The 127607-nt window shown below is 36.7% G+C and overlaps 19 protein-coding genes, 1 long non-coding RNA gene and 2 pseudogenes across 38 annotated transcripts in view; 9 read left to right on the top strand and 13 right to left on the bottom strand.

Annotated features, from left to right (window-relative positions):
* The window catches only part of LOC117628010 (F-box protein SKIP8-like), a 2616-nt gene extending 360 nt beyond the window's left edge, over positions 1–2256 (bottom strand). The window contains exons 1-3 of the mRNA XM_034360352.1: positions 1517–2256; positions 496–692; positions 1–99 (exon numbers count right to left, since the gene is read on the bottom strand). The exon at positions 1–99 is cut by the window's left edge and continues 360 nt beyond it. Coding sequence (XP_034216243.1) covers positions 1–99; positions 496–692; positions 1517–1978 — 758 coding nt within the window. The 5' untranslated portion in view covers positions 1979–2256. The remainder of the gene's footprint in view (positions 100–495; positions 693–1516) is intronic.
* A 719-nt stretch (positions 2257–2975) lies between these two features.
* LOC117626885 (SUN domain-containing protein 5) lies at positions 2976–6571 on the bottom strand. The gene is made up of 4 exons (XM_034358674.1): positions 6054–6571; positions 3798–5173; positions 3597–3682; positions 2976–3479 (listed from the first exon to the last, which is right to left on the bottom strand). The coding sequence occupies exons 1-4, from the start codon at positions 6310–6312 to the stop codon at positions 3242–3244; spliced, it is 1959 nt and encodes a 652-aa protein (XP_034214565.1). The 5' UTR covers positions 6313–6571; the 3' UTR covers positions 2976–3241.
* Positions 6572–14886: 8315 nt separating this feature from the next.
* On the bottom strand, positions 14887–20851 carry LOC117628362 (probable inactive ATP-dependent zinc metalloprotease FTSHI 1, chloroplastic). 3 transcript variants are annotated; one of them, XM_034360790.1, is made up of 15 exons: positions 19935–20844; positions 19761–19845; positions 18855–19289; positions 18692–18745; positions 18513–18578; positions 18277–18372; positions 18067–18195; positions 17708–17760; positions 17326–17521; positions 16813–16927; positions 16469–16743; positions 16110–16193; positions 15912–16024; positions 15581–15830; positions 14923–15439 (listed from the first exon to the last, which is right to left on the bottom strand). In XM_034360790.1, the coding sequence occupies exons 1-15, from the start codon at positions 20633–20635 to the stop codon at positions 15245–15247; spliced, it is 2847 nt and encodes a 948-aa protein (XP_034216681.1). In that variant the 5' UTR covers positions 20636–20844; the 3' UTR covers positions 14923–15244. The 3 variants fall into 3 exon arrangements, with proteins under 3 accessions (XP_034216683.1, XP_034216681.1, XP_034216682.1); XM_034360792.1 differs by lacking the exon at positions 18855–19289 and having other exon boundaries at positions 14887–15439; positions 19935–20842; XM_034360791.1 differs by lacking the exon at positions 14923–15439 and having other exon boundaries at positions 15652–15830; positions 15928–16024; positions 19935–20851.
* A 2134-nt stretch (positions 20852–22985) lies between these two features.
* On the top strand, positions 22986–25134 carry LOC117627329 (E3 ubiquitin-protein ligase SINAT3-like). Its single transcript, XM_034359366.1, has 3 exons — positions 22986–23494; positions 23954–24340; positions 24555–25134. Exons 1-3 carry the CDS (start codon positions 23282–23284, stop codon positions 24879–24881), a joined length of 927 nt encoding a protein of 308 aa, XP_034215257.1. The 5' UTR covers positions 22986–23281; the 3' UTR covers positions 24882–25134.
* A 21-nt stretch (positions 25135–25155) lies between these two features.
* LOC117627328 (uncharacterized protein At4g10930) lies at positions 25156–33604 on the bottom strand. Of its 3 annotated transcripts, none has more exons than XM_034359363.1 (16): positions 33520–33604; positions 33249–33355; positions 32853–32938; positions 32366–32456; positions 32060–32106; positions 31734–31803; positions 31505–31614; positions 31313–31378; positions 30284–30852; positions 30096–30167; positions 29916–29990; positions 29763–29841; positions 27702–28995; positions 27529–27603; positions 25769–26881; positions 25156–25610 (listed from the first exon to the last, which is right to left on the bottom strand). In XM_034359363.1, the coding sequence occupies exons 2-16, from the start codon at positions 33336–33338 to the stop codon at positions 25386–25388; spliced, it is 4062 nt and encodes a 1353-aa protein (XP_034215254.1). In that variant the 5' UTR covers positions 33339–33355; positions 33520–33604; the 3' UTR covers positions 25156–25385. The 3 variants fall into 3 exon arrangements, with proteins under 3 accessions (XP_034215254.1, XP_034215255.1, XP_034215256.1); XM_034359364.1 differs by having other exon boundaries at positions 25179–25610; positions 31505–31610; XM_034359365.1 differs by lacking the exon at positions 32366–32456 and having other exon boundaries at positions 25179–25610; positions 31505–31610.
* A 2649-nt stretch (positions 33605–36253) lies between these two features.
* On the top strand, positions 36254–40159 carry LOC117627562 (calcineurin B-like protein 7). Of its 7 annotated transcripts, none has more exons than XM_034359695.1 (10): positions 36254–36407; positions 36709–36749; positions 37210–37339; positions 37944–38029; positions 38190–38249; positions 38549–38657; positions 38773–38825; positions 39201–39281; positions 39366–39478; positions 39786–40159. In XM_034359695.1, exons 3-10 carry the CDS (start codon positions 37240–37242, stop codon positions 39838–39840), a joined length of 657 nt encoding a protein of 218 aa, XP_034215586.1. In that variant the 5' UTR covers positions 36254–36407; positions 36709–36749; positions 37210–37239; the 3' UTR covers positions 39841–40159. The 7 variants fall into 7 exon arrangements, with proteins under 7 accessions (XP_034215586.1, XP_034215588.1, XP_034215592.1 ...); XM_034359697.1 differs by having other exon boundaries at positions 37086–37339; XM_034359702.1 differs by lacking the exon at positions 36254–36407 and adding an exon at positions 36454–36573 and having other exon boundaries at positions 36736–36749.
* Positions 40160–41315: 1156 nt separating this feature from the next.
* Positions 41316–43833, top strand: LOC117627747 (annotated as a pseudogene).
* Positions 43192–45330, bottom strand: LOC117627746 (GDSL esterase/lipase At1g71691). The gene is made up of 5 exons (XM_034359976.1): positions 44958–45330; positions 44424–44551; positions 43943–44182; positions 43563–43818; positions 43192–43471 (listed from the first exon to the last, which is right to left on the bottom strand). Exons 1-5 carry the CDS (start codon positions 45298–45300, stop codon positions 43242–43244), a joined length of 1197 nt encoding a protein of 398 aa, XP_034215867.1. The 5' UTR covers positions 45301–45330; the 3' UTR covers positions 43192–43241.
* Positions 45331–45387: 57 nt separating this feature from the next.
* On the top strand, positions 45388–46050 carry LOC117629044 (phosphatidylinositol 4-kinase gamma 2-like). The gene has a single exon (XM_034361569.1). The coding sequence runs from the start codon at positions 45388–45390 to the stop codon at positions 46048–46050; it is 663 nt and encodes a 220-aa protein (XP_034217460.1).
* An 8168-nt stretch (positions 46051–54218) lies between these two features.
* Positions 54219–57369, top strand: LOC117627832 (phosphatidylinositol 4-kinase gamma 2-like). Its single transcript, XM_034360091.1, has 2 exons — positions 54219–56332; positions 56778–57369. The coding sequence occupies exons 1-2, from the start codon at positions 54959–54961 to the stop codon at positions 57153–57155; spliced, it is 1752 nt and encodes a 583-aa protein (XP_034215982.1). The 5' UTR covers positions 54219–54958; the 3' UTR covers positions 57156–57369.
* A 1987-nt stretch (positions 57370–59356) lies between these two features.
* On the top strand, positions 59357–60353 carry LOC117628073. Its single transcript, XM_034360436.1, has one exon. The coding sequence runs from the start codon at positions 59557–59559 to the stop codon at positions 60181–60183; it is 627 nt and encodes a 208-aa protein (XP_034216327.1). The 5' UTR covers positions 59357–59556; the 3' UTR covers positions 60184–60353.
* Positions 60354–61323: 970 nt separating this feature from the next.
* Positions 61324–64032, bottom strand: LOC117627175 (GDSL esterase/lipase At4g10955). Of its 4 annotated transcripts, XM_034359114.1 has the most exons (4): positions 63773–64032; positions 63191–63561; positions 62994–63107; positions 61324–62544 (listed from the first exon to the last, which is right to left on the bottom strand). In XM_034359114.1, exons 3-4 carry the CDS (start codon positions 63053–63055, stop codon positions 61554–61556), a joined length of 1053 nt encoding a protein of 350 aa, XP_034215005.1. In that variant the 5' UTR covers positions 63056–63107; positions 63191–63561; positions 63773–64032; the 3' UTR covers positions 61324–61553. The 4 variants fall into 4 exon arrangements, with proteins under 4 accessions (XP_034215005.1, XP_034215003.1, XP_034215007.1 ...); XM_034359112.1 differs by lacking the exon at positions 63191–63561; XM_034359116.1 differs by lacking the exon at positions 63191–63561 and having other exon boundaries at positions 62994–63102.
* A 468-nt stretch (positions 64033–64500) lies between these two features.
* On the bottom strand, positions 64501–69239 carry LOC117629043 (annotated as a pseudogene). Its single transcript, XR_004586030.1, has 14 exons — positions 69227–69239; positions 68868–68969; positions 68308–68359; positions 67868–67929; positions 67697–67787; positions 67513–67577; positions 66751–66944; positions 66491–66611; positions 66288–66356; positions 65934–66159; positions 65781–65831; positions 65286–65514; positions 64994–65133; positions 64501–64891 (listed from the first exon to the last, which is right to left on the bottom strand). The product of XR_004586030.1 is annotated as a dynamin-related protein 5A-like (transcript).
* A 5287-nt stretch (positions 69240–74526) lies between these two features.
* On the top strand, positions 74527–77078 carry LOC117628775. Its single transcript, XR_004586015.1, has 3 exons — positions 74527–74733; positions 74866–75347; positions 76967–77078. It is a non-coding gene; the product is annotated as an uncharacterized LOC117628775 (long non-coding RNA).
* Positions 77079–80087: 3009 nt separating this feature from the next.
* Positions 80088–81446, bottom strand: LOC117628433 (GDSL esterase/lipase At4g10955-like). Its single transcript, XM_034360892.1, has 2 exons — positions 81374–81446; positions 80088–81060 (listed from the first exon to the last, which is right to left on the bottom strand). Exons 1-2 carry the CDS (start codon positions 81433–81435, stop codon positions 80088–80090), a joined length of 1035 nt encoding a protein of 344 aa, XP_034216783.1. The 5' UTR covers positions 81436–81446.
* Positions 81447–86634: 5188 nt separating this feature from the next.
* On the bottom strand, positions 86635–92513 carry LOC117627370 (dynamin-related protein 5A-like). The gene is given in 17 exon segments (XM_034359440.1): positions 86635–87017; positions 87120–87259; positions 87412–87640; positions 87906–87956; positions 88059–88116; positions 88118–88284; positions 88413–88481; positions 88616–88735; positions 88875–89069; positions 89638–89702; positions 89820–89910; positions 89990–90051; positions 90407–90457; positions 90963–91064; positions 91324–91431; positions 91614–91677; positions 92032–92513. Coding segments are annotated over 17 exon segments (1830 nt in total). The 5' UTR covers positions 92161–92513; the 3' UTR covers positions 86635–86888.
* Positions 92514–93847: 1334 nt separating this feature from the next.
* On the bottom strand, positions 93848–98075 carry LOC117627652 (UDP-glucose 4-epimerase GEPI48-like). Its single transcript, XM_034359824.1, has 9 exons — positions 97382–98075; positions 96843–96892; positions 96602–96737; positions 96302–96403; positions 95852–96079; positions 95509–95587; positions 95180–95262; positions 94414–94505; positions 93848–94335 (listed from the first exon to the last, which is right to left on the bottom strand). The coding sequence occupies exons 1-9, from the start codon at positions 97562–97564 to the stop codon at positions 94242–94244; spliced, it is 1047 nt and encodes a 348-aa protein (XP_034215715.1). The 5' UTR covers positions 97565–98075; the 3' UTR covers positions 93848–94241.
* Positions 98076–100601: 2526 nt separating this feature from the next.
* On the top strand, positions 100602–103032 carry LOC117628355 (RNA pseudouridine synthase 3, mitochondrial). The gene is made up of 9 exons (XM_034360783.1): positions 100602–100916; positions 101009–101068; positions 101172–101330; positions 101419–101466; positions 101563–101643; positions 101821–101937; positions 102026–102127; positions 102216–102374; positions 102506–103032. The coding sequence occupies exons 1-9, from the start codon at positions 100602–100604 to the stop codon at positions 102878–102880; spliced, it is 1416 nt and encodes a 471-aa protein (XP_034216674.1). The 3' UTR covers positions 102881–103032.
* A 68-nt stretch (positions 103033–103100) lies between these two features.
* LOC117628354 lies at positions 103101–107589 on the bottom strand. 2 transcript variants are annotated; one of them, XM_034360781.1, is made up of 12 exons: positions 107037–107589; positions 106564–106727; positions 106162–106239; positions 105984–106063; positions 105569–105653; positions 105039–105458; positions 104590–104697; positions 104255–104322; positions 104000–104087; positions 103843–103914; positions 103711–103764; positions 103101–103586 (listed from the first exon to the last, which is right to left on the bottom strand). In XM_034360781.1, exons 1-12 carry the CDS (start codon positions 107452–107454, stop codon positions 103506–103508), a joined length of 1716 nt encoding a protein of 571 aa, XP_034216672.1. In that variant the 5' UTR covers positions 107455–107589; the 3' UTR covers positions 103101–103505. The 2 variants fall into 2 exon arrangements, with proteins under 2 accessions (XP_034216672.1, XP_034216673.1); XM_034360782.1 differs by having other exon boundaries at positions 105336–105458.
* Positions 107590–108229: 640 nt separating this feature from the next.
* LOC117628506 (cytochrome b561 and DOMON domain-containing protein At3g61750-like) lies at positions 108230–110449 on the top strand. Its single transcript, XM_034360981.1, has 4 exons — positions 108230–108679; positions 108784–109189; positions 109599–109885; positions 110104–110449. Exons 1-4 carry the CDS (start codon positions 108440–108442, stop codon positions 110395–110397), a joined length of 1227 nt encoding a protein of 408 aa, XP_034216872.1. The 5' UTR covers positions 108230–108439; the 3' UTR covers positions 110398–110449.
* A 1007-nt stretch (positions 110450–111456) lies between these two features.
* On the bottom strand, positions 111457–115930 carry LOC117627475. The gene is made up of 7 exons (XM_034359592.1): positions 115684–115930; positions 115184–115250; positions 115024–115085; positions 114823–114912; positions 114587–114723; positions 112441–112495; positions 111457–111992 (listed from the first exon to the last, which is right to left on the bottom strand). Exons 2-7 carry the CDS (start codon positions 115248–115250, stop codon positions 111783–111785), a joined length of 621 nt encoding a protein of 206 aa, XP_034215483.1. The 5' UTR covers positions 115684–115930; the 3' UTR covers positions 111457–111782.
* Positions 115931–116967: 1037 nt separating this feature from the next.
* LOC117627330 lies at positions 116968–125928 on the bottom strand. Of its 4 annotated transcripts, XM_034359371.1 has the most exons (15): positions 125859–125910; positions 124470–124632; positions 124242–124359; positions 124074–124156; positions 123690–123753; positions 123487–123604; positions 122743–122897; positions 122538–122591; positions 119717–119789; positions 118855–118992; positions 118113–118150; positions 117973–118023; positions 117706–117873; positions 117517–117629; positions 116968–117388 (listed from the first exon to the last, which is right to left on the bottom strand). In XM_034359371.1, exons 2-15 carry the CDS (start codon positions 124595–124597, stop codon positions 117265–117267), a joined length of 1425 nt encoding a protein of 474 aa, XP_034215262.1. In that variant the 5' UTR covers positions 124598–124632; positions 125859–125910; the 3' UTR covers positions 116968–117264. The 4 variants fall into 4 exon arrangements, with proteins under 4 accessions (XP_034215262.1, XP_034215260.1, XP_034215258.1 ...); XM_034359369.1 differs by lacking the exons at positions 116968–117388; positions 117517–117629; positions 117706–117873; ... (2 more) ...; positions 118855–118992; positions 119717–119789 and having other exon boundaries at positions 122318–122591; positions 124470–124648; positions 125859–125928; XM_034359367.1 differs by lacking the exons at positions 116968–117388; positions 117517–117629; positions 117706–117873; ... (3 more) ...; positions 119717–119789; positions 125859–125910 and adding an exon at positions 125706–125833 and having other exon boundaries at positions 122318–122591.
* Positions 125929–127607: the final 1679 nt, after the last annotated feature.

The following is a 127607-nucleotide window of genomic DNA, read 5'->3' as shown; positions in this document are numbered from 1 at the left end:
ATGTCTGTCAGAACCCGAGCACGCACATCCCGAATCTGAAAGTTGACCCCTTGCTCCCAATCAAACGCAAGTCGCCAACTCTGCATTACTGCATTATACCTGACGAGGAAGCAAAAATGACTTAGAACAATACGCACAGAACAACTGCCAATGCTTTTTAGAACAACATGCACAGCCTCATTCTTTCAATTCCCTCCAAATCCCAACTGAAAGGCATCGCATGAGCAGCGAGTGGCCATTTCATTGACCTTTTTCTCCAAGTCTGAGTTTGAAAAACAGAAATTCACTCCCATTGAAAAAAGAAAAAAAACATAAAGTCATGCATAGCTTCACTTTTCACAGTGGATACAAAAAGCATAATCAAAGGACTAGCAGTGATTTAAAGAAAAAACAAAAAACAACATTTTCACATCACATGGATGAGGTTAACAGAAGAAAGCACTCGTGACAGAGGTGCAGTTACCATACAGTGTACACAAATAAGAGGCATCTTACCCTGAAAAGAGTTCTCCTGAGGCATGAACACACTTCACATAGTCTGCATTCAGCCATAAACGACTCATTTCTGCAAGTGACCTTTCTCTGATGAAGTTAAAGAATTCAGTATTGACATTCACAATCGCTCTTGTAGCAGCATAGTAAGCCTTCCACCCATTAACTGGTGTTATACCATCCTGTTCCAATGTGAAGTCCTAGAAGAGAATTTGAAAAACCCAAAACAAAATATTCTTAGGACCCATTTGATGGATGAAACTAAAGAACTGACATGCATTGGGACTTCAAAGATGGATAAATTTATGTTTTCAAAATTAAATTAAACATACATCGCAACAAGAAATCTCTCAATAACTTTCAAATAATTAAATCTTGCTTATGGTTTCAGGCGGCAAAATACAGACACATTCAGTTGAGTACTTCTCTAATTCAAGAGACATAAAAAAAGTAATATTTGTAACAATATTGCAACTCAGATCATACAGAATTTTTTGGTTCTAAGATCAGATACAAATTGGCTGCACATTAAACCAAGATAAAAGAAACAAAGATTAAATTTTTTGATATATATTTCATCATTTAATTGAAGGAAAACTTCATGCAGCTAAAATTTGACAATAAATCCAATGCAGTTAAAACAAGGTTCTTCTTTTTCATCTCTCAGGCACCCAAAATGTGCCATAAGTAAACACACAATAGCGTAATCTCATCCCACATGTTTCACATCACAACTTACAAATGTAGCAAAGCAATATCCTAATCTCGCCACACACGTCAAGCCACACCCAAAGTTCCAATACTATAAACAACAACAACAACAACAACAACAAAGCACACAATCCCAACCAATTTCCGATTAACTTACATGCACAAAGGGTCCAAATTTTCCCACATTTTCTCTACAACCAAACACACCATTCCTTCAATTGGAAACCACCTCGCCTTCAAATCAAAATTCAACAAAGACCAACATACAAATACTTCAAATACAAGAAGTTCGATAAATTCACCAATAACATACCTTATGATAAAGCGCTTTCCACGCATTATCATCATTCGCGGCCTTTCGCATGAGCGAATTAGTCATCGAAAGCCTACAGAGGCTCGGATAGTCCAAGTAGCTAAGCGCGTGCGTCGTAATCTCCGGAACAAGCTGCTCCATCATCGACGCGCCCGTCTGCCGCTCCGTAATCGCCGTCGCCGTCTTTTCCGTCACGTCTGGACCGGTCCCGCCGTTCAAGTGTGGCGCCCTCAGCGGCTCCAAATCGGAGCCGGAGACGACGTCGTTACAGTTGCAAGCACAGCAAGCTCGCAGCTTTTCGTTTTTATTCGACGTCGACAGGTCGGTAGCCGAGCCGCCTGATTTGGGTTTGAAAGTGAGTGATCGAACGGCGAGGAGAGCGAGGAAGAAGGAGAGAAAAGTGAATATGAGGGCTACGAAGAAGGTTTGGGGAGATGAGAGACTGAAGGCAATGCTCTCCATTCATAAGACATGAAAGCTTTGCAGAACATGAAAACCCTAAATATCTGGTGCGGCAGAGTCCATGATAAGGGTGTATTGTGTGTGTGGCGGAGAGCGAAATTGCGCCGTTTCGTCTCGGCGTGGTTCGCTGTGGTGGGGTTGTTTGGAAAACCCTAATGCGGAGATTGAATTTTACAGAAGTTTCAGGCTTTCTCAGGAGATAAGTGGAGAGAGAGAGAGAGAGGGTGGTTGTGAGCTGTGACTCGTGAGTCGTAACGGACTGAGGTCCGAGAACAACTCGAACCGTGTGTGCCGGGTCAATATTACATAATAATATTTATTAATTAATGCGCGATTATTCTTTACATAAATTTCTTGGGGGATGTTTTCGTAATTTCAACTTCCTTATTTTTACTATTAATTCAATTTTTGTCATTCAAATTTTAATTAATGTATTTTTAAAAAAAATTATCATTCGTTTCCATATAAAATGTCTCAACTTTGCCAAGTCAATGGAGTGAATTGGAGGGTGCTTTGCCTTCATAGAGTATGGTTTAATAAATGGTTAATTATTTACAAATTAAATGGATTCTTATATATATATAAACGTTACTCTAATTTACTTTTTGTCAAAGTTAGAAAAGGGGAATGAGATTTTCTCACTCGGAGTGCTATATCAGTACTTAAGACCACTGATCTATAAGTCAATGCTCTTTTTGCAATAAACTAGGTCCAATTACTCTAACTTCCGATGAGGAGGATCGACTCGAGTGTAAGAAGAATTACACACTGCCCTAACTCCCATTTGCCAAATAAAACGGAGTTAAGTGAAGGAAATAGCTCATTATACAAGTTTAACATCATTTCAATTTTCAGAGCAGACTGTGCAGTGCATTTTAGACTTTTCGTCATTTTGGTTGAGTTAAGAAGTTTCATCGTACAGAACAGAATAAAAGAACAATAGAAAAAGATTCGATTTCAACGAACCAGATCATGGGTTCGACGAATGGGACCTTATTTAGACTGCTAGCCTAGAAAGTCAGCGAAGACAAGTTGGGCCTTGAGGCATCAAATTTTGCAAATTTAGCTGCAAAGAGCCCAAGATTGCTGATTATTTTCTTATTGTTTTGTAATGATGTAGCTCAGAAAAAAAGAAAATGGAAATAAAAAGACAACCAACCTTTTTTTTTTTCTTTTCTACAACACCATTCTCTTCTTTTTATACGGAAGATCTAATGACTAAGGAGCCAAAAACCTATGGCACTACAAGAAAGAGGAGAAAGACTAACTACAGATCAAAGTAATGAATATTGTCATACTGCTGCTAACAATCATCAAAACCCAACCTCTACTTTTCCTGCACGCATTCTCAGGCTGAGAGGAGGCTCTGAAAAATGTCAAAACTTGCAATGAAACTAGTTTGAGAATGGCAAAGCACAAAAAGAAAAGACTAACGGCTAGAACAGCAAGCTCTTTACTTTCCAGGCTCGCTTGATCTTTCCTAACGTTTTCAAAATCCAGTCTGCAGTAACAAAGATTCATGTCATGTCAGTGAGTCAAAGAGACTGATATGAAGCAAAATTTAGTGCATAAAAAAATTGTGCAGAACTGTAGTAATATGTTGAGACATATTTCTAACCTTAACATGTTGTTTTCCCTGGCCAATGCATTCACTTGAGATGAGACAACAGCTTTCCATGATTCGAGGTCAGTAAATTCTTTTTCCTGGAGAATCGAAGGATGCCAAACGATTAGGCGGATAAAGCTTCCTTTCCCAAAAACTATATGCGTATACATTACAAATTGAAAAGACGTTCAAGAAGAAAAAACCATGCAGTACCAAATTTTCCTTCCATTGCATGAGATCTTTAATCTCCGTTTTGGTTTTGTCCAAAAGCAATGATAATCTTAATAGCTCTTTACCAACCTCCGGCAAGATATCCCCTTGTCTTCGATTTAATTCTTTGATATATTCCTCCAGCACAGATAAGTTCAGCTCAAGTGACCTCACCTTTTGCATCAAAATCTTCAGAACAGAATCACCAGGAATTCTTCCATTTGGCTGCTGTCTTACCTTCATAACAGGTTCTGGAATTTTGTTCGTTGTCGCTGGAATCTTGTTCGTAGTTACTGGATTTTTGGTAACGTCTAAATTGACTTTTTGTGTATCTTCAATGTTTTCGATCCCTACACCAGCCGTTCGTACCCCATTTTGACCTTCACCACTTGTCCTCCGGTCAGTTGAACCAACCTCTTCTTTTGGAGAAGATATTACAGTTGCATTAGGCTCTGCCAATTTATTGGCCACAGATTCTGCAGACGCCACAATCAGATCTTCAAGCATTCGCTCAATTGCATTAATACCATACACCTCTAGAACACTCAGTGTGCAGTAAAACTCTGATCCATAGTGACTTAGCAAATCCAACTTCAAGTATCTTACCCATTTGGGTTCTGTCAGCTTAAAGGTTTGAGCATGCTTGACATTAGCAGCAACAAAGTTTCCCAATGGGGACCATGCGTCTGCTGGATAGCTTAAACTACCTGACAATTCAAATTCCTTGAAATTAGAAGAGTAATGCTCAAAGTTTGCAATTTTGACAGCATCTACCAGAGTCTCTTCTGCAAGTTCAACGATAACAAACTTCCCCCCTACGGAACAAGGGTTTCTCAGGTACTTATCGTGATCCTTGCCCAATATGTTGCTTGCTCCTTTTGCTTCCTTATTGTGAGCCACCACTTTTGCACCCTTGGATGCAGAGGCATAGTTGTACTCCGTTCCATCAGGTTCAAGTCCATGGGTAATGTTAACGAGCTGACTAGGCACATCCTGACCTTTTTCTTGCTTTGTTATGTTTCGAAATTCATCAAAATTGAGATAGGTGGAATGAGAAGTTCTTCCATTCAGATATTGCCCCGAATGATTTGTGTTCTGCTCTTCTTGTGCTTGATGTACTTCACAAACCAAATCACCATAACCTAAAACACTCCAAACTAATTTTTCTAACCTATTTGTCTCTGGAAGTGAGTACTTGGAAATTGCATAGTTGTGAGATACATCAGAATCATTACGGCTTTTAGACGAACCAAAATCTAATAGCATTCCATTAGTCTGCCTCCCGTTTCCGTTTTCTACAAATGAGCATGCATGATCACCGTGCTCACCATTGTGAACACTAGGACAATGTGTAGTTCTGTTATCAGGAGCTGAATTCCCTGAAGATGATATAGGCTCAAGTTAAACAAATTATGCATCAAATTTATAGACAAGGATAAAAGTTAAAATGCCACCTAAATAGCTTATCCTAAAATCATGAATCTGGAAATAGTAGAATGGTGATTCCATAAGAATGCTCTCTAAATTCCAGCTAGAAAATAAGATTTGGTAAATCAGACACATTTTCATTCATCACCAAGAATGTAAGGGGACCAGTAGAAGAGATTTTCCCAACAGTACATATCAACTAAGGACAAACCATGGCAGAGATGCCGCATAAGAAAAAAATCAATATATCTAAAAGAAAAAGCCAGAAAACCCTACTTGGGAATTACAGTCTAGTTTCTAAAGATTTTAAAAATTTTAAGAAAAAACCAAAACCACTAAAAAAATGAAATAGTGAATAAGAAACGAAGGCCTCTTCATGCTACAGAAAATTGTTGAAACAAAAAAGAAATTAGAATCTTCTAACACTATCATACCCAAAGAGAAAACTCACCTCTTCAATTCATTCACATGTAACTTGACTATGCTATGATAGAAAAGTCTACAACTAATTGGATAGTTATTCTCTAACAAACTTATTAGGGGAACATTAAACGCTTCAGCTTTCTTTCTACGCTTCAACTTATTAGTGAAATATTGATACAAAATGCAGATTGAGGAAATGGGTTTGCTAGAAATACAAAAATGAAAACTGGGTGTTAAGGAATTAGATGAAAGTGGGAGAAAGTAGAGCTAAAACCACAAAAACAAGACACAAAATTTACTAAGAATCCAAATCCAAAAACCAAAAAAAAAAAAAAATCAGAATAAGAAATAGAGAAAAGCCAAAGCATAGAAAAATGGAACATAAATCATAAATGGAAAAGATGATACCTCCATTCCCATGGCCAAGACCAAGTTTAGAGTAGAACAGGAAGACAAGGCACCAAAGTGAGAAGATCAAAGACACAGATAATTCATAGAAGCTCTTGCTCTTATTGGTGCTGTAGTTGTTCTTCTTGTTTTTGTTCTTGCAGCTGTCATTGTTTTTCTGAAAATTGCAGCTTTCATTGTGTTTCTGAAAATTGAAGGTCTCATTGGTGTCTTTGCTTTGGCTTTTGATATATAAGGAGCCATTCCGAGGCTTCTTCATCTCTCATCTGTGCAGGAAGGGCCGTTGAGTTGAAGGGTTTTGCAGGGTCTTTCTGTTGCATCAAAAAGCATAGCGACAGAGGGAAGAGGGGGAGAGAAAATGTGGTCTTTCCTCACAAGTTTTTTTTGGGCAAAGAGATCTTCCAACTTCTGAGAAAATGTGGTCTTTCCTCAGAAATTGGAATCACGAAAAGTCCTTGTCTGCTTTTTGTGGCTAAATTATTCCCATTCGTGCGGGAACTGCTCTTCGCCGTTGAATTGAATGGCGCATAAGTCGGTTTTAGAGCAAGTTTAAGTTGAACTTCAAGTTTAACCCATATCTTACGAACGGCTTAATTTGGTGTCTCAAGTTTCAACGGCCACTAAGAGCTATTCCAACGGGCGGGCCGAGCCCGAGGCGAGGGAGAAAAAAAAAAAAAAAAAAAAATCGCTTCACCACTTAGCCCAAGCCCGGGGGGCTTGTGGGACCCACCAATTAGAGCCAGCCCGAAGGCGAGACGAGTCCGAGCTTTAGCCCGCGGGCACTGACGTCAGTGCTGGCGTCGCACTGACGTCAGTGCTGGCGTCGCACTGACGTCAGCGGGCGCGTTCAAATTTTTTTTACCGTTGGCTCGTGCAATGCACGCACCAACGGTAAAAAAAATTTGAACCAGCACGCGCTGACGTCAGTGCGACGCCAGCTCCAACGGAAAGTTGCCACGTGTCGCGCCCCCAGCCCTCCGATCAGCATATCTGAATCCAATCCTACAGCTGAGGCTTTTTTGGGCAAAAAAAATCGGAAATTTTTTTTAAAAATTCTAAAAATTTCAGATTTTTTTTATATTTATAAATACCTATCAATACCCTTCACTTTGAACACCAATCCTCATACATTTCATTATATTTCTACTATTATTCACTCTTTACTCAACATTTTCCTCTTTTTCATCTTGTATTTTGATTTCATATTTTTATGGCTTCTTCTATCGAAACCGGAGGGGCTTGCAGCACCATGGAAGATGTTTCCTTGTGTGAGGCTTGGCCCCAAATATGTCATTGCCCGTGTCGGGCAATGAGATGAAATTTTTTCATATGTGGAAAAAAATTCATGCCGAAGTTTGTGAAAAAATTCCGGGGTCTACTCGTACGGAGATGACATTATCCAGTAGGTGAAAAATTCTCAATAAAGAGTTGGGAAAATGGAGAGCTGCCCTAGCAAAAGCGATGGACAACTATAGAAGCGGGAAAAATCGTACTAACGAGGTAAGTATTTTATAATTTTTGTTTTATTAAGTTTAATCTCCTAATATATATATTTTGTTAATATTGCTTGCATTTTCAATATTTTGTTAATATTTCTTGCATTTTAAATATTTTGTTCATATTTCTTGCAATATCAATATGTTGTTAATATTTCTTGCATTTTAAATATTTTGTTCATATTTCTTGCATTATCAATATTTTGTTAATATTTCTTCCATTTTAAATATTTTGTTCATATTTCTTGCATTTTAAATATTTTGTTCATATTTCTTGCATTTCCATTTTTTTGTTAAATAGATGATTCAAGCACAAATGTGGTTCGGTGCAACAGGGGGTGGCAAAAAAAGTTTCAACCATCATGAATGTTGGGAGGTGGTGAAATATTGCAAACGCTTCATAATTATTCCGACGGGTCCCGCCGGTGTGTTAAACGAGATGCCACTCCGTGATTCAATGACATTGGATTCACCTCTCGATTCTCCTATGAGTGAAGACTCACCCATTGAAAAGGAGCCGAGGCCCATTGGTCGAAAGGCGCGAAGGCAAAGAAAGCGGGTAATTCAAGCAATAATAATTCAAAATTTTTGGAGGAAATTGCAAGGCAAAACAGCATAAGAATAGAAATGGAGCAAAATGCCAAGATAACGAGTTGGCCCTTCAAGCTGAGTATGCACGAGAAAGGGAGTATTTGCGCAAAAAAGATATGGACAAGACGGATCGGGAAACCATGACGATGGATACAAGTCATATGTCCCCTAAAACAAAACAATTTTGGAAGCTAGAACGAAGGGATGTTATGAGAAGAAGACTTTTCCGGGATGATGGGCCTAGCAACACGGATTGGTTAAATGATGGAAACCATTAAATTAGTTAGCATACCTTTTATGTATTTGTATTTTTTATGTTTTCTATTAAAGTTGTTGTAATTCATGTATTTTATTTTAGTAGTAGTAATTCGTAATGACTTGTATTACATTTCGTTATTTAATAAACAAAGCATTCAATAAATTACCTTTTTATTCAACATATTCCATACTTCAAACAAAACATAATAAAAATAAAAAAAAGTACAAACAAGGCACAATAATAATAACCAACCACAACCAAACCATAATAAATAAAAATACAACACAACCTAACCATAACTAAATAAAACATAACCAAAGTATCTATGCTCCATCATTCATCTTCATTGCCTTTCACCGCCCATAGATGCTCCATCAAGTGAACTTGACGCATTTCATGAATATACGAAGATTGCATCTCTGTATATCGATCTATCATTCGGGTCATCAAATGACCATCCATCACCAACGGTTCCTGCTCAAACGGTTCTCCACTTGGCCCCATGGGCCTTTCATAAATCCGTGTCAAGGCCGTGTTCATTGGATCCGGTTCGTAGACCTCTAAAGCATCATAATCGTACTCATCCTCCACAATCATATTATGGAGGATGATGCAAGTCATCATAATGCTTCTGAGGATCTCCTCATCAAACATACGGGCCGCACCTCAATAATCAACCACCGAGCTTGAAGGATGCCAAAACACCTTTCGACATCTTTCATGTATCCCTCTTGATAGGTAGCAAATAATTTTTGCTTCTGGGATCGGGGATTCGGAATGGATTTGACAAAAGTGGTCCACCTAGGGTAGATGCCGTCAGCTAGATAATACCCCGTCTGGTACACTGTATTGTTGACTCGATAGGTGATATTGGGGCCCTGGCCTCTCAATACATCGTTGAAGACTGGGGATTGACCCAGCACGTTGAGGTCATTTTGAGATCCTGCAATTCCAAAGAAGGCATGCCAAACCCATGTGTCGAAGCCAGCAACGGCTTCAAGGATGATACTTTTTTGGCCTTTTTTCTATTTCCGTAATCACCTTGCCAGGTAGTTGGGCAATTCTTCCATTGCCAGTGCATGCAGTCGATGCTACTAATCATTCCTGGAAATCCTCGAGCTTCGGCTTTTTGTAGAAGCCGTTGGAGGTCCCTAGGAATAGGTCTACGCAGGTAGTCCCTAGTGTACAGAGTTTCAACTGCTTGACAAAATCTTACCAAAGCCTCCAATGTAGTGGACTTCTCCATCCGGGCAATCTCATCTACCTGATCAGCAGATGCTCCATACGCCAACATTCGTATAACAGCTGTAAGCTTTTGCTCCTGAAGAAGCCCCAAAACTCCAGTAGCATCACACTTTTGAACAAAGTATGCATCATAATTGCAAATATCATGCATGACTTTATTGAACAAATGAGGTTGCATTCTAAATCGCCTTCAAAAATCAACATCAGAGTACAAAGAAGTTGGGATAAAATAATCTTCCAAAAGATTCTTACCCCGAGAATGCCTATGTCTTTCCACATTCCGGCGGCGGCCGACTTGTGAACCACGGCGGCGACCTTGGTTCTCTTCATCTTGCAAAGCCACTGCTATGAGAACTTGTTCATCGACTTGTCTCTGCAACTCATTGATTTCATCTGCTCTACGGTTTCTCTCATTTGTTTCTCGCTCTTGCTTCTCCAAGCATCTCCTAAAATCTTCCATTGAGAATGAATGAAGTCTGAATTCTAAACTATGAGAAATGAAAATATAGAAAGATGTGGTGTGAGAGGTATGAGCTGAGCCTCTGGTTTTATAGAAAATTTTGGCAAGATAGACATGCCACGTGGCTTGATATGATTGGATGAAAATCTTATATGAAATTTGAAATTCATCCGAAATTTGAACCCTAATTTGTATGAATTTTGAATTTTGAAATTCATCCGAAATTTGAACCCAAATTTATCTAAATTTTGAATTTTGAAATTCATTCGAAATTTGAAATCAAAAATTTATCAGAAATTTGAATTTTAAAATTCATCCGAAATTTGAATCCAAAAATCTTATCCGGAAATTTTATCCGATTATGAATAGTCTTGACACGTAGGAACCCGAAAATCTTATCTGAAAATATTATCCAAATTAATTATTTTCATTAAAAAATAGGGTTAAAAAACAAAAAAATGAATAGTAATTGCCCTTAGCCATGGCAATGTGTGGAAACACAAAATACTATTTGCAAGGGCAACCACTATTCACGTGAATAGTGGCTGCCCTAACTCCCCCCTGGCCATGGCTAAGGGCAAATGGGTGGAGTTGCTTTAAGGCCACCTCCAGCGGAAGCCCAAACCCGAGTAAATGGCAGCCCCATGCCACAAACTCTCCTTCCAGCGCGCAATGTAATTACCCAAACCCAAAATTCATATTTAATTAGTAATTTATTATGAGGAAAGACAATTTTGCCCTTGGAATAATTTATTAATGAAAAGTTGACTTTTGGACCGGAAAGGAATTTGACAATTCTACAGACACCGTTGCGTAGAGCACGGTGAAATAAGTTCATAGACACGTAGTGTGCCCGAATCGGAATTGTAACGAGAGAGTTATGGTCAAAAGAAACTCAGTGGCACAATTGTAAAATTTTCAAAATGGGATTTTATAAAAATCAGATTTCTCTCTCTCTCTCTCTCTCTCTCTCTGTGTCTCCGCGTTGTCCTTCTTCTTCCCTTCGAAACTCCGGCCACCGGCCATGACTGTGGACGGGGCTGGTACCAAAATGACCGGGATGTCGTCCTCTTCCAGCCCCAGCCAGCTCCCGCCTCCAGCCGCCGCGGTTTCGCCGGAAATTGGAGAAGAAGCGGCCGGTGTCGTCCGATCTTCATAGTCGTCAATCTCCCTCCTTCGGCCACCGTTTCCGTCATGCCAGGTACGGATTTTGAACCTCTCGAGCTGTTTTAGCTGCTTGTTGGGTATGAATTAATCGGTTCTCAGTGTAGCTATTGGATTTTCGAACTTGAAAATTCGGCCGGTTTTCAGCCTCCATGTTCGGCCACTTCTGGTCAGTTTTTGGGGTAGGTCCAAAAACAAAAGTGGTTCCAAATATGGTGTTATACCTAAGGTAGGAGTTTGGAGCTGTGGTTTTGAGATTTTCCAGCGATGCGTAATCACTTTGGACACCCATCACTGCCGGCGCGTGAGGCGGCGCGTGGGCGAAAGTAGTGCAGTGGCACTAAGTCTTGATGCGATCCTTAGGTTGTCACGAGCGCGTAGGAATTCGCGGATCTCAATTTGGATACCGTTTGAGCCTCGAACGGATTTTTCATATTGTGCAATTTCCGGGTTCAATATTGTTGAGCCGTTGGATCGTACTCAAATTCAGATATGTTATTCTAGATAATTTCATAATCGTGTAGGATTCAACGGATTGTGAATCGGAGTCCCGGATACTCCGAAATCGCGAACCCTAGGGCTAGGGTTTAGAAACTATGCGATTACACGATTGTGGTCAATCCGATCGTCCGATTCAGACCAGACTTGCAGGACATGGTTACTTAAATGTGAGGAACTTATAGGAACTCTCGGATTGGTAATTCGAGGTCGTGGACCCCACGAGGTTCCGTATTGACCAATATGGAAGTTTATTACTTAGCGAGTCTCGGGTCTTTTAAGACAGTTCTAACCATCTGAAATGCTTAAGTGGGCATAAGAATGACTTTAAAGTTAGTGCACGCACTTCTAAGAGTCGGGGGTCAGAGTTTTACTTAAATACTTATACCGAGCAGTTTTATTAATTAAATATTCATGGTGGTTTAACCAGGCATCCGAGGCCAGGCAGACCCGCAGGAGGGACCTTCAGGAGGTCTAGCTAGCTCGGACCAGGAGTGAGTGGACTTTTATTTTATAAGTGATTTTATGCAAATAAATTCCATTATTTGATCTTAAATAAGTTTTATTGATTGTGGTTTTCCTAGCAGGTTTTGTTGAAGTTAAATATCTTTATTTATATGTTGCCTAGTTAAAATGCTAAAAGTTATGGAAAGTAGAGTTTGAGATTTATATCAGAAAAAATGGCAGCAGAGTTCTAGATTTAATCAAAAATTCAGTTTTTTCATCAGACCTTTCAGAAATCTTATATTTTCTTAAGCCACCTTGGGTACCCAGTTACAGAAACAGGTTGCCTTCAGTATATGTTGCCTTCGGATATGACGATGTCCACGGACATCCAATTTGCTTTCAGTATTGTCAGTGCACTTGACATTTGCCTCACGAGTTTCGGGGATGCCCGGACCTTGAGAGCCAGGATTGCGGATCAGGCTGACTACGGTCCCCTGAATCCTGCCAGTTTGCTGCTCGGGTTGACTCTGCCGAATTTTTGGTAGGAATCAAGGCTAAATTTAAAATAAGTTGTAATTAGAAGGGCAAATAGGTCAATTGTGCCCGATATTCGCCAAGTGTCGGACACGCACATGGTCCGACTCGAATTCCAAAGTGAAATTTGGATCGGGTCTTGTCATGCACGGTCCAGCCCTGGCAAGGGGTGGGACCCACCAGCCGGGGTAAGTCCGCGGGCAAAAATTGATTGGACTGTTACCTCAATGCTGCTGACGTCAGCGCTGATCCACCAACCCATAAAAATCAACGGCTACAAGCCACGTGGCTTCTCTGGAGCCTCTGATTCAAAAATCTTATCCAATCCAATGGCTATCCAATTTTTTGCTAAAAAAAATCAAAAAATTATATACATTTTTCTATAAATGCCTACCAATATTATTCACTTTCCACACCAAATCTTCATACAAATTCATCACTTTCCAATATTTTTCACTTTCCACACAAAATTTTCTCTACAAAATTCCATTTGTGCAAAAATACAAATGACCTCTTCCATCGAAGCCGAAGGGTTGTGGACAAACGTTCAAAGAGGTCAAAATCTTGGCGACGAGGTAAAAAAAAATAAAAATTGCCGTTTGATTCAATTTAATGTCTTTTTTTATTTATATATTTCTTGCATTTCCAATTTCATTTTTTTTAATAGATTATTCAAGGCAAACAAAAAAGAGGAAAATTATTACACATGGCTCCTCAAGTGAACAATGCCCACAGTTGATTCCAATGGTGCATTCTATGTCGAAAATAATGGCACTATTATGTCATCTGAAGGAAAATACTCCCCCACGTCGTGATCTAGTGGAACCGCCTCCGTTAATGATTAACTCGTCATTGTTCTCTATTGTATCGGACTATAAGGACCAGGAGTATTTCAATTGTATGATGAGTGAGTAAGTATTTCAATTGTATGATGAGTGAGATGTGAATTTTATAATAGATATGGACACGTGGCAACCGAAAATCTTGTTCAAAAATTTAATTTGAAAATTTTACCGAAAATGTTATCTGAATTTTTATGCTAGAATTTTATAATAAATAGTGACACGTGGCAACTGAAAATCTTATCCGAAAAGCTTATCAAAATTAATGGTTTAAGTATAAAAAATAGAAAATAAATTAAAGTGAATAGTATTTGCCCTTACCATTTCCTTTTGGGATGCAACCAAAAAAGGTAAGGCTGCCACTATTCATGTGAATAGTGACAAACCTTGCCTTGCCCTTACCCTTTGGAGTGGAGGTGCTCTAAGGCCACCTCCACCGCAGGCCATTTTGCCAGGGCAAGAGGCCCATTTTCTAGGGTTTGGACCTCCAGCGCACGTTAAGCAGCCCGGGCAAGCCTTGGGTCCCACCAGCCCGGGCAAGCCCAAGGGTAGATCTTGCCTGGGCTTCAGCTCGAAGGCGCTGACGTCAATGAGAAAAAAAAAATCAAAAATATAAAAAAAAAAAATCAATTTTTTTATTCAAAAAAAAAAGCCCCAAAAATTATGGATGTTTTCCCTATAAATACATAATAATTTTATTCATTTTCCACACCAAATCCTCATACAAACTCTTCTCCTTCCAATATTTGTAAATTGTAATAATTTTTTTTTCTTGCATTTGTAAATTGTTTATATTTTCTTCCATATTTATATTTTTCTTGCTTAATCATTTTATTTCTTGTATTTCTAAATTGTTTATATTTTGTTGCGTATTCTTTTTTTTTTTTTTCTTGCCCTTGCCCTAGTCTTTTGGGGTGGAACCAAAAAAGGCAAAGCTGCCACTATTCACGTGAATAGTAGCAGCCCTTGCCTTGCCTTTGCCTTAGCCTTTTGGGGTGGACATGGTCTAAGAGCTTGAAAACTAAAATGTTAAAAGACACCAATGTTGAAAGAGAGCTCAAGTTCGAATCTCCTAGTCTCCGATTGATTAATAAAAAACAGCCAAATTTGTTCTAGTAAATTAAAATTTGAATAAATGAGTCATTGCCAAGTCATAATAAGCAAAAGTTGATAAACAAATTTAGTGAGCATAACAGTACTCCGTATTTTAGACACCGTGCCTAACTTGAATGTAGTTTTGGAAATTTTGTGACACAAGATTTCACTTATAATGTTCATTAGGTTTAAAATTAGATGATTGTTTCCAACTATCGGAGTTCTGATCTCATTGATGTTTAAATGAAAAAGGTGCAGATGAATTTGGAATTCTTAATCCTTTACATTCCTGACTTTTTCTAATAACTACAGCTGAGCTACATCTATCAAACACAAGAATAAAACAAATTAACAAAAATAAAAAGCCCAATAAAAAGGAAAAATGGGCTTGCTTTGAACAGATTACACCTTCTTCTGGGTAGCGCACAACAAAACTACACGATACAATCTCATTCATGCTCTTCACGCTCTTGCTGGCAATGAAGCTTCCAATGCAGTCCTTATGCATGCACGGTACACAAAGAACACGGAGAGCCCCCATGTATGGGATCTTTCATTAATCATAGGGTTTCTCCTTTGGATTGTGTTAGAAGGGCATACTCTAACTCACGTTCCTGTTCCTGTTCCTGTTTGATGAACTTAAGGCTGCCAGGATTTTCTTCCTCAAAAAGAAGCTTTAAGGGTGTCTGTGGAGGGTACTTGTTCAAGATAAAATCGATTTCTTCGCCGCTAATTTCCTTGCGTTCAAGAAGAACCTGAAATTAAAGTCAAAGAAGCCCGCAAGTCATTACACCACTTAAAACCTCATAAGATATTCAAGAAATTCAATCATATGCACTTGAAGGATAAACATCTGTAACACTTCCAAGATGCAAATTTGCATGCAGACCAATTACCTTCACAGTTTTAAGCAAGGCTGCATGGTGCCTTTTAAGCAAAGAAAGTGTTTTGTCATACATATTATGTATCAGCTCTTCAGTCCTTTTCGCAACCTCATCGTCTAAATTGAAGTTCACTGGTGGTTCAATTAGGTCATAGTCGTGGTACAGTGATCCCTCAAAGTCCAGCCGAGGGCCTACAAATTGAACTTTCTTCCTCCAAGGTGGTGGCTCTCCGTGTATGACCATTGGATTCTCCAAATTCCAACTGTAAGGAGTGAACAATCAATTCATTACAACATAACATAAAGCAGGGAGTTAGAAAAACAGTAGTGAATAAGGGCCTAACATGGTTAAAATTTTACGAGCAAGCCAAGATGCATCAGCAAGGTAGTCAACTGAAGCCCTTGATGTGTCCCGTCCATATATGACCTCTTCAGCGGCCCTCCCTCCAAGTAAAACCTGCACGGGGAAAGAGAAAAAAAAAATCCAAATTAATGAATAGGATGCAGTTAAAAGGAAACCATAAACAATAAAAAAAGCTAACCTGAAGGCGATGCAGCAATTGTGGCCGGCGCTCAAACATGTATGATTCATCATCAAGTCGATGAAATACAACTTGCGATAATGTCTGAACAAATCACTCCATAAGTAACAAGTGATAGGAAAGATGACCCCAGAGTCAAATACTATTATTATAGTTATATCAAATTAGTCATTACATGCAAATGAACAGTGAAATTAATTTTAAAAGACAATTTTTAAGTAAAATTAAATTTTCATCTTTTAAGTATGTAATGAACCACACAACTTTTAATCCATCAGAAAGTGTTGAAAACATATAAGAGCAACAACTAACAAATCAGCCTATGGACAAAAAAGAAGATAAAGAAGCAGAAGGGGCACCTGACCACGAGGGATGATTGAGATACGATCACAGCATTCAACTTCTGCATTCTCATATTGCCTAAGCAGATGAGAAGTTATTGCAACTCCAACTTCAGTAGTGGATCGACGACATTGTCCCTGATGACCTAACTCTATTCCAACCCGTTTTGGTCCTACAGTAAGTCTATCAACTGCATCATCCAAGTCTGACTGACGAATTGACTCATGCCCCTTCCTCACCGCTACAAGTGCAGCCTCTTGGACCAGCTGAGCCAACTTTGCTCCCGTCCATCCTAATAATTATCAAATGTTTAGTCATCCAAATACCAAATTATACGGGAACAGCAAAGACGGATGCATACCAGGTAAGTTCTGTGCATAGCTGGACAAATCAACAGACTCTGACATTTTCACTTTGCTTGCGTGGATTTTCAAAATATCCAATCTCCCCTTTGCAGCAGGAGGACGAATTTTTATCTACATGATAAAACCCAAATAACAATAAACCAGTAAATTTCATTGATTCATTCAACAGAGCTAACCTATACAATTTATGGATAAAGCACAAAACAGACATTTGGACCTGCAATTAATTTATATCCACTAGTTCTGAAAAAGTTGCTAAATTATCCAATAGAGAATCATCCAGCAGGACAATTCCAACCAACAATTGGAAAATAGTTTAATGGCTCATTTAGGATCACATAAAGATGTACGATGTCTGATTAAAAAAAAAAAAGGTATGATGTCAGATAAAAAAAAAGGTATGATGTGACTGATGATATGTCAAGCTTAAACCAAAGAGTTAAAGTCCCTGAACTAAAGAGTGGACTAGTTCTAACTTCTAACAGTCTTTTACCCAGAAAGAAACAAACCTTGCGATCAAAACGACCTGGTCGGAGAAGTGCAGGGTCTAACAAATCCCTGCGATTTGTAGCAGCTAAAAATATAACACCTTTACCAGTATCAAACCCATCAAGCTCTATTAAGAGCTGGTTCAGTGTAGTTTCCCTCTCTTGAGTGGCTGCATTATACAGGTGGTCGGAAGATTCCTTAAAAATCCCTTGACGCCTGATCATACGATAACAAACATGTAGTACTAGTATTAGCATCCAATTAAAAATTATGGACTAGACACTTTTCAGCCAGCAGCTTGCACAATGATGATATGTCATGAAGCTATGTTGCTCACAAAATTTTAAAACCACAAACGATAGCACGCAATTCATTAAAATCCACCAAGAGAAATGTGCATACCTCGTAGCCAATGCATCAATTTCATCAATGAAAATAACTGACGGTTTGTTTACCTGCACCGAAAAATAAGATCATAATGTAGAAATCTCAACAGGACTTCAAGAAAGCAAAAATTCCATGCATTAATTGATGAAGAAACTCTACACTAAGAACCACTTATTAAAAGGGAAGTATACTTTATGTAAAATTACTGATAAAGGAGAATGACTTGCTTGTTGTTCCCACTTCTCACTTCTGGGGGACAAAGTGGGATAATATCGGGAGAACCAATGTTGTTAGCCACACAGTTCTATGCATTAAATATGGACGAGTGCAATCACAATTTACAGAATTCAACTACAAATGGGAAGTATAATCACCTTGGCTCTTTTGAATAGATCCCTAATACGAGCAGAACCAACACCAACTAAAACTTCAACAAATTCAGATCCAGCCATTTGGTAAAATGGAACACCAGCCTCACCCGCTATGGCCTTAGCAACCAGGGTCTGGAAACAGGCCAGTAAACTGAAAAATTACTACGGGCTAATTTCATGTGCACATATTGAAGATTAGGACAAATAACAAACCTTGCCGCATCCAGGTGGGCCCTCTAAAAGAACCCCATGCGGAGGCTTTATTCCCATTTTATCAAACAGTTCTGGGTTCTTCAAGTACCTCACCAACTAATCAGCAGAATATCAAAGATATCAATAAGTTATCATTAATTTCAAATTTACAAACAAGAATTATAGTTAAGTTAAGACTGGGGGACAAATTGCAATACACAAGCAATTGATTCTCAACGATTAGTGAAAACGAATACCTCCTGGAGTTCCTCTACTGCTTCATCAATCCCTGCCACGTCACTAAACTTAACTCCAGTTGACCCCTGAACACATACATGTCAATAAAATATTGAATTCTAAGAACCTCATGAAGAACTTCATGAAGAACTTCAGCATGCTAAGAAAGTACACAAATGAATAACTCTTAGAAACTAACATCAACACGAGCTTCTGCTTTAGACCGTGAAAAATCAATCCCTTGCCACAGATCCTGCAAATATTAAGTGCAACTCATGGCGATCAGATCCATGGCATAAATAAGGCAAGGCATTAATACAAGAAGAATAAGGAAAGAAACTGTAGAAATGACTCAGCATTACCCACTTCCTGAAGTTCTTAGGTCTTCTAGAGAGAGTGAAACGGACAAGAAGGACCATGGTCAAAAGGACAATTGTAATTGGTTTTAACATCTCAATGCTGGAAGATACACCACCAAAAGTGTAAAAATCAGAAAATTTAGAGAAAATGCCTCCGTCACTGAAGAAGTCAACAAGATTATCCCATACTCTCTCTAAAATTCCAAAGATGAGACCAAGAAAAAGTCTAATAAATGGTTTGACTATAGGCCATACGACATATACAGTCGACACAAAAATGAAACTGGTAACAGCAAATACTGCAGAAGCCAGGAACCCTCCAACAACAACTGCAGCAGCAGCCATTACAGCTGTTACCATTCCAAGCTCTACCATCATTCTGCTAGATATGGAAGATGCCACTGGATGAGGGTAACGTGGTAATTTTCCAACCAAAGACTGCAACAGAGGAATCAAACAGTAAGGAAAATATCAATTTTCTGTCGGAATAAACGGAAAATCTTGACTCTTTAAACATTTGGTTCCAATTACATGCATCAATACAATACATTGTTTTCTATGATCCAAACCTCATGTCTGGAACATATACAAGAAGAGATAGCTGCAAAAATTTAAGTTTGAGAAAATAGAAGCTAATTCTTGAACCAGAGTATGTCCATACAGCTAAAGGTTTTCTATCATTGCTAATAGAATTTATAAAGGAAGGTCAATACAGCCATGCTCACTTTCTAAGCGCTCAAACCAGAACCTCCAACTGAATGGGAGTACAATAGAAACACTCTAATTTCACACCATGAAAACTAGTGCCACAAGACAATTCACAAAAACTTTTGCCTTTCTTAAAACCAATTTCTATTTGATTCACAAGTTATAATTAACTAAGCTCAAAAGAGTTCAAAGATTGATCACCGTAGCATGCCCCTCTATTACATATCTCGGGCCCGTATACTCCTCCAGAAGAGCCTGAGCTTCACCCTCATCCAGCCTCACTGCCCTAAAAAATTGCAAACAATATCACTGAACTGCCAAAACATCCACAAAAGCAGAACTCTTTAAGTAATTAAATGTTTTTTTCATTTTTACCATTTGGTTCTATGCAAGCTCTTCTGGCCTGGGATCTCCTTCAAATCGACAATGAAATCAGTGAACCCATAAGAAGTCCCTGTCACTTCCTTAAAAGTCAACAACTTAACCTTATCACTCTTCAAAGCTTTCTGAAAATCCTCAAAGCTCATTGTGGGCAATTCCTCCAAACTCCTCTCAAATTCCTCTTCCTCCGGCAACTCAGTCCCAAAAATCTGCTCTGGCACATAGAGCTTTCCTTTATACTCCCTCAAAATGTCCTTCAAATAAACAGATTCATCCCTCACTTCACTATCATTTTGACCCTCAGTCCTCTCTTTCTTCGGTTCTGCCTTCGAAAATTTCAATCTCTTTGCCCAGAGTTCAATAAAACCCACATTGGAATTATTGCCCAAACTCTCTTTTTCTTTCGAAGTGTAAAACTTGTCACCAACTAAGTACCTGGGTTCAATCTGGCTTGGGTTCTCCTTCAAGACCCTGGTCACAAAATCGTCTTGGGGGGCTTTGCTAGTGTCACCCGACCGTGACGAGGGCCCCGAATACGACTGGCAAAGGAAGGTGAGCGTCCGGTGAGGGAAAGGTGGCTGTGGTTGAATTTTTCGAATCAAATTGAAGCGCTTTGAGTGATTTGGGGATTTGAAGTGGGTGTGGGGTTTGGGAATGTAAAGCCTGGGTGAATTGAGAATGTCCATTGAAGTCATTGTTGGGACGATAAAGAAGGTTGAACAAATGGTGGGATTAGAAAGGAATGTGGATATTTGTGCTCATTTCTGGGGGGTTTATCTCTTTTAGGGTTTATGATTTTTCATTTTGCCTCTGCAATCGTATTGCATGAATTTGAGTTGGAAGTTTGAAACTTTGAGTTCTGGTATTATCCGAGACCCAGGTTTTTTTTTTTTTTTTTTTTTGGGTCTAACTGATCTGAGACCCAGGTTTCTTCATGCGGGTTCGGTTTATCGGGGTCCGAATTCGACTACCCTTGGGACTTGGTTTGTTTCTTTGCTATTTTCTTACTGTGGGTTTGGATGAGTAAATGTATAAGTATTAATAAATTCATAAATGATGAAATTTAAAATGTCGAAAATTAATGTTTTAAAATTTGTAAAGTTTCTTGTTCGACTAATGAATTTAAACACAGAATTTAACGTGTAATTTTGAAATTTTAGAAATGACGATTATTCAGATAGAATTTAAAGTTGTTCTTTATGACCTCCAAATTCTATGTTTTTTCACACATGGAATTTCTAGATTTTTTTGTTTTGTTATCCAAACACGGGAATTGGTTCATGTCAATTTAGAAATTATGACTTTTGTCAAAATTCCAAGTTGATTTCCCTCATCCAAATACATACAATTATTTTACAGTCGACTCGATATGTATGAAATGAATTTGAAACGTTTTTATTGCTATGAAGCTTACTTTAAAAAAATATATATTGGGGAAGGTAAAATTAGGATCTCGAGACTCAAGTGTAAGGATATATACTCTTAGCTACTTAAGCTACAAGCTCCTTACTTTTACCTCGGAGTTAGGAACAGACGCACCAAGGAACAAGAGGCCCTTGGGATGCCGGCATTTGGTTGTGGAGGTCTTGGGCGAGCAGTTACAGACCCCTTGACCAGCAACTTGTTGACCCATTGGGTTTGCTCGACGAAAGAACCCAAAGAGAGAGAGAGAGAGAGAGAGAGAGAGAGAGAGAGAGAGAGAGAGAGAGGTATTAGTAGTTAGAGAGAAAAGGAGAGGAGGAGAGAGGATTGGAGTGGATGTTGTAGAGAGTGAAACTGTGAAAGAGAAGATGGGGAGGTATTGTTTTTTGTTTTTGTTTTTGTTTTTGTTTTTCTAAGTGGGAGGTGTGAGTTGGGGTTGTTTCATTTTAATTTTTTTTTTTTTTAAAAAGATAATTCTAGTCTCTATACATTATAAGTTTATTCCTTATTAAGAAAAAAAAATGATATTTTTTTGAGTTTTTTTGTTTACCCTAATATTTAAATTATTAAGCTCTTAAGTTTTTTTTTGCGAAGATAGTGGGATTTTTCTTAGAAAGTGTGAAAATTTGAATTGAAGTTGAGGTGAACTTAGAATATGGAGTGAGCAAAGAGGAATGCGGGGTTTAAATACACAAGTGCCTAAATTATTGAAAAATAACCAAAATTATATTCTAAAAAAAAAAGTTATATTCTTTTTTAGATGAGACATTAGCAAAAATTATATTACATTGAGTTTCTATTTTGATTAAATCATGTGTAGAATTATGGAACAATTTTTTAAATTTATTTTGATTAAATTATGTGTAGAATTATGGAACAATTTTTTAAATTTATTTTGTTTATGAAGCTATAATGCAATGTTTTGAAAGGAAAACTTGTCATGCACAAGTGAAGCTTAGATGGAAGTACTATTTTTCTATTTTTTACTGTTACTTTTTTCTTAAAAAAATTTGAAAGCTTTACTGTGACCGTTTGGCCTGAAAATCCTAATTCCGCCACTACTCAAAGTCACTCCAATATAAGAATTTATTTGTTTTTTGTGGAAATTTATATAAGAATTTCAAAATGCAAAATTCTTCACATATGGGGGGATGAATAAAAAATAGAGATATTTAGTCATATACCCATTCTTAGCACTAATAATATAGATACACTCTACACAATTTAAAATCTATAAACGAACCTAAAAAAAATCCAAAAAATGACAGCTGACCCTATTAAAATTAAAAACAAAATCAGATGATAGGTCCTACTTTTATGGAACATAACTACTTTGTTATCTTGTCTTAATTCTAAAAATAAAATAAAAAATAAAAAAGGAAACCAATTGGCACATGCGTCAAGAGGCTAGTTTAAAAGAAATTAAAAGCCTTTATGTTGTAAATGGGCTTTGAGTGTGTTTCTAAAATCCATTTCATATAAGTTTTTTATATTTATAATTTAAACTCCTATATTGAGTATAATAGTGAATCTCCCTAAAAAATAATTAAACTTCCACGTTAGATTTTGAAAATACAAGGATCACACTGAAATTACCCAGTTGGGAAGCAATTTTTAAGTAGGTGCAGTTGGTCCTCTGTTTTCAGCATTAACTGCCTTTGGCATTATATTTTTGGAAGGACCGATGGAGACTTGTCTGTTTCCTTCAACAAATGCTCCCAAGACAGCCAACTTCTTTGAAGCCTTGGTTGCCCATCTGTCTCTCCTCTCTCTCTGCCCCTTTACTTCGTTCTAGATGCTATCAATTCAAGCATTGCCACTGCCAGAGCACATACACAAAGGAACAAAATAAAAATTCAGTGCTTGTTTCTGTTTTTTTATTTTATGGTTTCTTCAAACCTGCATGAACAGCTATTACAATGGAGGATGTTGGTGTTGTTGAATGTTTGACAACATGTGATGGGATCTACGAGGGAGACTCTAACCACAGCCGCCGTCGCCATCACCATCACCACCATCTTGTCGTGGCCTCAGCCATGTCTCACAACAAAGCTCTGTCTCCGGCCACAAGTGTCCATGAACTTCTCCAATGCCCCGTCTGCACAAACTTTATGTTCCCACCAATCCACCAGGTGTGTGTTAGTTGTCACATTTAATCAGAATGGGGTCACATTAAGTTTTGTTTTTGGTAAGATTATGATTGTTTTTGGGTGACTTTGATATATTGAGCTTATTTTAATTTGGTGTTGAAATTCAGATGATGAGTTTTGGTTGGCTGGGAAATGTAATTCTAGGATGTGGGTATTTCCTTGATGCAGGGTCTGATTCTGTTTGGGGCATAAAGGCTTAGAATGTAGCCTGAATTCGTAATTATCTCATTCTTCATAAAGAAGCAGTCTTTATGGCATGATTTTTTATTTGGAGTTGGTTTAAAATGATGTTTTGAGTTGTGGGTTTGCTTTGAGTTTCATGATGTTTTGATTTCCTAGATGTTAAGCCTGCAACTAGAGTTTTCAGTCTGATTCACTGCTTAAATTGGTTGGAACTTAGAAGTTTGGAACTAGTTGATTTCAAAGTTTCTGTTTCTGCAGTGCCTAAATGGGCACACTCTGTGCTCCATCTGCAAATTGAGGGTGAACAACCGGTGCCCGACTTGTAGAGAAGAACTTGGAGACATCAGATGTCTGGCATTGGAGAAGGTAGCAGAGTCACTAGAACTTCCTTGTAAGTATTGTTCTTTGGGCTGCATGGAGATCTTCCCTTACGACAACAAACTTAAACATGAAGCTCAGTGTAACTTTAGACCATACAATTGCCCATATCCTGGATCTGAGTGCTCAGTAGTTGGGGATATTCCATTTTTGGTTGGCCATCTACGAGAAGATCACAAGGTTGACATGCACATTGGATCAACCTTCAATCATCTCTATGTTAAGTCGAATCCCCGTGAGGTAGACAATGCAGCAAGGATGCTTATGGTAAGTGGAGTTTGGATTTGGAGGCGTTGATTGTTTATGCTCTAAGTTATATTTTGAATTTGAATTTTTTTTTTTGGAATGTGACATTGAGAATGATGCCTATTTACCAAATGTGTTGGCTCTAATTTGTGGCATCTATGGTGATTGGTAACTGATGCAATGTGTGTGTGTGTTTTTTTTAGATGCTCACCTTCATGTTCTTTATGTTTGTTAGGTTTTTAACTGTTACAGCCAGTACTTCTGCCTGCACTTTGAAGCCTTCCTACTTGGCATGGCTCCGGTTTACATTGCATTCCTTCGTTTCATGGGTGATGCCGTTGAGGCACGAAAATTTGGTTACAGACTGGAGGTGGGCGCAAATGGCAGGAAACTAATATGGGAAGGAACCCCTCGGAGCATACGTGATAGCGATCAGAAGGTTAGGGATAGCCATGATGGTCTCATAATCCAGCGTAACATGGCACTTTTTTTCTCTGGTGGAGACAGGAAGCAGCTCAAGCTCCGGGTTGCCGGACGGATTTGGAAAGAAAACAGCACCTAGATGAGGGCTGCAACTGGTGGCGTCTGGAGCCCTTTTGCTCCAAGGTCTGTTTGTATCAAATTTTGGTGGTGTTTCTTTTGCTTACATAAAAATTTTCAACTTAGGATCTCCACTTGAGCTCTCATTGGCAATTTTGGTGGTGTAATGTATTCACAGAACCTGATTTCTCTTCATCTATTAAGCATTCCACATAAGATTGCATCGTTTTTAATCAAGCAAAAGAACCTCAACATTTGTGAGGTGATGGATTCTGCTTTGGAATGAGTAGCATATGTATCAAGTTTGGTCCAAATGCCATGCACAATAAATTGTGATATACTTGTATACGCTTTTTGCTCAGGCATATGCAAATTCACCAGGATACACATGCCAACACGAGTTTCTTCATCAACTTATACAATGCATGGGGTTGGGGATGTTTTTATACAATGTCTCCTATCTACAAATTACACCAATTAGAAGAGTGGAAATTCTGAATAATCTTATAGCCGAAAATAACTGTCGTTATAGAGGATCGGTTTTTTCCTTCTGTCGGACTGTCTCAACGTACTGCTCTGCGAGCTTCTTCACCTTCTCGCCTTCCTTAATTAGGAAGTTTGCGTTCTTGGCTTTAGAATGATATTTCATAACTTTGTCAGTTGTTTTGGCTGCAGCCCACTTATATTGTTCAGTTGTAATCACGCCACTCTTGCATAGCGGTCTGATGTGCTCTTTAATGTAGGCTTCAACCTGTAAAGCATTGGAACAATGGGTTAGCTTAAATAACACACTGGGGAAGAAACCCTCTTTCTCCCAGGTCAATTACATTAAGATCACGCATAATAAAATCCTTTTAAGATCAACGTAAAGGGAAGATAAGTTTTCAGGGTAAGTGGCTTGGGGAAAACCTTCTTAGATACAGAACTGCTGCTGTTAGACTGATTGTTAGCGACCATACTGGTCTTCTTCTCCTTACTTTCAACATTTCCACCTGGTTGGGTATGGTACGTTGAATCTTCACCACCAGAGGAGTTGCAACCAGCACTGGCAACCATCATATTTTGTGCATTGTTCTCATTACCAATTCCAGATGTTTTTATTGATTTGTTTGGCTTTGGCTCATTATTTTCATTCTCTTTAGGATCTTTGTCTTTAACCAGAGCTTCATTAAGTAATCCCGATTGCTTTTCTGATGCTCCTGGAAATTGCTTTATCAGTGGTTCTGTATCAGGTCCATATAATTCTTCACACTCTGCAACAGAAAGCTCTTCACCTTCTTTACCGAATAAGGATTCCAAAGGAGCACATGACTCGTCAGTCCCCCCGTCTGTGGTTGAATGTTCCAAACCTGAATAAGTAGGATTCTCAAGCATGCTGGAAAAATCTTTTTGTACTTCAGTCTTCTCAGTCTTTTCAAGGTCTAGAGTATGAATAGATCTTTCAGACTGAAGTGTAGAGAAAACCAGTTTCAATTTTGGTGCCCCTTCTTCTGGTTGTGCATTAGAGACTTTTGTAGCAGCAGCACCAATGTAGTCTTCATCTTCCAAATTATACTCAAAATCCCCATATATGTCCAGGTCTGGATGAAAATCCATCTCAAATACATTATCAGGCCCTTCCTCTCTGATATCTAATGAGGGACCATCTTCTTCAACTGGAACTTCCATATTGGGATGTGGACTATTTGGAGGAGAATCAGACAGAAGACCGGCATTTCTCAGTGCTGCTTCAATTACAGGATCAGTTGAAAGTTCATTCGCAGCTTGTTCTGATCTTTCAGCAAGGACTGAAGTTGGGGCTAAACTAAGTACTGGGGCTCCACTAGACTTCCTATTTTCTGAACGATGCAATATCTCCTGGGAACATAGATTCAGATACACTAGCTTGCTATTTGACCTATCAGCAACCTCCTTTTCTATATTAATTGAATCTGCAACAGCTAACTCCGTATCTGCAGTTCTACGGATCACAGGAAGATTTGCTTTCCTCAAGAAGTGCTCAGTCAGACGGTAAAGCTGTGTCTGCACAGCAGATGTTTATAACAAAGTCCAAACAACCAATTAGCCTCCAGTTTCATGAAAATTAAACAAGTAAATGGTTTGAAAAAGCAAACTTTATAAATTGTACTAACATATCCTTTGTTTGAATGGATCTATTCTCTACATTATAATACATGATAGATAAACCAAGAAAATAGTTGACTATAATCGTGGCCTTTGGGTTCCAGCTCTAAAGATCTATCCATGCAAGAATGCAGCCTAAACTGAATTGAGATTTTATTTTAGAATTTTCATATATGGATGAATTTGTTAGTTTTCAGCAGACAAACACTGTCACTAAAATAGGTAATTGAGGTAGTCATGCTGGTGTTCGCATTGGTGTGGTCGTAGTACCAGTAGCACTTAAAATGATGGTAATGAATTCATTGTGGTTTGATTGAGATGGTGGTGAACGCAGTTGTGTCATGAATCATTCCCCATGCAAGATTACAACAAAAATGCGGAAAGGTTGCTTTCTACCATTTCTTCATAAGAAAATTTAAAACAACTTCTGCCTTTCTATTTTGCAAAGACCAACAGAAGGCAACACACTCCTTGCATATTAAAAATAACTCAAAGAGTAACCTAAGGAGAGATGTAATAGAAGCACACACACACACACCTCATACCTGCCTCACCGATAAGGGGATTTTATTATGACGACTGGGTGCCAAATTTGGTCTCATGTCTATTGGTAATTGAGCCTGCTCAAAGCAACCACAAAACATAATTTAATATGATATATCACCTGCATAACCAAACAGAAAAGATGAAAGGTTTTAAATGAAAATCTATTACGTACTAGCAAAGGGTAATTTCCTTTGAGCACAGTGTTGCCTTCCTGTTTTTCATTTGCTGCTTTCCCGCCTGCACCACTTGTTTTCCTGGCAAGAACCTCTAAAGCCCATTTTCTTTTGTCACTTTTTATATCTTCAGGTTTTTCAACCACTTCCCTCTTGGCTATAGATTTGGAACCACCAGCTGAAGAAACCAAAGACCCTTCCGCGTGTCTGTCTTGATGTACTTTGCTAGAAGAAACACCATTCCCTGAGCTTGGAACATTATTTTTACTCCCATATTTCTCTAGTGAAGGAATCCCACCTTTTGATATAACCTTACCTGTTTCTGTGGAATTTGAAGTACAATCATTAAGAGACGACTTTGAACACTTTTCAATCAAGGTTGGTTGTTTATCATTCTGCTCTGAATTACCAGCAGTTTTAAGAGCTAAGAGAGGCTTAATATCATCTTTTCTTGGAAGTAGAGATGAATCTGCTAAATACAACCTGGAAAGAATTGGATTTGTGGACTGCCTATCAGACTCCCGCTCTGTGTGTGCACCCTCTGATCTTCCTTTCAGAAGGTCAAGAACTGACTTCAAAGTTTCAATTTTTTCAGGCTCAGTAGTTCCTATGCAGCGATGCTTCCAAAATTCAATTTCACGATCACGGTCCCATGCACGTTTTCTTCTTCCATTGGATGTCCCATAAATTTTCTTTGTTAGATTCTCACGTACTTTCCCCTTCTGCAACATTGCCTTCCTTGTCTTCACTGCCAAATGTGATAACTTCTTAACAGGCTCCGTTTTAGGTCCTGCTACGGCAGCCCGAAAGGCATCAAGAAGCTTTGGATTGAAAAGGTTTGCGCCAAAATCTTTTGAAGAGTTGTTACTGACAGCTTCTCTTATTTCTTTTCTCAGTGTCTGAACTACCATGGATGAGTCCTTGTCCTCAGCAGCTCTCCTCATGATCTTTTTAACTCTCAAACCAGCCATAGTTTCTTGCTCTTGTGATGAATTATCAGCAGGATTAGGGCGTGCAAGCCCCTTGGAAGATTTACGGTTTGTAGTTCGAACAATGCTCAATATATCGGAAGTGATGTTCTCCTCAACAGGATGAAAAGTTAACGTGCTATCTTTAGGAACTACTGTCAGGATAGAGCAGTTTTTAGAGTCATCTGGTATAGATGCTTTGGCTTGGTCATTGGAAGCAATTGGTTGAGTCTTCTCCTCATGTCTGATTTTCTTAACAGACTCTTTGGTCTCAATCTTAGGGTTAGTATCTCCATCATCAACAACAATGGTATGAACATCATCACTATTATTTCAAAAAGTCAAGGAAAAATAAAGTCAGAAATTTTGTTCTACTTGCTATGAAGAATGTAAAAAACAACAGCAAATTGCCATTTGAACTACAAACACATCTTTCAGGCAAATGACAATAGACAAACGTGGCTAGCATACAAGCATAAAGATAGTTAACTCACTTTAAATTAGCATGCATTTTTTGTTCAACCAGTTGAATTTACTTATGCTGACATTTCCTTGATGTTTTTAGACAAGTATTGTTGATATTTTACTGATGATGTTTAGCACGAAAGGGCAACTAAAAATGGGCTTTTGAGGAAATTAAAAATTTGTGTTGCATGCATGCATGTTTAATGTGGATAATCCAATAATTTGGAACCCCTATATCCTGGTTCAGTTTTATCTAGAAACTACCATATCATGCAGTGGTTATTAGCAAGATAGTAACCATCTTGATGGAATCGTTAAGATAAGAAGAGATGTTCCCTATGATCCCAATATCTACTACAGGATCAACAAGCCAGCTGAATGAACCAAGGACTTTTATGGAGACCAGAAACACAATACATCCAACATAAATCACGAAAACTTCAGTGAATAGAATTGATGGTGGTAGAAAAACACAATGCATCCTACTTGAATTAGGAAAACTACAGTGTAGTGGTGGCAGATTATGATATGAGGATAGCAGTAACAAAACCTGAGGCAACATAGTTATGAGCACTAATTGCTGAAAACCGTATAAGAATCAACGGATATAGTTGGATGACATGTGACCTGCAATCAGTATGCTTTCTCTTTCCACCAACAGCAATTCCAGGAGCATCCGAATTAGCATCTGGTAGAATCTCATCGGCTGTAAACATTTCAGCAATTAAGCAATGTGCAGGAGTGAATGTTGAATAAACAATTTAATGCTGCTTCACATACCTATCGGCGAATATTCTTCTGAAGGATTGTGAATCTTCAAATCTTCAGTCTCTTGATTTGATACAAGAATGGCAGCTGGAAACATTTCAACAACGAACATGAATGACTGTTGTGTAAATAGTGCTAGAGAGAGAGAGAGAGAGAGAGAGAGGACAACTAATGACTAAAACAGCTTAATACCTTTTGACAAATATTCTTCTTTAGGATTGTGATGCTTCACATCTTCAGTTCCATTATTATTCAGCTCAACAGCTAGATGCACATTATTAAAAATAAGATAAACTTGAACATGTAAAGCATACCCTTCAGTTCTATGCTATCCTAATCATGAAATTATCAAGCTTTAAAAAGGAAAAAATGTTAATTACCAGACAGAAACGAGCCCACAGATAACCCAAGTTCAAGACCCATATTGGAATCACTGTAAGTCAGTTTGTTACTAATGTGTGGTTCATCGAAAGACTTTCCGGAAGGATTCCCGATGCAATCAAAACTACTAAGCTCATTGGTTGATCCATCAGTACTCATCCTAAACTGCTGCGCTAAAGAATTTGAAGGTACATTGGAGGTATCGCAGGATAAGGATAGTTCTAGTGCCTGAGCTCCAAGCACTGGCTGGGTAATAGTTCTTTCCCCGGGGGGCCTTGCCAACTTGTGGCTATCCTCAGAAGCCAATACCAATGTTTCAGACTCCAGGTCCTTGCCAACTTCAACGGTTGGCAAAACTCTCTTACTTGGCTCCGCGATGCGTTGATTTTCTCCAACCATTGAGACTACAACAGCCGTCTCACCACTATCAGCCACAGCTACAGATACCTTTCCAGAAATATTGTCCTCATCTAAAGATTCACGATTAGCGTTTTCTGGGCCATACTGGCTGTTAGACCTCTGTACTGAATCTGTATCTGATTTTTTCGGGATTTCATCAACTACACATCTACAGAAAATACACAATTTAGGATTAATTTAAAAAGTATCAGTGTATTAAAGAAATGAAAAGAGGAGACCTAAGATTTTAGGAAAACAGAGCAATTTGTATTCCATTCAAATCTCTATTAATCCTGAGGTGCATAAATAAAGATCAGCAAAGCTGCACTAATCAGTCCAAGCCTAGTAGGATTGTTACTTGGCAGCAATTGTATACATAAAGGGTTCTCTTTGTCCTCAAGTGGTAAATCAGACGGTTTAATTTTATTGGTTGACAAACTCAAGACAAGACAGAGATTTCATAACAAGAACAAAGCTTCCACAGAAAGGACCGACAGCTTATTCATCTCCATTAAACAACTTTGAGCTTAGAGGTAAGGTTCGGAACACGCATAAAAAGTGCTTAGACTCAGCAAAAGAACCAACAATGCAACACCCATGAACAAAACAATGATCCCCATGTAACTTACCTGGGGCATAACCATGTACTCTCAGATGTGCCCTCAGGATCAAATCCCACACAGAAAGCATGGTACCTGTCTCCATTCAAATCAAAAAGCAATTAGAAAATAACAATATGTGATAAAATCATATATCTATCTATACGGACAAAGATTATATATCACATTGACTATTATATATCACATTGACTGATTGTTTACCATAAGTCACATGAATCACAAGCAATTGATGTATCAAGATTGGAATCATCCTCAATAGCCACTAAGCCACTTCGAATTTTGCAACCATCTCCATCCAAGCAGATAACTGCCTACAAAATGATAGAGTAAATAAGAATCTGATATCAGTAATTTTAACAAAAATCTTAGAAAGAAAAGATGAGAATTGCAAGAAGATCTTAAAAAGAAGAAAACATGTAAAGATGATTACATTTTCATCAATATAGTATGATGGAAATGAGAGGGTGTTATTCTTTCCTTCAATACTCCAATCGTCATCTCTGCAGAGATTAATACGGAAAAATTAATCTATGCTGAAACTAAGGCACAATAAAAATAAAAATTAATAAATAATAAATAAATAAGTGGCTTAATTGCAATTTCTTGGACAGAATCTTGAATGTCAATTTCATAAGAAGACTACATAATAGTGTCGGCAGTAAAAACCACAAAATAATGAGTCTAACCCATGTATAAATGTAAACAATGAACCCACACCAATATACTTAAACATCTTATAGTTAATTGCCAAAGTACCTGTAAGGTGAGTCCTCGTCCACTCTGCTCCCAATAGTATCATATACCTTCACATTCAAACCGATCTCATATGCTTTAGGATCACTTTGCAACAGCATCAAATCACAATAGGATAACTTCAAAAATAAAATTTCCATTTGCCAAGAAAAAGAAACCTATTGAAAGCAGCCAGTTGTAGAAATCAAAATAACAATTGTTCTTTGCAACTAGTTGTATATCAATACCATTATATTATCCCATACCTAACAGAACTACTACTATAACCAGGATAAGAAAAACAAAGAATCGTGTATTTGCATCACTCACTGGAACACATGTGATCAATTGAAATTCATTCTGGCAAAGTGGGCAAAGGTTTGTAATGGTAGCCCAATTGTCAATGCATGCAAAACAGAACCTGAAAAATCAATGTTAACCCTTGCCATAATACAAATTTCATCTGTCAAATATATATAACATATGGAAAGCAACCCATTCTCTCATTTTAGCCCCATACTTACACAACAAGGGTGTTAACCAAAGGATAACTTCACCTCACATGAACCTCTAAATATATTGATACACCTTGTAGGTTTCATCATACATGACTACTGGAGAACTTATGAGCACATTTGAACAATTTCCTTCCTCTATTTTTTTTCCCTTTAATTAAGTAATAGAAAGGGAGAGGAAAGAGTTCAAGGTAGCAACAGAATACTTTTATAATAAAAATGAAAACTTGTTAAAATCTCTCTCTATCTATCTCTCTTTCTCACCCACATACACACACAAAGACAGACACTTAAGCGCATACCAGTGCTGGCAGCAATCCAGAACACCCCTATCGATAACAGCATCCATGCATATCCCACATGTTTCGCCCTCGAAATTAGGATTATCCTGCACATTAAATACATACAAAAAATTTGATCCCAAAATGATAGCAAACCAAGCAACCAAACTTAAACTTGCATATCCACAAGTAATACAATAATAAGCAAGTCAAAGTGCACACATTTATTTAGAGCTTCAAATGTCTGACTTATTAGATGAAAATGGTTCAACCATTCACCACACCTCTTCAAAAAGAGAAACGCATTTTCCATATATAATCATTCATTCAACAAATTCAAGCTACATAATAAAAAATAAGCTTCAATGACATAGAAGCTACGTGCTACAGCTCAATGAAAATGATCTTGAAGCATACATTGCTATAAGTATCAGTAACTCCAAAAGCACCTCCCTCTTGTACGCTGCTTGTAACTAAATCCACTTCCATTGCGTCTCCAAAGAACATGCTCCTCAAATTAAAACCTAACAAAACAATAATTATTATGCAAAATAAGAAATTTAATTTAATTATTAAAAAAAAAAAATCTGATCTTGTTGAATTCAACCGTCTGGCGATTTAAATAACTAGAATCGCAAAGGTCAAAACGGGTAACAAGGAAACCAGAACAACGAGGGGAAGAGATTACCTGGAAAAGAGAAAGACCACCATTTCTGCGTATCTCTGGGAGAGAGCGCTGCGAATGATCAACACCAGCGAGTTAACTCGGAAACTTTGGAAGCGCTGTTAGACCCAACGTGCGGAGACGGCCCAAAATAATTGTCGTCTATAAGCCCAGTAGCCTCCTATTATCTTTTTTTCAGGCCCAAGGCCCAAGATAATTCCATATGAATTTTTTATCGAGAGATTCACTATTATACCCAATATAGGAGTCCAAATTATAAAAAAACCCTATATGAAATGGATTTTAGAAACACACCCAAATCTCATTTACCACGTAACAAAAAGCCTTTTAACTTCTTTTAAATTACAAAACTGCCATTCATTTCTTAAAACAAACCCAACCCCAAAACCTCATAAAAAAACTCAAAACACTGAATAAGGTATCAAAGTAATTTAATAATCAAAATTAAATTCAATAGGGTCAGCTGTCATTTTTTGGGTTTGTTTATAGAAATTAAATAATGTAGAGTTTATCTATATTATTAGTGCTAAAAATGGGTATATGGCTAAATATCTATTTTTTTCTTTTACTTCCACGTGATCTATAGGTTATCCTCCTATTACTAAAAATACACATTGTGTGGTTATTTCTCACATCCATCCTATGATGTGACTTACCTTCAGAAGTTGAGGTTTCACTCCAAAATCAATTGGCAATGGGAGAAAGTAGCACAACTCCTTATAAGCTTTTGCTAGGTTTCTCAACTTTCCTCCCCAAAATCAATTGGCAATGAGGGGGAGTAGCCCAACTCCTTATAAGCTCTTGCTAGGTTTCTCAACTTTCCAATGTGAAACTTTTTACCTTCTCATTCTCACACGCCCCTGTACGTGTGACAAATTTTCAAACCTAACACGTGTACAACACATATTGGGTGACGTGGGAGTATGTGTAGTCGTTAGGCCCAACACATGAAGTCTTGTTTTGATACTATAAAGGAAGTTGAGGTCCTACTCCAAAATCAATTGGTAATTGGGGAGAAACTCAACTCCTTATAAACTCTTACTAGGTTTCTTAACTTTCCAATGTGGGATTTTTTACTAAGAGTGGGCGTCGAGACCGGAAAACAGAAACACCGAAAGAAAAAAACTTTAAAAGAAAAGTATGTTGACTAACAAGTCAACAAACTGGCACCGAATTGGACTGGACTGTTCAAATCGGTTTCGGTGTCGATTTCACACCTTACAAAATTAGATCGGACTGGACTAACTGTGTATTTTTTTATTTTTTAAAAATTATTTAAGTCCAATACTAAATTTATAATCTCATAACTAATATTTCCCCAAGTCCAATTTCAAAGCACCTTTATTTTTTAGGCCCAATCATCTCTCTTTGCATGAAATTGAGTAATTTGTGATTTTTTAAGGCCAAATAAAATATTAGTTGTAATTTGGTAATAGAAAAAAAAACATTTGGTCCAAAATTGAAAAAACCAAAAACTGCATCGAAATTGGTTTAAATCGAACCGATCGATTTCTTAAATTTGTTTTACCAAAACCAAACCGAACCACACTAGTTAAATGGTATCAATTATAATTTCGGTGTGAGATGAAAACCGAACCAAACTGGACCGCGCTCACTCATTCACATTCTCACGATACCGTCCTTTTATTACGAGACATACACATTATGTGGATATCTCTCTCATAGGATGCCAATGTGGTCAAAGAAATAAACACAAAGAGTGTGTTATGAAGTTTTAGTCAACAAAAAGAGGTAAGTTTACTCTTGCCTTGAGTCTAAGGATAAATGTTCATTATCCTAGAAAAGGTAGAGGATTTTTTTGTTATCACGAAGGGGTCATCTATATTTCTTCTCTCATTACGTGTTAGCTAGCGTAATGAGAGAGAGACAAATAGGAGGTGTAGGCACTCGTAATACAATATTTAATCTATGTAAAAAAAGCATATATACATATCATCTATATATACCGAAAAATACCATTAATTAATGCAAACATTAAGAATTGAAATTATTAATTAAATGAGGTTAATGTGGTAAATTTACATTTTTTTATATTAAAAAATTAAAAAAACAAAACAAAATCAAATAATAGGTCTTACTTTTATGAAACATAATTACACATCTTTTCTTAATTCTAAAAATAAAAGAAAAAAGAAAACCAATTGGCACATGCGTAGCTAGTGTAATGAGTGAGATAGAAAGCAAGGGATATGATAATTTATTCCCTTGTCTCATGGAAATTTTCGTTTCTTTGTCAATTGTGGAAGTTAAGATGTGGCATTATATGACAAGCTTGAGCAAGATCCATGGGAAGCTCGTCCGTATAGGATTATACTTCTCAATGTTGTGATTAAACAAAACAGTTTCCACGAGGGACGTGGGGAAATGTTCAATATCCAACAGCTCTCTTCTTTGAACTTCTTTTTGGAAAAGCACGTAGATTCAAAGCTCACTGCTGCTGACGAGTCACATATTAATAAAACAAAACCAATAACAATGGTAACCAGAGATTATAGATTTTTTCCCAAGTGATTGTCAACTATGTGCTGTCTGCTGTGCCTGTGTGTGATCTACAACAACCGCCCCTGCGCGTATAGAATGCACGTGGCAAACAAACCATAACAAAAACAAACGAAAGGGAAAGAAATCTAGAAAATAATGGAGGCAAATTCAGAAAATGATGGTAGCAGAAAGCGATTGCTTGAATATTTTAATATCATCTGACACCAAAGTCAGGAGCAGAATATGCCAATAAAAAATGGAAGAAAGATGGACTAGTTCTGTGTCAAAGGAGACTAAAAAGTGGAAGATATAGTTTTGAAGGAAAGTGCATAGCTTTATCATCATCAACTCCTTTTAAAGCTTAAGAGCACCAACACCCACTAACCCAGGTCAGTTTTCTCAAACCCAAACAAAATTACACTTCTTTCTCTGTCATATATCTCTTTTTTCTAGTGTTACTTTCCTTTTTTTCTCTTTTGGGAGTTTTAGTGGGGAGGTGGGGGAAACTGGTTTAATTTGCATGCTGCTCTTGTGTGCTGGCTGAGGTCAACTTAGGTAGATGTTGGGTTTCTTTCATTTTCATTGTTTTTCAGAAAGATGTAATGATATTTTGGAAATAGTTTGTTTTTGCTTGAGTTTGGAGGGTGGAAATCTTGATAAGAAAGCAGACACTGCTGTTTTGCTCTGCAGGTTGACTTTTTCTGAATGTTTTTGCAGCTTGGCTCTGCAAGGTAAAAACTTTGTTTTTATGTTTCATGGATTAATGGAACAGTTCTATTATTAGTGCTTTTTTTCAATTTTTATTGCTGGATAGATCTCATCTAGTAATCCCTGTACAAATGGTTGCAGTATGCCATTGATAATTGATATATTTTATTCCCACCAAAAAGTACTGGTATCCAGATCATGACCATTTGCTATGGACCCTGGCTATGAAACAGTGCTTACTAACTAACTATTGACACCCATTTTGCGCAGATGGGTGTCTAAAATATTGTCTACATTTGCTGGATTTGATCCTAAATTGATTGTTTAAATCATGACCGTAGTTTAATTTTTTATTTCAGCATGGAAAGTTTGTGGCTCAGTCTCCATTTTCTTGGTGGTGTTATCCTTTCTCTGCTGGGATGGGATGAAATTGCTGCTCATAATACCTATTAATTTGATGCATTTTTCGTTGGATTCTGGCAGATCAAACATTTGATAATCTTATATTGGACCATGCGTCGTTTCCTGCACTGCCTTTGCTTGATGGGTTCCAAAGTTGATAGACATAGACTTGGGTATGAGGACCCTACTATTCTTGCTTCAGAAACTGCTTGTAAGTAGTAGACTTGATAGTTGCTCGAATTACTTGGCACAGTTTTTCACTTGTTGTGGAACTTTAACAAATTTATGTTGATTGAGTTGCCTGCATGCTCCAATAATTATTTCTGGCATTGTATATGAAGCCATCGTGTTGATACCGTGCTGTGCATATAGTTTTCTATTACTGATTGTCCTTCCTCTTCTAACCTCTCGCTTTGTGACTTGGGAGGAGGAAGTATATACTATGTCTGCGCCTTTATATTCACATGTTAAAGTTCTTCCAAGGCAGTGCCATGTCATTTCTGGCACCTTGGTCATGCTAGGCAATATTGCAGCTGCCAAAACACAAACTCTGCTACTGCGGTGCTATTGCCTGATGTTTATTACTTTACTATTAATGTTAGTTAGCTTCTTTTTATTGTGTTATCATAGAATTCCTCCCTCTTTCACCTGCTGTGATGGTTGCATAGATGCAAGGTTCACCACATAGTACCGCCATCACTGACTCACCATATGCTTACTGTTTGAAATTTTTTGTGTATTTGCTTTGCTAATTGCTAGTGTTTGTATGGATTAAGCTCAAATTTCTAAATTTTGGTGCTTCAATTATTTAACAGTTACAGTAAATGAAGTGGAGGCCTTGTATGATCTGTTTAAGAAACTAAGCAGTTCCATAATTAAAGATGGTCTTCTTCTACACAAGGTATTTCTAGCTGAGGTTGCATTTTCAATCTTCTGACATATTACTTGAGATGGCTTAGTGTTTGATCTGCAATCTGAAATTTTTGCAGACTCAAAATAGAATCTTAACTGTTTCATTTTCTTAAATGGCTTGCACTAAATCTTTGACATGATATGAACAGGAAGAATTCCAACTTGCACTATTTCAGAGCAGCAGTAAACAGAATCTTTTTGCGGATAGGGTGAGTGCAACCTATATTATTACTTAATTTTCTTCAAGTTTGTGTTTGTGAATTTGTACTTTGGATCAAATGCTGCATGCTACAGTCAAGTGTGTGAGGATTTTATGAACTTTGACCTTTCATACAAAAAGAAAAAGAAAACCAGGCTTTTCGCCAATACAAATAACGCAAACCATGTAGCAGAGATATGTAAAGTAAACAATAAGAAAGTTTCCACTAGAATTATATTCAAAATAACAAACTGAACCCGATTGAGAATTTGTGATGTTTTTCTAACAATGTGCATATTCTCATTGCAGGTATTTGACTTGTTTGACATCAAGCGTAATGGGGTTATTGAATTTGGAGAGTTTGTTCGGTCATTAAGTATTTTTCACCCAAATGCTTCCGAAGCAGAAAAAATATCATGTATGATGTATTTGTCATGACTGAAGATCGTGATTTCCTTCTCTTTGTGCTATTTTCAACTACAAAATCCAGCATATTTATGATTACTAAACTCTTTAAAGTATATTCTTTGCAGTTGCATTCAGATTGTATGATCTACGACAGACCGGCTACATTGAGCGTGATGAGGTGAATCCCCTGCAATTTTCATCTTGGTCACTTTTCCTTATTGTAGTTAATTGAGCACAACTATTGTGCTTGACTGTTCTTACTCTTGCTATTGGTTAATGATTAAGCAATGCATCTTTTTTAGATCAAGTTAAATGGCATTGTCAATGTATGTGAACAAAGTTTTCATGTGTTATTGTGATTCTCCCATGCTCATTATATGTAGGCTATATCAAGATGTCCCATAGTATTTCTTTAGTATCAACTGTAGCTTGTGCAAAATATAATCAGTTTTATATTTCCACATCTTTTATTTATCTATTAAAGAAAGAAACTTCTGCAATTCTGATGCTTTCTACCTCTCTATGCATGTTGTGGGTAATGTTTCCATGGCAGGTGAAGGAGATGGTGTCAGCCCTATTGAGTGAATCAGATCTGGAACTTTCCGATGATGTTATTGACTCAATTGTAGATAAGGTTTTGATTATTCTACACTTTGTTATATATGTTCTGTGTTACTCATTGTTCTATCTAACCATTCCTTGTGTTTCTTCTCTAAAGACAATGGTGGAGGCAGATTTCAAAGGGGATGGGAAAATCGATCAAGAAGAGTGGAAAGAATTTGTAGCAAAACATCCATCTCTAATAAAGAATATGACTCTTCCATATCTAAAGTGAGTCCCAAAAGCCTATTAATCTCACCAGCACTCGTTTCCTGCGTCGATGTTTGCTTAATTTGATTGTGATTGGTTAAATATAGTTAGCAGATGACAATACATTGAAACAAGAAATCTCATTTGCTAAAGAGTTTAACAATGCAGAATCCTAGTTGTCTCATGAAGGCACAACTTATATAACTCTCTGCTCTTTCCAAGGCTTCAAAATGAAAATTGCTTTCTTAATTTCAACTAACTCAATGTGCTAATCCAGAACACATTTCCTCAAAGTTACATGGTTCTAAATTTGGTTTCAATTTTCTAGGGACATAACCATACAATTTCCCAGCTTTGTGCTCAAAACTGAAGTTCGAGATTAGATATAATAGTATTACAAAGATAGACAGTGCCAATGTTTTTCGCCTCAGACGACGGACACATCAAGTAAGCAGCCTGTGTAAAGCATGGCACATAGAAGAGGAAAGGAACCAAACAAAATATTGAGACTGCACCCCTTAGCATAGCCCCAATTGAGATCAAGCATCGCGTGGTATGTTTTCTACAAAGTTTTCGGTAATAAAGGCCTCACTCAGCAAACACTCTAGTGGTTCAATGTATTATGTAATTTAACTGTTTAATTTGTACACAGTGTAAATTTTAGTTTAGAATGTTTATATTCTTTCCCCCTTTTCCCCTTTATTTGGCAGGATCATTGTTTCCAAACTCTCTTTTCGTGAAGAGTAATGCTAATTAGACACACAAAATTGACCACATTAGTTGACCACCTTATGTGTCTAAATAGCATTACTTGTGTGGCAATTGCAACATATTTTCTTTTTCTTTTTGTCGTTGGAGCAAATTTTTTCTGTTCAGGTGGAAAATACCCGAATTTGGTACAACTCTACTTAGCAACATGTTTTTCTATTCTTCCTAAAGTTTTGTAAGAATTCGTTAATTACATGCTCGAAAAAGCTATGATGCAATTTATTGCGAAACTCACATCAATTAATGGTTGATTTGTTGATTTATTGTGAAACTCACATCAATCAATGGTTGATTCACTGCTGCTCTACGTTGACATTTCTTGAGATTGACAAGATTTCTGCCCAATACCTCCAAATTTCTGCCAATATTTAACTTATCATGGTTAAAGGAATGTCTTAAAGAGGAACTTTTAGTCCTTAACTGAATAAGTTTCCATTCCTAGCCGCTTCTACCAGGAAAAATAAGAACCAGATTCCAAATTCATATGGAAGAAACCATGGCCGTGATTATGGAATATATTTTTTTTTACAGTCTAAATCTTCAGTCAAGGCATGTGCACCTGCTTATCACAAGTTCCAAATTCTTCCAAATTGTAGAAGTTAGAACATGAAGACATTAAGTCCATCACGGAAACCAACCGAGGGAACAAACCAATTCTGTAAGCAGATGTTATAGAATTATTCGGTGTGTGTCAAATTAGCATCTACGTACCCGTACACGGAACATCATCATACAATTAACCAGAAATTTATTTCCACATGGACCATACAAAATAGTGAATGAACCTTAGCCTCAGATTTATTTACTTTTTCGTTTGACTAACAACTGTTGTTTATAAGATTTAAATTCGGATTCGAGACGCAGAACTTCCCCCAACAAAATAGACCAAATAGTCATTGGCGATCGCCTGACCTTAGCTTAAGAAGTAAGTTTCAAAGGTAAAACCTTTTTCTAGTTTTTCTAGGGTCTGAGAGAAACAATAGGAAAAAATGTTCTGCTGGAACATGCTTCCTCGTGAAAACAATTGTGACGGTTATGAAGTTATAAAATGTGACCTTAACTTAACCCTCTTTAGAGGCAACTACAAAAACCCAACAGGCTCTCACATTGAAAGTTATATACCTTCTATTGGATAACACTTATGATATGATATATATATATATACACTTACTCTCCTCAAAGAAGACAATTTTTGTTCACATAGACTGATTAGATGGGCTGTGTCTGCATGAAGCAGCGGCGTCAATGTGCCAATGCAGATGTTCTTGCTGCTCAAACATGTTGTAAGCTTCATTTTGTTTTCATTTACTTGTTTTATGGTGCCGTTTTCTGTTTTAGGTTTCGCCTCATGACTCTGATAACTTAGATTTTTGGTATTTGCAGTTAAGATAACTGATATTAAAACTCTGTATGAGTTGTTCAGGAAGCTAAGCAATTCTATAGTTGATGATGGGCTTATAAGCAAAGTAAGTTTACATGTAGCTGAACATCTTGCTGTTCCATTACTGAAAAATCGGTTCTAGTTTCGAATCGATACATGAAGCTTGAACATATTATAAAGCTATTATTTGGTGTTATGTTATCGTTCTACACTTCGTTTGCAGGAAGAGTTTCAGCTAGGTTTATTCAGGAACAGCTAAAAAAAAATCTATTTGCAGATAGGGTGAGCTTCCTGAAGTCGGTTTCGAGTTTTTTGGCACTTGGGAAAGAAAGTAACACTTAAATTGTAACTTGTAGCTTTTCTTAAAATTTGGAATGCTGATCTTTTTTTACTGCCATTCTTACATTCTCTGTGGTTTTTGGGGGACAACTTATCTTGACCTTGCTTATCCTAATAGATCTTCTATATGTTTGACTCGAAACATGACGGGGTAATAGAATTTGAAGAGTTTATTCGATGTCTAAATGTGTTCCACCCAGAAGCACCCCAAGCAGAAAAAGCTGCATGTAAGCAATCCTGTACATTTTTATTTGAACCGGCTTATATGTGTAAAGATTATACTAAAACTTTGACAGAATATGTGGCAGTTGCATTTCAGTTATACGATATATGGCAGACGGGCTTCATCGAACGTGAAGAGGTAAAGGGTCACTTTCAAATCCTAGTTCTTGTCATGTCCTAAACATAGGCAATCATTATTTTTTTAACGCAATGATTAACATAGACACCTTGGGAAGATCCATTAAAGCTTATTTCAAATCCAAGCATTTAATTGAAGTAGTGTTTGAAGGTGAAAGAGATGGTTTTAGCGCTTCTCAAGGAGTCAGACTTGATCCTTTGTGATGACATTGTGGAAGCCATTATTGATAAGGTAAGGCATGCAAGATGGTGCTACATGTAATCCGCCTAGTCATGTGTCAACTGAGTACATCTTTTGCTTTGAAACTCCATAGACATTTGAGGAAGCAGATTTAAATGGAGATGGAAAGATTGATCTGGAAGAGTGGAGGGAACTCGTGGATCGAAATCCGTCCTTATTGAAGAACATGACAGTTCCATACCTGAAGTAATTCCTCTTTTGCTTATAGTCCCAGCCTTCTGTTTTTCATCTGATACTTTTCACATATCAACCAGTGAAAACCTCAAAACGATTTGTACTGAATAAAAAAACTCAAAACAATATCTATTTTTCAATTTCAATTTGGTTGCCATCCTGTAAATTTATGATCAACACAAGCTAAATAGAAGTTGATATTCGTTGCAGGGATATCACAAGTGCTTTTCCTAGTTTTGTGCTGAGACGAGACATTGAAGATGAAACTAGCAACTACCTCTAAATTGGATCTCATTGCATAAACCAGAAAAACACAAAATTACAATGCACTTTTATTTGCCAACAGACATCAGGCAACAATTTGGCAATGTCACCTCTATAGTGAAATGTAACATCAAATTCACAATCTCAGTCATGTTTCCAAGCAGGGGTGACATGCGTGCATGATACGCTTTAGTCTTCTCCGTCGAATCTCTGTTTATATAGCATACAACTATTTCCTCAGATTCTCCATCCAATCTTTAGGAGTCAAACGCTACCATTTCCTCCAAGTTCATGGGATAGCACATTTTTGTGTGCAGGCCATTCCACACATTATCAGCCAGGATGGCATTGACTGCATCAGTTGGATGGAATTGATCCCACCAGATATGGTTAGAAGCATTACTGCAAGCCATTTCTGGTGATAAGCACATGACAAAACCCTTGTACTCCCCCAACCCACAGCAAGCATCAGCTGTGGCATTCAAACCTGAACATGATCATAATTCACACTGCATTAGATGTGGACACCACTAACAGATTTGGTAACAGGGGAAAAAGAAATTTAGAAAACCTCTCACCATGATGTTCAGAGTTTTTTATTATATCCATCGAACCTTCAAACACATCACAGAAGATGATGTTGGAATCAGGAAGCTCTTCGCGTAGCTCCTCAATCATATACCTCATCACAAAGTTGAACTCCATCACCGTGTCGTTTATCTCCTCAACACACTGTCCATCCTTCATTCTGTACTGAGATAAGTAGTGAGGAGCGCAGCCTATAGGTGCCAGCCCTATCACAACCACCTTCATGACATTTATGCTGTACAAGTTCTGCACCATCAAAGTAAACCAAGATCTCTAAGTAATCAGTTAGACTCCGTATTGGGAAGCTATTTTAGAAACCATCATTATATAATGACGAGAATATGTTAAATCAGTAGGGTTAGGAGATCACCTTAATTTCCTGCCTCAATGTAGATGCTAAAAACTGATTGAAACTCCACGGTAGATACAGATTTTGCACGTTAGATACATTACGCAAATAGTAATGTATATAGTCATTGATTCCAATTGAAATGTAAAGCACTGAATTCGAGATAAGATCAATAGCAGCTTGCTCGCCCAAACTTAATATAAACTGCTGGTAGGTATCTGTAAACTGCTGAACTTGCTGGGTGAAGGAAACATGTTGACCCTGTAGAAAACTTTACATCAGTAACGGTTGATAGTTGGAATAGCCCAGCAGAGTCGAAGTCATTCAAAATCAAGAAGCCTTAAATACCCAATCAAACCATATTAAATGAAGAGCTTATATTGCAAAGCTAACAGCAATTGAAAGGCTTAAAAGCCTTCTGGTTCAATATCAAAATTAATACATTTCTGTTACTTTCTGGTGCAATATTATCAATCAACTAAGGGGAAAATTTGAAACATACCAATTCCGAACCACTGGTGAATATGATTCCAGCACCAGCTGATGCATAATTCAATCCCTGAATCATACCTTCCACTCTTCCATTCTGCCCAAGATAACTCGGTACAAAAGGCAGCCCGAGACGAAGTGCTGATAGAAAAATTCCACACAAAAAACCCTTGTGAGAGAGTTTAATAACTAAGCCAGTTTCATCAAACACACACGCCATTGAAAGAAACGTGCTACAGATTCTCAACATTCAAAATTTAGATTTTATCCTGAATTCTGGTTCAAGAAAACACGTTCAGAACTCAATCCTTCAATAAATGAAGAAATTGGTTGGTAAAATCCGTGAACTTTAGATTTCTTCCATTTTGGGGGTTCCAAGAAAACCAAAAGCTTCACTGAACCTCTACATTTCTTGGAAATTTAAAGAAGAATTCTGACGTGAAAGACAAAAAGAGCCAACCAGAAAAATCATCGACATGAAAAGAACCAAGAACACAGAAACAACCCATCAAAGCAAGAAAAGGGTGTTTAAAGAAGCAACATTTACCAAGATAATCAACAGGGATTCTGCCATTACAGAACCTCCCAGTGGGTTGGTGGGTATCGAAGTCTCGACCGTAGGGAAGGTGGTCAGCACGAGCGAAAGTTCCGAGGAAATTGTTGTTGCCACAGTCGACAGAGGAGTCGCCGATGACAAAGAGAGCAGGGACAAGAGGAGTCTGTGGGATTGAGGGTGTTGGGGTTGGAGGGATTGAAGAAGAAGAAGGTGAAGGAGTGGGGACGATGATGGCATTGATGAGTTCTTGAGGAAATGGAGGAGAGCCAGGCTGTGAAACAACGGTTGAGATGAGAATGCAGAGCAAAGTAATAAGAAGAAGATTGATCGCCATTGTTTTAGAGTCTGGTCAGAGACGAGGGTTTTGGCGGGTAAAGGGGCGGTTAAGTGAGTTGAAAGTCCCAACCTTGTGTTCTAAACCATGGGCTTAAATGCTTGCCTCATTGAGCTTAAATGGGCTTTAAAGGCATGGGCTTTCTTTTTAATAAGCAACACAGTAGTTAAGCATACATATTATCCCAAGCCTAATGCCGGGAACAATCCCAATGGCTTGGCCGTATCTCAGGATGGTGAAGGTTTGAAAAGGGGAACAAGGGTGGGAGAAGGAGCCCTGAGGGAAGTTGCAGCATACATATTAGATCATCCCAACGGCAGGCCTCGCAACTTATCAAGCGAGGCTATTGGCTTTGCTGGCGTGCCTCTTACAGTTTTGGTTAAGTGCTTGCACAAAGGCTTTAATTATTCGAAAGGGTATGAAGGCTCATTAAAGAATGTTAAGATTGGGTCATTGCAGATGTTCATGAAGAATGATGGAAGTTGTGAGGACATGGGTCCTAGTCGTTTCCCCGTGGAGGAGGTGCACAAGATTAGTGTGTTTGATCTAAGAATGGCAAATGCCGAGTGGCATGCCGGGAATACTTTGTTTAGAAAAGGGGAAGCTGGTCAGACTTTGCTCATTCCAATTGATCATGGATACTGCCTACCTGAGAATGTAAGTAAATGCGTTCTTGCTTTCATGCTTTGGTATCTTAGTAATATCTTAAATGTTCGAACCATCGTTCTTGCCATTGCCTACTTTTCATGATTTTCTGTGAATTATGAAGCTATGGTTGTAGATTCTAACATCCAGTCCAGTCACAGATGTTCATTTAATCTCCATGTGGGTGCAATAGGGTTCATGTTGGATCTAGGTTGAAAATGACTGTCTAATGGGTTAATAAATTTTCAACTTAAACTAGGGTGGTCTTTTATTCTTTGATGTTATGAACTTTGTTGGTTGGTGCTCTTTCTTTACCTGCTAGAATCTTTTTTTATAAAAAATAGAGTATAGCCGGCCGGATATACTATTTTTTTAATTTAAAAAATCGAGTATCGCCGAGCGGTTATACTATTTATAAAAAACAAAAGAAGACCCGCTCAGTGATTAGATGCCCACGTGTCAAAATCAGTATAGCCGATTTTAAAAAAAAATTAAAAACAGCAAGTATAGCTTGGCGGATATACTATTTATATATATTAGAAAAAGGACCTACCTAGGCTAGGTGCCAAGTGTTAAATATGGTAACACCGCGGCTATACTATTTTTTAAAAAATTTATAAAAACGGTTATAGCTTCGAGGCTATCCTTGTTTTTATTAAAAAATCGAGTATAGCCGCCCGGCTATACTATTTATAAAAAAACAAAAGGGGACCGCCCAACGCATGTGTCAAAATAAGTATAGCCGCACGGCTTTACTGGATTTTTTTAGAAACTAAAAATGGTATAGCCGCGCGGCTATACCATTTATATATAGTATTTGCCATTGGCTTAGTTGATAAACACTACACTAGCGGGTCTTTTGATAAACAAGGCCATTATTGAATATACTAGGGAGGGGCAAAAATTAAACTTCCATGGAGCCAAACAAAGGCCAACATATTTTTAATCTCATATGGGGTCTGAGACTGCAATATGAACTTTCTTGGGCCAAGGCCCTGCCTGCCAGCCAGTAGATGCAAAATATAAAGGAAAGTAGATTCTGAAAATCTTATCTGCCAACGTCTAAAGATTACAGTCAACAAGCATGACATTTGCCTTAGCCTCAAATCCACCCCACCATGACTCGAAGCTTATTCAATGTCAACCTCACAGGCTCTCCAGAACCTCAGAAAACTGGGACAAGCCATTCAGTTCAGAGTCAAAATGTTTTCACTGAAACTACAAAGTTTGATAAGAATAAACCAATTAAAATAGATAATGGAACTGGAATTCTCTCATAATTTCACGATTTAGAGGAAGAGGAACCAATGAATAGTAATGGAATGGATAGAGCCAGTAAATCTCTTCCAAGAAAGGCAGGCATGTGTGGTCATAATTATTTCTAAGCAAACAAAGCAAAACTCAACCAACCATATACCCTTTAGCTAGCATTTGGTAAGTTGTCCAGGTATGTTGTATGAACAAAACCATCCCCATTAAACTCTGTGGCATGCATTTTGTGTTGTTGCATTTGTATTTCTCAGCTCTTCACATACATACAAAAGAAGACACCCAGCTGACCATTTAAATCCCTTCTTCCTTGCTTTTGTCTTTGCACCAGAATAATAGTTATTGATTTCATGGTGGTTCTAAGCCTTCACCCTGAATTTTCTACCCCTAAACACATGTTATTATGTAGACCGGGCAGTACTGGTTATCCCATCCGATGTGGGATTGCAGAGCCATCAGGAGAGCCAGCTCCCGTGGGACAAGAGACCAAGTACAGTGAAAAAGGTATTGCAACTTAAGAAATCCCAGTCCAACATACTAAAAAAGGTATTTGCAACTTAAGAAAATTCATATAACAATGAAATTCAGAACATATTATTTAAAATATTATTTTGATCGTTGAATTTAAATTTCAATCATTGAATTTTTTTTTTTCTTTTTTTACCGTTAAAATAGCTTATATTTAATCTAAATCGTTGATTTAAGTTACTATTAGAATATATAATATATAAAACAAAGTTTAAATTGTTGTCGTTGGATTCCAACGGCAACATGACCATGTCGCAACACTCACGCTGACTGCGTTAGTAAGCCAACAGCCATTGCAGCGCAGATCGCCTTATTATTGGTGGAGGAGAGGGTAAAATGGGCAAAAAATAAATTTTGTGTATTTCAATTGTTACTGGGTGTAAAAATATCCATTGAAAAAAATAACTGTTTAGAATTACTTTCCGGTTTCTACAGGGTTTAGGATTGCTTTCCTGTAGCAATATTAATTAGGATCTCTTTTAAATTTTGTCTCTCTTCTTAGCCCTAAAAACCTAATCTCTCTTTCTCTTCTTCTAATCTCCTTGTTCTAATCTCCTTGCTACATCATCTGGTATATATCATGGAGCGTCGGAATAATGAATCCAAAGCTTCGGTGGCCTCGGACCAGGTTTTGATGAGGATGGCTTCACGGCGGGAAGATGAGGTCCATGACAAGTTATCGAAAATCCAGAAAGCTAATACTAGTGCTAGCCCCAGTGGTCCAAATCCCACGGTGGTTGCTGGCAGGCCCACGGGGGAGCATGCATCAATGACGGTAAATCCGGGGAAAGCTAGGTCTATGTTTTTAGTGGTGTCTTTTTGTGAGGGCCGATACAACGAGGCAATGTATGAAGTAAAGTTCAAACGCAGATGTACAGGAGAAGTTTTTGATAATGATATGGGCCGAGAAGCAGCTCCACTTCTTGAACCACTAGCCAAGTTCTCGAATATGTATTTCCTTCAGAGTGCGAGTATCTCCTCCAAAATATATCTACTTCAACAGGACACTCACGATGAAAGTTCTTGGCCCTCCCCCGCTAGATCATTGGGACGATATGTTTTTGACACGGAGACTAGGGCAGTAATTCCATCGATTCCTCCTACCATAGCAACTAAGCCAATGGCAAATGTTGTGTCTGCTAATAGGAAATTGTATTATCTTGCCTCTCCACACTGGTCCAGATATCCGGATGATCCATGCTTTGAGAGATATGTTCCCAATCTGGAGGTTTGGGAGTCAATGCCTCCTTTTCCATCTTATGATGATTTTTTCGGTATGAAAATAACTGGTTATGCCGTTTGTTATAGTATTATTTTGTTTTCATTGTGCAACGTGTACAACTGGAATTCCAAAGTCCTTGCTTTTCATTACAGTAGAAAGAGCAAAGAATGGAATCATGTTGAAGTTAACACTTCTACTTATGCTCCTTTTCATGGGAGGGCCATGGTTGTAGACACTGGGACCCATAAATTTTTTTGCTGATGTGCAATATTGACTAAGTATGAAAAATGGTTTTTCGGAATAATCATTTTCTCAAGATAATTTTTGGCGGCTTTTATTCCTTATACATCAAATAAGTTTTGATTTTATGGGATTTTAATATGAAGTATATATTGACTTAATGAGCCATCATTTTTAGCCTAAATCGTATTTTGCATTAAAACCAAATTTTCATATTTTGATTTGGTGGGAATTTGATTTTCTAGTATTTTTATTTGAATCCAAATGAGGGGTACTTCCTTATTTACATTGTAAATTTAAGTAAATGGAGTAATATAAAAATAAATAAAAGTAAAAGGACAAAGACATTTACTTAAATGTTGAAAATGGAAATAAGGTAATCTGTACACTAGTTGAGCAAAGGGGCAATCTGAAGCACCTACAATAATTTTTCTTGCGAGGGGAGGTGCAGCTACACCTCCTTGCACCTTAATAGGTCCGCCCCTGATTGTAGGTGAGACTGTCTATGCCTTAAATAGGCATTCGGAAGAGGAGATTATGGCATTCTCCTTTAGAATGGACAAAGGTGATGACAGTGGTGTTGCATATTCATTAAGAAAACTGTTTAAATTATGAGGCTTAAAAATTGCGAGTCCGCCGCTGCCATTTCATTTGTGTAGGACAGAGTATTCGGTTCATTTAGGGAACCATGACTTTTGTCATGTCAAGATTGGCACTTGCAAAGCACCTCGCCATGTTCAGTATCTTTGTATCACCACGTTTCAAATTGTTATTGGAAAAAGAGGAAGACATATGATCAAGACCTTGCATTCAACTGTTCGTTCTGTGGATCTCATGGGCAATGGGTGGTTCGAGCTTGAACTATGCTTCACACCGTAGATTTCCTTCACATTTCTTGTGTGTTTTGTTTTAATCAATAGCACTAATATTGTAAGTTGGGATTCTATTACATTTTGTATGTAACAAAGCCCTCATATAATGTTTTAAAAAAATAAAGAAGATTTCCCTTGATGCATATTAATAACTTCGTATGGAACTTGGAACTCAAAGCATCTACCAACATTCGTTTATAGTTAGGTGGTGATCGTTTTTTTTATCATTGTGGAATTGTATCTGGTATTTGGTCTTCTGCGTCATTATAAAACTGAATTTTTTTAACTGTTCTTATGACCATGGAAATCCCATCACTGAAATTATGTCTCGGAATAACGTAATGTATGATTTTGACCACAAAAAAGCAACATAATGTATATGATGATGAAGGGATGTCCTACTATTTTCTTTCTATTTTAAATATCCAGAGACACAAGGTAGCTGAGGTTGATGAACATCAGCAGATAAAACATGTTTTCTCAAAGCTCTACAGGTAATTCATTTCTTCCTTACGCTACATGTCGTGCTTTTGCATATTTCTGAAGGCGACTATTGGTCCCTATTGGTGTTTTTTGACAGTTCCCAGTTAAGTTTTCTACGAATGTGATCACTCTATATATATGTTACTGATGTGTACTTGCTACTGAAAGGAATGTCGTCTCAGTCGAAACCACTCAACCTACAGGTTCATCTGGGAGGGGGGGAAAGGAGAGCTGAACAACTTGTCACACAAGCTAAGAAAGATGAGAATGACAAAGGAAGTGTGAGGGCATTATCACAATGGAGAGGTGCTGCGGCCTTGGCACAAGGGAGTGATGGCCTTGTTGAGGCAGTTGAGAGTAGTACTGCACCTTCGATTGATGAAGTGATGCAGGCTGTCGAATCTTTACCTGGGGCTGGGGGACGTTTCGATAGTATTTTGTGGTGGTTTGCAAGAGGGCTATTTAAATATCAACCTAAGAAGAGAATGGCGTTTTCTAAAGTGCAAGGTTCTCACTTCCAAGGTTTGCTTGGCTTCTTCATGAAATGGCTGAGGAATAAGTTGGATGTATGTACTTAAATCATTTCCGATACTGGATGTATTTTGTATACCCCATGCCCATGTTCTGGAATGATTTATTCTATATCCTACTACTTATGTTATCATAAATAAATAAATAAATAAAATTAAAAACCAGAAAAATGCACTGAAAAGAGCACCACGATTGTTACAACACATAGCCTTTTTCTAAAATAAAAATCAGAAAAATAATTATGGAGGTCTAAAATCATTATTCCGTATATGTGAGTCCAGGTAAATCAAGACTTTTGCGATCATGTGCAAGTCACGTGATAATCTATTAATTGATCTGAATTTTTTTTTTTTTTTTTTTTCCTTCAATGGGAAATCAGAGGGTACTACCATATTAGAAAATTGAAACGTAAAGCATTGGGCAGAATGTTTCATAAATTACAGCCTATCTGGAGTGATCACGTGTCCGACTGCTAGCCAACCATGTTAACGGTCTGCCACCCACAACGGCCACTTGAGGAGGAGGTGGAGCGTCTGAGAAAGTCGGTTGTACACTTACATTCGCGCTAGTTTCTAATGAGTAGGACTATGGTGTGGACGTCCTCATAAGGCTTCCCATGAGCTCCCCCTTTTCCGCCATTTATATAAACAAATTGCAGTTTATTTTTGTTTTTAATTTTACAAATGCAATTTTCTGTATTTTTAATTTTTTTTTAATGCCGAAAAACTACAACTCATACTTGGTACAATAATTATTGGCATTTTGAGCTTGCTTTTGATATAAATTTATGTATGCTTATGATTGATGAGTATGGGATGTAGGGTTGTCTTGGCCATGAAGGGCTATGATATAAAGCATTATCGTCCTACCACCTTTAATTATTATTTTTTATTTTAATGTCTTGTTTATCAAAATAATGCAGCCACTACAATTTTGCATTTGTCAAAAAAGAAAAAAACAAAATTTAGGAAAAGAAACATCAAGCCTTTTCATTGCATGACAGACCATAATGATGTTCTATAATTCAGGGGCAAAATATTTGCACAACAAAGTATACAAATCGCTTTTACATCTTTTGATGAAAATTCAGAACGGTTGAAATTAAAATGAATCAAACTAAGCAAGTAAAATAGTATTATATGTTTTATATTAAGTGTGATGCAAACTTAACTATATAGGGCAACCGGATTTCGGTATAAAAAATGAGACATATTGTTCTAACTAACTGTTTTAACGTAGTTTGTTCAAAAATTAATTAATTAATTAATTATATATATATATATATAGTGTAAAATTATGTGAAAATTATGCTCAATCTTATCAAGTCAGTTACACCCCAAATAAGCAGATCTTAATGATGAACTCAGCTTAAAGCCACTCCAATACATTCATTGGAAAGTGAAGCCCATGTTCAATGTACTCTACCAAATCTTTTGAGGAAGAGCCCTCTTTAGTCTTTAGAGGCCAGATTAACTGAATATTCACTCTTTTTTATTGCATTCTAACTTATAAAATGGCTTCAAATTGTTTAAATATATGCAAATATGAGACAAAATAAAACATCAAGATACGATTGAAATTAGAAACGAAGAGAGTGCCGACTACTTTTGCAGACATGTAATGTAGATTGGGGACCCTTTTCGAGTGCAATGGAGATCAACTTGGTCCTTCAACCCAAATGCTTAATTAGCATTTAACAAGGACATAATTAAACAAATAATTAAAGGAGGGGGAAGGGGAGTGAACCTCAATGCATGTGCAAGTTGATAAGTTAACTTTAATTAATTGTTATTAAATCCTTAATCTTTGTACCAAAATTGCTAAGCTGTAGATGGAGACAAATTGGTCGGCATGCTTTATTCTTCAGCTTTATGTTGATGACAAATACACGTGTGTGTGCAGTGCAGTGGACATGTGGAGCAATTATTAAAAAAACCAACCACTTAATTTCAAATTATATTTTTTGTTGGGGTAAATAATTTCAAATTATATATTGGCACTAATGTACGTACGTGGCATCTTTATAAAACAAGAAAAAAAAAAAAAAACTTGTAATTTAAAATTTTCTGATATATATAATATTCTCTTGGAGCTATCAATGAAACAAAGCTTATATATATACAGTCCCGATTTCTTGGACCACAGGAGTCCAAGATATTGTGGTCACCCACTGTTGGATATTAATCTAATAGTTCAAAAAAGTTTCTTAAAAGGAGTGCAAGAGTGAGTGAACCGTTGAATTTACATATAAAGGTGAGTGACCACAAATCTCTTGGACCCTTGTAGTCCAAGAGATCAGGACTATATATATATATATATTAACTAGCCTCTCTGCACGCGTTTATGTGCTTGCGAGAGACTTTTTTAAAAAAATTTAAATTTATTTTAGAATTAAAAAAGATAATATGTAGCTGTGTTTCATAAAAATATGATCTATTATCTGATTTTTTTTACATTTTAAATTTTTTAATATGAAAAGGTGTTGATTTACAATATTATCCTCATTTAATTAATAATTTCAATTCTTAATGTTTGCATTAACCAATAGCAATTTCTGATATTTTGAATGTTTCACCATTTTTTGATATTTTTAAAAAAGTATCTCGCAGACGCGGAAGGGCATGCGGAGGCTCACATATATAGATGCAAGTGTTTTTGGAAGTATTTAACGTTAACATGGCAGTCCCGATCTCTTGGACCACAGGAGTCCAAGAGATTGTGGTCACCCACCGTTGGATATTAATCCAATGGTTCAAAATGATATATATAAATGCAATATGACATAAATGATTATTACCCGATTCAAGTCATAAATGAGTAAACCGTTGAATTTACATCCAACGGTGAGTGACCATAAATCTCTTGGATTACAGGGGTCCAAGAGTTCAGGACTGGTTAACATGGTTCATGTACTTATCTAACTAAAGCCCTTTTGGCTTAATTTTTATTATTTTTTAATTTTTCATAAGTGATTTTATTAATCCAGAAAACAAAAGAGAAGAAAAGAAAACTGTAACAATATTTGGATATTACAATTTACACCTGTATTTTAAAAACGAAACACCTCCCGTTATAGCCGTTGGGTCAAACCATTTATATAAAGCCAACGGCTATAATACCGTCCCCTCCTCTCTCTCTTCGCTTTTCTTCAGTCTTTCACTCTCTCTCTCTTATCGACGACATAATTTTCGGACCAGAAAAACTCGGGGGAGAATATCGCGGGAGCTTTAGAAGACCCCGAATTTTTACATCCCATTCTCGGAAAATGAAAAAACTCGGCTCAATTACTCGGCAATTAATCGCCACACTTGTTGGTCATGCAATTTAAGCCCATTTCCTTTGCCCATTTCATTTGATTCTTTCCCGTAAGGTAAGAATCCACTCTCTCCTCCAAATTGCAATTCTCTGCCCTAATTCTTTCTATGAGAGTTTTTCCATTACCCTCAAGACCCCAACTTTTCAATTTACAAAATTAGACTGGTTTTTTTATTGTTGAAATCTTTGTGGGAGCTTCAAGAAGAAGTTGGATTTTGTTTTTACATTTTTCTTTGATTTAGGCATCTGGCTTCGTGCAAGGGGTTTCTCTTGAATCCCGGGGATTTGGAATTCTATTTAAATTTCATTTCTTTCTGGGGATTTTCGATTTTTTCCCTTTTGTTTGGCTCTGTCAATCTGCTGTACAGATTTTGGTTATTGGGTCTTGTTTTTTGTTTTTTTTTTTGTTTTTAGCATCTGGGTATTTGATCAATGTGATCTAGGGGCCTTGATTGTGTAGGGCCAATTTGAATATCAGTAGGCAACAGAAACAAAGAGGTCCTGGTTTTTTCATTTTGGGGGGTTTGAAAGAAAAAGTTGAAGTCTTTGAAAAATGTCTGTTGCTGATGTTGCTCTGAGTCCGATTCGGAAAGAGTCGGTAAATTCTGCTGCTGGGTTTTTTGAAAGCCACCTGGGGCATTTTTCTAGCGAATCAATCATGTTATATCTCCGGGTTTCCGGCTCCGTAATTCCTCTGCGTGTTTTAGAGTCGGATTCGATTGCTTCAGTGAAGCTTAGGATCCAAACATGCAATGGATTCGTGGTAAAGAAGCAAAAGCTTGTTTTCGAAGGCAGGGAATTGGCCCGGAACGATACTCTCATTAAGGACTATGGTATCACTGGTGAGAATGTTTTGCATTTGGTTCTTAGACTTTCTGATCTTTTGCATATCACTGTTAAGACCATTTGTGGGAAGGAATTTGATTTCCATGTTGATCGACATCGAAAGGTCGGGTACCTGAAGCAACGGATTTTGAAAAAGGGGAAAGGTTATGATCCTGAGGATCAAGAACTTTTCTGCAACGGTGAAAAGCTTGATGACCAGAGGCTTATTGATGATATTTGTAAGAACAATGATGATGTTATTCACCTGGTGGTTCAGAAATCTGCAAAGGTTAGAGCTAAACATTTTGACAAAGATTTGGAGCTTTCAGTTGTGGCACCAGTTTCTGATGAAAGAAGAGAAGGAGTCAATGGAGTAGCCAACCACCGACCCGAGGGGGTTCCAGTTGTAACCTGGGAGTCAGCTTTTCGAAATCCAGATTTCTTGTTGGAACCAATTATTGTCAATCCCAAGGTTAAAGTTCCCTCTTATGTATGGGACATGTTTAACTCTACATTTAATGGTTTGCAGAAGGGCAATCAACCTATAAGATCCTCTGAGGGGACTGGAGGAACTTATTTCATGCAAGATCCTTCCCAAGAGTTTATTTCTGTTTTCAAGCCTATTGATGAGGAGCCTAATGCAGTGAACAATCCCCATGGCTTGGCCGTATCTCCGGATGGTGAAGGTTTGAAAAGGGGAACAAGGGTGGGAGAAGGAGCCCTGAGGGAAGTTGCAGCATACGTATTGGATCATCCCAAGGGCGGGCCTCGCAACTTATCAAGAGAGGCTATTGGCTTTGCTGGCGTGCCTCCCACAGTTTTGGTTAGGTGCTTGCACAAAGGCTTTAATTATTCGAAAGGGTATGAAGGCTCATTAAAGAATGTTAAGATTGGGTCATTGCAGATGTTCATGAAGAATGATGGAAGTTGTGAGGACATGGGTCCTAGTCGTTTCCCCGTGGAGGAGGTGCACAAGATTAGTGTGTTTGATCTAAGAATGGCAAATGCCGACAGGCATGCCGGGAATATTTTGTTTAGAAAAGGGGAAGATGGTCAGACTGTGCTCATTCCAATTGATCATGGATACTGCCTTCCTGAGAATGTAAGTAAATGTGTTTTTGCTTTCATGCTTTGCTCTTAGTAATATCTTAAATGCTTGCACCATCGTTCTTGCCATTGCCTTCTTTTCATAATTTTCTGTGAATTATGAAGCTATGGTTGTAGATTCTAACATCCAGTCACAGATGTTCATTTAATCTCCATGTGGGTGCAATAGGGTTCATGTTGGATCTAGGTTGAAAATGACTGCTTAATGGGTTAATAAATTTCCAACTTAAACTAGGGTAGTCTTTTATTCTTTTATCTTATCTTACATCTAAATAGTTGGAGCAGTGTGTTTATAAATTTTGTTGGTTGGTGCTCTTTCTTTACCTGCCAGAATGATTTCCGTACACCTGTATTTTTCTCACCATATTTTCGATCATATAGGTTTGATTTGGGTTTTTTATTCTTTAACTGATAATAACCTTTCTTTCCTCTGTCTGCAGTTTGAAGATTGCACATTTGATTGGCTTTATTGGCCACAAGCTTGCCAGCCTTATTCTCTTGACACCGTTGAGTACATAAATTCTTTAGATGCTGAACAAGATATTGCACTTCTGAAGTTTTATGGGTGGGATATTCCTATTGAGAGCGCCCGCACGCTCCGTATCTCCACTATGCTTCTGAAGAAAGGGGTAGAGAGAGGTCTCACCCCCTTTGCTATTGGGAGCCTCATGTGTAGGGAAAATATAAACAAAGAATCAGTGATTGAGGAGATTGTGCGTGAAGCTCAGGATTCCTTGCTCCCTGGAATGAGTGAAGCTGCATTTCTTGAAGCCATCTCCGAGTTCATGGATTCTCAGCTCGAAAAGCTTGCTAAATAAATTTGCATCTATTTTATAGGTACATATATGTATGTATTGATTGAATGACCAGTCCATTTTTGGATGGACTGCAGGTTGTATGAAATGTGGATGTCTTATGAAGTTTCATATAAGCCTGAAGTTTCCCTTCATTTCTGTCAACTGATGGAGAATATACCAAGACTTCTGTCAACTGTTATTTAAAATGGTCATGAATAAGATCTCTTCCTATTTATGTATGGTATTACATCACTTTATTAGGATTTTAAAATATGGTGTGCATATATGTAGATATATCACCAATCTGGGAGTTGAAGCCTTTCACAACTGCTACAAGGCATCATCCCTGGTGACTTAAGTTTTAGAGGTTGGGAATCATGATATAACCCAACTGTGGTAGCTAATTTTGTCTTTAAAATTCGTAACTCTTGTGTTTTAAATATAAAATAACCAAGATTGGAAGCACCTATATATATGGAGATATATCCTGCATTGAGTTTATTTCTGCATTCACCTGGTGTGCTTAGAGTCTGCTTTTACAACAATCACAATCGGAAAGATGCTGATAATTGCTAATCTGCTCTTAGATTGTTTAATGTAGGTGTTTAATTTTAAACACCCAACAATAGGGAATCACAAAATTTCAACAAGCACCAGCTACTTCTGAACCTAGAGACCACTAGCTTGCAGTGGCATCTTCTTATCTATGATTGATTACCATCCCCCACAGGCTCAAACTGAAAACTCAGCATTGCTGGTTTGAAAATCTCTCTTTCATTCAATAATAAACTGGAGAAATTATGGTTTGCTGGTTCTCTGCCAAAAGCCCATGTGAGTTCCCCTCTGTTTGAAAATTGAAACCAGCTCTGCTGTTGGCACTATCTATATGAGCCCAAAAAAAGTGAGGGAAAAGCACTTTTTCAATAAAGTGATTTCCATGCTTCATCTTTTTTCTTTTAACCCCAGAAATAAAATTACCATGAACAATCTCTAGCACAACCAGTTCTAATAACAGATGCAAAGTTACACCTTCAAATTATGCAATCAGTTTCAGGAATATTATGTCAAAACAGCAGCTGCAGCATCAGATTTGTTCTGATTTCAACATGCCCAATAAGACAAACTTTGAACTAAACTCCTCAGCAAACTCAATCTTTACTGAAAGATCCCAACAGAAGTTTTAGCAAAATATGCTGACAGAAAGATTACCATTGGCAAAGGGAACATTAATTTTAAGCACCTTTTTGTCTAATAATAATCCTTCTCAAGTTTGAGTGGCCCCCATTTAAGAACATTATAAACTTATCTAAATTAAGATTCTAATCACCGTTTTGTCCTAAACTTTTAGCCGCTCTTACCATAATTAAAACACATGCACTTGTTATTCCCACTCAACATTAGAACAAGCATCAGTCATCAAATTACACTGTTATTCTTCTGCATGATTAAGATGTCTCATCTCATTTTCCATTTTGCTAAATAAAAAATGCAAATTTACCCTATCGACATGCTTGTGCAAACTTGTCAGACCCACTTTCCTAATTGTCCTTCTTGGGCCCACCCCACCTTTAATTCTTCAAACCTTCAACGGCTTGGATTGCATACTTGCATCCACCTGTGGACCAAAGTCCATGCCCCAGCAAGACAGACATACAGACAGCAAAAGCCCCACTCTTCATCACCCAAGAATAGAGCACATTTTCAAACTAAACCAAACAGAAAAACCTGTGTCCAGTGCTTGCTTTTTCCTCACTAGTTCAATTGACTTTTAATCCTCATTTTGTATCATAAATTTAATGGTGTGCAAGGAAACAAAAGATTAGGTTGATGACATTTATCAAGTTTGTGTGGGGTTACGTTCATAAATTCATAATTATTCATTGATTTTTAGCATATAGTGTTTCAATTTGATATAATTATAGTTTTTGGTCAAATCTAATTGTAGTTATCTTTGTTAACATAACGCGAGGATACATATTCGTTGTAGGTTAATTATATCATTATAAGAAGAGATTTACAACTGAAGTGATTAGAATAATTATTTATATAGATTTTATCAAATTTAAAAATTGTGAACCATCGATTATGTTAATTCTCGCTTGTGATTTAAAATTTGTCCAATAATTTAAGTAAGTCAGAGAAAAATTACTCTCCAAATTCAAACCGAAAATCAGAGAAATGAAAAAGTTTATTTTTCACACTTCTGTCTCAAACTCACCAGGACCCCTTACCACTTACCATTCAATATATACACTCAAAACCCGCATACAAACACAACCCCTATATCCTCTCTCTCTATAATACTCATTCTGTCTCTCTCTCCTCTGTCTCCTCTCTCTCAATCTCAGTCACACAGATCCACACTGCTTCACCGCTTCTCTTAATTTCAATCTTTCTCTGTTAAACTCAAAATTAATTAGCCATGAGCAAGCCTCGGACTCAGAGGCCCAAACCTCCACCTTCTGGTCGCACAAACCTCGCCTCCTGCATCGTCGCCACAATTTTCCTAATTTTCGTCGTCATCGTCATCCTCATAGTCTACTTCACCGTCTTCAAGCCCAAAGACCCCAAAATCTCCGTCAGTGCCGTCCAGCTCCCCTCTTTCTCCATCCAAAACTCCACCGTCAACTTCACCTTTGCCCAATACGTCGGCGTTCGGAACCCGAACAGGGCAGCTTTCAGCCACTTCGACAGTAGCCTTCAGCTTCTTTACTCCGGAAACCAAGTCGGGTTCATGTTCATACCCGCCGGCAAGATCGAAGCGGGACAGACCCAGTTCATGGCCGCCACTTTTGCAGTTCAGTCGTTCCCGGTTAACGATCCTAATCGGGCTGTCGGGTTGGTCCAGAACCCGTTGGGGCCCACGTTCGGGGACGGGTACAGTGGGTTGAGTGGCGCCGGCGGACCCACGATGGAGATTGAGTCGAGGTTGCAGATGGCGGGTCGGATTCGGGTCATGCACTTCTTCACTCACCATGTGGAAGCTAAATCTGGGTGTAGAGTTGTGATTTCTGTGAATGATGGGTCTGTGTTGGGTTTTAATTGTTAGCTGTTAGTTTTGGCTTTTCTTTCTTCTGATGAGTGAAAAAGAGTGTAGCTTTTTTAGTTTTTGCCAAAATTGGTAACTTGGGTGCCCAATTTGTTAACCCATTTTGATCAATGGAAGTGTAAAAAAAGAATTGATTTTTAACAATTAATCTCTCGTCAGCTGTCATTATGCATCTGGGTTTTTGTTTTTGGTAGGAGTTTTGGGTTTCTTTTTGTGGTGTTAGCTGGTCATAAATTCATAAGGCTGAAAGCTTGATTGGCTAGCAAGCAGAAAGCTGAAGGTTGATTTGATGAGTTGGAGTAGGTAGAGATAATTGGGGTTGGCAGTGGTGAACACTGTGGAGAGGCTGTAGGAGCCTTGAAGAAAAGGGAGGGAAGGTGGGAGCAGTGGAAGGGAGGAGCTTTTTGCTTTTGCTTTCTTTTTTTTTCTTTCTTGGGTTTGCTTAATGTTGAGAGAGAGAGATTAATTAGAGTTTAAGTAAAGGTAGATCCTAAATTCCTAGTCTTGCAGTTGGACTAAATAGAACAGAGTTGGCCAATTATTTGGGGCATTTAAGGCTGAAATTGGGGGTTATGGGCCCCAACTCCCAGGTCCCAATCATCAAGTAAAGGATCTTAACTGTGCCTGTGGAGCCTCTAGCTTAATATAATCATAGGGATGAGTGACATGAAAGAGTTTGATTGTGAAGAACCACTACTGTTTAATTCACCTTTTCTAGTTTGAAAGTGTGGAAACATCGAAGTAACCCAACCAGTAATTGGTGGTAATTCAGTAAACATGGTGAATGGGATATTGGCAATGGTAAAAAAGTGTGCTTTTGCCAAAGAGAAAAACAACAGGAAATGGCAGAGTGGGAGCCATGGTCATTCATTGGGATTCTTTTCTTTTTTTTTTGGGTCAAGATGGTCATTGGGATTCGAGCATGCGTTTTTTTGACTTTCTTCATGTTCACACTTTGTTGCGGCCTGCGGGAGCAATTTGGGACCATTCCCAGTAAAAATATGAAAAGCAGTACATAATTATTTTTTTGCCACCACAATACCATTTCTATTAATTTTAATTTTTACCTATCGATCCGTCATTCGAATGAGAAGTGATGGCCCTTACTTCAAGCATTAAGCCACCCACGAAAGAAATCAGTAACTTCAAATGAAATTTCCTTTCTGTAACTCATAATTTACAACTCATATGCCATTGCATTCACACAACCAAGCAGCTCCCTACTTGCTCTTCTTCCTTAACTAGTAAACTTCTTCACTTCTTTAGTTTATTCTTTCCAAAATCATGACTGATGAAAACAAGATTGGAGGCTGTTTGACTACTTAAAACCACGAGTACATGGAAAATAATCAGAACAATCACACCGTAAACTATCTGTATTTGTGAACCTCAGACTGGAGTTGCAGATCGTCTCTCCACCATTGGTGAATTCCATGGGCTTCTTTGAGATCCCGTGACGGGGTCAAATTAACTGTCAGGTTTGCAGAAGGAATGAGGTGCAATGGAGGCTCCGGCGCTGGCTGCTTTCCCATTGCATGCATTAGTAGACCCCCAAGAGAATTCTGGGTTGCTAACCTCTCAATGGCTCCTGCTCCAATGTCCTGCATCTTCTTCCTATGTTCAAAATACCCGATATATTCGGAGCAGATGTCATCAGCTGGATTGACAAATAGACCAGGGAACCATGCAGACAGAGTAGTGAAAGGGTTTTCTTCTGAATGACTTCTCTGTTGTGGTTGTTGTTTAGCCTTCATAGCAAGAGTGAGGCCTGCTGTAATCACACTGCCTGCAATCCGAATCCCGTGTTTCACTCTCTTGTCCTTAATCCTCTCTATCGGGGCAGACACAAATGGTGGATTGAAGAGAAAAGATTTGAGGAAAATGCCATTGCTAGCCATAGTTTTTCCAGCAAGCATTGCCATGGCTGACCCTAAGGAATGGCCAGCTAACCAAACATTTGAATCACCTACTGCAGCAACCATATTCCGGACAGCTTGCATAGCAATCTCAAAGCGAGATGTCCGGTGAAGTCCATTTCGGACCACCTCAACATCCAACTCAAGATCTCGTGAGACTGAGTCATTCTTCGTCAAGGTGCCTCGGAAGGCAATTACAAAACGAGGTATTCCCTCTAATGGGGAGTTACAAAGAGAAGGAGGAGGTTTGAATTCATAAATGGCACCAAAGACTGAGAAACCAACATCATCCACAAGCTTGCGGAGCAACTTAAAATGGAAGAACTCCCACCAAGGAGGAGCAAGGGCTTGGGGCCCTTCACGTTCCTCTTGGCGGTCCCGCTCAACAACATAGACACCCTGAACCAAACATGCAGCAACAGACCTTTGATGTTGAGTATTCTGCCTGCATACAGTGGCACACATTTTAAATCCCATATCATCTTGCAAATTCAAAGAAAAGTAATTGATTCATATCGACAATGTTTTGCCTGAGAAGAATGATTCAAGCACTAAATTCCTTCAAATTGTGTCGATAAAAACCTTGGGTCAAATTAGAAGAACAGAACCCCTTGAGTGATAATTGCAATTGTGAGTATTATCGATGCATACATAATCTAACAAGCATATAACTCCACATAACAACAAAACAGCACAATACCATCCATCTTCATATGGCTTTTTTTTCAGTTCAAGATACAAAATCAGCCGATTAGCATTACTGTCAATCACAAGAACTTCCTCCATACCATTTTGGTAAAGAAAAACACACTTGATTCCAAACCTAAAAATACTATTCATTCATCTTTTGAAAGAAACTGTGTGGGGGTGGAGAGGCAGAGTTTGAGGTCTCACCAATCAATGGAAGTTAGGTGTAATGGCCCTGAAAGGTCGAAACATTCCCTCTCGGAGGCCATTTACACCACGTGTTACTCTTTCTATTTCCTCTTGATATCCTCAGAAGCTGTTCTGCATTGCATAAGTCCAGAAAGTGCTCAGTACTCATTAAATATATCATGTACTTAATATAAAAAAATGGAAGGCATACATACATTTCTGAGAAATACAGAGGACCAAAGAATATGAACCAAATTCATGGTTTGCCTTATTTTTCTTCTCTTTTTTTTACTTGGTTATAAATTTCCCTTAATTTTCACTAAGCTAGGATATCCAAGAATTGCTTTACCAAGCCACCCCCAACAAGATGTATTATGAAGTGAAAAACAGTTTCCAAGCCCATATTTTCATCTGAATCAATTCAGATCTGACAAGAAGCCAACCCCACCAGATAGATCCATTAACTTTCACCATTTTGAGATCAAAACTAATCAGAAACAATGAAAAACTATCAACCGAAAGAAAATCAGGCCCAACCCATCCTAAGATTCAAACATATCTGCAACAAGAACAGACACACCAGAAACTGCCAAACCAAAAACAAAGAAGAAGCATCAGCAGAGAGACAACCACACAATTAAAATAAGCTAAAATGAACCCACCATCTCCCACATTTCTGACAGGTAAACAGCACAGAAAGGAATGCCAGAGATTCAAAACAGTTGAATTACCAAATACAAATCGATTTGTGAAAACAAATTATTGAAATTAAGAAACTTTTTATATAAAAAATGTACCTAAAAGAAATAAAAGGTGGTGATGACAGAGCCTGCTTGTGTGATTGTTTGTTTCAAAAGGGAGGTTATTTTATATATATCCGACGAGGGAGGGGAGGGCTGAGCGGTTGGTGTGTTTTAGCGTTAACCTGTCTACGTCTTCCTCCTTTTAGAGATCCAAGCTTGGGTTTTGATACTTTTGAGGCTCAAGCTGTTAAACGACCCGCTAGGAGGAGACCCCTTTCTCTGTTTTTGTCTGGGTTATGCTCTCCTCGTACGTTTAAATTCTCTCTCTATATTTTCACCCATAAAAAGGAAAGACTAGCAAAACTAGGAACTTTTTCATTTTTGTCAAGAAAAAAAAATCTTTGCACCCAAAAACTTGTCATGGCATGGGTGAGCAAAATGGTGTAGAAATGTATTATCGTGTTATGTTACTGTTTTAATCAACGGAAAAGAGAGAGACAGCGACAGCCCTTTAACCTCCCATCCCATGTGTAATTATTAAAACGAAATATTGGGGTGAAAATAATGTTACTTTTTTCAAGTAGTGAAAATTGGAAATGAAACGACCGCGACAAGAAACTGGAGATGAAAAGAGAGGGGATTAGGATACAGCCTGTTGGGGGGAAAAGAGATTAGATTTAGAAGAGTACAAAGTAGAAACCAATTAGAAATTAAAATAAATAAGTTGGATAATTTAGAAAACATTAAAATTGGTTAAAAAAAAGTTTAAAGTACAAAGCACATTAAAAAATATGACATCCATTTAGCAAATCATATGTAGTATATAAATGTCACAGTTGAAAAAACAAGCATAACGACATCAAGTAAAAGATGGCATCACCCCTTGTCAATTTGTTAGTACATAAAATGAAGGCTAAAATGAAACAAGGGGGCTCCCAAAACCCCCCTCATTTCCCCCATTACAAAAAAATCTTAAATGAATGAATTGTGTGGCCTTCTCGACAAAATCCACATCCGAAAAGAAATGGTGCATGTGATGCATGCCTACTTAGCCCAAGCAACTGAATCAATTTCTGCTTGAGCACTTCTGTATAACTCCAGCCTCTTCGTGAGGGCAGAACGCCTCTCCATTATTGCCGGATCCTCGTTCAGTAATGAGGACAACTGCTTTGTCTGTTCAAAATATTTAGAGTAATCAAAAGTCAATATTTGCCCTCCAAAAGATTGATCAATTTTCACCCCCAGAAATTATAGGTAGAAGATTTTTGTACTAACCTCCAATTTTCCCAAGTCAGTGTAGAAATGGTCAAGAAAGCTTCGTTTTGCCTCTCAGACTTGGCAATAGACAATACACTTGGGGATGGAGTTACGCAAACTTGCACATACCATATTGACGTCAGCCAGAACCGTTATCCCTGTTTTTTTAAAGAGCAAAAAAACGTAGTGATTGGATAAGGTGCTTTGTCATGATTAGCAATTAACCATGTTACTGGTTTAATAGAAGATAAAACAAAGTTTAACCAACATAAAATACATGCAAGGCTAATTTTTAGTTCATGAGACTCACCAATTCGCCTGAGATATGAATCATTGTATCTATCGAAAATCGAATGTGATGGGTTGCCACCCTTCTCAACATCTTGAGGAAGTTTACGGAAGAAATCAACTGTCAGATAACTACACTCCATATCAACTAGCTTTAGTGTTGCCTTCTTACTTTCTTCTCTCATCCTCTCAAGGGAATCACTAGCTGCATGTGTAACCTCAACTCTAAGAGCAGGATACTGCTTTAGCTCCTGTAAGACAACAAGGAGCAAAATTTACCCAACCACTTGCAAAAGTATGAACATTTGGCCAAACAAAAAAGAGTACCATTTATCCAAGATCTTAAGAATCTATGAACCCAAGAGAAATAAGAATAACCAAAAGGAGGAAAAGAATACAAGAAAAAAAAATATTTACCACTGTATTACTAGAACTACCAAAACTGACACCAAAAAAACAACAAAAGGAAAAGAAAAAATCAATGGAAACAAAAAATTAAACATGGTTGTGAACATACTGGAGTCTCATTAACAGACTTGTGAACCAGATCCTTCAAAATGGCATGAACCTGGAATCGTGAAAAATTGAAAATAACTCATCATCGTTCAAGCAGCGTAATAAAGTAAATACTTGCAATTCACACAGAATGAAAAGTAATCTCTTTTCATACCGCATCAACAGCTGCCTCAGCAGGACCTCTAATAGTAATTACAGAGGATTCAATGACCATGGTAACCTTGTTCAGGAGCTATTAGATGAAGTTGATATCCATCAGCTTCAGTAATGAGCTTCCTTATATTTTCCATTGAAAGTTGCTTGTCAAATTGCAATCTTTTTAGAGCAGCAGGAAGCTGGTTATCAAAAACGTTGTAAATCTTATCACCGCCAGGGCGCCTGTGGACAACAAAGAACATATTAATTTCAGACCATTTTATCAAATGGATTAACCAAGAAAATGAATACTGAGCCAAGCTGCACGATTGTATACAGTTTTCCCTGCAAGATTGTAACCGAGAAAATGAATACCGAGAAGATGTTCTTTATAAGTTCCATCGAATAGACGACATATCTCCATGATTGTATACAGTTTTCCCTGCATGTCCAAAGCAATCAATCAATAGCAACTCTTGTAAAAATTACAAACAGAGGTGGATTTCATAGTCGTTTAATTTGACTTTAAAAGCAAGAAACTTTAAAATGATACTACAAGAAATAAAGCAAACTTACTCCAGCGTCTGCAGAAATGGGCTTTCCAAGGCGACTCAGTTCAGCTTCAAGTTCAGCAACGGTCTTGCTAATGAGGGGCTGGATCCCCAGGATTTTCAACTTAATTACTGTTTCCAAATGCCGGGACAGTAACCATTATAATAATTTAGTGAAAACGGCCAATATTTACCCAACAGATTAAATAAAAAAAAGATCTACTAACTTGATTTCCTCTTATAGATATTGAAACCAAATTAATGAAGGCTATCCAGTTGCCTACCTTAGAAAGCATTTTTGCTAGATGCTCAGAACCCATTCTTGGAGCAAGGTGCTTGTATTCTGGGGTAGTAGAAAAATACTCGCGTTCTCTACGCCGGGCAGCAATCATGTCAACATTCTTGTTAATGTCCGCTTGTGAGCGATTCACGACCCCAACCCAAGGAAATTTTAGCCGATATGACTTTCCTTCCAATATCTAAGTAACCCAAAAAGGAAAAGAAGCTCAGAATTGATAATTGCAAGCGCTACGCTGCTTCAATGAGTAAAATAAGGGTATCCAAAATATATGCATTACCACACTCCTAGATAAATAAGTGACAGCCAAAAAGTGGGATTTGCTAATCATTGCGACTTGCAAAGAGAGTATATATACAAGGCATATCTGGAATGGTTCCAGAACTAGATCATTTCTGTATGTGTGTATGAACTATGTATCTACCCCTCAAAAATAAAATCTGAAGATCAAGAATGTGGGAGACAAGTTGAAGGGGCGGATTAGCCTATAAATGCATCTAGTCATGAATCAGCCTGGATACCTCTATACTAAGCAATTTTTGAAATATTCAGGTATAACTAACTTTAGAGTCCGACATACAAAATGCACATAAATAGGTCTTCCACTGTTTCTTAACTATAGAAAAGTCATAAAGATCTTTTGGGCAATAAAACAGGAAGCTATATTTCTTTAGACTTTCTAGCTTAATAGTTGATTACCAAATCATCCAGTGTCACATGTTTTAAAACAAGATACTAGGCAAACTTACTTCAACTGCATCAGTACCCTTGTCCATAAGATCAATCTTCGTTAAGACTCCAAGTGTCCTCTCCCCTGTAAAAAGAATGTCAATATACTGAATCCTTTACCATCTACAGTTTCCTATGCTAGATACAACAGTCAAGAATTATGCAAAGATATTTGCAATGTGTAGAAAACAGTATGAGAGTCACCTGCTGGATCCACTTCACGAGAGATTCTAATTGCATCAGATGTAGCGAGATCTTGATTAGCAGGTGAAATTGCTAGAATTATACAGTTGGGCTGCATAAAATGTTGAAAGACACAAAATGATTCAGCTTAGTTAACGTTGAAAAAGAATACAAGATTGCAGTGGATATTACCTTCTCAATGTAGGAGCGAACCATATTTTCAATGTCTTGCACAATAGTATCCGATTGACCCTCTACATGCCAAAGAAAAGTTGTTAGTGTGTCTTATATATACAGATAGTAGTTCTGTCTTCTTTTGCAAAGAAAACAAGGGAAATGAAATGAGAATTGTTTAAAAATGTCAAAGGTTAGGTTCCTATCCGACCCAAAAAAAAAAGGTCTTTAATTCCGTAGGGGAACATGATCAAGCAGATTTTTTTGTTAAGGCAGGTCCTGAATTTTAAAAGTGAGGGCTTTATGTTCCACCTTTCCTTCTTCCATTTTCCTTAAGACTTTTTCAGACAGATAGAATGGCAAAGAAACATGCATGTAAATAGAATGGCAAAGAAACATGCATGTAAAGTGCCTGCCTGCATAACAATTGATAAATCTATGAGATCGATGATACTTACCAACAGCCACTTTTGTAAGCCCGGGAAGATCAATTAAGTGTCAAGTTGACAACTGCCAAGAATCAAATAATTATAAATTGGTTAAATCACTAGATGAGATGATCAAAATGTGGATACAAAAACCTAAAATTATATGAAAATGTTATCATGCAGATAAATAAGAAAGAAAACTTTGGACGCCGTTCCCCGAGATTAAAACTCTATTAGTTGGGGCCCAATTGCTTTAATATTTTAAATGCAGTCCAAGTAGAAATGACCTTCCAATCTATCTGTTGGAGATTGTTTTGAAAAGAAATGTGAAACTAATTGCAAAAATTTTGTGGACTATGCTTTCAGGGGGGCAAAGACCAGTATTACAAAGGAAATTTAACCCAAGATTGTCTTGTCACATTCAAACTATTAACTAAACAGTCCATGAAACTTAATTTGAGTCTACCCACATTGTTCCATGTTGCTGCAAGATAGGTCGGATACCAAGTTCACATTCCCATTCCAAAATCGTAGTGTTCTTTAGTTTAAGTTAAGCAAACAAGTAAAAGAAAAAAGATCCATTAGCTTACCATTAGGAGAATATATGCTAAGATGGATTGGAACACTATAAATTTGTTTGCTGCGGCCAGTTTCTCGATCTGTCTCGTCTGAAATCTCCTTTCTCACAGCAGCTGTACAAATGGTAATTGTATAAAATGAAATAAACATGCAAATAGCTCTCTCCCCCTCTCTTACAAGATATATTGGCTCACTGGATTTTCTTCTTTGTGATGTTATTTTCAAATTCTAATAGGTGGAAAATCACAAGAACTTCCTCCATACCATTTTGGTAAAGAGAAACACACTTGATTCCAAACCTAAAAATACTATTCATTCATCTTTTGAAAGAAACTGTGTGGGGGTGGAGAGGCAGAGTTTGAGGTCTCACCAATCAATGGAAGTTAGGTGTAATGGCCCTGAAAGGTCGAAACTTTACCTCTCGGATGCCATTTACACCACTTGTTACTCTTTCTATTTCCTCTTGATACCTCAGAAGCTGTTCTGCATTGCACAAGTCCAGAAAGTGGTCAATACTCATTAAATATATCATGTACTTAATATAAAAAAATGGAAGGCATACATACACTTCTGAGAAATACAGAGGACCAAAGAATATGAACCAAATCCATGGTTTGCCTTATTTTTCATTTTTTTTTTTTTTTACTTGGTTATAAATTTCCCTTAATTTTCACTAAGCAAGGGTATCCAAGAATTGCTTTACCAAGCCACCCCCAACAAGATGTATTATGAAGTGAAAAACAGTTTCCAAGCCCATATTTTCATCTGAATCAATTCAGATCTGACAAGAAGCCAACCCCAAACAACACGACATAAACTCCAGATAGATCCATTAACTTTCACCATTTTGAGATCAAAACTAATCAGAAACAATGAAAAACTGTCAACCGAAAGAAAATCAGGCCCAACCCATCATAAGATTCAAACATATCTGCAACAAGAACAGAACACCAGAAAATGCCAAACCAAAAACAAAGAAGAAGCATCAGCAGAGAGACACCACACAATTAAAATAAGCTAAAATGAATCCACCATCTCCCACATTTCTGACAGGTAAACAGCACAGAAAGGAATGCCAGAGATTCAAAACAGTTGAATTACCAAATACAAATCGATTTGTGAAAACAAATTATTGAAATTAAGAAACTTTTTATATAAAAAATGTACCTAAAAGAAATAAAAGGTGGTGATGACAGAGCCTGCTTGTGTGATTGTTTGTTTCAAAAGGGAGGTTATTTTATATATATCCGAAGAGGGAGGGGAGGGCTGAGCGGTTGGTGTGTTTTAGCGTTAACCTGTCTACGTCTTCCTCCTTTTAGAGATCCAAGCTTGGGTTTTGATACTTTTGAGGCTCAAGCTGTTAAACGACCCGCTAGGAGGAGACCCCTTTTCTCTGTTTTTGTCTGGGTTATGCTCTCCTCGTACGTTTAAATTCTCTCTCTTTATTTTCACCCATAAAAAGGAAAGATTAGCAAAAACTAGGAACTTTTTCATTTTTGTCAAGAAAAAAAATCTTCGCACCCAAAAACTTGTGATGGCATGGGTGAGCAAAATGGTGTAGAAATGTATTATCGTGTTATGTTACTGTTTTAATTAACGGAAAAGAGAGAGACAGCGGCAGCCCTTCAACCTCCCATTCCATGTTTAATTATTAAAAGTAATATTAGGGTGAAAATAACGTTATTTTTCTTTAGTAGTAAAATTCGGAGAATGCTAGTAATCTTCTTTCAAACCTTTTTTTATGGATCTTCTCTCTTTTTCTTATGACATGCATCACTTCCCATGCACTTAAAATAATGACATTAATACATCAAACAAACCACCTTTTGTTTTTCAAGTTTACCCTTATTAAATGTATTGTCCTTCATTTTATCCAATTTTTCTTACAACTCTCTTACCATATGGAAAAAAATTAAAAAATCTGTTTTTTTAAAAGAAAATTTTATTTTTTTTAGAGGAATTTTTTGTTATAAAAAAAAACACAATAATGACCTTTAAAAAATCCACAAAAGATATATCTTTTTTTTTAATACAGACAAAAGAAGTCTTATTGAAATTTTTTTTTCTTCCCTAAACCATTAATTAGGTAATTTGTTGGAGTCTTTCAAAAAAGAGAAGAAAAAAAACTAATGTTTTTTCTTATTTAATTTTTTAACAAGGTGATCAGAAACTTGTAACAAATTTGGATAATAAATTTAAGGAAACATTAAAATCAATATAAAAAAAATAAGGGTAAATTTGGAAACAAATGTTACCTTATTTGATGCATTAATTACATTGTTTTTAGTATAAGGAAAGTGACACATGTAATGAGGAAAAGGGAAAATGTCAAAAAAAGAAGGTTAGAGAGAAGGTTGCTACCATTCACCCTATTTTCTTCCCCTCCGTGAATGGGAGTCTTGTGGGATTTACATGAGGTGGTAGGGATGGCTATATTTTAATCAATAACACTACTTCACATCGGCTGATCACATTGTTAGGAACCTTCATCATTGTTGAGCTGGATTAGTGATGAGCTGGCATAGTCAGTTTGTTAATTGATTAGTTAAGAAATTAGTTTATAATCGAATTGGTTAATAAGAGCTTACAGCTATATTAGACAATTATTGTATCAAGAATGAGTTGTTGAGAATATTGTACTATTTTGATAATTCAATAAATAATACTTGTTACTCTGTGTAATTCTAGGGTTAAGGTTGAAGGGGGTTTCACACACATAATCATATGTGACAACTGTTAAAAGTCTTATATAGTTATGCTAGTAACTTTCTCTCCGAGGAGGGGCATTGTGTCTGATTAGGTAGTTGGTAAGACAAAGCTAACTAAGGCAATTAGGAATATCAACCACACAAATTGAGACACAACTCATACTCCTACCGAAGGCAGTAGTGGGGAATTCTCTGTAATGGGAAAAAGCCCGACAGAGCAATGCCGTGTGAAGGTAGAAGAGGCAATGAAAGCATCGGCTTTCTTTGTGCTAGCAGCCGCGGTAAAACAGAGGATGCAAGCATTATCTGAATGATCAGGCTTAAAGCTGTAGGTGGCTAGTGTAGCCCACTTGCTACTAAAGTTATTTGCAAATTGACACATTATCTACCACATGATGTGGTATAATCGTCAGGTCTTTCTCCAATGAGTTCTAACACCCACACACACGTTCTCCCAACCAAAGAAGGAGCCATTCATTGGCATTTAAGTCTTCCTATAGTCTTCATTGATTGATTGGTAAAAATCTTCCTCTAGTCTTCATTGATTGGTTGGTAAATGCATTCCTCAAGTCTTATAAATACCAACTTTTCATTTATGAGCACATGTATATCCTTTTCTGATAAGTCTACCTTTAGAATTTTCTTCGTAATTTAATATGAAAATTACATAAAGAAAGAGCGGAAATTTCATACATTCTTTCATTGACTAATCTGTCTTCCTCTAGTACATTATTTCATTGACTAATCTGTCTTCCTCTAGAATTTTCTTCGTCATTTAATATGAAAATTACATAAAGAAAGAGCGGAAATTCCATACATTATTCCATTGACTAATTAGTCTTCCTCTAGAATTTTCTTCATCATTTAATATGAAAATTACATAAAGAAAGAACGAAAATTCCATACATTATTTCATTGACTAATCGGTCTTCCTCTAGAATTTTCTTCGTCATTTAAAATGAAAATTGCATAAAGAAAGAACGAAAATTCCATACATTATTTCATTAACTAATTTGTCTTCCTTTTTGTTTGTTCCCCTAGTACACGATAGGAGCTCATACACCTCAATAAGTTCAGACATAATAGAAAATTGACAGACCAGTTAAGGAAAGGTAGTGTGGATGTGAAGAAGTGAGAAATTGTGTGAATGATTAGGCTTAAAGCTGTAGGTGGCTAGTGTAGTCTACTTGCTACTAAAGTTATTTGCAAATTGACACATTATCTATCACATAATTTGGTATAGTCGTCTAGTCTTTCTCCAATGAGTTTTAACACCCACACACACATTCCCCCAACCAAAAAAGGAGCCATTCAAAGGCATTTAAGTCTTCCTCTAGTCTTCATTGATTGATTGGTAAAAGTCTTCCTCTAGTCTTCATTGATTGATTGGTAAAAGTCTTCCTCTAGTCTTCATTGATTGGTTGGTAAATGTGTTCCTCAAGTCTTATAAACACCAACTTTTCATTTATGATAACATGTATGTCATTTTCTAATAAGTCTACCTCTAGAATTTTCTTCATCATTTAACATGGAAATTACATAAAGAAAGAACGGAAATTTCATACATTATTTCATTGACTAATCTGTCTTCCTCTAGAATTTTCTTCGTCATTTAAAATGAAAATTACATAAAGAAAGAACTGAAATTCCGTACATTATTTCATTGACTAATTTGTCTTCCTTTTTGTTTGTTCCCCTAATACACAATAGGAACTCATACACATCAATAAGTTCAGACATAATAGAAAATTGACAGACCAGTTAAGGAAAGGTAGTGTGCATGTGAAGAAGTGAGAAATGTAAAAATTTCCACATGAGAAAGAACTAATTGTTAGCGTTTGTTTCATTGAATGATGGGGAATACTAATAACTTTCACTCCAACCTTCTCTTTTAGGCCTTCTTCCTTTTCCTCATGACATGTGTCACTTCCCATACACTTAAAATATTGACATTAATACATCAAACAGACCACCTTTTGTTTTCCAAGTTTACCCTTATTAAATGTATTATCCTTCAATTTATCCCTTTTTTTTTTTACAACTCTCTTACCATATGTAAAAAAAATTAAAAAATTATGTTTTTTTTAAAAGAAAATGTTGGTTTTTTTAGAGGAAAAACGTTTTTTTTTTTTTTTGGGTTTTAAAAAAACACAATAATGACCTTTAAAAAATCCATAAAACATATATCCTTTTTTTATACAGACAAAAGACGTCCTTCTAAGAAAGTTTGTTTTAAAAGGAAGTTCATTGATTACATTTTCAAACCATTAATTCGGTAAGTCTGATTATTGACTTCTTTTTTTTTTTTTTTTTCCTAAACCATTAATTAGGTAAGTCTTATTTGTTGGAGTCTCTCAAAAAAGAAAAAAGAAATAAATTTTTTTTCGTATTTAATTTTGTAACAAGGTGATAAGAAAGTTGTAACAAATTTGAATAATAAATTTAAGGAAACATTAAAATCAATACAAAAAATAAGGGCAAATTTGGAAACAATTGTTATCTTATTTGATGCATTAATTACATTATTTTTAGTGTAAGAAAAGTGACATATGTCATGAGGAAGGTGACTAGCGTTCCCCAAATTGGAAAAAGATAGAGGATTAGGATACAGCCTATAGGGGGAAAAATAGATTAGATTTAGAAGAAGAGTAAAAAGTAGAAAACCAATTAGAAATTAAAATAAAGAAGTTGGATAATTTAGAAAACATTAAAATTGGTTAAAAAAAAAGTTTAAAGTACAAATCACATTTAAAAAAATAGTTTTTTTTAGTTAAATACTCAATTCTACACCTAGTCCTATTACAAAACCCTATACCATTTAATCTTTATAAACATACCCAAAATAAACCCAAAAATCAACAATTGTATATTAAAATTTTAATTAATAAGATGAAATATCTTTATTACCCTTTTTAGCATTAAATTAGTTTTGGATCTCGTTTGAAGCCTCCCTCAGGTTTGAAGCCTCAAGCCCTCCCTCAGGTTTGAAGCCTCAAGCCCCTCTCCTGCTTCAAACCACCATCTCTCCTCCGTTCTCTCCCTTCTTCCCTCTCTCCTTCAAAGTAAACCAAACAATCTCAAAGCCATGGACCAACACAAGACCGACGACAATCTCTGTTACGTCAATGGCCTCACACGTGTTCTCGCTGCCGATGTCTCCATTTCCTTTGTAAGTTTGTTCCATTTGCTTCAATTCGTTATTTTCCTTTTGATTTTTGCTTAATTTACTTGAAGTTCTACTTGATTTCAGTTTCTTCGTTGAATTTGGTGCTAATTTCTATTTTTTTTCCGATATGAACAGAGCTAATGGTTAAGCTCGTGGAGTTCTGTGGCTACTCTGTAGATTTGAGGTGTCAATTGCTGGACGAAGGTGTTCAGAACATCGACGTCGGTGGTGATTGCGAGAAGAAAGAAGATGAAGACGATTTTCTCTTTGGCATGCACCAACCTTGACAGATCGCCGATTTCCACCGACAATATATTCCAAAATGGCTAGATTCATCCTGTGTTCCCCAATTTTCAATCCGGATCTCCTGTTCGCTCTGTTCTCAGATCCCGCCTACGATGATTTTTCCATAGCCAAAAGGGTTGCCGCTTCCTCTTCCTCTTTGTGGCATCCATTGAAGAGCGGGATACGCCGAACTCGGCAAAGTCATTTTACAACTCAGGAGGTGGACTCGAGTCCTGATCCATGAGAGCAACCAGCTTCTAAGTTTGATCATCAACACCTTTTACAACAGCAAGGAGATCTTTCTCCGTGAGGTCATCAGTTACGCCTCTGATGTACGTATTTTCACCTTTTATTCTTTTGTTGATTGCTCATTTCAATATTTTCTAGTTTTGTTGTATGAATTGTTGTGTTTTCTGTTTGCGTTTGGCTTGTGAACATTTTAAATTCAACAACTTAGTTTGTATGGCTTAGGTTAGAGATTTGAACATGTTAACTTTTATGTTGTGGTTTATGATCGTTTTAATATGGAAGGAAACTAATTGATTTGTTCTTTAGTCGTGATAGGCATATTTGCTTTGGTTGATGTTTAGTCCTTTCTTTCTTTATGGGCACCACAAATACAAATTAGTGAATACATTACAGAGAGGATGTATGTCTTTCCTACATTCCTAGGACTGTTCTCTGTAATATTAACCAAATTCAGTTTTCCTACTATTGGCTCTATGTTTGACCAAAGCCTATCTGTTAGGTATAGCATATGTTTTAATTCATTTAGTTTTGGTGTTGTCGAATGATCCAAAGAACATAGATTGATACATAATTTTTTAATTTCATAATAGTCTAATGATCCAAGTCTTTGGATACTCATAACCTCTCGCTTACAACAAGAGTTCGACTTTCATCTCTGTATTTACAAATTTTACCTTGATTTAAGGTTGCTTAGACTTATTGGCCAAGATTATGTTTTACATAGAGAGGTAACACAGCGAAGTAAGCAGCATTTAAAATATAATAAATGATTAATCATGTTTTGTATTCATTGCCTTGAAGCATGTTTTGCTTAGGACACATTGATTAAGTCATGCACAAATAGACCACTATTTGACCCCTAACTCCTGCAATGCTTAGCCAACAAACTATGACCCAACTAGGAGACCAAACTTTCTACATCATTTCAAGCTACTAGCTAAGAGTCTTAGTGAAAGTTTAACCAAAAAATTGGGTGAGTTACCTCTGTTTTGCTAAACATCTGTTTTGGAAATTTGGGTTGCTGATAAAATGTGTCAATATTCATAAATTCCTCATTTTTAGAGTTAGAAAAAGAGAAAGTTGGTTTATTTATTGTACTAGTTTTGTGCAATTATTTTTGCTTCTGAGTTGTAGCTGAAAGAGAGCTGCTCTCTTTGCTTTGCAAGTTTGTAATGGAATTGCAGCTGAATTTAATGATCATGCTTTGATTTCATTTTGGTCTTCTGTTATTTTGATGAAGAGAGATATTATCATTTTGAACTCATTCTAAGTGTGTCGTGTGACTGAATTTATTCATTTCTCTGTGCTTTGATATGGCATTTGCAACAAGCCAATTTTGGCTTTTCAGGTGGTTGTGGGCCTAATATATGACTTTTGTAAATTTCAACAAGCTGGTAAGTTGATTTGTAGTATACAATTTGTTATATGTAAGTCGTATGAGCAGTTGTTGTTATACTGTTCATACCTTGCAACTGAGTTGATTTATATAACATAGTATTAACAATGTACTTCTATGACATAGTATTAACAGATTTTCAGTAACAAAGCACGCTCTCTATTTTGCTCTATATATGGTTGTGCACTTGAAGTTTATGATATGCAAAATGTGATTTTTATTAGGAAAATAGTTCTATGACATAGTATTAACAATGTACTTCTGTGACATAGTATTAACAGTGTACTTTTTTTTTCTTTCTTGTAGAGGTATTTCTTTTTGTCTTTGCGATTGTATCGAGTGAAATTGTGGACAATTGGAGGTGGCTACAAAGGATATCGAATCTCTTGTTAGGCTTTTTTGGATTTTTTGTATGAAATGGTATTTACAATGTTTTCTAAGAAATTGTATTAACAATATACTTCTATAGCATGGTATTAACAATGCACTTTTATGACATGGTATTAACAATGTACTTTTATGACATGGTATTAACAATGTATTTCTATGAAATGGGTCCTGGAGACAGACCCTTGGTTTTCGTGATTTTATTTATTTATTTTATTTTAAGTTTGGGTTTTTTTCAAAAAAATCTAATATAGGCTCGTTGGGCTTGTTTTGGGTTTTTTTGGGAATTTTGTGTTGGGCTTGTTTTAAGTTAATCAATGGTAGAGACGTAATTTATAGGAACTTCAATACTAATTTCATATGTAGTAAATGGTTTTTAAGTATGTTTCTAAAATGCATTCTATTTATGATTTTTTAAATAATTACAGCTCATATTTTGGGTATATTACTAAAGCTCCCTTAAAAAAAAATATGGGACATCCATTTAGCAAATCATATATACTATATAAATGTCGCAGTTGCAAAAACAACTGCTTAATGTTGAGAGAGAGAGAGGGAGAGAGAGAGAGAGATTAATTAGAGTTTAAGTAAAGGTAGATCCTAAATTCCTAGTCTTGCAGTTGGACTAAATAGAACAGAGTTGGCCAATTATTTGGGGCATTTAAGGCTGAAATTGGGGGTTATGGGCCCCAACTCCCAGGTCCCAATCATCAAGTAAAGGATCTTAACTGTGCCTGTGGAGCCTCTAGCTTAATATAATCATAGGGATGAGTGACATGAAAGAGTTTGATTGTGAAGAACCACTACTGTTTAATTCACCTTTTCTAGTTTGAAAGTGTGGAAACATCGAAGTAACCCAACCAGTAATTGGTGGTAATTCAGTAAACATGGTGAATGGGATATTGGCAATGGTAAAAAAGTGTGCTTTTGCCAAAGAGAAAAACAACAGGAAATGGCAGAGTGGGAGCCATGGTCATTCATTGGGATTCTTTTTCTTTTTTTTTTTGGGTCAAGATGGTCATTGGGATTCGAGTATGCGTTTTTTTGACTTTCTTCATGTTTCTTCACACTTTGTTGCGGCCTGCGGGAGCAATTTGGGACCATTCCCAGTGGAAAATGAAAAGCAGTATGTAATTGTTTTTTGAGCTTGTCTATAGGTTCTTATAATTTTTATTTTCTAGATATATATATTTATTATTTTATAAATTTATGTGTAAAATTTGATTTCAAATTTAAATGACTAGTAGGATATAAGACGTCGTAATATTCCTATGTTTTTACATCATTGCCATCATACTTCATATTTTATTTATAATTTATTCCAAACATTTCATTAACAGCCATAATTGTAATTAAAACTCCCTATTAATAGCATATCAATCACCCCATTTCTTTTGGTTGCCATTCCCTCTAACATATGGCCCCTTAAAGTTGCAAATAAAAAAAATACGTAAATTACATATCCAATAATGTACATATGAAAAATATAAATATAAATATATACGGGTAAAAATATAGGTATATTATTTACAAAAAAAAATTAACAAAAATAGGTCAATTACTTTGTAATTGAAATTTTCGTACATTTTTCATAAATTAAAAATAGGTACACAATAATTTATAGAAAATAGGTAAGTTGTATAACTGAAATTATGCACATTTTTTATAAATTGAAAATAGGTACATTATTTAGAAGAAAAAAATAAGTTCAATATACTAGGTAAATTGTTTTACTAAGTACATATTATTAGAGAAAAAAAAAGGTACATTATTTAGAGAAAAAAATAGGTTCATTATACTAGGTAAATTGTTTTACTAGGTACATTATTAGAGAAAAACAAAATAGGTACATTATTTTGAGAGAAAAAATAGGTACATTATTTAGGAAAAAAATAAGTACATTTTTAGAGGAAAAAAAAAAGGTTCATTATACTAGGTAAATTGTTTTACTAGGTACATTATTAGAGAAAAAATATAGGTACATTATTTTGAGAGAAAAAATAGGCTCATTTAAAAAAAATTGTTTGCATAAAACAAACAATAAAGAGATGATCAAATTATTTTTCATAAAACAAGTAATAAAGAAAAAAATAGGTACAATATTTGGAGAAAAAATAGGTTTATTAAAAAAAATGTTTTAAAAACAAAACAATAAATAGATTATGAAATTATTTTTCAACATAATTAGAATGTACACTATTATTCATAAAAAAATATAATAAAAAAAGAATATTGGTTGTATAACTCATAAAAAGAAAACAACATTAATTCCTAAATTTAATATTGAATTTAAATTATTAATGCTTTAAATAGATTACTAGTCGTAATTCATAGAAGGAAAACACCATTAATTCAAAAATAGATTACTAGTCGTAAAATAGATTACTAATACTTTAATGTGTAATTTAATATTTAATTTCAAATAAGTTTCTAAATTAGTTCTTACATCCATTACAACTATTTAGAGATATTTCCAAATTCAACGGATGTCATTAGTTACACCCCCCATAACACATTAACTTATAAATATGGGTAGTTTTGGAATCCGAAAACTACAATAAATCAGATTTTAAGTTATATTAGGTAACTTGCTTAGTTGGATCCTAGTCATTGGGTATTTTAAATAGAAAACTAAAGGAAAGGATTGTAAGTGATTTAAAATGAATTTTATGGGTCTAAGCTCAATTTACTATTATTTTTTTGCCACCACAATACCTTTTCTATTACTTTTTACCTATCGATCCGTCATTCGAATGAGAAGTGATGGCCCTCACTTCAAGCATTAAGCCACCCATGAAAGAAATCAGTAGCTTCAAATGAAATTTCCATTCCGCAACTCATAATTTACAACTCTTATGCCATTGCATTCACGCAACCAAGCAGCTCCCTACTTGCTCCTATTCTTCCTTAACTAGTAAACTTCTTCACTTCTTTGGTTTATTCTTTTCAAAATCATGGCTGATGAAAACAAGATTGGAGGCTGTTTGACTACTTAAAACCACGAGTACATGGAAAATAATCGGAACAATTACACCGAAAACTATCTGTATTCGTTAACCTCAGACTGGAGTTGCAGATCGTCTCTCCACCATTGGTGAATTCCATGGGCTTCTTTGAGATCCCGTGACGGGGTCAAATTAACTGTCAGGTTTGCAGAAGGAATGAGGTGCAATGGAGGCTCCGGCGCTGGCTGCTTTCCCATTGCATGCATTAGTAGACCCCCAAGAGAATTCTGGGTTGCTAACCTCTCAATGGCTCCTGCTCCAATGTCCTGCATCTTCATCCTATGTTCAAAATACCCGATATATTCGGAGCAGATGTCATCAGCTGGATTGACAAATAGACCAGGGAACCATGCAGACAGAGTAGTGAAAGGGTTTTCTTCTGAATGACTTCTCTGTTGTGGTTGTTGTTTAGCCTTCATAGCAAGAGTGAGGCCTGCTGTAATCACACTGCCTGCAATCCGAATCCCGTGTTTCACTCTCTTGTCCTCAATCATCCTCTCTATCGGGGCAGACGGAAATGGTGGATTGAAGAGAAAAGATTTGAGGGAAATGCCATTGCTAGCCATAGTTTTTCCAGCAAGCATTGCCATGGCTGACCCTAAGGAATGGCCAGCTAACCAAACATTTGAATCACCTGCTGCATCAACCATATTCCAGACAGCTTGCATAGCAATCTCAAAGCAAGATGTCCGGTGAAGTTGATTTCGGAGCACCCGAACATTCAAATCAAGATCTCTTAAGATTGTGCTTTTCTTCAACAAGGTGCCTCGGAAGGCAATTACAAAACGAGGTATTCCCTCTACTGGGGAGTTGAATTCATAAATGGCACCAAAGATTGAGGAACCATCATCATCCACAAGCTTGCGGAGCAACTTAAAATGGAAGAACTCCCACCAAGGAGGAGCAAGGGCTTGGGGCCCTTCACGTTCCTCTTGGCGGTCCCGCTCAACAACATAGACACCCTGAACCAAACATGCAGCAACAGACCTTTGATGTTGAGTATTCTGCCTGCATACAGTGGAACACATTTTAAATCCCATATCATCCTGCAAATTCAAAGAAAATCAATTGATTCATATCCATAATGTTTTGCCTGAGAAGAATGATTCAAGCACTAAATTCCTTCAAATTGTGTCGATAAAAACCTTGGGTCAAATTAGAAGAACAGAATCAGCCGATTAGCATTACTGTCAATCACAAAACTTCCTCCGTACCATTTTGGTAAAGAAAAAAACACTTGATTCCAAACCTAAAAATACTATTCATTCATCTTTTGAAAAAAAACTGTGTGGGGGTGGAAAGGCAGAGTGTGAGGCCTCACCAATCAATGGAAGTTAGCTGTGATGGCCCTGAATGGTCGAAACTTTGCTTCTCGTACCCCATTTACACTTTCTATTTCCACTTGATATCCTCAGAAGCTGTTCTGCATTGCACAAGTCCAGAAAGTGGTCAGTACTGATTAAATATATCATGTACTTAATATCAAAAAATGGAAGGCACACATACACTTCTGAGAAATAATTTATATATACTAAATGACTTACTTCATTATCATGTTGATTGGTTATATAATGAAAGATGATTTAATTTGTAATTTGTATGCTAATTGATGTTGATTTTTACTTTAAGAAAATCTTGAGGCAATCTTAAGGATTTTTGCATAGTACACCCGAGTTCAATTCACATAAAAGACAATCTTGAGGCAACCTAATATAATACTCCCTCATTTCCCTCCTTATCGAATGACAAAAATAAAATAAAAAATATCAAAATGCAAAAAGTAGTATAAAAATTATAGTTGAAAATGTACATGACCAGTAAAATTTCTTTAAAGAATAGAGTCATATGCAAATGCAACCTAGCTTGCAGCAAAACCACCATAATGACAATAAGGGTCAAATTAAAATTTTGGTTTGTTTTTTTGAAACTGATTGTTTTCGTTGAAAGATGAAAACTACTCTGCTATCAGTCAATCACATAATGTTGCAACCATTGTTTAAAGCAGTTTGTCTAATGTCAACTCCAACATTCAATATCATAGCTACTTTCACAACCACATACTGAAATAATAAATACCCGATCACATGGAATTACTCAGTAATTATGTAGGCAAAGGTCATGCTCCCTATTCTTTAGTTAAAATTTAGCTAAAAACACACAAAAGTTATTTTAGGAACTCTATAAAATTTGAACTTCAATCATACTCCCTAAGTTAGAAAGTCATAAATACTATAGTTCTTTTTTATTTAATATGATTGGTTATCATCTCTATGAAAAAAATTAGTTTGTATTAATTAAAAGTTTAAACGATGCATAAAACAAAACAACATTAGATAATAAGGAGCCACTAGGGGTCCTTTCTCTCTCCTCAAATTTAGGAGTTCCTAGAGGTCTCTTTATTTAAGAAGGTGAATAGGGAGCATAGTTGGAGTTGTATTTTTCTAATTCCTCCCTAAAATTTGTCTAAGGAGGTGGTTTAAGGACCCCATTGTGGATGCTTTAAGTGCGAGTAATTATATTGTACATAGTATGAGAGTATGTCACATGGTATAACTCGTTTGTTAGAATATATAAGTGGATATTTATTGATATTATATCATAAGAGTGGGAAATATTAACCATATCGCCCATCCATATTATAACATGTGGACGCAGTAAAGCATACGTACATGTGGGTTTTTGGCAAGTCATTAGACAAAACAAGTTTAAACACAAATCAATCTCAACCACATGATTTCATTGAAATAGATCCAACGACTAAGCACCTCATTCCTCAAATGATGACATTGAATCTCTCAATTGCATGCATGCCACTATATATATATATATATATATATATATATATATATTCTTTTAGCAAGAATATTCTAATTGCCCCAATAATATCTGTGTTCCTATGTGCAAACATTGCTTGTCACGTGCGTACGTCCCCACCATTGACTTGACGCCAACTCTTCAATTACTCATGTAGAATTTTTTTTTTCAAGTGCCCATAGAGATAAGACTTCCATAAATAGGGCTTATGTAACATCCCACATCGACCAATGGAAAGGGGGTGATATGCCTTATATGTGCATGCCCACCTCCATCTAGCACGAGGCTATTTTGAGAGCTCACTAGCTTCGGAGTCAGGGGAACTCCGAAGTTAAGCGAGTTTGGGCTAGAGCAATTCTATGATGGGTGACCCATTGGGAAGTTGTTCTTGAGTTCCCATAAACAAAACCGTGAGGGCAAGGAGGGCCCAAAGCGGACAATACCGTGCTACGGTATAGCCGATCCAAGGTGTGACATAATGGTATCAGAGCCACTTTGTCGTATGGTGCGAGTGTGCCGACGAGGATGTCGAGCCCCTAAGGAGGGTGGATTGTAACATCCCACATCGACCAACGGAAAATGGATGATATGCCTTATATGTGCATGCCCACTTCCATCTAGCACGAGACCTTTTGGGAGCTCACTGACTTTAAAGTCAGGGGAATTCGGAAGTTAAGCGAGTTTGGGCTAGAGCAATTCTAGGATGGGTGACCCACTGGGAAGTTTCTTGTGAGTTCCCAGAAATAAAACCGTGAGGGCAAGGGGAGCCCAAAGCAGACAATATCGTGCTACGGTGGAGTCGATCTGGGGTGTGACAGCTCCCCTCTATAAAAAAATGTGGTTAGTAAAGTGGTACACAATTGTTTTTATATATGCTCAGATATTCAATTTTGCAAAAATAATGCATCCAACTAACTCAACCAAAAAAATTGCATCCAATTAATGATGTTCTTGAATATCGATACAAAATAAATCAAGTGTTAAAAAATATTTAATATCTGAATATGATCTATGATGATAAAGACTCATCGTCACAATCATAGTGATCACCTCAATCAAAAATGTGGTTAGTAAAGTGGTACACTATTGTTTTTATATATACTCAGATATTCAATTTTGCAAAAATAATGCATCCAACTAACTCCACTAAAAAAATTGCATCCAATTAATGACGTTCTTGGAATATTGATACAAAATATATTAGGTGTTAAAAAATATTTAATATCTAAATATGATCTATGATGACAAAGACTAATCGCCACAATCATGGTGATCACCTCGATTAAAAATGTGGTTAGTAAAGTGGTACACGATTGTTTTTATATATGCTCAGACATTCAATTTTGCAAAAATAATGCATCCAACTAACTCAACCAAAAAAATTGCATCCAATTAATGATGTTCTTGGAATATTGATACAAAATAAATTAGGTGTTAAAAAATATTTAATATTTGAATATGATCTATGATGACAAAGACTCATCGTCACAATCACGGTGATTATTCAAAAGGTGTAACATTCCTGATCCAATTTAATCAAATTTAATTCTTTTGTGAAATTTCAATTTTGCCCTTAGGAGTAGGGGTACTTTGGTCACTTTAAGAAGAAAAAAAAAACATTTATTGTAGGGCATTACGTAATTGTGTAAGTTTGTGTTAGATTATGTGATGCCCCAATTTAAGGTTCGCACATGGCCTTCAAAATCAAAAGACCAGCCCTACCTGCTTGTGTGATTGTTTGTTTCAAAAGGGAGGTTATTATATATATATCCGAAAGGGGAAGGAAGGGCTGAGTGGTTGGTGTGTTTTAGCGTTAACCTGTCTACGTCTTCCTCCTTTTAGAGATCCAAGCTTGGGTTTTGATACTTTTGAGGCTCAAGCTGTTAAACGACCCGCTAGGGGGAGACCCTTTTCTCTGTATTTGTCTGGGTTATGCTCTCCTTGTACTTTAAATTCTCTCTCTTTATTGGTGAATGCTAGCAACCTTTTCTCCAACCTTCTCTTTTGGACCTTCTCCCTTTTTCTCATGACATGTGTCACTTTCCTTACACTAAAATAAAAAAATAAAAAATGTAATTAATGCATCAAATAAGGTAACATTTGTTTCCAAATTTACCCTTATTTTTTTATATATTGATTTTAATGTTTCCTTAAATTTATTATCCAAATTTGTTACAACTTTCTTATCACCTTGTTAAAAAATTAAATAAGAAAAAACATTATTTTTTTTCTTCTCTTTTTTGAAAGACTCCAACAAATAAGACTTACCTAATTAATGGTTTGAAAAAAAAAAAAATTCAATAATCAGACTTACCGAATTAATGGTTTGAAAATGCAATCAATGAACTTCCTTTTAAAACAGACTTTCTTAGAAGGACTTCTTTTGTCTGTATTAAAAAAAAAGGATATATCTTTTGTGGATTTTTTTAAAGGTCCTTATTGTGTTTTTTTTATAACAAAAAAAAAACGTTTTTCCTCCAAAAAAAAGACATTTTCTTTTAAAAAAACAGATTTATAAATTTTTTAAAATTTTTACATATGGTAAGAGAATTATAAGAAAAATTGGATAAATTGAAGGATAATACAGTGACACATATCATGAGGAAAAGAGAAAATGTCCAAAAAAAAAATTTGGGAGAAGGTTACTAGCATTCCCCGAATTTTCACTACTAGAGAAAAGTAACGTTATTTTCACCCCAATATTACTTTTAATAATTATACATGAAATGGGAGGTTGAAGGGCTGCCGCTGTCTCTCTATTCGTTAATTAAAACAGTAACATAACACGATAATACATTTCTACACCATTTTGCTTACCCATGCCATGACAAGTTTTTGGGTGCAAATATTTTTTTTTCTTGACAAAAATGAAAATGTTCCTAGTTGTTGCTAATCTTTCCTTTAATACTAGTAACCTTCTCTCCAACCTTCTCTTTTGGACCTTCTCTCTTTTCTTCATGACATGTGTCACTTCTCATACACTAAAATAATGACATGAATACATCAAACAAACCACATTTTGTTTTCCAAGTTTACCCTTATTAAATGTATTATCCTTCAATTTATCCTCTCTTTTTTTTTTTTCTACAATTCTCTTACCATATGTGAAAAATTTTAAAAATTCTGTTTTTTTTTTTATAAAGAAAATGTCTTCTTTCTCTTTTTTTTTAATTTAAAAGAACACAATAATGACCTTTGAAAAAAACCACAAAAGATATATCATTTTTTTATACAAACAAAAGACATCCTTCTAAGAAAGTCTGTTTTAAAAGGAAGTTCATTGATTACATTTTCAAACCATTAATTTGGTAAGTCTGATTATTGACTTTTTTTTTCTAAACCATTAATTAGGTAAGTCTTATTTGTTGAAGCTTTCAAAAAAGATTATTATAATTTTTAAAAAAAAGTTTTTACTTGTTTAATTTTGTAACAAGGTGATAAGAAAGTTGTAACAAATTTGGAGAATAAATTTAAGAAGACATTAAAATCAATACAAAAAATAAGGGCAAATTTGAAAACAAATGTTATCTTATTTGATGCATTAAGCACATTGTTTTTAGTGTAAGAAAAGTGACATGTCATGAGAAAGGTGGACAGCATTCCCCAAATTGGAAAAAGAGAGGGGATTAGGATACAATATAGGGGAAAAGAGAATAGATTTAGAAGAAGAGTAAAAAGTATAAAACCAATTAGAAATTAAAATAAAGAAGTTCGATAATTTAGAAAACATTAAAATTGGTTAAAAAAAGTTTTTAAGTACAAAGCACATTAAAAAATATGGGACATCCATTTAGCAAATCATATATACCATATAAATGTCGCAGTTGAAAACACAAGCATAACGACATCAAGTAAAAGATGGCATCACCCCTTGTCAATTCGTTAGTACATAAAATGAAGGCTAAAATTAATCAGCAAACCCCCCTCATTTCCCCCATTACAACAAAATCTTAAATGAATGAATTGTGTGGCCTTCTCGACAAAATCCACATCCGAAAAGAAATGGTGCATGTGATGCATGCCTACTTAGCCCAAGCAACTGAATCAATTTCTGCTTGAGCACTTCTGTATAACTCCAGCCTCTTCGTGAGGGCAGAACGCCTCTCCATTATTGCCGGATCCTCGTTCAGTAATGAGGACAACTGCTTTGTCTGTTCAAAATATTTAGAGTAATCAAAAGTCAATATTTGCCCTCCAAAAGATTGATCAATTTTCACCCCCAGAAATTATAGGTAGAAGATTTTTGTACTAACCTCCAATTTTCCCAAGTCAGTGTAGAAATGGTCAAGAAAGCTTCGTTTTGCCTCTCAGACTTGGCAATAGACAATACACTTGGGGATGGAGTTACGCAAACTTGCACATACCATATTGACGTCAGCCAGAACCGTTATCCCTGTTTTTTTAAAGAGCAAAAAAACGTAGTGATTGGATAAGGTGCTTTGTCATGATTAGCAATTAACCATGTTACTGGTTTAATAGAAGATAAAACAAAGTTTAACCAACATAAAATACATGCAAGGCTAATTTTTAGTTCATGAGACTCACCAATTCGCCTGAGATATGAATCATTGTATCTATCGAAAATCGAATGTGATGGGTTGCCACCCTTCTCAACATCTTGAGGAAGTTTACGGAAGAAATCAACTGTCAGATAACTACACTCCATATCAACTAGCTTTAGTGTTGCCTTCTTACTTTCTTCTCTCATCCTCTCAAGGGAATCACTAGCTGCATGTGTAACCTCAACTCTAAGAGCAGGATACTGCTTTAGCTCCTGTAAGACAACAAGGAGCAAAATTTACCCAACCACTTGCAAAAGTATGAACATTTGGCCAAAAAAAAAGAGTACCATTTATCCAAGATCTTAAGAATCTATGAACCCAAGAGAAATAAGAATAACCAAAAGGAGGAAAAGAATACAAGAAAAAAAAATATTTACCACTGTATTACTAGAACTACCAAAACTGACACCAAAAAAACAACAAAAGGAAAAGAAAAAATCAATGGAAACAAAAAATTAAACATGGTTGTGAACATACTGGAGTCTCATTAACAGACTTGTGAACCAGATCCTTCAAAATGGCATGAACCTGGAATCGTGAAAAATTGAAAATAACTCATCATCGTTCAAGCAGCGTAATAAAGTAAATACTTGCAATTCACACAGAATGAAAAGTAATCTCTTTTCATACCGCATCAACAGCTGCCTCAGCAGGACCTCTAATAGTAATTACAGAGGATTCAATGACCATGGTAACCTTGTTCAGGAGCTATTAGATGAAGTTGATATCCATCAGCTTCAGTAATGAGCTTCCTTATATTTTCCATTGAAAGTTGCTTGTCAAATTGCAATCTTTTTAGAGCAGCAGGAAGCTGGTTATCAAAAACGTTGTAAATCTTATCACCGCCAGGGCGCCTGTGGACAACAAAGAACATATTAATTTCAGACCATTTTATCAAATGGATTAACCAAGAAAATGAATACTGAGCCAAGCTGCACGATTGTATACAGTTTTCCCTGCAAGATTGTAACCGAGAAAATGAATACCGAGAAGATGTTCTTTATAAGTTCCATCGAATAGACGACATATCTCCATGATTGTATACAGTTTTCCCTGCATGTCCAAAGCAATCAATCAATAGCAACTCTTGTAAAAATTACAAACAGAGGTGGATTTCATAGTCGTTTAATTTGACTTTAAAAGCAAGAAACTTTAAAATGATACTACAAGAAATAAAGCAAACTTACTCCAGCGTCTGCAGAAATGGGCTTTCCAAGGCGACTCAGTTCAGCTTCAAGTTCAGCAACGGTCTTGCTAATGAGGGGCTGGATCCCCAGGATTTTCAACTTAATTACTGTTTCCAAATGCCGGGACAGTAACCATTATAATAATTTAGTGAAAACGGCCAATATTTACCCAACAGATTAAATAAAAAAAAGATCTACTAACTTGATTTCCTCTTATAGATATTGAAACCAAATTAATGAAGGCTATCCAGTTGCCTACCTTAGAAAGCATTTTTGCTAGATGCTCAGAACCCATTCTTGGAGCAAGGTGCTTGTATTCTGGGGTAGTAGAAAAATACTCGCGTTCTCTACGCCGGGCAGCAATCATGTCAACATTCTTGTTAATGTCCGCTTGTGAGCGATTCACGACCCCAACCCAAGGAAATTTTAGCCGATATGACTTTCCTTCCAATATCTAAGTAACCCAAAAAGGAAAAGAAGCTCAGAATTGATAATTGCAAGCGCTACGCTGCTTCAATGAGTAAAATAAGGGTATCCAAAATATATGCATTACCACACTCCTAGATAAATAAGTGACAGCCAAAAAGTGGGATTTGCTAATCATTGCGACTTGCAAAGAGAGTATATATACAAGGCATATCTGGAATGGTTCCAGAACTAGATCATTTCTGTATGTGTGTATGAACTATGTATCTACCCCTCAAAAATAAAATCTGAAGATCAAGAATGTGGGAGACAAGTTGAAGGGGCGGATTAGCCTATAAATGCATCTAGTCATGAATCAGCCTGGATACCTCTATACTAAGCAATTTTTGAAATATTCAGGTATAACTAACTTTTGAGTCTGACATACAAAATACACATAAATAGGTCTTCCACTGTTTCTTAACTATAGAAAAGTCAGAAAGATCTTTTGGGCAATAAAACAGGAAGCTATATTACTTTAGACTTTCTAGCTTAATAGTTGATTACCAAATCATCCAGTGTCACATGTTTTAAAACAAGATACAAGGCAAACTTACTTCAGCTGCATCAGTACCCTTGTCCATAAGATCAATCTTCGTCAAGACTCCAAGTGTCCTCTCCCCTGCAAAAAGAATGCCAATATACTGAATCCTTTACCATCTACAGTTTCCTATGCTAGATACAACAGTAAAAAATTATGCAAAGATATTTGCAATGTGTAGAAAACAGTATTAGTCACCTGTTGGATCCACTTCACGAGAGATTCTAATTGCATCAGATGTAGCAAGATCTTGATTAGCAGGTGAAATTGCTAGAATTATACAGTTGGGCTGCATAAAATGTTGAAGACACAAAATGATTCAGCATAGATAACTTTGAAAAAGAATACAAAATTGCAGTCGATATTACCTTCTCAATGTAGGAGCGAACCATATTTTCAATGTCTTGCACAATAGTATCCGATTGACCCTCTACATGCCAAAGAAAAGTTGTTAGTGTGGTCTTATATATACAGATAGTAGTTCTGTCTTCTTTTGCAAAGAAAACAAGGGAAATGAAATGAGAATTGTTAAAAATGTCAAAGGTTAAGTCTTAGGTTCCTATCCAACCGAAAAAAAAAAGTCCTAAATTCCCTAGGGGAACACAATCAAGCAGATTTTTTGTTAAGGCAGGTCCTGAATTTTAAAAGTGAGGGCTTCATGTTCCACCTTTCCTTCTTCCATTTTCCTTAAGACTTTTTCAGACAGATAGAATGGCAAAGAAAAATGCATGTAATGTGCCTGCCTGCGTAACAATTGATAAATCTATGAGATCGATAATACTTACCAACAGCCACTTTTGTAAGCCCGGGAAGATCAATAAGTGTCAAGTTGACAACTGCCAAGAATCAAATCATTATAAATCGGTTAAATCACTAGATGAGATTATCAAAATGTGCATACTAAAACCTAAAATTACATGAAAATGTTATCATGCAGATAAATAAGAAAGAAAACTTTGGACGCCGTTCCCTGAGATTAAAACTCTATTAGTTGAGGCCCAATGGCTTTAATATTTTAAATGCAGTCCAAGTAGAAATGACCTTCCAATTTATCTGTTGGAGATTGTTTTGAAAAGAAATGTGAAACTAATTGCAAAAATTTTGTGGACTATGTTTTCAGCGGGGCAAAGACCAGTATTACAAAGGAAATTTAACCCAAGATTGTCTTGTCATATTCAAACTATTAACTAAACAGTCTATGAAACTTAATTTGAGTCTACCCACATTGTTCCATGTTGCAAGATAAGTCGGATACCAAGTTCACATTCCCATTCCAAAATCATAGTGTTCTTTAGTTTAAGTTAAGCAAATAAGTAAAAGAAAAAATATCCATTTGCTTACCATTAGGAGAATATATGCTAAGATGAATTGGAACACTAGAAATTTGTTTGCTGCGGCCAGTTTCTCGATCTGTCTCGTCTGAAATCTCCTTTCTCACAGCAGCTGTACAAATGGTAATCATATAAAATGAAACAAACATGCAAATAGCTATCTCTCTCTCCCTCTCTTACAAGATATATCGGCTCACTGGATTTTCTTCTTTGTGATGTTATTTTCAAATTCTTATATGGGGAATATCATCTAAGAGGTGAACTCTTTATTAAAAATTTACAAACTTCGATACAAATAAAAATTAAATGGCATTGTCATATAGCAACAGAAATCCCAACAACCAAATCACAATGAAGATAAAGAAACCTACCAAAATCGGTGAACCGCTTCCTAGGAAGATGGAGGAACTCCGCATATTCTCTGCTGCCTTCTTCAATCTTATGAAGTTGTAAAACAAGCGGACGCCGGGTAACAATTCCTGCAATTATTTCTCCGTGCATTATTAAACAAACATCCAAGAACAAGAATCAACAATAACAATTACAGAGAGTTAATGACACAAAAAGAACTAAGCCTATCTGAATGACTAAGCAACTATCACCAGCCAACGGACCAAACTGCCACAAATAACTAAGATTTCTTGGGCTTCGATAGTCTTACCAGAACCACGTGGTAAGAAGTCCTTCCCAACAATGCTCTCCAAGACAGAAGACTTCCCTGAACTCTGCACGACAGAACAAAAATATAAGCAAACATTATATATTAACATCACAACAAATTCAGTACTTCAACCAATTCTTCTAAAATTTGCTATCATATTCCACAAGTCTTGTTTCTTTTTTCTTCCCAATTAGCAAGCATGTTCCACTTAGCGTAGACAATTCCTAGCAGTTCAACCGAAACGCATAAAAGCAATTCATTTGTTTTTAAGCACCACGAGTATAAACTAGTTCGAAGCATTAAGCTTTGGTCAAACTCGGGGGCTAAGTTACAGAGCAGATAAAAAGAAACACAAATCAAAGTTCATATACTCGGATCGATGAGAGAGATAAGAGAAGGCGAGGGATCGGAAGCGGACCTGGCCACCGACGACGGCGATGGCGGGAAGGGAGTCCCAGAGCGTCGGTAATGCGCTAGCTTCGCCATGGTCACCTAGAGCTGTACAAGCTCTTTGGATTTTGTTCACCAATGAGATCAGGTTCTCCATTGCTGGCTTCGGAGATCGATAGCAGCAGCAACTACGGCGTCAGACTCAGATCCAGGAGATCTGAGGCGAGCTCGAAACGTTGACGTTTCGGAGACCTAGATCTGTGAAGAAATGAAGACGACGACGGGCCGGCGAGAGAGAGAGAGAGAAAGAGAGAGGAAAGTGGGAAGTTGAGAGCTTTCGAAATTTCGAAGTGGTGTTGCTTTTGTTTGAAAGCTAAGTGATTATATGAGAGCCTCCAGCAAATGCGACGATGGTCCGGGGCGGTTTAGCGTGTGGGTTTTGGAAAAAACGACTTGCGTTGAAGACTGATGGAATTGAATTCGCCTGGACTCGCTAGATCTACGTTGCCGTGTCACTCTCCGATATCTGTGCCTAATTTCTTTTCTTATTTATAGGTATTTTTGTTTGTCCAGGAAAAACAAGCGTGTTTTTTTTTTAAATAATTTTTTTAGATTGTTCAAAGGTTAGCCCCATAACTTATATCGAAACTTTTAATCTGCCGGCTGGAAGTTAAATTGCTACACACAACTACATTTTTTTAATTTTTATTTTTCTTCGCTTCTAATGTTTTCATATTACAAATTCTTCTCTATTTGTATAGAAGAACTTTTAAATAAAAAAAACTTTGTAGTAAATGTTTCGCTAAGTCATGATTAGATCCAACCTTCCATTTGACTTTTTAAATTTTCTTTTTCAGTTGTTTTTAAAGTTTTATATGATCTTCGGGGTTTAAGAATCCAACGTGAATTCTCGTTCTTTTTACTTCAAAATAAAATTTCTCAACTTTTATGTGAAATTGTGATACGTATAGTAAAACCTCAATGGGCTATGGTATTTGACTAAATTAATGAGTTCCCACACGATTGAGTAGTATTTTTAAAGCTTGGAGTTTCTAAATTAGCTCTCAAGTTTTAGAGTCTAAACGCAGAATGTCTTTGGATTAATGTCACTCGTAAATTGATCATAATTTTCCAAGTTACCAACCACTAAAGTCTCAAGTAAAGAAAGGGTTTCAATTGAAGTGCGCCAAAACAAGATTTGGAGTTTGAATCTTAGCTGTTTGGCTGTTGGACCGTTGGGACACCATGATTTTGTACAGACAATTATTAGCCTAAGATGCTCTATCTCCTACATCTTCATTATAATAATGTACGAAGATTCTAAGTTTCAAATTTCCAATTCATGCACTGGGGTTGTTTTAACTTATTGGACTGCAGCTATCTCAGTGTAAATTTGAAATCTTGCTTTGCTTTGCTTTGTTGGACAATAAAGAAGGAAAGGTCCACCATTTTTGTTAGTTGAAGTCCGACCCAACGGCACCAAGTGATGTCACAGTCGGGCAAATCGTTGAGGCTACACAGCTTGCAAGTTTCGAAAATGAAAGGTAAAACCCAGGAAGAAATGGCTCCCGTTGAAAAGCTAATAAATTAACTCCACTACTATAATGAGGGGGTTACGTTAAGGGGTCTGTGGATGGGTTCAATCGGACCGATTGATTGACAAATCTTAAAAGATCCCCTCATTTTATAACTCCTCACTGTAACCTCTCATTACAGAACTTTGGGCTAAAAATGATACAGTAGCAACTTTCGGCCAAAAAGAAATTGGTATCTCAAGTTAGCAAATCAAACCCAAACGGGTCTTAACACAGTATATTCTGAAATTCCAAATTCCTATATGCAAATAAAACAGCAAAAGCAATCTGATCTCATGATCTTATGATTCAAAGTACATGTTGGATAGCACAAAGTAACAGCAATTGGTTAGAACTGTACTACTAAAACTTTGATTTTAAGTAAAGATGAAAAGATGACATTAATTGGCCAGAATCACAACATCACAATGACTAACAGCTTAAAATCTGCCAACAAAAACTCAGGAGGAAGACCTAATCTCTGCTAGGCCACTAAAAGCTTTACATCGAGGGTGAGAGTTGACCGCTAAACCTAAATATAAAGCATATGAAACTATCAGCTTTTCAGTCTGCATGTCCATAAGCTATACGGTTTTTTTGCTAGTCTAGTTCCACTGTTGATAAACACTAAACTAAAATATAAAGCATATCAAACTATCAGCTTTCAGTTGGTAGATTCTGAGGTATCATAGCCAAATGGATTTTTGCTAGCCCAGTTCCACTGGTCCCGGCACATGTCATCAATGCTATATTGCGCCCTGCCAAGGAGATTAGACATGTCAGAAATCAATCTTTATGGCAAACCATGCATAAAATTTGCAACACTCAGTACTCACTTCCAGTTGAGTTCCCTCTCTGCCTTTTCTGTTGATGCATAGACAACTTCTGCATCACCGGGACGCCTCCCAGATGTGACAAGAGGAATTTTCTGAAATAGTAATGAGTAGAGATATAAGCTTAACCAAAAAGACAAATTGTCCAACAAAAACTGAGAAATGTTGACCAGGATGAATATTGTGGAACAAGGTCCTAGATTCTTCCTAGAACAAGAGAACTGAACACAATATTTTCCGACTCTGGAATTCCAGTACTCACAAGTCATTATTAGGTCACACACTTCAACTGACTTTTTTTTGTATGGGGGTGGTGGCAGTTAAGGGCTGGACGGAGTGTGGACGAGGTACATCTTAGGTTTGAAATATTGATAGTAAAGGCAAACGAACAAGCTACTCCTAGATTAGGAAACCAAAACGAACAAACTCATAAGCATCACCCATAATTCTGTCCAAATTTGATTATCTACTATGCACGTTAGACGCACCTCTATCCTAACAAATAAAAATAGCACAGATGTACAGAAAACCCTTCACAGAATGAGACCCCACTATTACAAATAGCACAATGTTGACAGCTGAGAGTTGGGCTTGGGGAACCAATTCAATAACCAAGTGCTGTGTCAAGGACTACTGCCTCACCGAACCATTTATGTTCAGTGAAACAAATCACCAGAGCAATTTTTATTTATAAGCATACAGAAGTTTATAAGAATCAGAAAGATCAAAATGAGGGAAACACAGAAATATTTGACAAGAAAATACAGACCTTTCCAGATGCACTTTCAAATGCTGCAACCATCTCTAAGACCGATGTTCCTTTACCTGTTCCTAAATTGTACACCTCGCAACCTACGAATAAAAACACAAATGATGTTAACAAATTGAGAATCTCTGTGGAATAAAGGAAAACTAAAATGCAAAAGTTCTATATTGAACCCTGTCCGAACCACAATAACATGAGATCTACAACACCAAAACAACACATTTAAGGCAAGAGATATTAAATAATTTGGAGGGTGGCATCAAAAAATCACAGGGGCAAACAAACAGGAACACATCAAGTATCAAATAATGTGGGGATATTAGAACCCATACCTATGTTATCCTCATCTAACTTCTGCAAGGCAGCAATGTGCCCATCTGCTAAATCAACTACATGAATATAATCACGAACCTGAAATAGAACAAACAATCACAACTGAGCCTTCATCAATAGTATAGGACAAAGACAGAAAAGGAAAAACAACTGATGCAAGCCTAATGCCCCAAAATTTTCAAGTACAATAACACATTATTAATCCATACAATAACAAAGGTGAAGTATTGATGTACGCAGATACAAGACACGAAGGAAAATATTAAGTAATCAAGTAAGGAGAGCATCATGCGCAGATATGAAAGAATTGGCTTAAAGCAAAAGGCTTAAATGAATGCATACCCCAGTACCATCCTTGGTATTATAGTCAGTTCCAAACACCGTCAGGGCTTGACGCCTGCCAACAGCAACTTGCTGCACAAACGGCATGAGATTGTTTGGGATACCACGGGGATCCTCACCAATATGACCGCTAGGATGTGCACCAACTGGATTGAAGTATCTCAGCAATATGATTTTCCAATCAGAGTCTGAGCAGTAAACATCACGAGCAATTTCTTCAATGAAAAGCTGAAAAAGAGCCATATTAGACATCATTGAAGATATCAAGGAAGAAAATCCTAAGCAGCAACATAAAAAGGGGACAAACACAATCTACATCATCTGAACTGATAAACTGCATAAATATCAAATCAAAATTATGATAAACTAAAATGGAGTTGCATAACTGATGCCCTTACTGAGAACTTAACCTGACATTTGATGAGCTAATTAGAGGTGAATATGATATACCTTAGTTCGTCCATATGGATTCGCTGCAACAAGTGGGAAATCTTCTGTACATGGGACCACCTTCGGCCAACCATAAACAGTTGCTGACGATGAGAACACAAGCTGAAATCATTCAAAGTCACGTGAAATCCATGTCAAAGAAAGATCAGATAAAATCAAAATCTGCATTTAAAAGAAATCACCAACAAAGTACTATTAATATAAAAATTGGGACTAAGTGTCATCATATAGAAATCACCAGCTATGTGTCATCAATATTCTTATAGAGCTCAGGAACTAAGTGTTTGGCATAGCACCAACCTTTTTGCATCCATGGGCAGCCATTACTTCCAACAGAGTAATCGTCCCGATTAAATTGTTGTTATAATACAGCAATGGTTTCTGCACACTTTCACCAACTGCTTTGAGTCCAGCAAAGTGTATGACAGCATCAAATCTGCAATTTGGAGACATCATCAAATCTGTAAGATTACCATAGCTTAGATTGCAAAACAAAGACATGCTCAAGTTTTGGGGGAGCTCCTGGGTTGAACATGCTTACGGTATTGAAGAAAAGAGTTTATCCAGTGCTGGTTTGTCCCGGAGGTCCACCTGCAGTTGAAATTGGAAACATAATTATGAGAATTCATGACCATCCATAAATCTAAGTAACAGTGAACACACTGGTCCTTAAAAAAAGTTCAAAACTTTTACTATTTCTCAGCGCTTAAATTCATAAATCTATAAGTATATATTAAAGTAACTCAACTCTACGCAAACTTTCTCAGCGGCTACTAAAACACAAAATCATGGAATTATATAAATTTCCCAAATTTTCAACTATGAAAAACTCAAACTTAAAAACCCAAGTTTTTAATTCAGTTCTTTTATGTACCCACCAAAAAGAGAAAACAAAAAAGAAATTACAATTGCAATTTTGAAAGTTAGGTATAAACGAGCAGTAATCAGACACATATTCAGTTCAAAAACCAAAGAGTGTCAGTTTCTTCCAAATCAATTACAACTAATTGAAAGCAAGGAGAGGGTGCAAATTGAACACACAATCAACCCAATTGCCAAATTCAACAAAAATAGCCAAACCTTGTGAAAGGAGAGGTTTTTGCCGAATTCACGCGCGAGTTCTCTGACACGGTTGACGGCGACTTCGGAGGAGTTATCAAGGTTATCAACGACGACGGTCTTAAAGCCGCCGAGCAGAAGCTGAAGCACGGTGTGGCTGCCGATATAACCGGCCCCGCCGGTGACCAGTATGGTCTTGGCCATGAACGATTCAGGGCTGTCAATACGACAGCGAAGTAGGCAACGCAGAGGAAGATTCAGAGGAGAGAGAGAAGTTGTGGGTTGTGCAAAAGCGTGAACCTTTTGGTTGGCACCGCAGTAAAAGCATGAAAAGCAGGCCAATATATAGGCACCGATGCCCGTCGCCAGCGAGACTTCAATTAAATTATTAATTTTTTTCCTCCTCCTCCAATTTCTTGAACAGGAAGAAGAACACGCAAAGCAGTTTTCTCAAGTCTCAGTGAGACAGTAACTGAAATTCGGAATTAAAAATTGGAAAAAAGGGCTTTTTGTGTGGACCAGATCTGACACGTGGCGCGATCTCGGCAGCTGTGATTTGTGAAGCTTCGAAGACTCACATGTCGACCAACACAGTGATGAGGACTTGGGGAGGAAAGTTACGGAGGGGGCGGCAATGGCGATTTGTGTTTGCCTTTTTTAGGTCAAAATTAAATGTCATTGCCAAATGAGATTAAAGGCTAGAATCTTGTAGATGGTGATGGAATTAAGGAAAAAAAAAAATTTAGGGGGTTTAAGGTTAATAAATATGATGTGGGCCCCCATATCTCTCATGAAATCGCTGGCTTTTATTTGGCGAGATTGAGATATTATTTATGTGCTAATTTATTCCTAGACAAAGAAACGAAATTGACAGATTTTGACCCTATTTAATGGCTGATAATATGAAATTAAAATGATTGATGAATGGCATTTTATTATGCCATCGGTTTTATTGTGAGTCAATATAAAAACCTTCCCTTTGGTTAGTTTAATGCTCATTTATAAGACGAATGATAAACATTTTTTTATAAATGTGTTACGACCTTATGATGTCTTTTTATATGAATGAAAGTACTATGAGATCAAGAGTTAGTTAACGCAACTAATAATGATCGATTTATTTTTTATTTTTTAAGGCATCTGAGCTATAGAGGCTAAATTTGTTGCAACCCATCCTCTAATTTGTTTAATTATGTCAAGGAAGAATTCATAATAGATCACAAGTCGATATTTGATTGATTGATTATGTCATTAGCGAAAGAATTCATAATAGATCACAAATAGTAAAAACAGTTGTAGTCCGAGGACAGGATTTCATTATCCATGTATGCAGACAATTTTGCTAAACCCAATGTATGCGGAAAATTTTGTCAATTTTGTTAAACCTATGTATATGGACAATTCTTTTTAACTAAGATGTACATATTAATAATTCACGCATGTTATAATTTGAATGGACTCGTTTTAGAATCACACATAAAATTCAGTATCAACCATATGTGAAAAATTGCATTTGATTAACTTTCTATATAAGCTTTAAACCTACAACCATCTCATTCTATCATATAAAATGAGAGGATCTAAAAAGGAAGTATATCAAGAATATATTCAACTTCATTTTTTCGGGATAGGATTGAAGAATATATTCTAGATATTAGAAAGATATCTCAAACTCTTCAATCATAAAGTTTTTATTCACCTTTCAAGAGCCAATGAGTGCGATCTCTCTCTCTCTCTCTCTCTCCCCCTCATTGTTAATCAAACACTAAAAATCATAATTATGTAATTATGTAATAATCCAAGCTCTCATTCTAACATTTGCCAAAACAAAAGAATGCTCTCATTCTAAAAAGGCCAAAATCACAATGCAATCAAAGCTCCACCATCTAATAAAAAAATATAATTAAAAAAAAAAAGTGGGCCTTTATCCTTTTGAAGTTTTGGCATTACTTGAGTGGATACGTGTTTGTTTTTGTGAAGCTGTGATCACAAGGAACTGCATGGCTTTCTGTGGAAGTGCAGAACACGTAATTGCAAATAAATTCAAAACCTGCCGCTTTTCGTGAATGTTCTGGAAGTGGATAAAACACGGAGCCACCGGCCCATTTAAAAGGCATAATTGAAGGTTCTGTACTTTATTCACCCAGGAAGGCAAAAAAGTCTACGGAAACTAAGGTGACGTGCATGCATGGAGTTGAAAAAGGGGAAAAATTAAATTTTTTTTTAAAAAAGGTTTTTTATTTTTACTTTAAATTATTCTTGCAATTGAAGTTAGGTCGTTTGGTCACTAACTTCATTAGAATTCAAAGGACCTAAACGTATTTTTAATATAGATGATCATTACGGTGCATCAATGTCCATGTGGAAATTATTATTAGCACATTCTCTATAAACATTCTTTTTCTTTTTTATGTTTTCTATGTTTATTTTATTCTTTTTAAATTAAACCCAATGAGAAACCTCACACATGCAAAATTTAGGTGACCTTCCATTATAATTTTTGGACTTTTTTATGGTTAGGTTGCAAACCTCTTTTCTCCTTTGTTCATGCCGTATTGGGTGCATGTATAAATTTCTTACACCTTTTAGTACTAGGTTCAGTTTGGTTCATTTTTCGTGTTTTGTTTAATTTTTCAAAATGTAATCAATGCTTAAATTATTAACAGAGAACACATACTATTAACATGTCATGGATAATTCAAACTTGAGATCACTGATATGCAAATTAAAATCCTTTTTTACATTCGAACTTGTCTAACATATTGTATTGGGATGTATAGGAAAAGGAAGCTAATTAATTAAGGTCCCATCTATCTCATTTCAGTTCACCCACCTTGTGATCCTTTTGATGATATAATGAAGAACATAACAATTAAAATAATAGCTGAAAGCTAATATGTACTGTGCAAAAGCCAAACGTGGCTGGCTTGTTAGCTATGTATTGCATCGCTCCATTTAATAATGTCACATTACAGCTCCTCCTCCTCCTCCTCGTCATTCATTCGTCAAAACATAAATTAAATTAAACCCACAATTTGGGCCATAAGACACCTGTTTACAACCCCAGTTACCTAAATACGACAAACCGTTCCCTGTCGTAAATAAAATAATTGAGTTTGTTGGGCCCACTGAAGAGAAAGCCCATAGGCCCAACCCCAAGCCTAATCACTTCGGCCCATCAAACCTTCTTTCTTCTTCTTCACTCCCGCGTGTCGTTGCCTTCAGTACGACATGTAAAACGATGTGGAGAAGGAGCACCCGCGTGCTTTGCCGCCACGTGGCCAGGAGGGGATATTCTCGAGTATGCCCTCCGCCGGCGAAAAGCGCCGGACCGCTTATCCGGGTGTCGAATCACGTGGCCAGGTTGGGCCCACCGAAGGAAGGCCCGAAGCCCAGGCAGCTCCTGTCGTTGCCGCCCTTCCCCGGCCACCCTTTGCCGGGGAAGAGGTCGCATGAAGACGGCGTCGTTTCGCGCGTCACCGCCGTCAGTTGGGTCAAGTATTACTTCGATGGGATTTACGACTCTACCATCCAGTCCCATTTCAAGCAAGGCCTTGTAAGTGAGAACCACTGTAGTGTTATTATCATTTTTCAAAAATTACGTTTTTATTAAATTTCAAATTTTTAAAATTCAATTTTATTTTGTAGGTTCAGATGGAATGCCGAGGTTTGATTGAAAAGGAAGGGCAAATGAAACCCATGAGAAAGGTAAAGATGCTTGCTTTTGCCATGTTTAGTAGCTTGAGCTTTGTGGGTGTGTTTGATTGTGTTTAATTTGATGTGGGTTTAATTTAATTTAATTTGCAAATAGATTAGGCCTAGTGAGGTCATGGAGGTAGGGGCAAGAGTATACGTACCGGTTTCGATTGTGGAGAGTAGGGTTTCAAGGAGATTTGACTGCATACCAAGTGGAACATTGTACCCAAATGCTGATGAGATTGAGTACATGCAGAGGCGTGTCAAGTACAAGGCATGTTTTGAAGTTTAAACACTTATTGAGTTTTTGTTTGTTCGATGTTTTGGTTTCTTAGTTCTGATATACATTGGTTATATTTCAGGACTCTGCCATAATAGTGCTGAACAAGCCCCCGAAATTGCCGGTCAAGGTTAGAATCTATGGAGCGCCATTTGACATTTGTTGTAGGGTTCTACTGTTTAATTTGACCACCATTTCATTTCTGTACATGTAATGATTCTGTTAGGGTAATCTGCCAGTTCATAACAGCATGGATGCATTGGCAGCAGCAGCATTATCTTATGGTAATAACGAAGGTCCTAAGTTGGTAAGATTTTAGTTTTCCGTGACTCATATTAAATCAAATTCGAGGAGAAACCTTTGCTGTATTCTAGAGCAGTCTTGGACTCTTCGGCTCTCCTTTGAGTTTATTTTATTCCCCAATTCATGTAGCCATTTCCAACATTTTAGCTCATCTCTGTTTCCCCGTTTGCATATTTTATAGGTTCATCGGCTTGACAGAGAGAGCAGTGGCCTCCACTTAATGGGGAGAACAAAAGAAAGTGTTTCTCTTCTGCAATGGTTATATACTGACTTCAATAAGGGGAAATCATCGTGTCAGGTATTATAACTCGTGTTGCTAGCATTACGCATATGTAATTTTGTTATAGATTTATTCTTAAGGCTGATAGGATTTTGGGTAATTTTAGGCTTGGGATGATGCATGTGAAGCTAGATATCAGAGGTACTGGGCATTGGTCGTAGGCTCTCCTAAGGAAAAGGAAGGCTTAATTTGTGCTCCTCTTTCAAAGGTTCTCGATCCCTCTCTAAATTCAGTTTCCTGGTTTTTGTAGTGTTGAAGGAATAATGTGATTGTATCTATATTGTCATTGGTTGCAGGTGCTTCTTGACAATGGGAAGACAGAAAGGGTCATCTTGGCTCATCAATCAGGATTAGAAGCTTCCCAAAAGGCTATAACTCAATATCGGGTGCTTGGTCCCACAATAAATGGATGCTCATGGATTGAATTACGTCCACTCACTAGCCGGAAGCACCAGGTACAATGGATTTAGTGTGATACTGCAGCTATAGAGCGTAAAACTTTCTGGAGTCGTTTCTGTCTCCTAAACCATTGGCCGATACTGAATTTTAGGTTGTCTCTGATTTCAACTCTGCCATTTTTGTACAGCTCCGTGTCCATTGTGCTGAAGCCCTCGGAACACCAATTGTGGGCGACTATAAGTACGGGTGGTTTGTACACCGGAGATGGAAACAAATGCCTCACGTTGATATTGAGCCAACATCTGGGCTACCATACAAGTTGCGGAGGCCAGCAGGTCTGGATGTGCAGAAAGGAAGTGTTCTGTCGAAAGTCCCTCTGTTACATTTGCACTGTAGAGAGCTTGTACTCCCTAATATTGCTAAGTTCCTTCTTATATTGGATCAGAAGTTAGACAACCTGCACCCTGCAGTTAGTTCAAAGCCAGATATCCTTCGGTTCGTGGCATCGATGCCTTCCCACATGAAAATTAGCTGGAATCTCATGTCATCTTACTTAGTATAGAGAAGGGCAGGTTGCTTTCTAAAACCTGATTTTCATTACTGTAAACATGATTTTTGTCGTGTCTGTACCTACAATTGTAATCTCTGTAAGTTTGTTGACTCCAGCAAGTGATTATCGAAAGGGAAAGAAGAGAAGTTAGAGAATCGTTCCAACCTTTGATCCGAAAAAAAGTTTTCTAGTTGCATTCGAAGTTGATTAAAAGTTAAACATAGGGATCTATTCTTCACACAGAGCATCAGATTTTTGACAGTAATGTCCACAAAAATAGAAATAAAAACTTTATCTATATCAAATGGGAGCTTTCTTGCAACACTTACAATGTGGTGATCAATTGGAAATTTCAATGACACTGTCAGTTTATTCTCTATAGACATGAAATGCCTTCATAAATCAAACCACCGAAGTTAGATGATTTTCAGCAGGACATGAACAAGCAGCACCTGAAGAGACCAAGCTCTTTCCACATAGTCATGCCAGGGCAGAGCTTCTCAAACGTCCTATATCCTTCAGCATTGTTTCATGGAATGTGATAGAAATTTGGTTCTGGCCTTTGATTGATTCAACCAAAGAGATATTTTGGGAGTTATCACCATGTGCTTCATCATTTACTTCATTATTTTGGTTCCTAAACCTGTTCTGTGGGCATCGGTTGGGAACTAAGAAGTCTTTCTGCCTCATCATTTGCTTCAACTTGTATTCTCCATCTCTGCAGAGAAAAGTATATATGATTAGCAAACAAATGCATGAACCAAATAATATTCTTTCTTTTACTTTTATGAATGAATATTATAAATTCTTTATTTTTTGGTTAATGCAAAGTCAGGAGATGCCTCTTCAAGATTTTCTAGCTCCATGGTTTGCTGTATCTGTTCAGCAATATTTTCCTGCAAATAAGAATGACCTAGTTAGCTTGTATAAAGGCATATCAAAGGGAAGGAACTATGTAATTAATTTGAGCTTACCACATTGCTTGCTGCTTCAGCAGCAAGAACATCAGAGTCCAATTCTACCTCAATTTCTATCATTGAAGAAATCTGATAAGTGGACAGCATAGCTATATTAGTCGACAACATTCAGAGGGGAGGGGGGGTTAAGTTGTGTCTAAAGACAAAACCGTACTCTTGCATAGCTGTCAATAAGTTCAATCCGTCCCCTGAGAGAATTTTCCAAGCCTTCTCGAACCCTTTTGACTCTACTTCTTCGAGCACTAGATATTGAAAAACAAATTTGTTTCAGACTAGTGAAGTTGAAAGCAGAGGCCGATGCTAACTCGTTATTTGCTACATCACTAAAAAGACATTCAAGCATAAAATAATTTCAACTAATCATACGACTAGTTAAGAGAGGAAGAACAATAATGTTAGAGAGTTTCACCGATAAGAAGGCTCTCCTACGGCGAAAATTTTGTTCTCAAGTTGGCACATCCGAGCCAACATCCAGACCTGCACAGGAAATAAGTGAACATCTTTCTTATATCTTCAATCCACTCAGTTAATTATGCATGAAAGGAAAAGGGCAAGACGTGATTTCTGCCACAAAATTGTTGAATAACCCTTTTTATGTTCAGATTGCTAGAGATTAGGCCACTTTTTTATGATCACATAGCTACTCACTTTTTAGACAAAATAATCAACAAAAATCTTCATGCATGTAGGATGTTCCACTGTAAAGTTTAATAAATCACAGTCACAACTAGCATGGAGGCTTACCTCTTTCTCAGCAGCTTCTTTTAGGCTCTTTATACGAGATTGGAGTGTGTCATATTGAGATAAAAGTTGCTGCTTGATAGCAACTGTATCCACCAATCTCCGAGGAAGCTGACAAAACAAGCAAGTATATTATGAACAACATACATTTCTGAGTTGTTCAAGAAATGTCCTTAATGGAATATATGTAAACATTACAAACCATGTTAGATTGAGTAAACAGAACTACTTGCATAATCCTCAAACATCTAGCGTACCTAAAGAAAAGTTAGACCCTCATTACTTGTGAAGGGGTTGAAGAAACCAAATACTAATTGCAAGGGACCTGAAATTTCAATTAACAATGATCTTTTTTTTTTGTTTCCCTTTTCAGAAGGGCGAGGATGGGGGTTTGGGTATCACAAGTTACACTTATAATGGGAAAAAAATAAATTTACTAGCTTACTGCTTACACGACTCAATTGGGGGAAAACCAATGTGTTCAGAGTAACTCCAACAGCAAGAGATGCCACTGCCGCAACTGGAAGGAATAGGGGAAGGCTGGGGTCTATAACTCCAGAGGCAGCATTTCCAGAAGCCAAAACAGCAACAATTGGAAAAAGGATGGAGGGGTTTGTTAGCGAAGATCCTCCGTCTTTTATAGGGGCTCTTAATAGTTTTGACTCCCGGCCATCTTCATGGTTAGTCAGGCAGATAGGCTCCCCAGGATAAAAGTTGGGAGCCTTAGGACTAAATTTTAAGGGGCCCACCTCTCTGTAAACACTTGATGGAGCTGCTAGAGCAATAGTTACCCTTTCTCCTTCCTGTGCTGGGAGATCAACTGTTTCAGTAGCAAACCTGTTTGTACGAGCCATACCAGAAGGGGTTTGAACCTGAAAAAGGAGAGGGAAAATGATGATCAACAACAACATAGATATGATATAGGTGGAATTTCATGGATATAAAATGGGAAATTGAACATTCATAATGAATAATATCATACCACAATGGAGTGAACAGCAGCAGGAACACTTTGCTTCATTATTTGCAGGAATCGTAGCCCCCTTTTCCAAGCTGGAACATCCATGCTGCGTTCGGCAGGAGGAGATCCTTAGAAAAAGTCAATATCCCAGGATCAACACCACACATATATTAGCTGTGTGATTGACATAGAATTAACATGTGATAAATTTGATGTGTATTCCAATAAATGACACTGTAATCAGGTTCACAAGTCTCTGCTAAACAATGTATAACTGTTATAAATCATATTAATCCGTAGCTCTCTGAGGAACTCAGAGCAAGATCATCGTGCATACACTGGTTACGGATAATGCTCTTGCTCATGTTCTCAAACATAGAGAAACTACAGAGAGTCAATATTAACCAGCTAAAAAAAAGCAGATAAATAAACCCACCTGATTTCTTCTGACTCAATACTAGCTATGTTGCCAGAAATAAGTTCGTATTGGTAGCAGCACTCTGCACACGACACTATCTGCACCAGATTTGTGGCATGAGTACCATTGCTTTGAACAAAGCATCCAATCTCATGTATTCCTCAAAAATGAGTTCACAGGTTTTTGACATGCATACCTGAATACCATGTTGTGGTTGTGCAACAGCAACAGCTATCATACAGCTTGGACACCTAACAACCTTCCCAAATGGGACCTGAAAACCACATTAAAGCCAGTCAGATGTTTTTCACATGTGTCCAAGACAAATTGAATAAAGGAAAAGAAGACAATTAAAGTACATACAATGATTTGAGTGTCTTATTTCCTGACTACTGGTTTCAAGTGTCCAAAATTGAAAACCAATCAATTAATAGTTTAAAACCGACATCAGCCAACAGAAACAAGTGAGGGGCAGTTAAAGCTGGCAATTATGAGTTTATCATAGTTTCGTTATAAAATACAAATGTAATTGCTCGGGGAAAAACCAAATGCTGAAAGAAAGAGGCAAAAAAACAAAGAAAAAAAGAAATGTTTTTACCTCCTCAGCAGGAGATACTCCTACTCGGCAAATATTGTTGATCATCCTAAGGGCATCAGAAACTTTCAGTGATGCAGCTAGACCCAGAATCAATGATGTGTATACGCGTACATCTGGTCTGGACCACTTCCACCTCTCAACAAGAGGGCCATTTTCATTAACACCTGCCCCAGAACAATGCCCCTAGTTAATTTCCCACAAGTAATGTACTAAAAACAACAGATGAATTTAGAAATGGAATTCAGTAGTAAATTTCTTACAAACACACACTCCCATTTGGCATAAGTTGTATGTATTCTAGATTACCATTCAGCAATACTGTCAGCAAGGCAAGCTTTGCATAGATGAACATAAATAGACAAACCCATTCTTTTTTTGAAATCCAATTGAAAATTGGAATGTTGAGTTTTGATGAAAAACAATGTTAGTCTTCCAAACACAAGAGCAACTGATGTTAAAACCCAAACCAATACCTTGATCAAAACTCGCACGCATTTCATAAAAAACAGAGAGAGCCAAGTCAGGGTTGTTCCTTTTAAGAGCAGCTGATACAATAGCACAACAATCAGAAGCACTCACAAAACCACCATTTCTCCCAGTAATTTCTGCGATCATCTGGAGTGCTTCTTGGGCGTCCTTAGCACCTGAAACTTTACTAAGCAACTCATCATCTAACAACTCGGAGACAGAGTCCTCTGCCAACCCACTACCACTTTCGCTCTCACCCAATGACGCTTTTGTTGTGAGGAGCTTGGAGAAGTTGATGGAAGTAGTTTGGATTCTGAACAGCAAGGCGTTGGTTGCGTTGGTGGTGATAATGGGGAGTGGTGGAGAGGAGTGAGAGAGACGAGAGAGCCATGGGGATAGGGAGCTGAGGTTTATTAAAGTCATTTCTGAAATGGGTTCGATCGAAGTTTGTACCCACCAAGAGTAAAGAACAAAGCTATAGACTATAATTTGTAATGGACCAATGGAGGTCTCTGTGTTTGTGTGTATGGGTTTTGTGGTGATAAAGATGAGGAACGAGAGGTGGTTATTAGACGTTATGAGTTGGGACAAGACCAGCGACAGGTATGGAAGTTTAGTAACGTCCATGTATTTGGAAGGAAGACTAGGTCCACCATTTAATGAAAATAATCACAAAAAGAAACATTTTCTTCAATAACATTGGCTGTGTAGAGAAGCCAAAACATAAATCTTCCTTATTAAAAGAATTCTTAAAAGAATTCGTAGAGAAAAAAAAGGGAATCGTTTTGACTTGTGCGGAATTGTTCATGTCACGTGACAATACTGAATAACTGAATTTATTATTTTTTTACTCAGCACTACTAAGTGACCGAAACAACCTCACACAAATTATAAACGGTTGAGTAATTGCATATCACTTGTTAAATTAGGTATAAGCATTATATGTATTATAATTTCCAATCGGTATCTTTGTGTTTGGATTATGTAATTTGGTTATTATTAGGAGGACAAAATGTAGGACCTCGTTGACCAGTTCTACTCTATATCTCTCTGGTTGTTACAGCTTGCGGTCATGAGAGGTGCAGGAAATTTAGTGGACGTCGGACAATGCTACCATCTCTTGGAAGCAAAATGGCGGGAAACACTGTGCACTCTACATTGAGTTCAACCATCGATCGTCTTCATCCATGTTCGAATTCAAACCCTGTTTTCTTCATAAACTGGCATTTCATTTCCAACATCATAAAGTATATTTTAAAGAAAATGGGGAAAAAAAAATTAAATTTATTTAAGTTTGTCATATCTTTCTTTTTATTTATAGATTTTTTTTCATCATGATCAACATGCAAATTCACAGAATATAAATTTTCTTCCCCTTTCTTTTTTATTCTAATTCATTTGATCATAAATGGTGATCATGGGGAACTCAAATTACTTGATATTAAGATTTTCCGATGTATTCATATACATGATGATGATATTGTTATTAGAGCCAAAGAAGAGCTTGGTCAATGCTGGTCGGAATGATGCAACAACTATTGTAGTGCCTAATTTTTGTACAACAAATTCAAATGTTCTTCTTCCACCCTACCATGATATCCCTAAATCCATCTGTTCAACTCTTGATTGGCACGGCTACAGCATTAGCGTAAGTGATCACCATCATCTCATTTCACATTTCATTTTCACTCTTAATCAATTAATTACTTTTTAAGACCGCATGACATGACGTCGCAAGGTATGTCGTGACAGTTTCATCAGGATAAAGACGCCGTTGTTACCGTGATACTAATGGGGATACATGAGAATAATTGGATCTCGGTCGGGGTGTCGAAGGACGGGATGATGGTCAGTTCGAGTGCGGTGGTAGGGTGGATGAACAACGATGGTAAATCCGGCACGGTAAAACAGTATTTTCTAAGTGGACGTATGACCAGTGAAGAAGTGATACCAGAAAAAGGTGACTTGAAATTCACCAATGTTACACCTACCATTGTTCTCAAGGACAAAATAATTTACCTGGGGTTTCAACTCCAGTTTCCCCAACGTCTCAATCGGCAGCCATTTCTATTTGCTTGCGGGTTTGGCAAGCCTGGTGAGAACAATATCCTGCCGAAGCATAAATACAGAAGCGCCTTGGCAGTTGACTTCTCCAGAGGTTGGTTCATTTGTCAATTCATTTCTCATACACACGTGAATATTTATTTGCTTGACATACATTGTTAGCTCATTTTCAGACAGCCTTAAGTTTTTGGGGAAATTGTATTTTTCTGTATATGACAGTGTTCTAAAACTCCCATAATGGAGCCTTAACCTATATGCTTCTCTATGTCTACATGTCAGCTTCTCCATGTAAATGACGTAACTGTTAGCTTGATATACATTATTGGCTTATTTCCTTGATAATTTAAGCTTATGGAGCCTAGTGATTGTCTAATATCGAATCTTCCAACCCCATCGTCGCCACACAATTCCATTATATATTAGGGGTTTTCTTTTCAACATGATCATTAACCAATATTATCCAAATTTGAAATTGAATTAATAGTACATATGCATGCATGCAGGTGCTATATATCTTGGTTTTGTAGACAGCACAAGCATGAAGCTGACCCATGGAATATTGGCTATAACTGGATGGGGCATAATCATTCCATTTGGAGTTCCTATAGCCAGACATTTTAGGCAGTATGAGCCTTTATGGTACTACCTTCATTCATCAGTTCAGTTTGTGGGCTTCTTTGTTGGTCTTGCTGCTGTGGCTGTTGGAAGGACACTCTACGATCTCATCCATGCCGACTTTAATTCCCACAGAGTCCTTGGATTCGCTATCCTCGCACTCAGTGTTCTTCAGGTGTTTTTTTTCCCCTTCTCTTAAACCTCTCAAAATAATACAAAATATTCATCAAAGTCCTACTTAACTATGATTTTCGGTTCCACAGGGGTTTGTAGATTAAGAGTATTTATCCGTGCAACCGAAGTTATGTGCTCTTCTCGAAACTAATGAATATCTTTTTTCTGTTTTTTTTTTTTTTTCCCCTTGTTTGTTGGGGTTGTCTTTGATTTGATCAGATATGCCAATTCATTGTGAGGCCATCCAGTACCAGCAAAGCCCAAGACTACTGGAACAAGATCCATCATTGGGTGGGGAGACTGGTGATTGTGCTTGCACCTGTGAACATTTTCCTTGGGCTTTATAAAGGAAATGGAGCAAGAGGGTCGATGATAACATTTTTGTGTTTCTTTTTTACTTTTCTTTTCATCTCAATTTATTTGGAAATAGGGCTGCTGCTGCAGAAAAAAAGAGAACCAAATACAAAGTTAACTGAGCCTCCTCTTTTTCAAGTACCTCCACGCAATTCATAGATGTTTTTACTTTCTTTTTAGGATGGTTTATATACTTGTGTACATACCAACAACTCAGAGCCAAGGAATTAGTATGTTTGATATTTTTAATCATTTATCTTCATCCTCTTGTTTTTGTTTTTGTTTTTTTTGAGAGAATAGTGATAGGATTTTATTAATAGGAAGCGTAACTAGTACTACTTGTTACAATCCTCAAATAAAACATCAACTAGAAAGTCTGGAGGTTCCTCGAACCAAGAGATGAGTGTTCCAAGGTGTAAAGCAAAGCGAGCAATGCGGTGAGTAGCCTCATTTGCATTCTGATGGACATGATTAAAGCCTTCTCCAGTGATCTGTAACAACAAAAACTTAGTCTTCTAAGATAGGGCCGATGAAAGATCTATCCAAAGATGAGCATCCAAGTGCCGTAACGATCTAGAGAGAATCACTCTCAAAACAGATATTAGTTAAACCCCTTTCGATCGCCAAAACCACACCTTCTCGTGCTGCCAAGGCCTCACTTTGTAAAGCTGAAAAAACATTATCAAACTTCCGTGCCCTTCATGCAATGAAGGCCCCTGTTGAATCACGAACCACCACTCCAACCCCACCTGATTTGGTGGCTGTGTTCCATGCACCGTCCACGTTGATTTTGAGAGCTCATGGGAGGTTTCTGGCAGTTAAACAGTCAAATCTGCGTTCCATTCATTCTCTTGTTAGTTAAGAACGGAATGTCACTTTCTGGCAGTTAAACAGTCAAATCTGATATCAATTTATAATCTAGTTTGCTTATGGAAATATCAACTGTTGAGCAGTTGAATATAGAAGGAAGCTCAGATTAAAATCATATTGCGCTTAGCATAATCATATTGCACTAGCATCTAAGAACAATATTTTACGGTTACTGAAACCTTGTCCAACATTGGAGAACACTCGAAGAACTCACCTACTTTCAGAGACCAGAAATTCAAACGTGAATTGCACCAAAAGAAACATTGGCACAATCGAACGGATAACAAGAAACAACAGCACAATCGAACACGATAACAAGATGTTGAGGGTGAAAGAGACATCAGAAAATTATAAAAACATGGATTATACCAAGAAAAAATGGTATTTGAAAGCATGAATTACACAGTTGTCCGTAACAGAAGCGACTGCTACCATATATATACACATTGTGAGAGTGAATGAAACAAGATCGAAAACAAAGTCTTCCAAAGTCATAAAAATGGAAAAATAAAGGCAACAAAAGTCGGACGGCCACAATATATTTTGGATATGAACCCTCATCAGCTACACATTGGGATCTAGACAAAGTAGACATTCAATTCCAGCACTTGTCTTCTTGAACCAAGGAAAAAAAGAAGAAAAACCCTTTCTAGCTGGCACATTATGTGTATGAATCAGTTGCCAAATCGTCCGCCTCTTCTCCAAGGGGGCCTCTGCTGGACACCCCTAATGTTGCGAGGTACGGCATTGTTCTGGCGTGGTTGGGCCCTCATCCTTTGCTCCTTCATGTTTGCAAAGAGCAAATCGAGTGTTTGAGGCCTCTGCTTAGGAAGTGCATTCTCTTGCTGCCGAAGCTGCTGCTGCTGCTGTTGCGGAAGTGGCAGCTGCACACCAAACACCAACTTCATAAGCAACAGAGATCAAATGGCATATATTCAGATTCCAGATGAACCACTAATAATACCAGTCAAAATCAATTTCTTTTCTCACAATGATTTACTTTCACAAAAGGAACTCCAAAGTGTAATATCCAGAGTGTAAACAAAAACTACAATTTGGTTCCTTATACTCCAAAGAATCTTAAAGCTTCCACCAAATTGGTGGATTGCTACACCCAATGAACAAGTTTTTAGAAACCACAATGTCATTGACCAAACAAAGAAATCATATACCATCAGGACTATTCAACTCACACTCATTAAAGATTACTCAACCATGACCAAAGAAAGCCAATCATTAACCACCAGGACTCTTCAACCACACAAGCCACTAACACTCGATAATGTTGAAGGGAAAAAAATCTAAAGGTCACCATTAAGTAAGAAAGAATACCTTAGTACCGTAGCCAACATTTCCAGCCCTTCTCTGAAGAATTGGAGCACCAACCCTGCATCCAGAAATAGAAAAAATGGTTGAAGAATTGAATACCATGTGTCTTAAAAAAGCTAGCTAACTTAGACAACAGAGATGATGGCTATCAATACGCCTACACCAACACCAAGTAATTGCAAGGGGATCACGAGCAGATATGCATTCTACTGGATGAGAGGTTGTCATTGCAAGGGGATCACGAGCAGATATGCATTCAACTGGATGAGAGGTTAAAGTGCCTTACCATCACAATTCTAAACATATCCAATTAATGCGACAAACCATTAGAGGAAAAAACAGTTGTAGGAAAATGATGTTCTCTCAGCAGTGTGGCTCCTTTTTAGTCTGCAAAAGGTACTTCTAACCACAAACCTTCATCTGAATTCAAGCCTCACCAAGCAAACATATTCCTCACAGAAACCCTCAACAAAACACCTTCACATGGCAGCAGAATTGATGAATCACAACAGGGGTTCATTTGCCATTAAACTAAATGAACATCCCATTCGTCAAATGGGTAAAATGCCTTCCCCAAGGAATTTCTGATCCCAGCTTAAGCAGGCAAACACATCGAGAGTGGAAGCCACTGGAGCTTCTGTTGAACGACAAGTTATGGTTCCCCAACCACTTGTAGACCACAAAACATACTACAGGACACAGCTTCCAACCACTAAAAGAATTGGAAAACAACAAAGGGGCAGAAGGCTTGGCCCCTACTCGACATTCATCAACTGAATATTAATCCCCTTCTGTTATCCCATTTAACAAAATTTCTATACACAAAAAACCTGAAACACAACTGTTGCTTAGTTTGTTCTTTTGTAATCTGCAACTGATGTTTGGTTGTGCAATTATCCACTTTAATTCCAACCCATTGCACCTTAAAGCAGAGGAGACTCAACCATCCATTCAGCAGGCAATAAATACCCCAGGAAACAAAGAGGAGGAAGGTGTAAGTATCAGTCAGCAGAAACTAGAAAAAGTGAAAAGTTCCATGAGACAGAAGCTTCCCGAAAACCCTATGGCTCATCACAAAGGAGAAGAACTCTCCAATGTTGCCTCCCAGATCATAGACATTGTTAATACGTATTTGCAAGGTCAACTGAAGAGAAAATATTAAAGCAAAATGGGTAGAATAGATGGACCTATCACATGCCAGGACTAGTGATTTAAAAGCTTGCAGAAACGCCAGTATATTCAGCATGAACTGAAAACAAGGAGATAGTAATATCTTGAATTCAAAACCAGGGAACATGTGCCAACTTCCAAACTCTTTAGGGAAACTACAGTAATACCCACTCGACATAGAAAAACATGTCAATAAGCTGGACCTATAAATCACATCTGAAGGACTAGTGATTTAATAACTTGCAGAAAGCCAGCATATTCAGAATGAACTGAAAAACTGGAGATGGTGATATCTTTAATTCAAAGCCAAGGAACATGTGCTAACTTCCAAACCCGTTAGGGAAACTACAGTAACACCCACTCGACATAGAAGAACACGTCAACAAGTTAATCCTATCAAACACTGAGCCACTTAGAATGCATAACAGTTACTAGCCCTCAGTACATGCTCTATCCAACGTTACATAATGCTCAAGCTACGTGCTACATACTTCAAGTAATCAAACTGATTTCACTTTTTTCCGTATCTTGCAAATCTTATCCCTGCCCAAGTCTTGTGATCCCATTACCGACCAGTGAACTCAACCCCACAAATCTCCAGTTGTAAAAATGTCCATAATGATTTGAGATATGCACCACTCAACATATGGTAACTTTGCAGATCGCAAATTGAGAATTTATAATGCAGGTATCTATTCTGGATGGCATCTACAGAAACAATCAACACTTTGAAACACTCCCAAATTGACTTCTTGCCGAATAAACAAAATATATGCAGGTGTTCCACAATTATGGGAGTTGAAATGTTTTATCCGAAGCAAATGGCAGAAGGTCATCACTAATATAGAAACACCAATATTTACCTGTAATAAAGTAAATTCACAATCAATACAATTAGGTACCAATTATTGGGAGCCGCCACCAATTAAGAACTAAAAACCAAAACGCATTGCAAGTTTCCAAAACTAGAAGTTAATACCTTGCTTTCCAGTTAGGTACCCGGTTACGATTAAAAGCTCTATTGCGAAGAGGAGCAACTGCTGCCTTTCGTGCAGCCTCAGCTGCAATGGGAAATTGGTTCCCCTGGAAATTTGACCTTCTCTGAGCTAGAACCCCCTGATTAACATATTGGAACCAAATAACGAGACAATATGTTAGTGACAATGCACAAAATAATTAAAAATAGAATTCACCTCAGCAATATCATTCACGCACCTGTCTAATGGAAGATCTTGCGTCCATAAAGCGCAGCAGCTTTGCTGGTTTATCTTGAGCAGCACCTTTTACAAAATTCTGGGCTTTATTCTGCAGATGGAGAGACATTTGATACTATTCAACAATTTTGTGCTACGAGAATATTTCAGTAACAGTTGTTTTCTCTTAAAATATGAAAAAGAGAGAAACAAAGGAACTTACCGAAGCCCTTCGCTGCTGCTTCTTACCCTTTGGAGCAACTTTCGACATTTTAATAATGTCATCTATATATCACACATTATCACACGTTAGCTCATCAAGGATAAAGAATACAATGAAAGATAATTTAAAAAACACAACAGGCGGGGGTTTAAAAGAATACCTAATGTCATGTCCATCTTCTTCTCAGTCAGAGCAATTGTTTCAGTTGTAAGTGGTTTAGTCGCCATCTGATTTAAACATAACAAGAAGTCTACACATAAAAATTGACAGCAAAAACAACTGAAAAAAAAAAATCCTAGATGCTTATATCAACCAACCAATCATGAAAAAAAGGTTTCATATTTAAACATTATAAGATGAGACGGAGTTTGCAATAATAGGTACAAACGAAGTTCAAAATACACCAATAATACTGCTTGGTTGCTGAGAAAGCAATAAGATTCCGAAAGAGAAAACACAATTAAATCTCAGCTTAAGTATTCGTTCAGAAAAAGAAAAAAAAAAACTAAAGTACCGAAATTACATAACAAAGAGCCAATTTTTTTGCTGGATTTTTCATAACCAAACAGAAAAGGTCTCAAAAAATTCGGCTGAAAAAAGTGCAAAATTTATGCGCTAATTAATACAATATTAAAGACAGATTTAACAAGGAGAACTTACCGAACTTTAGAGAGCAGAAATTTGATCGAGAATCGTAAATCGGGAAGAGATTCTGAACGAAATTAGGGTTAGGGCTTATGGGGGACGAGTAGAGAGCAATTTTCGTGTTTTGTGAAAAGGAATACGCGTTGAGAGATGATGGTCTACTATTTATAGTGGAAGGAAAGGCTGTCAAGTAGCTGTGGGTTTTCTCGGTGGACGTCAATTCCGAATCCAATGGGAGATAATAATTAACTTGATTTTTATAAAGCGTCCATGTCCTTTTGGGCTGGTCTGGAACTACCGTGGCTTGGAGTAAGTCGTGTACTGACGTGGCATAGAGCAGTGACTAGCTACTGTGGTACGTTGTCATTGAGAAGGTAATGACTTGGCTTGGCTTGGCTAGGGTGGTTCGGTTACGTTATCTGTACGATCATTTTTACTAAAAATAGCATATGTATGATCATTCTTACCGAAAATAGAATTTCTTAATCGCATAGATTGTCATTGTCTTGGTAAATTATGATATGAGTGTTAAAAAATATATATATATATTTATGTAAATAAAAAAATTTGATTGGATAAAATCATAAAACTTGATATTGATAAAGATCAATATTACTTAGTAATGATTATGATTTTATGTTCTAATTTTGAATTTTCTTAGTCTAATGTGTTTTGTGGTTGATTTAACAAAATCAATATTAATTAGACAATCATATATGCCATACAATGCATATAAAAATTGTCACATTTGATTTTGATTGATACTTTTGTAAGTGCCTTCATTAAGAATCCTAAATTGTGGAAGCATGTTTGAAAGCGCTTCTTCATAAGTCGCTTTTGTTCACTAGCGCTTTGATCCCACATACACCAAAAATTATAACTCTTTTGTCCAATTCCTAATGGGATTACTATTTTTATTTTTATTCAATTGGGTTTCCTGGTTGTTCAAAGAACAGCAAGGTTCCATGGCTATGATTATTACTGCCTTTTATCTTTAATTCAAAAGAAAAAGGAAACTGGATTTAGTTAGGAGTGTATCTAATCAGACAGCTCTTTCTTAACATTAGCACATGTTTGACCCTTCTTGTTTGCTCAGGAGAAAAAAATTAATGAAAATAAAAAAACCAATGGACCCTTTTCTTTTCTTTTTTTTGCTGTTTTTTTAATTTTAATTTTAATTTTTTTTAAAGGATATTTCCTTTTAAGAGGGGCAAAAATATACTAAACTCACACAATACACGAATGCTAGGACTTGAACCCAAGATCTTTTTCAATGGCATTAAACAACATTTCTTTAGCTATTAAAATTTAACATTTCCATACATGAATTTTCATGCCAATCCTCAAACTAGGGGAAAAGTAAAGAAGTAAATCAAGTAAAACACATCTCTGCAGACTGCAGTTACATGAAGCAAAACTGAGGTAAAGGATTATTTGAAATCGGTGAAGATATTCATTGATTAGGGTACAAAATAGCAGCAAACAATTTCACTCACCTCAATGGAAACAATTTTATTCTAACAATAACCTCTACTTTCCCCACTCTTTCACGTGGGACCTACATTGCCGGAAGATCACAGTAAACAAAAACTTCAATCAGTTCTCTCCATACACCCACTTCTCTGCATTGCTGGTGTAACTAACCAACTCATTTGGCTTAAACCACAAGTTGATTTCATCCTTGGCAGTCTCCGGCCCATCGCTGCCGTGGATGATATTTCTGCATGGCAAAAGCATAAACAGATTGTGAGATCAAAGTGATACATGCAGCAGAACTGTAACACCAGCTCAATTTAGCTGCTCCAGTCTAAAAGTTAGAATTAGAGAGTTGCAGGGCAAAATCATTACCTTCCAACAACAACAGCTAGATCACCTCTGATAGTTCCTGGTTCTGATTTTTGTGGGTCTGTGGCTCCAATGAGTTTTCTACCATACTTGATCACACCTTCTCCTTCCCAGACCTGTAAGAGTTCGCGAAAAATGAGTTTGGCCAAATGGAAGGTTTGTCATATTGAGGTGAATTCTAGTTCTACCAACCATTCCAATAACAGGTCCTGAGCTAAGGAAGTCACATAGACCATTAAAGAATGGCCTTTCCTTCAGATCATGATAATGCTTCTGTGCAAAATCCTTTGTAGGAACAACTACTTTTATGCCTACAAGCTTAAAACCCTTGCGCTCAAATCGGGATATGATTTCTGAAATCTGGAATAAAAGAAAATAAAAGGCTTAGCACAAATAAGGTACAAAAGGTGTCAGCCATACTTCAGGTTCAGCGGAATAAAACCAAGGTCAAATGGTTACCAGTCCTCTTTGAACTCCATCTGGCTTTATAGCAATGAAAGTGCGTTCCAACTGATGACAGAAGAAAAGCTTTGTGAGAAGAAAGAAAAGAAATATTAATCAACAATGAGCAAAATGGGAACATAAGGTATTGAAAGTACCTCTGCAGCATGAACCTCCTGGTCGACGAGCATGTAAGCTATAGAAATTAGAAAAAAGAAACCAAAGGAAGTGTTAGGATCATAGTTTGTAAAGACTGCAATCAAAAGAATACATCAGGGCATGCTATTGCAAAGATATTCTTTTAATAATGGAAGAATGACATAAAATTTGATCAGTGCAGAAGTTTGATGATAGATAACATATGTTCGGGGATCCAACTGCAATGTCGGGTCGGGAGAAACCAAGGAAGAAAGTCAAGTCAAGAAAACATCCCAAGCAAAAATATTCCAACCCTTTTCTATGCTTTAGCTAAGCACAGTATGGTTGTTGTTGAAGAGGACCGGGAAGCCACAATACTGAAACTTTGGCAAGGGACAAGGCCCCTCTTCATGTTGGCCCAAACTTATGGACAACAAATTTTGAGATCAGATACATTTTACTGCTAAACCATCGTCTCCTTTCCTATTCCCCTTTGCTCTCACTTTAAAAAAGAAATGTTTATATAGCATCACAAAAACAGAGGTCCCACTTTCAAAAGCAAATCTAACGATCCAAAAAACAGGATCCTGTTTACAAATCAGCATATAAATATTTTATATCGTTACTTTTAGGACAATTAAAATGATTATTGTAGAAGATCGCATGATCTTGGTCTAGATGAGCAAATTTAAAAAACAAAAAATCATACCATGGTAAAAAGAAGAAAAGGAAAATGGAAATTGTGTTTGATTTTTTCAATACCTGCAGCAGGAAGGGCAAGAGCTCCTGAAATCCATCCTCTAGACACATTTTCGGAACCAGCTCTTCCAAAATTTGAAGCAAAGACAGGCACCTTTGAACTCAAGGTTACTGCTGCAGCAGAAGCTACAGCTCGCCCTTCTGCAAAATGCAAGGTACACGATTAAACACAAATATCATCCCAAATTGTCGTGGGTAAAAATAAACAAGTGGGAAAAACCCAACACATATAAAGGTACTAACAAAAGCACAACATCATAATATATATACATAAATCTAACACTAATATAGGAAGGGTGCTATTTAATTAGTCGATGAAACTTTTGTTTTTTCAACCGTTGGATTGTTAGAGTACTGATCATGATATGTAGCTACTGCCTAATCAATCATAACATGAAAAGATCCAGACTTATCAATCATAAAATCAAAATCTAAGAATTGACATATCAACCGTTGGTAGGTGGGACCCACAAGATCGGCCGCTTGATGCCGGACGTGGATCGATGATGTCAAATCCAGAAACAGATCAATCATCAAAGAAGAGAAGGAATTGCAAAAACCCAATTGTAATTGTCAATAAACAAAAACAATGATTGCATGGAAAAGTATATTTTTTCAGTTTTGACGGAAAAGCAATCCTGGAAAGTAGTTCGCGTTGAAAAGTAAAAGCTCAAACCAAACAATCCAATCTACTCATTTCCTGGTCAAGCTCGAATTTTCGCTTCCATATAAACAAACAGATGGTGATTTCACAGATCATCGATCTAGCTCCAAATTTACGGGAAGGACCAAACATTTCATCAAAACCAAACAAGCACGTAGCAAAGCTAAAAACAGAGTGGAAATGAAAGCAATGAAACATTACCAGAGTAGAAACGAGAGCTCTTAGGAGCAGCAGAGAGGAAGGACCTGGCAGCCCTATAAGCGGATCTGCAAATCTGAGAGCTCATTTTCAATAGCTGAAAAGGGCTCAGAGGAAGAGAGAAGGAGAGAGAGAGACAGAGTGTATCAGTTGTATGAGAGAGTGAGAGAGAGTTGTATGGGAATATATGAGGGGTTGGTTGGGGTCTGCTTGTAGCTTGTGGTTAAGTCAAAACCTATCCGAACTGTACGGGGAAATGCGAATGCGATACGATGCGTAAGAACCAACTACCGGTTTAGAATCGGAGCTGGCCCAATTGGGCTTTCTCCGCTGTGCGGGTTGGTATGGTTTTAAAAATTGAAGAAAAAAGAAGGGAATTTCGTTTACCGAAAAAGAAAAAAAAAACATTAAGCCAAAATGATTAAAAAACAAAAGAAAATAAGAGATCGGGTTTGATTCAGGTATCAATTGCTTGCGTCAAGCCGCTAATATGAAAGTGCAACGAATAGTGAATATATAAGCTTAGTGAAATTGGTTAGAGTGGACTCTACACCCGAGTTCAAATCCTTCTTTATAGCTTAAATTAGATTATCGTAGAATATCGTTTATATTAAAAATATATATATATACATTTAATAATTGTGTTATTTTAATATAATTATGGGAGATTACCTTGTTTAATATGTTTATAAGTTACACCAACCAAAAATATGCTAAAAATGGTTTTCAAATAAATAAAAAAAGTTCCATGCATGTCGGAAATAAGTATATAAAAAGAAAAGTGAAGGAGCTATTTTCTTTCTTTTCTTGGGCCCTTTTGTGGGATAGAAAAAGGGCAGTACCTAAATAAGTAAGAAGCTTCTTTGCATTATGATACTTGACGTATACGATGAGCTCTGCCTGAGTTAGTCAGTTGAAAAGCCTTTCACTACCCAGCCTACCTTCAATGGGAAAAATGGTGAAAAGAAAGGAAAAAAAAAAAAAAAAAACCCTAGGAAACTTCCTCACATAGCGCATTTTGGGCTGTGGCCACTATAAAGAGATCAAAATTATTAAATTAATTTATTCTTCAATTCTAACAAGAGGTGAAAATGTGACAGAGCATATGCTTTTTGGTGATTTATTATGCAGAAGAAAGTAGATAATCCACCACCAAACCACCACCCTAAACTTTTATTTTTTGGGGGTCCATTGTCTCCCTTCCTTTGGGACCTTTCTTCAATTTATATGATTTTATTAAGTTCCTGTAACACACACTGTTCTATGGTCGGGATGTTTGGAATTTGGACCTACCTAATGTGATTCACGTGGTCCTCAATAGAAGATTTTATGTGAGAATTTGGTAACAAGCAAAAAAATAAAAGGTGAGGTGAGACAAAGTGTTCGTCCAGCTTGAAAGATATGCTCCAAAGTCACGCTTTAACAGTTGCTGGTGTGTATTACTTCTCCTTCACAGCCAACGGGTCTATAGCTCAATAGTAAAAATATTTATCTGCAAATTAGTATTCATCCAATGCTATTCGAGTTGGATCCGTCTCTTTGTATATTAGAGTAGTTTAAATTATCACTGTTTCTTGTTTTTACGTGAATGTTGAGCCCAACCCAAAAGAGATCTCTACCTTGGAGTACAATGGTAGTTGGTTGAGTTTGTGTTTCATTTTAGGTTGGGTAAATTGCGAGAATGGTCCTCAAACTTGTATGCGGTGTACATTTTGGTCCCTAAATTAAATTATTAGTCCAAATGGTACATAAATTCTATTTTAACCGCTCATTTGATCCAACCGTTACATTTTCTGTTAAATGTAACCAAATTTTAGGAGTAAATACGACTTTTCATAATTAACAAACAAAATAGGGTTAAAATAAATACAAAATTATAAAATAATTGAAGAAAAATAGAGGAAAAAATCATGAGGCCCAAACCCCCTCCCTTCGATTTCTTCTCCCATATTCCAATTACTGAGTTTTTATTTTATTTTTTATTTTTTTTAATTTTAACGTACGAAATGACCAATTTGCCCTCATATTTAACAGCAATATTGACAGAATGTAACGGTTGGATCAAATGGGCGATTAACATAGAGTTTATGTACCATTTGGACTAATAATTTAATTTAGGGACCAAAATGTACACCGCATACAAGTTTGAAGACCATTCTCGTAATTTACCCTTTTAGGTTTCTTCCCCCAACAAAGACATGGGGTGAACACACAGTTACTGCTCTAACTGTTAGAAAGCTTGCATTTAGATGACCACATGATTGGTTCAATTGCTCTGCTTGAATGAATCTTGTGCTTGCAGGCAGCCAAGCCACCAAAGCATACGCTACAATCAAATCTTTCTTGGGGTAATCAAACTTCAACACCACACTTTTTGGTTCCAATCTTAGATTGCCACTTTGCGTAAAGCAATTTGTTGTTCAATATTGTCAGGTGGTGCTTGTGAATTGTTTTGTTTTTATGCTAATTTGTGCATCATTAGAGAATATTCCACATATGCTTTTTTATTCTCTGGATACCATTATCAATTTTATTTTTAAAAAATGAAAATACAAGTATTATATGAAAGATAGTCTCATCTTTCTTAAAGACATGACACCTTGCGAAAATGTCAACTTCTAAAATAAGCGTAAGATATGAGTACTAACATTGCTGCTTCAATTAGATGCTATTCTTATGTACATAACATATGAATGAATGTAATGACATCACAGTCAGATTAACTGGTTCGAGTATACAACTTAAATTTCTACCTATTTACAACTTCCTGGAACTAAAGTGTATCATTTCACATCTCACATGCGCCATTTGGAGCTGTGGTGGCATCTGAACCCCCCAATTTGCAGTCAGTTTGTAGTGCTGACAACCAGGAGTCCACCTGAGAAAAATTGGGAAGAAAAGTAATTGTAGGATTGATCATACAGAACTTGACAATTTGTTATTAACCAAAAGGAGGGGGGAAAAATCTACGTTGAATGAATTGGCATAGTTTCAAGAACAACAGACTGCAAAACAAATCACTGGCTTACCTGTACCTTAGAAGCACTTGAGCACTCGAATCGAAGTCCTTGACTAGTTAAGATATAAAATGCATATTGTGTTCCTTCATCATCTCGTGTAACGCTTGGCAAGGGACCTATTTCAACAATATCAGATAATAGGGTGGAGTCTTGAGGACTCAGATCTGGAAAAAGAGGAAAAAAATAGCTCATCAGTGGTCAGAATATGTTACGTCCATATGAGAAGAATAATGGTAGGACATCACAAAACTATGATGAATTTCAATATATAAAATCCAGGGTCTTTGAGATGCAGATCGTAAATTAATGTTCCATGATACATTATTCTTTGTATTTTGATAAACAGAATTTGTAGTATATCTTCTTAATCTTGGGAAAAGGAAAGTGTAGATAATAAGGAAACTCTCAAGTCTCAAGTCTTGTAGCAAAACTTCTATCAACAAATTTAACTAATCCTCTTTGTTAAAGAGATGAAAGTTTCGAAACTGTACTTGACACCTGTGAAGCAAAGTCGAGAAAGGTCAAGACTCAAATAGAGACAAAGCGACCTATGACTCTATTTGATCAATAAGAGGAAGCATTCCACACTACTATAGATAAACACAATGAAAGCAAATGCGACATCATGGCCAACCAATCAAACTATGATGTGTTAATGCAACGTCAAATCATTCCTTATTCCCACACAACGGCAGAGAAATTCTTAACGCTCATAAAATAAATGTTAAGGATTATGACACAGTGATTATTTACCTGTGGAAAACAAGTAGAAGAAAATGCATGGCCCTTGCAAGACAACAAAGCGAGGAAGCCAGTCATCAACGTCAGTATCATCAAGAGGGGGAGGTTCTCCTGGTAGTGGTTTCCACCTCTATCAGAAGGGAAAAAAAACCATAATTGGTATCATCCACTAAATACAGGCTCAAAGTAAAATTTGACTTAGGGGTAGTAATTACAGTTCGGATGTACAAATAGCCAGAGAGACGAGCAGATCGCAGAATTTCATCAACATGTTCCAATCTGCATAATAAAACATAAGCCTGTCATGGTTGATACGAAGAAGACAGATTTTCAGCTAGAAGTGCAGTTCTCTCCAAATAACCTATCCCAAAAGGAAAACAAATCCATGTCTAGTCCCAAAGCGATATAAGAACTCAGTTCAAAAATGAAAATTTTCAAACACTTTTGGCACAGAGTCAGCCATACATTGTGTTAGGGGTATTTATGCTGCAATCAAGGTACATCAGAATTTAACTAAAAGGCCAAGAGAAGTAGCAACAGTATGTAGTTTACAAAGAGTTAAATCACATTTCAATGGTAAAACCATCAAGTTCTCTTACTGAGCTTTCAAGTGAGCTTCCTTCTCTTCTAAATCAGCAAGATCCGATCGAAGTGATTCTAGTTCTACAGCAGTTAGCACAACCTGCCAGTTAAAGAAAATCTAGTGGTCAGGGACATGGAAATCTCATAAAACCCAATTGAGGAACTGCAAGAGCTACTGAATCAACCTTTTCTTCGCCATCCGTGCTAGACAACCATGGCAGCCCCCGCATACTAAAAAAGTTAAACTTCAACATGTATGCTGCACTTCTTAACTTTCTCCTACTCCACAAACGGCTATGAGACCTATGCTACACCAGATTAAGCAAACTGAATTTAAATTAACATACAGTCTCTCAAATTAAATCACCTTTTTGTTTCTTTTGTTCTTCTTTTTTCAAAAGAAAAAGAAATACCTCAAATAATTATCAGTTCTTGGTTGTGAAACAGATGAAGAAGCTATGTCTTGAAGAGAGTCAATACTAGGTGCGGATGCTTTGAAATGATCTTTGATGATCTTTATGTTTCCAAGACTATCATCCATGAAGCTTACTTACACTTCTAGAAGAGGGTGCAAACCTATGTCCATAATATGCTAAATGAGATAAGAACTGAAAATCAGCATGTATAGAACAACAAACTGCAAATTAGATCCAACCACAGCATCATATAAAGATCTTTTGCAGAGAAATATAGTTGTGAAGCTCATGTACTTTATCGTGGCTGATCAGAACAGCTTTTTGGGTGGTTATGTTAGAAGTTGAAGAACAGGGTTAGGACTTTGGAGGTGAAGAAATAGTTAAGATCTATTTCAACTAAGTTCACAAAAACTTACAACATTGATTCCAAGATACATTCGTGGAAGATGTATGAACCAAAATTCTAGTCTAGATACTTGTCGATAGGCACTAACTATGTCGAGCAACGGAAGTCCTAATTCTCAATCCTAGAAATAGGGTGTGTTGTGCATATGTTAGTATTCAATACATATAATTTAATGTCGCAAAATTATCAATTATAAACTAAACTATACTAAGAATAAAGTATGCATAAGCATTTTATCTTGCCAAAACCCGGAGATAACATCAAGGAACTACCGCAGAAGAATACAACTTAGCCCAACTCAACAATTCCCTCCTAATATTAAATTTGAGTCACCATGAAAATCCTTCTTCTGCTTTCTGCTTTCTGCTCCACCGTCATATTTACCAATAGCGATGCTTTTAACTATCCTGCCCTCCAAATTTTTTAACCCTGTTCCCGTACACACAATATGACCACCCAAAAAGCTGTTCTGATCACTCACAATAAATTACATGAGATCCACAACTATAATTCTCTGCATCCCCATGATTTTAAACCCCGAAAAAAGAAAAGAAAAGAATCTTATCTATTAAGACATGAAATGGAAGAAGCGTGTCTCAATAACTTGGATTTCAATACATAAACTCTATTCAATTTCAACCCAAATCAAACCATAATTCTCCACTAAAACTTACAACCACCCAGCTCAATACCACCAAAAGTTGAGATTTTTATACACTGATAATTTGCACACAAACACAAACACTCAAAAGAACCTTCATATTTCTTGAATCTGATCAAAATCACAAGACACTTAAAATTCTTGCAGAAACAAAATTAAAACTTACATGAATTCATCGACTGGCTATAAAGCATATCAAGCAAGTTGCAGCATAAGAACAAAGAAATACTTTGAGACGGATAATGGTATTTAATAAAAAGCTAACAGAATTAAAAATAAAAACAAAAATAAAAAAGAAAAGGAAAGAGAGGAAGCGTACCCGTAGAAAGAGACTTTTACAGAAAGACAAGCTAATGGAAGGTCTGTTCATGGAAAACGTTTGACCTTATTCATGTTGACTATTTGGTATATAGAGTTGCTCAGCTCTAAACGTGAGATGACTCTTTTACCCCTACCAGCCCATGTTTTACTTGGTTACGTAATATTATGCTGGGCTTCGGGCTTTTGCACTTTTGAGTGTTATATTATAATATTTTATTTTTCAGGTTGATTTGTATATAACTTGTGATTAACATTACCTTTGATGATTATGCTCCAATCATAATGTCTGTGAGCTAATGATTATCCGCTAAGTATTTCTTAAATTCTTTTCTTCTTTTTTTTTTCCTTTTCCTAATCTAACTGGCAAAGCGGCATTGTTCTTTTATGATATTCTTATTATGGGTTTTCTTTGTTTTTGTAAGACAGAGAGTTTTTTTTCTCTTACAAAATTTGAAGTGGGAAATTCGAACCGGAGACTGGAGATATAGAAATAAACTTCTAAATACACTTGACGAAATAGAGCTGCAAGCTCCTACAGAAATTTTTTTGGGTTTTTTTTTTTTTTTTTTGGTCAAGAGAGAAAGTTTATATTTTTATAAAATCATTTCTCATGTTTTGTTATATTATCATATTATCAATTAAATAAGAGTTTTGTTTCATAAATGTTCTTGAGGTTTACAAAATTCCTACTTTTGATATTTTTGTATTTTTCTGACACAACCATCCCTAGTTATATATTATTCACTTACCAAAACTCCCAACAACTTTTTGCCATCGATATAGGATGACACATTGGATTCCACCAATTTATTGCACCAGCTGCATTAGCTTTTCCCCATTAATATTTAATTATTTCGCGCACCAAAATCTTAAACAAAATAAAGTAAAATACTATTCTAGCAAGAAACATCAAGTACAATTTTGTCATCGTAATTTTAATTGTACAAATTTATTTATTCAACACTCATATAATAACATCTGGGAATTTAAACTGGTCCAAAATTTATCATGTCAACATTCGATTCAAGAATAAAGAATATCTTCGAATGAGGGTGCGTGAATTAAATGAAATAAAATAAAAAGATTAAAAATTTGGTTAAAATACATTTTCTTTATATATAAAAAATACTAATAATCTTACAAGTGTATAAGATATAAATAAAACTTTATCACTCTAAAATAATCCAACTTCTTTGGTTTCATCTTTGTCTTGCCCATAATTGATATGAAAAACAAAATGGGTGAGAGTTGAGCAAACCATGGCTCAGTGGGTACATTATGTAATATGCCAGTTAAGCAATGTACACTTTAAGTAAAAAGTGGACACGTGGGGCCGAAACGTTGGGGGTCCTCCTTTTTATATAAAAATAGTACAGCCGCACGGCTATACTCAGTTTTTTAATTTTTTTTATTTATTTATTTTTTTTTAAGAATTTAAATTTTTATGAAAAGTTTGGCTACACCCTTTAAGTAGCATAGTATGTATTTCACTTTTTTAATTACTTTGATTAGTAATTAACTTGGTGAATATTAAAGGAGAAAAAGAAAAATAGAAATTGAATTACTATTCATTAAGTATTATAATTCATGAAGTTAATTAAATATTTAATAATAATCAGTGATTAAATAAATAATAATTAAAATATAATTGCTAATTCAACTAATTAAATCTCCAAATATATTATGTAGTTAATAAAAATAAATTTTTAAAAAATTAATTAACCTAAACATCCTAAGTTTATATTTT

Source organism: Prunus dulcis, chromosome 5 (genome assembly GCF_902201215.1).
Source record: "Prunus dulcis chromosome 5, ALMONDv2, whole genome shotgun sequence".
Lineage (NCBI taxonomy): Eukaryota > Viridiplantae > Streptophyta > Magnoliopsida > Rosales > Rosaceae > Prunus > Prunus dulcis.
This window is presented reverse-complemented; position numbering and strand designations above follow the sequence as displayed.

What these genes read in the sequence shown, in the direction of transcription:
- LOC117626885 (XM_034358674.1), bottom strand. Translation starts at nt 6,312, where the DNA reads ATGAAGAAGCCTCGGAATGGCTCCTTATATATCAAAAGCCAAAGCAAA. An exon ending in TCTTGGCCATGGGAATGGAG is followed by an intron (nt 5,174 to 6,053) that starts GTATCATCTTTT and finishes TATCATCTTCAG; the next exon opens with GGAATTCAGCTCCTGATAAC. An exon ending in AGGGAAAACAACATGTTAAG is followed by an intron (nt 3,480 to 3,596) that starts GTTAGAAATATG and finishes TTGTTACTGCAG; the next exon opens with ACTGGATTTTGAAAACGTTA.
- LOC117628362 (XM_034360790.1), bottom strand. Translation starts at nt 20,635, where the DNA reads ATGACTTCAATGGACATTCTCAATTCACCCAGGCTTTACATTCCCAAA. An exon ending in AAGCAGAAGCTCGTGTTGAT is followed by an intron (nt 18,579 to 18,691) that starts GTTAGTTTCTAA and finishes GTATGTGTTCAG; the next exon opens with GGGTCAACTGGAGTTAAGTT. An exon ending in CTATGCACAGAACTTACCTG is followed by an intron (nt 16,744 to 16,812) that starts GTATGCATCCGT and finishes GATAATTATTAG; the next exon opens with GATGGACGGGAGCAAAGTTG.
- LOC117627329 (XM_034359366.1), top strand. Translation starts at nt 23,282, where the DNA reads ATGGAGGATGTTGGTGTTGTTGAATGTTTGACAACATGTGATGGGATC. An exon ending in TGTTCCCACCAATCCACCAG is followed by an intron (nt 23,495 to 23,953) that starts GTGTGTGTTAGT and finishes CTGTTTCTGCAG; the next exon opens with TGCCTAAATGGGCACACTCT. An exon ending in ATGCAGCAAGGATGCTTATG is followed by an intron (nt 24,341 to 24,554) that starts GTAAGTGGAGTT and finishes TATGTTTGTTAG; the next exon opens with GTTTTTAACTGTTACAGCCA.
- LOC117627328 (XM_034359363.1), bottom strand. Translation starts at nt 33,338, where the DNA reads ATGTTCTTTGGAGACGCAATGGAAGTGGATTTAGTTACAAGCAGCGTA. An exon ending in CTGGATTGCTGCCAGCACTG is followed by an intron (nt 32,457 to 32,852) that starts GTATGCGCTTAA and finishes TTGATTTTTCAG; the next exon opens with GTTCTGTTTTGCATGCATTG. An exon ending in AATTGATCACATGTGTTCCA is followed by an intron (nt 32,107 to 32,365) that starts GTGAGTGATGCA and finishes TTGAATGTGAAG; the next exon opens with GTATATGATACTATTGGGAG.
- LOC117627562 (XM_034359701.1), top strand. Translation starts at nt 37,240, where the DNA reads ATGCGTCGTTTCCTGCACTGCCTTTGCTTGATGGGTTCCAAAGTTGAT. An exon ending in ATGGTCTTCTTCTACACAAG is followed by an intron (nt 38,030 to 38,189) that starts GTATTTCTAGCT and finishes TGATATGAACAG; the next exon opens with GAAGAATTCCAACTTGCACT. An exon ending in TTGACTCAATTGTAGATAAG is followed by an intron (nt 39,282 to 39,365) that starts GTTTTGATTATT and finishes TCTTCTCTAAAG; the next exon opens with ACAATGGTGGAGGCAGATTT.
- LOC117627746 (XM_034359976.1), bottom strand. Translation starts at nt 45,300, where the DNA reads ATGGCGATCAATCTTCTTCTTATTACTTTGCTCTGCATTCTCATCTCA. An exon ending in AATCCCTGTTGATTATCTTG is followed by an intron (nt 44,552 to 44,957) that starts GTAAATGTTGCT and finishes TTTTTCTATCAG; the next exon opens with CACTTCGTCTCGGGCTGCCT. An exon ending in TCACCAGTGGTTCGGAATTG is followed by an intron (nt 44,183 to 44,423) that starts GTATGTTTCAAA and finishes AGTTTTCTACAG; the next exon opens with GGTCAACATGTTTCCTTCAC.
- LOC117629044 (XM_034361569.1), top strand. Translation starts at nt 45,388, where the DNA reads ATGGGCTTAAATGCTTGCCTCATTGAGCTTAAATGGGCTTTAAAGGCA.
- LOC117627832 (XM_034360091.1), top strand. Translation starts at nt 54,959, where the DNA reads ATGTCTGTTGCTGATGTTGCTCTGAGTCCGATTCGGAAAGAGTCGGTA. An exon ending in GATACTGCCTTCCTGAGAAT is followed by an intron (nt 56,333 to 56,777) that starts GTAAGTAAATGT and finishes CTCTGTCTGCAG; the next exon opens with TTTGAAGATTGCACATTTGA.
- LOC117628073 (XM_034360436.1), top strand. Translation starts at nt 59,557, where the DNA reads ATGAGCAAGCCTCGGACTCAGAGGCCCAAACCTCCACCTTCTGGTCGC.
- LOC117627175 (XM_034359114.1), bottom strand. Translation starts at nt 63,055, where the DNA reads ATGGCCTCCGAGAGGGAATGTTTCGACCTTTCAGGGCCATTACACCTA. An exon ending in CACCTAACTTCCATTGATTG is followed by an intron (nt 62,545 to 62,993) that starts GTGAGACCTCAA and finishes CACTGTATGCAG; the next exon opens with GCAGAATACTCAACATCAAA.
- LOC117628433 (XM_034360892.1), bottom strand. Translation starts at nt 81,435, where the DNA reads ATGGGGTACGAGAAGCAAAGTTTCGACCATTCAGGGCCATCACAGCTA. An exon ending in CAGCTAACTTCCATTGATTG is followed by an intron (nt 81,061 to 81,373) that starts GTGAGGCCTCAC and finishes CACTGTATGCAG; the next exon opens with GCAGAATACTCAACATCAAA.
- LOC117627652 (XM_034359824.1), bottom strand. Translation starts at nt 97,564, where the DNA reads ATGGCCAAGACCATACTGGTCACCGGCGGGGCCGGTTATATCGGCAGC. An exon ending in GTTAGATGAGGATAACATAG is followed by an intron (nt 95,263 to 95,508) that starts GTATGGGTTCTA and finishes TTTTATTCGTAG; the next exon opens with GTTGCGAGGTGTACAATTTA. An exon ending in TTGAAAGTGCATCTGGAAAG is followed by an intron (nt 94,506 to 95,179) that starts GTCTGTATTTTC and finishes TTACTATTTCAG; the next exon opens with AAAATTCCTCTTGTCACATC.
- LOC117628355 (XM_034360783.1), top strand. Translation starts at nt 100,602, where the DNA reads ATGTGGAGAAGGAGCACCCGCGTGCTTTGCCGCCACGTGGCCAGGAGG. An exon ending in CCCCGAAATTGCCGGTCAAG is followed by an intron (nt 101,467 to 101,562) that starts GTTAGAATCTAT and finishes TGATTCTGTTAG; the next exon opens with GGTAATCTGCCAGTTCATAA. An exon ending in AGGGGAAATCATCGTGTCAG is followed by an intron (nt 101,938 to 102,025) that starts GTATTATAACTC and finishes GGGTAATTTTAG; the next exon opens with GCTTGGGATGATGCATGTGA.
- LOC117628354 (XM_034360781.1), bottom strand. Translation starts at nt 107,454, where the DNA reads ATGACTTTAATAAACCTCAGCTCCCTATCCCCATGGCTCTCTCGTCTC. An exon ending in ATTGAGTCAGAAGAAATCAG is followed by an intron (nt 105,654 to 105,983) that starts GTGGGTTTATTT and finishes TGCCGAACGCAG; the next exon opens with CATGGATGTTCCAGCTTGGA. An exon ending in AGCTAGAAAATCTTGAAGAG is followed by an intron (nt 103,587 to 103,710) that starts GCATCTCCTGAC and finishes TTTTCTCTGCAG; the next exon opens with AGATGGAGAATACAAGTTGA.
- LOC117628506 (XM_034360981.1), top strand. Translation starts at nt 108,440, where the DNA reads ATGGTGATCATGGGGAACTCAAATTACTTGATATTAAGATTTTCCGAT. An exon ending in GGCAGTTGACTTCTCCAGAG is followed by an intron (nt 109,190 to 109,598) that starts GTTGGTTCATTT and finishes GCATGCATGCAG; the next exon opens with GTGCTATATATCTTGGTTTT. An exon ending in TCGCACTCAGTGTTCTTCAG is followed by an intron (nt 109,886 to 110,103) that starts GTGTTTTTTTTC and finishes TGATTTGATCAG; the next exon opens with ATATGCCAATTCATTGTGAG.
- LOC117627475 (XM_034359592.1), bottom strand. Translation starts at nt 115,250, where the DNA reads ATGGCGACTAAACCACTTACAACTGAAACAATTGCTCTGACTGAGAAG. An exon ending in CAAGATCTTCCATTAGACAG is followed by an intron (nt 114,724 to 114,822) that starts GTGCGTGAATGA and finishes TATGTTAATCAG; the next exon opens with GGGGTTCTAGCTCAGAGAAG. An exon ending in ATGTTGGCTACGGTACTAAG is followed by an intron (nt 111,993 to 112,440) that starts GTATTCTTTCTT and finishes TTTGGTGTGCAG; the next exon opens with CTGCCACTTCCGCAACAGCA.
- LOC117627330 (XM_034359371.1), bottom strand. Translation starts at nt 124,597, where the DNA reads ATGGATGATAGTCTTGGAAACATAAAGATCATCAAAGATCATTTCAAA. An exon ending in GAAGCTCACTTGAAAGCTCA is followed by an intron (nt 123,754 to 124,073) that starts GTAAGAGAACTT and finishes TTTATTATGCAG; the next exon opens with ATTGGAACATGTTGATGAAA. An exon ending in TCTTGCCCTTCCTGCTGCAG is followed by an intron (nt 118,151 to 118,854) that starts GTATTGAAAAAA and finishes TAATTTCTATAG; the next exon opens with CTTACATGCTCGTCGACCAG.